The sequence below is a fragment of the Leptodactylus fuscus genome, chromosome 2 (genome assembly GCF_031893055.1).
Source record: "Leptodactylus fuscus isolate aLepFus1 chromosome 2, aLepFus1.hap2, whole genome shotgun sequence".
In the NCBI taxonomy this organism is placed as follows: Eukaryota; Metazoa; Chordata; class Amphibia; order Anura; family Leptodactylidae; genus Leptodactylus; species Leptodactylus fuscus.
This window is the reverse complement of record NC_134266.1, coordinates 249,082,476-249,215,052: the sequence shown is the minus strand read 5'-3', so window position 1 is coordinate 249,215,052 and position 132,577 is coordinate 249,082,476. Positions and strand designations below refer to the sequence as shown.

General features: G+C 44.4%; 1 protein-coding gene across 4 annotated transcripts; it reads left to right on the top strand.

The window, feature by feature from the left end:
• Positions 1 to 76,756: 76,756 nt before the first annotated feature.
• On the top strand, positions 76,757 to 118,725 carry LIMA1 (LIM domain and actin binding 1). Of its 4 annotated transcripts, none has more exons than XM_075266005.1 (11): positions 76,757 to 76,881; positions 84,335 to 84,463; positions 91,165 to 91,210; positions 95,698 to 96,096; positions 103,572 to 103,668; positions 105,889 to 106,046; positions 109,759 to 109,857; positions 109,971 to 110,025; positions 111,295 to 111,398; positions 112,967 to 113,100; positions 115,574 to 118,725. In XM_075266005.1, the coding sequence occupies exons 2-11, from the start codon at positions 84,345 to 84,347 to the stop codon at positions 116,544 to 116,546; spliced, it is 2,184 nt and encodes a 727-aa protein (XP_075122106.1). In that variant the 5' UTR covers positions 76,757 to 76,881; positions 84,335 to 84,344; the 3' UTR covers positions 116,547 to 118,725. The 4 variants fall into 4 exon arrangements, with proteins under 4 accessions (XP_075122106.1, XP_075122107.1, XP_075122109.1 ...); XM_075266006.1 differs by having other exon boundaries at positions 103,572 to 103,678; positions 105,905 to 106,046; XM_075266008.1 differs by lacking the exon at positions 95,698 to 96,096.
• The last annotated feature ends 13,852 nt before the right edge of the window (positions 118,726 to 132,577 follow it).

The window sequence follows — 132,577 nt, the reverse complement described above, 5'->3', positions numbered from 1 at the left end:
TTCGAATCGAATTTCGAACCTCGAACATTTTAGTGTTCGCTCATCTCTATTCAGTACTAGAGGCCGTATTCAGAGAGGTAAATCTGTTATACAATGGCCATGGTTTCATCACCACGCCAGGAGTGTTCTCTGTGCGTAGAGTACTCCATATTCCTCTTTGTTGTGTATAAGCCTCTTTGGAGAACAACACAACAATTATAGGAGTGGACTCAACTCTCTGATGATAAGAGAGAAAAACATCATAATGACACCCCTACCGCACGCTAAAAATACGCTTCTTTTAACTTTAAAGTGCACCCGGTGGAAGTGTTTGGGTACATTCATTGCGTCTGATGTCACATATATACTGCTGTCATTTCTGTCATATCTACGTGCTGCTTATAAATGATTTCTGACACATAAAGATTTATAATTAAAGGGAATGTTTTCAAAAATATATTAAAACCAGATAGCGGAATTATCCCATTTTAGATTCTTTTCTTTTCTGCACATGATTATATGGGCTGCCATCTTGTTTGAGCTTCTCCTTTAGGCCTTGTTCACATGACAGTGCTGCTTCTGATGGATCTAATGTCTGTAAAAAAAAAAAAAAGACATTAATATCCATTTTGACGTCCGTTATGCCCGGGTCCATTCGGTTTTCCATTTTTTATGCCAAGCAGCATTTGGTATTGTATCAGTTGCTAACTATCAGTGAAAAAAAACGGATGACATACACGGCCATGAAAATAAACAAAGTTAGGGTTGGTTCACACTAGCGTTTGTATTCTGTCCGCAAGGAGTCCGCAGGGAGACACCCCCCCCCCCCCCGGACGGAATGCAATTGCAATTTCAAGCGATGTGCTTGCAAAGCACATGGATCCCATAGACTATAATGGGCTCTGTGTGCTTGCCGCGCACTGCCAGCATGAATGAATTGTGCGGGCAGTGCGCGGCAAGCACACGGAGCCCATTATAGTCTATGGGCTCCGTTAGCTTAACTGCACAGTGCTTGCATTAGCGTTGGTATTCCATTCGGGGGGTTCTCCATGCAGACTCCTTGCGGACGGAATACAAGCGCTAGTGTGAACCAACCCTTAGAGCAAGATAGACCATTTTTCATTGCCTTAGTTCACACGGAGTATTTTGGACCGGAATTTGACGCGGAGGCCACCTCAGATTCTGGTGCATAATATGGGTAGCCGCGACTGCAGGTCAGTGCAATTGGCTTTGTTGATTTTCATTGGCATGAAGTGAATCAGTCACCATAAGAATTCAGTGTAATCTTCCGCACGCTGTCAGCGCTCTAGCAGTATATAATACTGACGGTGCTAGAGGACGTGAAAGGACCTCTTTAATGTCCATGAAAATCGGCCATGTCTGTCCCTGCAAGCCCACAGATGGCTATGAATAATGGCCATTGCAATGACAGTTTTTGAAACAGGTGTTGTTGGCTATTATAGAACCTGTGAATTTCAATGGGTCTATCCACATGGTACTTTTTATGTATGTGAATATGTATGTGCCTTGTGAATATACACATTGAATTCAATTTGTTGTTAAAATGGTCCTGTAGATATGAATATTAACCCCTTCCGCCGCAGGCGATTTTTTTTATTTTTTATTTTGACTCCCTGCCTTACAAACCCAATAACTTTTTTTTATTTTTCCATTCACAGAACTATATAAGGGCTTAGTGTTTGCAGGACAAATTGCGCTTCATCATGGTATCATTTATTATCCTATACAATGTACATTGAAAACATAGGGAAAAAAGCCTCCCATTGATTTCGATGGGGAGCGCACATATGCCAGCTCCCATTCAAGTCAATGGGAGCTGCTTTTTACGCGCTCATTCTGAACGTGTTTTTACGATCAGAATGAGCGCAGCGTAACTCCGTGTGAAACTGAAACTAAAGCTGTAAAAAAAATTCAGATCGGGGTGAGATTGAGATTATTTGTGGGTATAGAGATGCACACTTTAGTTATACTATTTTGGGGAATATCTATTGCTATTGCTTTTTTTTTTTTTTTTTTTCTTTCAAATTTTTAACCCCTTCCCACCAAGGGCATTTTTTTGATTTTCCTTTTTGACTCCCCTCCTTCCAAACCCCATAACTTTTTTATTCTTCCACTCTCAGAGCCATATGAGATCTTAATGTTTGCAGGACAAATTTTTCTTCATGATGCCGCCATTATTATTCTGTACAATGTACGGGGAAGCTGGAAAACAATTAAGAACGGGGTGGAGTTGAAAAAAAACGTACATTTGTGTGACTTTCTTACAGATTTAGTTTTTATGGCGTTCACTGTGCAGCCAAAATGACATGTCCCCTGTATTCTGTGTTTCGGTACGATTCTGGAGATACCAAATTTATATGGTTTTATTTACATTTTAACCCCTTAACAAAATCCCAATCTTGTTAAAAAAAATTTTTCTAAAAATCACCATATTCTGACTCCTGTAACTTTTTTATACTTCCATGTACGGGGATGTATAGGGCGTCTTTTTTGGCCGGACAGGTTGTACTTTTTAGTTCTACTATTTTGGGGAATTGCTATTACTTTGATCACTTTTTATTCAAATTTTTATCAGAGGAAAACAGTGAAAAAATGGCGGTTTGGCACTTTTGACCTTGTGTCTCGCTGCGGCGTTTACCATACGGGAAAAATATTTTTATAGATTTGTAGACCGGGTGATTTTAAACACAGGGATACCTAATGTGTATGTGTTTCACAGTATTTAAGTACTTTTATATGTGTTCTGGGGAAAGGGGGGTGATTTGAACTTTTAATATTTTTAATTTTTTTAAAAACTTTTTTTGCATTTGTTAATCCCCTTAGGGTCTTGAACCCCAGGTCACTGATCACTAATGCAATGCAATACAATGCTAATACATTGCAGAATACTAGAACAAATAGAATGACAGGCCGGGGAGCCTTCACAAGGCTCCCAGCTGTCATAGCAATGTGACGCAGGCCCTGGAGCTTACTCTGGGTGCCTGTGATCACAGGGAAATTGGCGGTGCCCACACACCGCTGGAACAATGTCACCTCGGTCAGCTTTGACTGAGGCGCCGGAAGGGTTAATGCTTGTGATCGGTGTGGACACTGATCATAGGCAGTAGCATTGGGTGTCTACTGTATAAAACAGTAGACACCTAGAGGCTATGGCAGCTGCCCAGCTCCCGAGTGGCCGTCATAGTTAAACACCCAGAATCCGCCGTAATAGTACAGTGGATGGGAGGCGTTTTTTTGAGCCGGATTCTGACACGGATTCAGCGTCAAAATCCGGCCCAAGAAACCCTGTGTGAACCTGGCCTAATCAATAAGAGGGCAATAGGAGTCAGAGACAAGAAAACCAAGCTGGCAGACCTGACAACAACAATTTAGAGACAACTTAGACAAGAAACAGATTCCTACAGGGAAACTGAAAACAAGCAGAGTAAAAGAAGCTAGAGCTTGATCTAGAACAAGACACTGGAAGAAAACGACATGCATTAGGAATACTATAGGACTGGAACAAGAAGCTGAAGAATATAGAGAATAACTTGTACCCGCGATTTCGTCCGCAGAACCCTGACCCCCTGCGGGACCCACCTGGAGCGGTGTGCAGGCTTGTTCTTTTGCCTTGTGTCTGCTGGAACTGTTTACCTCCTCTCCCTCCTGGCGCCCGCCACCCCCCTTTCTCCCTACCCGCTTCCCCATGTGTTCACTCCTTCCTCCTACCCCCTGCCCTTTGCCCCCAGGAACGTTCCCCCTTCCCCCCTAACCCCATGTCCCCTTCTCCCATGTTACCTACTCCGTGCCCCCTTTTTCCCCCTACCCCATGCCCCCTTCCCCCGTCTTACCTACCCCGTGCCCCCCCACGATGCGGCCCGCTGGTACTCTTTACCTCCTCTACCTCCTGGTGCCCGCCACCCCCCTTTGTCCCTACCCGCTTCCCCATGTGGTCACTCCTTCCTCCTACCCAATGCCCCCTTCCCCTGTCTTACCTACCCCATGCCCCCTTTCCCCTCCTACCAGACCCTGCCAACCATGTGTCCCCTTTCCCCCTACCAACCTGTGGCCCGGCCTCACCACAGCCTGGGCTTCCCACCGATGTTCCGTCTTGTAGTGTCCAGAGACGGCAGACACTGCAGGACAGCTGGTCGAACCGGCGTTCCAGAGTGCGGCGCAGGCGACCCCCTGTCCGGCTGCGGCAGAGTACTGCGGTCCCCTGGTGAGGCCACACAGGTGGGACAGCGTATGGACTTGTCGCTGGTCCAGAGTAGAGGCCCTTGTGCAGGATGCTCCAGACCTCTCAGAGACGTCATGTTGGTGTGGACGGCGACCGGACGATAACTCCGCCCACATAGAGAAGCGGCACCCAATCAGTTGAGCTGCTGAAGATGCTGAGATGACGTCATCCCAGGTCCTACAGCCTGCCAAGTCCTGCAGCGAATTGAACCGTGAGAAGCACCAGGCACGGGAGTGAATTGCGGTGGTGTATGGGAATTCCATGTAGCCTATCATTCAATACGGAACCTTTCAGACAAATCCGTTTGCCCGTGTCGGTGTGATTGAGGAACAAACATCCAAAAATCCAAACACACATACTTTCACCTTTATAATATTAGTAGGATTACTGGATTAAACACACATAGTACCCATTATTACCAGCAAGGAAACTCCAAGAAACCAGGATATTTAAGAGAACTAACCTATCAAATAAGTCTCGGCTCTGCCCAGGACCCTAAAATCAAGCTAATAGATAGGAGAGGACACTCATGCTGTTCATAACAATCCCTTCTATCATGATATAACCCATTGCCTGCGGTGTCTGGCAGTGGCTTATTCTACAATCCTTACTAAGAATACATCCATGCTTGCCCAAGCTTTATCTTACCAGATGTAGTGACAAGGTATCAGCAGGTATCAATATAATATATATTGATATATTTATTATCCTCTTGCAAAAAGTGTAACAATGTGTAACATTAATTAGATATATTCAGCTTTAGGCATATTGATGGATTAAGCTCTTTCTTGTACGTCGTTGGGGTCACATTATGATTTTTAACTACTTTCCATTAGATTTACCTCCGAGCGATATAAGCTTTTAATTTCTTCAGCTATCATTCTGATTAATGGCTAACACCAGTACACAGTCTGTTTTTAGTATCAACATACACTCACCGGCCACTTTATTAGGTACACCATGCTAGTAACGGGTTGGACCCCCTTTTGCCTTCAGAACTGCCTCAATTCTTCGTGGCATAGATTCAACAAGGTGCTGGAAGCATTCCTCAGAGATTTTGGTCCATATTGACATGATGGCATCACACAGTTGCCGCAGATTTGTCGGCTGCACATCCATGATGCGAATCTCCTGTTCCACCACATCCCAAAGATGCTCTATTGGATTGAGATCTGGTGACTGTGGAGGCCATTGGAGTACAGTGAACTCATTGTCATGTTCAAGAAACCAGTCTGAGATGATTCCAGCTTTATGACATGGCATTGCATTATCCTGCTGAAAGTAGCCATCAGATGTTGGGTACATTGTGGTCATAAAGGGATGGACATGGTCAGCAACAATACTCAGGTAGGCTTTGGCGTTGCAACGATGCTCAATTGGTACCAAGGGGCCCAAAGAGTGCCAAGAAAATATTCCCCACACCATGACACCACCACCACCAGCCTGAACCGTTGATACAAGGCAGGATGGATCCATGCTTTCATGTTGTTGACGCCAAATTCTGACCCTACCATCCGAATGTCGCAGCAGAAATCGAGACTCATCAGACCAGGCAATGTTTTTCCAATCTTCAATTGTCCAATTTCGATGAGCTTGTGCAAATTGTAGCCTCAGTTTCCTGTTCTTAGCTGAAAGGAGTGGCACCCGGTGTGGTCTTCTGCTGCTGTAGCCCATCTGCCTCAAAGTTCGACGTACTGTGCGTTCAGAGATGCTCTTCTGGCTACCTTGGTTGTAACGGGTGGCTATTTGAGTCACTGTTGCCTTTCTATCAGCTCGAACCAGTCTGGCCATTCTCCTCTGACCTCTGGCATCAACAACGCATTTCCGCCCACAGAACTGCCGCTCACTGGATGTTTTTTCTTTTTCGGACCATTCTCTGTAAACCCTAGAGATGGTTGTGCGTGAAAATCCCAGCAGATCAGCAGTTTCTGAAATACTCAGACCAGCCCTTCTGGCACCAACAACCATGCCACGTTCAAAGGCACTCAAATCACCTTTCTTCCCCATACTGATGCTCGGTTTGAACTGCAGGAGATTGTCTTGACCATGTCTACATGCCTAAATGCACTGAGTTGCCGCCATGTGATTGGCTGATTAGAAATTAAGTGTTAACGAGCAGTTGGACAGGTGTACCTAATAAAGTGGCCGGTGAGTGTATATTTACTATCAGGAAGGTTATTTGTGACACAGTAATGTAAAATAAGATATTAGCAGTGACAGAATTCTTCAGGCTGAGGCCCAATGTCGCAGAAAAGCAGGTTTTTTATGCAGATTTTGCTGCGCTTTTTGAGCCAAAGACAAAAGTGGATTTAAATGGTTTGTCCAAGAATTCAAGGTTTTGGCAAGGAGGGCAGGGATAGTGAAAACATGAAACAAAACCATACCCCAGTGCAACAATGTGCTCCACTACAGTCCAATCCAGCGGATATCTAGGACTTGAGTTGGTGAAAGTCCTCTCCACACATAACCGCAAAAGCCATTCAGAGACCTGAGGAAGGGAACTGGGACATCACAGCTGGTGTATGTGAGTGACATCTTTGTTCACTCCATATGGTAAGTCCTGTGTCATCACTGGACTGGACTGCGGTGGGGCACACCAGAGCACCAGTGACAGGTATTTTTTTTTCCCATTTGCTGGTCTCCTTGCCAAAACTCGTAATTCCTGGACAACCCCTTTAAGGCTGAGGCCCCATGTTGCTTTTTTTGCTGTATTTTTTGGAGCCAAAGCCAGGAATGGCCACCAAAGGAATGGGAAATCTATAGGTAGTTCTTATACTTCTACCTTTTTTTCAATCCACTCCTAGCTTTGGCTGAAAAACTGCAACAAAATCTGCAGCAAAAAAAAAGCAATGTGGGGCTTTAGCCTTACAGTGTTTCCTTTATATTTCTCCTTCCTTTTCAAACTACTCTTAACTTTGGATAAAAAAAAAAATTGCAACAAAATCTGCAGCAAAAAAGGCCACTTTTTCGCAACGTGGGGTCGTAGCCTAAGAAGGTTTTCCAGGCCTCCAGGTGTTTTTTCATACTGATGACCTATCCAGTGCATCCAGTGCAGTAGTTTCTGGCATCTAAAGACAGTCGGATGGATTGATTTATGCATAGTCCAAATGTTAGACCTTGGTAGGAAAAAACAACTGGGGGCCGGAAAACCCCTTTAAGTTAAGTTAGATAGCTGTCGTCCAAATATTTGATCCGCTATCTCACCTGACATGTGCATGCTCGGTACGACAGACATTCATCTAATGTGTGTGGCTTATTGTAAGGTCTTATTACACAGCCTGATACAATAGCTCATGAGCATCAGTTAATGATATAACACGTCAACACCAGATCTTGAGCATTGGCTTTTTACATTGACTGAGGGAACAAACATTCCCTTATACATTTTTAATGATTGCCACCACACAACCCTTTTTACACAGGGCAATGTTCTGCCAAGAAGCGAGCCTCGTGTATACTGCATAAACAATACAATCATCTAACAGAGTCTAACAATCGGTAGTTTGTGGACCCATTGTGTTACTAATCTGGTCTGACTTTGGGCCATTACTCAAGGCTGTTGTCTAATTGATCTCCCTGGTATTGGTCTCCTCAGAGGGGTTACGGTAATAGTAGAAGTAGGTTAGGAACTATGGGGCAGAGCATCAAAGGGTCAGGCAAAAACAGTCTGAATATAGGATGAGGTCAAGGCTGGCAGCGTACATGTGAGGTCAGATAGTTTGTGCTGAGTGAGTTAACAGGTAGGAGGTCAGGGCTGGCAGCACAGGTGCAGTAGTCCTTGGGATGAAAAGAGGTGTCTGGATCCATCTATTCAGGGCACATGGAAGCTGGGCCAAGCGTGCGTGTGCATCAGGAGTGAACCTGGGCTTTCTGCTGCTTGAAGCGGCATCAGAAAGTCGCCCCACCCCCGGAGGAGGGGCGGAGCTGAGGGGGGCAGGGTCGAAAGAAAGGGGTGGGGCTGAGTGGAAGGGTGTGTGGTCGAGTGGAAAGGGGGCGTGGCCTAGCAGAGCGAGCGGCGTTCGCAGGCAGAGAGCAGGCAGGGAGAGGACCTGCTCTCTGCCTGAGTGTGAGGGGCGGCCGCTGGACAGCTTGTCCTGGACTGGCTTAGGTCAGCAAAAATGCCGCCCTCCCAAGGCCCTGGCTGGTGTGCATGGGGGGATGGGGTGAGAAACAGCAGCTGTTGTCTGAATGCACATTCTTGTGTGTATTATTGCATCTACTAAACAGACATCCACTTCCCCTAAAGTACCAAACAGAGGAACAAAGTCTTCAATCTAGCGCTGTTTGTTTTTTTTCTGTATTATTGATCAAAACATAGGATTTGACATTTCTGGGACTTCAAGTGACTGCATTTTGAAATCTGACATTTTCCTTAGATCTCACAGCTGGTATCTGTGGAGTGTGGCTGATAAACGTCACTTGTCATAATCGCACAAGACAACATTACAGACACATTTGTGAAGAATACATTTGCATAAAGCAGAAGAAGGACTTGATAAAGGTCTGAGCAGGATTACAATGTTTATCGACTATAATGCACAAATAAACTGGCAAGGGAAAATACACTAGTCTCCCCATGGCTGCTCACACTACTCTCTTCTCCAACGTCAGTTTCATACATAGAGTGATATTATGACCCGCTCCACTCCCAAAGCAGAGTCTGACCCCATTGTCATACGACCATGGTATAAAATGTTTCATAGCCTTTAGCACCCTTTTTCATGAATCTCTTATACATTTCAATGTATCGAGGGATTCGTAAAAACGGGTAAAAATAGCACCAAAAAAAAAGGTGGATTGCAAGGTCTTCTAGAGGTGTAACTTGAAGCTCTTGGGCCTAATGCAAAATCTGTAATGGCTGAGATTTGCCATCACCCACTAAAAACACGCTAAATTGAAGGGCATTTTTGGGCCACTTTCTGGGAACACCAAGTTAAGTAAATCTGGGCCACTTTCTGTAAAACTACCCCAATAGTGTATTCACCCAGTGCAGTTGGGGGTAGTTAAGGGATTGACCAGCTCCCAGGAAGATGTACTGCCGACGAACAGTGATGTTGGGTCCATATAAAGACTGCGATCATCCAGCAAACAAGCCTTTTGTTATGATTTTCTGTGGTTGCAGATTTATTTAACATGTCAGTCCTGGCAAAATTGATACAGCCAACTTTTCTCTGATACATATTGTGGGGAAGTTAGCTCGGTAGAAGCAGTAGTGCGGACTCAAACAGTCAAGACAGAGACACAAAATATGCAGCAAACTGGTTTATTTAGAAAAAAAAAACAGAAAAATAAATAAACCTTGACTATAGGCACAAAATGAGCAAAACAAAATACAGCCTTAAAATAAAATCCTGCTCGTCTGAGCTACTGATTAAACAGTAATGTTAACCTAACTATAGCTTACTACCAGCCACACAAACAAAATAAGAACAACTTTGTCTCACCAGACTCAGGGTTACAGGACAGAACCATACACCTCCTTTCACCCCATGGATCTTAACATATATATATATATATATATATATATGTGTATGGGCCCTTACTCAGACAAATAGGAAGGGATTCTCCTGCAGTTCCCCATCTCTTTACAGTCTAGTATTTATTCTTCTATTCAATCTACTAAATTGTCAGTGAACTTGTCAGTCAATTGTCACAGAACTTGACATTTCAGGTATCTATGTGGCAGAATTTCAGAAAGGGTTTTTTTCTGCATTTGAGCTGTCTAAATATCCTGTGTAGAAGCAACAGGGGAAGTCTCCTTTAATCTTTCAGCCAGGTCTCTGTGTGTACTCCAACTTTCAGTATATCCAAGGAAAAGCTCTCTTGTCCTGGTCCTGCATCTTCCTTCAGGGCAAGCTCATTCTAATGAAGCTTCTCCTGAGTTCATTGCTACATCTGTAGCTCTATAACTTGTAAAGCACTCAGCTGCCCCTAGTGGTGGCTGCAGGCAGCGCGAATATTGTGCAGATTTGGAAGGTAAGCAGGGAATAATGACTGTATGGGGAAGATTTATCAGTATTGATGTACCAGTTGTCTGGTGTAAATGCTTAGAATAGTATGTTGTCCATGATACAATATTTATAAAGTATCTGTTCCCCTTTTTTAGCAGAATCTCAAAAACAAAAGGGAATATGGACACCGAGCAGACCGTAGTGTAGTAGTTTTATAGACGTTTGGAAAATTAAACAGAGGAATGACGCTCACCTTAAAGGGTTGTGAGCCCAAGTCACAACTCTGAAATCACAATATGAGATGACCGAAGGGTTTCTCTTCAAATTGGGGCAGCATGTTCCTAGCACCACATGGGTGTATAATCGTACAATCAAAGGACCAACAAACCGGATTCCAGGTGAATCCGGCAGAAAGGAACTGCGCTCTTCTTAATTGGAAAATATAGATTTATTGGCATCAAACTCACACACAACACGTTTCGGGCGTATAACCACGCCCTTCCTCAGGTGTAATAGTTTCTACAATCAAATCGTAAATAAAATATAATGTGACACTACAAATAAACAGGAAAATGTACCCAGCATCTATCGTGCATATTTACGCCACAAAGCAAGTTTAAACGTTCTATAAGTCATGGTGAGCATAGACTCATGATACAGACACAATAGTATTAGGAGGTGACGGTCTACATCTTTTAAGTGGATGTCATACATAGAGTGATATTATGACCCGCTCCACTCCCAAAGCAGAGTCTGACCCCATTGTCATACGACCATGGTATAAAATGTTTCATAGCCTTTAGCACCCTTTTTCATGAATCTCTTATACATTTCAATGTATCGAGGGATTCGTAAAAACGGGTAAAAATAGCACCAAAAAAAAAGGTGGATTGCAAGGTCTTCTAGAGGTGTAACTTGAAGCTCTTGGGCCTAATGCAAAATCTGTAATGGCTGAGATTTGCCATCACCCACTAAAAACACGCTAAATTGAAGGGCATTTTTGGGCCACTTTCTGGGAACACCAAGTTAAGTAAATCTGGGCCACTTTCTGTAAAACTACCCCAATAGTGTATTCACCCAGTGCAGTTGGGGGTAGTTAAGGGATTGACCAGCTCCCAGGAAGATGTACTGCCGACGAACAGTGATGTTGGGTCCATATAAAGACTGCGATCATCCAGCAAACAAGCCTTTTGTTATGATTTTCTGTGGTTGCAGATTTATTTAACATGTCAGTCCTGGCAAAATTGATACAGCCAACTTTTCTCTGATACATATTGTGGGGAAGTTAGCTCGGTAGAAGCAGTAGTGCGGACTCAAACAGTCAAGACAGAGACACAAAATATGCAGCAAACTGGTTTATTTAGAAAAAAAAAACAGAAAAATAAATAAACCTTGACTATAGGCACAAAATGAGCAAAACAAAATACAGCCTTAAAATAAAATCCTGCTCGTCTGAGCTACTGATTAAACAGTAATGTTAACCTAACTATAGCTTACTACCAGCCACACAAACAAAATAAGAACAACTTTGTCTCACCAGACTCAGGGTTACAGGACAGAACCATACACCTCCTTTCACCCCATGGATCTTAACATATATATATATATATATATATATATATATGTGTATGGGCCCTTACTCAGACAAATAGGAAGGGATTCTCCTGCAGTTCCCCATCTCTTTACAGTCTAGTATTTATTCTTCTATTCAATCTACTAAATTGTCAGTGAACTTGTCAGTCAATTGTCACAGAACTTGACATTTCAGGTATCTATGTGGCAGAATTTCAGAAAGGGTTTTTTTCTGCATTTGAGCTGTCTAAATATCCTGTGTAGAAGCAACAGGGGAAGTCTCCTTTAATCTTTCAGCCAGGTCTCTGTGTGTACTCCAACTTTCAGTATATCCAAGGAAAAGCTCTCTTGTCCTGGTCCTGCATCTTCCTTCAGGGCAAGCTCATTCTAATGAAGCTTCTCCTGAGTTCATTGCTACATCTGTAGCTCTATAACTTGTAAAGCACTCAGCTGCCCCTAGTGGTGGCTGCAGGCAGCGCGAATATTGTGCAGATTTGGAAGGTAAGCAGGGAATAATGACTGTATGGGGAAGATTTATCAGTATTGATGTACCAGTTGTCTGGTGTAAATGCTTAGAATAGTATGTTGTCCATGATACAATATTTATAAAGTATCTGTTCCCCTTTTTTAGCAGAATCTCAAAAACAAAAGGGAATATGGACACCGAGCAGACCGTAGTGTAGTAGTTTTATAGACGTTTGGAAAATTAAACAGAGGAATGACGCTCACCTTAAAGGGTTGTGAGCCCAAGTCACAACTCTGAAATCACAATATGAGATGACCGAAGGGTTTCTCTTCAAATTGGGGCAGCATGTTCCTAGCACCACATGGGTGTATAATCGTACAATCAAAGGACCAACAAACCGGATTCCAGGTGAATCCGGCAGAAAGGAACTGCGCTCTTCTTAATTGGAAAATATAGATTTATTGGCATCAAACTCACACACAACACGTTTCGGGCGTATAACCACGCCCTTCCTCAGGTGTAATAGTTTCTACAATCAAATCGTAAATAAAATATAATGTGACACTACAAATAAACAGGAAAATGTACCCAGCATCTATCGTGCATATTTACGCCACAAAGCAAGTTTAAACGTTCTATAAGTCATGGTGAGCATAGACTCATGATACAGACACAATAGTATTAGGAGGTGACGGTCTACATCTTTTAAGTGGATGTCATTAGAATAGACTAGCCATCATAGTTTTATGAATCAACCAAACCCTTTAAATTATTCATGCAATGTTTACATGGCACAATGCTCCCAATACATATACATAGGGACTATAAATGCTTGATGAGGGCGCTAAGTGCCATCAGCTCACTGATTGACTATCATGTACACTAACATTCTCGTGTAAATGATGCTGTAAATCAGTGGTGAGATTAGGAATGGCGGGGCCCCGTGGCGAACTTTTGACATGACCGCCCCCCCCCCTTTTCCCAAGACCCCATCTGACCAAATTCCCTCCCCCTCCCCACATTCCTGCACAAAGTATTATGCCCCATAGTGGCCCCTGCATACAGTATTATCCCCCATAGTGGCTCGTGCACACAGTATTATGCTCCATAGTGGCCCCTGCACACAGTATTATGCCCCATAGTGGCCCCTGCACACAGTATTATGCTCCATAGTGGCCCCTGCACACAGTATTATGCCCCATAGTGACCCCTGCACACAGTATTATGCCCCATAGTGACCCCTACACACAGTATTATGCTCCATAGTGGCCCCTGCACACACTATTATGCCCCATAGTGGCTCGTGCATACAGTATTATGCTCCATAGTGGCCCCTGCACACAGTATTATGCCCCATAGTGACCCCTGCACACAGTATTATGTCCCACAGTGGCCCCTGCACACAGTATTATCCCCCATAGTGGCCCCTACACACAGTATGATTCACCATAGTGGCCCCTGCACACAGTATTATGCCTCATAGTGGCCCCTGCACACAGTATTATGTCCCACAGTGGCCCCTGCACACAGTATTATGTCCCACAGTGGCCCCTGCACACAGTATGATTCACCATAGTGACCCCTGCACACAGTATTATGCCCCATTGTGGACACCCATGAACAATTATTATACCTTGGGGACTTTTCAGACCCCAGAGTATAAAAAAAATCAGACACCCAGGGGAGGGTACAAACATAAAAAACACTGTTACTTACCTTTCCAGGCTCCGGCGCACTCCCTGCTGATGTCAACCATCTCCAATGATGGATCAGACGTCACGTAAGCCAGGCTTGCGTCGCCACGCATAAGGACGCAAGTCTCGGCCCACATGACATCTGGGACGTCACCAAGTAGGCCCGAAGCCTTTCGGAGCGTAGGAGAGGTAAGAAAAGGCGTTTTTTTATGTTCCCTCATCTCTTCTGGGCCTCCAATCATTATACTCCCTGAAATGACTCCCAAGTATAATAATAGTGTTTGTGGGGTTCGCAGGCCCGCGGCCTCACTTACCGATGCCGGTTCTTGCTCAGAGCCGCCTCTGCAGAAGGAGAAGTGCCGGCGGCTGTGCGCAAGAGCCAGAATTGGTAAGTAGATAGGGCCCATTACCTGCTGGAGTTACTCGGGGGAAGGGGAGGTACCAGATACTAAATTTTTCCAAAATGAAAATACCCTTTAAATAATGAAAATAATTTGTTTTATATAAAAAGTTACAATGAGAGCATGAGGACTAATTGAATGTGTCTTATTGTTGGATGCAATGCGCTAACCTTGGAGATTAACAGCTAACATAGGAACAAAGGTAAAAGTCGAGTGTACTGAAATCACCTCAGGTTATGATGACATTCTGAAAACTCCTTGACATTTGTCTTATTTTTTTTTATGCTGCGACACAACTAAATGAAAAAAGATTGCCTGGGTAAAGCATTAATGGAATGATCCGGCCGTACATTGTTTCGCAGTGACTCAGGAGCCCCAGGTGTCACCACAATGGCCTCTAGTCTCGTCCTTTGCAACAACTTATTGCTGCCCTTCCCCTATAACATCACGGTGTTCTTTCATAGTTCAAAGCCAAAATTGGATGGCAAATTGTTAAGTGGCCATTATAGATGTAAGAACTACCAGAGTGGATTTCTACATTTTTTTTCCACAACGCTGCGAAATAGCATAAATTGTTTCGTCTCAGGGACTATTGACAATCAACTATTGGTGCAAAATTGTGTCTGGGGGGCCCTAATTAAAATTTTTAGCCCTTTCTACTACACTCAAAAAAATCTGGACAGTGAAACGTCAACTCTCTATGCTGTACCCCTCCAATTTACTGCCCCGCATACTGCATATTACCCCTTTTTGGCCCCCCACACTCCACATGGCCCCCTTTTTCTTCAATTCCCACAATTCTGAATTTTTTTACAGCTTCCCAGTACATTGTACAGAATAACAAATGCAGTGGCGTAACTACCGCCATAGCAGCAGAGGCAGCTGCCACAGGGCCCGGGACATTAGGGGCCCGGTGACAGCTGCTACCGCTGCTATCATTATACTCGGGGGTCTTTTCGGACCCCCGAGTATAATGATTGTCAGACCAGGAGAGGTAAGAAACATAAAAAACACTGTTACTTACCTCTCCACGATCCTGCCAGGCCTCCTTTCTGACGTCTCTGACGTCACATGAACCAGGTTATGTGACGTCTGACGTCATTGAACATGGACAGCAGCGGAGGAGGCAACGCAGAAGACAGCGTATGAGCCGGGGGACAGGTAAGTAACAGTAGTTTTTTTAATGTTTTTATTCCCCCGGGTCTCCAATTATTATACTCTGGGGTCTGAAAAGACCCCAGAGTATAATAATTGTTTATGGGTGTCCACAGTGGGACATAATACTGTGTGCAGGGGCCACTATGGGGTACAATACTGTGTGGAGGGACCACTATGGGGCATAGTACTGTGTGCAGAGGCGATTATGGGGGCTAATACTGTGTGCAGGGGCCACTATGGGGGATAATACTGTGTGCAGGGGTCACTATGGGGGATGATACTGTGTGCAGGGGGCACTATGGGGGATAATACTGTGTGCAGGGGCCACTATGGGGGATAATACTGTGTGCAGGGGTCACTATGGGGGATAATACTGTGTGCAGGGGTCACTATGGGGGATAATACTGTGTGCAGGGGCCACTATGGGGGATAATACTGTGTGCAGGGGCACTATGGGGGATAATACTGTGTGCAGGGGCCACTATGGCAAATAATACTGTGTGCAGGGGCCACTATGGGGGATAATACTGTGTGCAGGGGCCACTATGGGGGATAATACTGTGTGCAGGGGCCACTATGGGGGATAATACTGTGTGCAGGGGCCACTATGGGGGATAATACTGTGTGCAGGGGCCACTATGGGGGATAATACTGTGTGCAGGGGCCACTATGGGGCATAATACTGTGTGCAGGGGCCACTATGGCAAATAATACTGTGTGCAGGGGCCACTATGGGGGATAATACTGTGTGCAGGGGCCACTATGGGGGATAATACTGTGTGCAGGGGCCACTATGGGGGATAATACTGTGTGCAGGGGCCACTATGGGGCATAATACTGTGTGCAGGGGCCACTATGGGGGATAATACTGTGTGCAGGGGCCACTATGTGGGATAATACTGTGTGCAGGGGCCACTATGGGGGATAATAATGTTTGCAGGGGCCACTATGGGGGATAATACTGTTTTCAGGGGCCACTAAGGGACATAATACTGTGTGCAGGGGCCACTATGGGGGATAATACTGTGTTAAGGGGCCACTATGGGGCATAATAGAACGTGCAGAAATGCGTAGGAGGGGGTCGGACGAGGTCTTCGGCGACGGAGTCGGTGGGGGGGGGTTGGCCCATGTCAAAAGTTCGCCACGGGGCCCCGTCATTCCTAGTTATGCCACTGAACAAATGGTACTAGGGACGACATAGTGGCTCAGTGGTTATACCTGTAGCCAGTGGTGTAACTACCGGGGTAGCAGGGGTAGTAGCTGCCACAGGGCCCGAGACATTAGGGGCCCGGCAACAGCCGCTACCACTGCGGGGGTTTTTTCTTAATAGGCCATTACCATCTGGAGTTACTCCAGCCGGTAACGGGCCCTATTTACTTACTGATCCGGGCAGGGGCCATGGACCCCACAAACACTATTATATACTTTTCAGACCCCCAAGTATAATGATTGGAGGCCCGGGAGAGGTAAGGGAACATAAAAAACAGTGTTACTTACCTCTCCACGCTCCATACAGGCATTGGGCGTCATGGGACGTCCTGACATCATTGAAGATGGCCAACAGCTCCGAGGACTGCAGCAGAGCCGGGGATAGGTAAGTAACAGTGTTTTTTATGTTTGTATCCCACCTCCGTCTCTGATTATTATACTCTGGGGTCTGAAAAACCCCCCAGAGTATATTAATTGTTCATGGGTGTTCATTATGGGGCATAATACTGTGTGTAGGGGCCACTATGGGGCATAATACTGTGTGTAGGGGCCACTATGAGACAATAATACTGTGTGCAGGGGCCACTATGGGGCATAATACTGTGTGCAGGGGCCACTATGAGGCATAATACTGTGTGCGGGGGCCACTATGGGGGATAATACTGTGTGTAGGGGCCACTATGGGGGATAATACTGTGTGTAGGGGCCACTATGGGGGATAATACTCTGTGTAGGGGCCACTATGGGGGATAATAGTGTGTGCAGGGGCCACTATGGGGCATAATAGAGCACGCAGGAATGCAGGGGGAGGGGGCGGTTGGTCGAGGTTGTCGGTGTCGGTCAGGGGGGGGCCCATGTCAAAAGTTCACCACGGGGCCCTGCCATTCCTAGTTACGCCACTGCCTGTAGCCTTGCAGTTTGTATGCTTTCCCTGTGTTTGCGTGGATTTCCTCCCATACTCCAAAGACATACCAATAGGTAAAAATGTAGATTGTGAGCCCTAGTCATTGCACAGAGATGGGAAGAAAGTGACTACAATTTTTTATTTATGGCATAGGGATAGGCCATAAATATCGGATTAGTGAGTGGTCGATAGCCGGCCCCTGCATAGGTCAGCTGTTCAGGGGTGTTATTGGTCTACAGGGTCATTCTTGGATCCTACTATAGAGCTACATGCAATCATGACAATCATTTGCAAATTCCTAAAATGTTGATAATGTTTTTGTGTTTTTTTTATGCCCATAGCTTGCTGCCTAGCTCATGCCTCTGACTGTTTCTGTCCAGGGGCCTGGTCAATCATCTGCTATCCGGCTGTTACCCTGAACTAGAGCCCTCTTAGCTCTGCGCACCAGGGAAGTGTGCCCACGCAGACACACGCCTCAGGCAGCAGCAAGATGACACAGGATCATTAATGATGGAGCCAGAAAAGGTAAGTAACAGCGTTTTTTAAGTTCCCTTACAACTCCTGGCCCTTCAATCATTATACTCGTGGGTCTGAAAAGACCCCCCAAGTATAATAATAGTAATTGTGGGGTTTGCAGGCCCACGGTTTCACTTACCCATCACACCTCCTGCTCACAGCCAGGATCAGTAAGTAAATAGGGCCCGTTACCTGTTGGAGTTACTCCAGCAGGTAACGGACTACTTAGAAAAAAAATTTGCTGTTGTAGCAGCTGCCGCTGGACCCCCTAATGCCCCGGGCCCTGTAACAGCCGCTACCGCTGCTACTAGGGTAGCTCCTGGCTGAAGCCTTGTCATAGAGACATGGCTATTTATGGTCACCAAAATTTGGCCACAAAAAGGGGTGAGTCTATAACAATAAAATAAGGTGTAAGTCTAATATACAACTTAATACGATATGTAATTTTATATTTTATGATGACATTTTGTAATTTCAACCGGTCGATTGCTGTATCATAGCTATTTTATTTTTATCTTGTATTGCTTGTGTAGTGTTTCAATTCCACCACTGGATGGCAGCGATAGATTTTGTTTCCTTTGTAACCTATGAAAAGAATCCAGGTACTTCTTTCTATTAACATGTAACTACTAAAGATGAGCGAAGATTCAATTTGTTTCGGTTTCGGGTGGTTCAGTCCCAAGATTAGTCTCCATAATAATAAGTTTGCCACGAACCAGAGTTTAAAGGGATTCTATCATTAGAATCCCTCTTTTAACTAAGTATACCTCCCAACTTTTGAAAAACAGAAAGAGGGACAAAATGTGCGGCACGCATAGCGCACCACGGCAAATTTAGCTCTGCCCACTTTACACTGACTCCGTCCATTCTCATTTATATTTCATGTGCCCCCACACAGTATAATCCTCCTACAGTCACCCGTACATTATAAGCCTCCACATAATGTTCCCTTTCAACTGCCCCACAGTATTAAGCCCCTCTAATGGTGCCCCAGTTTAAACATGAAACTGGAGCAGCTGGAGGGGGACATTAGCAATGGGGGTAGTTGGAGGGGGCAATAAATTAATGGCAACTGACGTGGAACATTAAACGGGGGCAACTAGGGGGGACATTAAACCGTAGGTGTAGCTGGAGTGGACATTACACTTGGTCAGCTAGAAGCAGACATAGGGGTAGCTGTATGGTGACATTAAACTGGGGGCAACTAGAAACAGACAGGTCCCCCTCCAGCTACTCCCACGGTTTAATGCTCCCCTCCAGGTGTTCCCAGTTTAATGTCACCCCAGTTTAAGTGCCCCCTTCATCTGTCCCATTTCATGTCCCCTCCTCCATCTCTACCCCCAGTTTCATCTCCCCCTCTCCATTTCTCCCCCAGTTTCATATCCCCTTTCATCTGCCCCCAGTTTCATCTCCCCCTCTCCATTTCTCCCCCAGTTTCATATCCCCTTTCATCTGCCCCCAGTTTCATGTCCTCCTCTCCATCTCTGCCCCCAGTATAATGATACAGACAGACAGACAGACAGACACACATACAGAAAGGCACACACACACACACACAGACAGACACTCACTCACACTCTCTCCATCCTGCATCCCACCTCTCCTCCCCCCTATCAGTACCTTACACACGTCTCTTCATCTCTTCACTGCACAGAACACTGACATGCCAACCTAGTCATGTGATGTCACACAAGGTCCTTCTACAATAGTGAAGCGTTCTTCCGATCACCAGAGCCTTTTATCTGTTGATCGGAGGAACGATTGTTTAGTAAAACATTAAAGGGACAGAGCGGGACATGCAGGGGACTGGGCGGGACAGGGGCAGGAAAGCGTGAGTGTCCCGCCAAATGCGGGACACTTGGGAGGTATGAACTAAGTACACTTCGGAATAGCCTTAAGAAAAGCTATTCTTCTTACCTTTACTACTCTGATCCACGCCACCATTCCTGAGAAATATCTTCTTTCTTTCTTATGTAAATAAACTTTCAGACAGCACTGGGGGCGTCGCCTATGCTGTCTGAAGACTCTGCAGTGACGCCTCCATCTTTTTCTCCAACTCCGCCTCTTATTCCGCATCGCTGTCGCACCTTCATCCAAAAGCACCAACTGTGCACGTCCATTGGCCATTTTGATGTAGCTTGCTATAGAACAGCATACTGAGCAGAATGCTGAGTTCTATAGATAGCTACAACAAAATGGCGCTCAGGCATGTGCATTACCATTCTGAACGGAGCGGAACTGCACATGCCTGAGAATTCAAATGCAGCAGTGCGATCTGGCCGGGAGAACATCCAGGGAGGAGGAGGGTCAGACGGGGCACAAGCAATGAAGGGGCGAGAATAAAGTTATGACGTGAGGGGTACTCGCAGTCCCTCGTGAATGCCCAGGGTGCTCAGTGGGCTCATTTGCATAAAGTAATTAACCAGGATTACAACCGAACGGCGGGGAGAATTGAAAAAAGAAGGTAGTAGTAGAATAGAATCTTTACAGGCTATCCAGAAATCTCAAAACCACTGACACCAATGATAGAATCCCTGTAAATTTAGTGATTAGTCTACATGTGCTATTATTGAGCGATACCTGTAGAGGTCACTGTTGAGCCTCCTCTCACTGGCCGCTGCTATTTTGCGGCTACAGTTCCTGATACAATCTTCTATAAACAAGAAGCCATTTAATCAAAAGTTCATGTGAACATAATCCTAGTGAGAGAGGGAAGAAGATCATGCAGAAACGCTTGGCGTCAGATGATGTGAGCAAAGTAAGCCTTCAGATGATGACTATACAGATTCCATTATGTATGAGGGCCACATAATATTCATTCTGCGATCTGTCATGTGAGCGGTCATATGCAGAGGATTGCTGTGTCTGAATACTGAAATGAGCATGACTGACACAAACATTGTCATGTGTTTCCATTATTCTACTAATGTTCATGTGTTGACACAAGTGTAGTTTTCATAGTAAGTCAGCTGTCACTCATATACAGGAAGGTAACGCCGACTGTTTACCTGCTTTCATGCAGGCCAGACAGGATTTGATTTGTCCTACGGGTAAAGTCAATTGCCTAAGGCAGCACATTTCCAGAACAGAACAGAAACAGTTTTATAGTAAGGGGGATACAAAAGCTAAAAGGTGAAAATATCAGCGACAATTATTATAATACACTGGCGAACACAAGGGGGCAGATCCAGGGTTAAAACCGTCCCCTTGTAGACCCCATCCATCAACTGCTCTTTAACATGATCATTCCTGGTTTGTTCCAGCACTGGAGACATGACTGGAGATGAGAGCAGGGCTATCTCCTTCATTACATAACCTCTATCTCCGCTCTCCATAAGTTTGGATGCAGCAGAGCACTGGCTCTGATCTTCCACTGGCTCCATTGCTGTACTGCATCAGGACTTATAAAGGACCATTCACCAGCTCCACCAACTCCAGCTCATTGCATCCTTCCATAGGCACCGCTATGATTCTGGTGCAGCTGGAATTTTTTCTCTAACCCCCACCAGCCCTGAGCAATCATATCTATACCTCCCAACATTTGAAGAACTGAAAGAGGGACAAAATGTGCGGCACGAGTAGCTCGTCATGGCAAATTTAGCTCCATCCACTTTTATGTTGACTCCGCCAATTATCATTCATTTTTCATGTGCCCGCACACAGTATAATCCTCCTACAGTCACCCGTAAATTATATGCCCCCCCTTCATCTCTCCCCCAGTTTCATATACACCCTTCATCTGCCCCGAGTTTCATGTCCCCCCTCCATCTCTGCCCCAAGTTTCATGTCCCCCCATCTCTGCCCCCAGTGTCATGCCGTCCCCTCCTTCATCTGCCCCCAGTTTCATGTTCCACCTCAATGTCTACACACAAAAACCACTTAAACTCACGTTTTCCTCGCTCCCCCGCCACTCTCTCCGCAGTCTCGCTAACACAGTTGTAGGTGCGATGTGGCGTCATTACATCGCACCTACACAGCCACTAGCCTGAGTGCAGTGGCAAAGTAAGGAGCTGAGCTGCGACAGCTCCTTGCTTTAGTTGCATATGTATTCCTCCCTCCAACCGGGACCAAGGGAAACATCACCGAAATCGTGAATGTCCCGAGGAAATCGGGACGGTTGGGTGGTATTAGTAGCAGCACAATTATGCTCTCTCCTGTCAGGTGGGCGGGTCCTGGACTGGAGCAGAGAGATAGGGACTGCCCATCTGACTGTATACAGCGTAATTGTGCTGAAATTAAGAGCATTTTTTTCTTGGGAATGGCGGGGGCTAGAGAAAAAATTCCAACTGCGTCAGAATTAGTGGAGTGGTACCTATTGAAGGATGAAATGAGTTGGTGGAGGTGGTGAAATGTCCTCTTTAAAGAAGTTGTGCAGGATTAGAAAACATGGCTGCTCTTTTCTTCTCAGTAGGTGACCTCTTATCTGTGGGCCAGACAAGAGCCCCATCAAAATGACTGAGATGCAGCGTGGCCACGTGGCCACGTGACCATAGAACGTGGTGTCACTTCCTGAGTAGAAGAAATCAGCCATGTATTCTAAACCTGTATAACCCCTTTAAGGAGAGCAGGGACCTATCTTGAAGGGAATAGGATAACCATCTCATGTCTATCAGCCATCTCCTGTCTTGGTGCTCAGTATCACAGTCTGTACAGCGCACTATACAGCATGGACATGTCAGGAGCCTCCACATACAGGTGACCTCTCCACCCTATCCATTGCCCCACAGATGTCCTTTCCAAGTCCATCGCCTGAACTCAGCCATGTAATCTATTAGGGTTATGGATAGCGAATAACTTATTGAGATGGGGGAGTTTAGTCCTCCATTTAGAAAGGACTGGTGCCCATGAATACTTGGTCAAGTGTGCATGTGTGTGCGGGGTTGTAGGAAATAGTTGTTGGCCTGATACCTACTTGCAACAGTGTATGGCCTGTTTTAGTGTATAGTGTTGAGCGAGTAGTATTCGATCGAATACCTCACCAGCATAGGAATGCATGTAATCGGCCGAACACCAAGGTTTTGAATATTTGATGCGTTTAAGCCCCTGGTGTTTGGCCGATTACACGCATTCCTATGCCAGCGAGGTATTCGATTGAATACTACTCGCTCAACACTAATTGTCACAATACTCAGCGCACATACGTTGTATATGACTCTTCTTCTTTTGTTGTTAGCAGCCTGCACTTTCCTGACTTTGGCTTCTGTATATAGGATATATGGGGAATTAACCACTGGACAAGCATCATGCTGTCCAAGCAATGGTTAACTAGCAGAAACGTATTAATAGTCCTAGAATAGGTCAATGGTTGGACTCTGGATTGTTTTCTGCTCCTAGCAACATCAAACTTACTGACTGGTGACAGAGAGTAAACAGGAGGTGCCGCAGGTGACTAGATCAGCAGCACCCTTGGGTGACAGGCTATATGGGGATACACGCTATACAGCTCCAAATCTTATCCACATGCTGCAAGTCAAACCTGCAGGGACCTCAAGCAGTTTACCCGGCAGCTTTCAACCTTTGCAATCCTACGGTTTAGCAGCACCCTAGGGTGACAGGCTGAATGGGGATACATGGATATGGAATTATTACACATCTCACATATATGCTCCTGACATATGGACAATAATAAGCAGTTTTTCCCATAAAGATATGACCCTATGACTGATAAGATAGAACAGGTGCTCCTCTGTACACGTTGTGCCCAATGAATAAAACATGTGATCCGTGTTCATCCAGCCTGTCTGTTATGTATTGTTATAAACGGCATTTATCAGATTGAAAGAGTCACTACTTGCTGAGTACTGGGGATAAATAGCAGAGTGTCAGGTGCTGGTTTTGACTGCAGTCATTTTACACTTTGGCCTAAGGGGTAAGGCGACATGACTGCTCGGTGACCCCGTCGACTGCTAAGTGACTCAGCAAGCTGTAGTTTCACCTGAGAGTAAAGGTACTACACACCTACAAACAGTGGCCTGACCGCCAGTCTGTCTTCCTGACCAACCCATACACATGTGCACCTGGCAAGTGCAATGCTCCAGGGAGCCTAATGCCCGCCCCCTGAGCACCAAATACCTAATTTGCATACTTCTTTAACCCCTTAGTGACCAGCCTGTTTTGGACCTTAATGACCAAGCCGAATTTTGCAAATTTGCCCTGTGTGACTTTATCAGTGAATAATTCTGTAACAGTATAGCGCATCCATGCAATTCTGAGATTGTTTTTTCATGACATGTTGTACTTTACTGAGAAGCTAAAATTAGACTGATATAACTTGCGTAAATTTATTTAAAAACTCGCAAATGCTGAAAATTTTGAAAAATTTTCAATGTTTTCCATTTTTAGCTGCGATATCTCACATATACACAATAATACAGGGCAAAAAAGTGAGTAGTTATATATTTCCAAATGTTCCTTTTGTGTTTCAAGCATATTTGAAATAATTTTAGCATATTTGAGTAACTTAGACAATTTACAAGTTTATCAAGTTTATAAGCAAATTTTGGAAATTTTGAGTTTGTCATTTTTTCCTGTACCAAGCTCTGTTTGCAGACAGGAATAGGTGGCATAATGATAGAACCTCCCATTAAATGACCCAATTTGTAAAACTAGACCCCTTCAGGTATTCTTTGAGCGATTTAGTGAGCATTTTGATCAAACAAATATTGTTTTGCAAGAATTATTACAAATGATGAAAAAAATTACATTTTCATTTTCTTTCAAATATATGTCATTTTAAAGCCAGTTTTTTTTGCACACAACACATCAAAAAGAAGAAACACACCCCAAAATATATTACCCCACTTCTCCCGTGTTAAAAAATGTCCATTTTGTGGCCTTAGTCCTATGTACGGACACACAGTAGGGCCCAAGAGGTCGGGAGGGCCAATTGGGTTTCAAAACACAAATTTTGCTTGCAGATATTTTAGGCCCATTGCACATTCAAACAAGATTTGAGTTACCAAAGCAATTGAAAACACCCATAAATTACCCCATTTTATAAACTAGACCCCTTAGGGTATTCATTGAGGGGTATAGAGAGTACTTTGACCCCATAAGTTTTGAGAAAATTTGCGTCAAACAAAAAAAAAATCATATTTTTTTACACAAGTGTCATTTTATAGGCAGTTTTTTTGCACATAACACATGAAAATGAAGAAAAACACACCAAAATAAATGGCCCCATTTCTCCCGTGTTCAAAAATGTACACTTTGTGGCCTTAATCCCACGTACAGACGCACGGTAGGGCCCAAAAAGAAGGGAGCACCAACTGGATTTCAAGACACAATTTTTGCTTCTAAATGTTTCAGGCCCATTGCACATTCAAACAAGATTTGAGTTACCAAAACAATTGAAACCCCCCATAAATGACCCCATTTTATAAACTAGACCCCTTAAGGTATTCATTGAGGGGTATAGTGAGCATTTTGACCCTATAGCCGTTTCACAGATTTTACTAACTTAGGGATGTGTAGGTTAAAAATTACTAAAATGTCCCTTTATTCCCAAAGTTTTCATTTTCATAAGGGGTTAAAGGAGAGAAAGCCCCCCACAGTTTGTTGCACAATTTCTCCTGAACACGGCAATACCCCATATGTGGCCATAATCTGCTGTATGGGGACATGGTGGGGGTCAGAATGGGAAGAGCGCTATTTGGCTTTTGGAGGGCAGATGTGGCTGGAATGGTTTTCTGGTGCCATGTCGCATTACCTGAGCCCCTAAAGTATCAATACAATGGAAACCCCTCAAATGTGACCCCATTTTAAAAACTACACCCATCAAGGAATGTATCAAGGGGTATTATCATTTTGAGCCTAAAAATGCTTCCCAAAAATTAATGTACAAAATGAAAATTGAAATTTTTAAAGAAATCTGCCATCTCGGTGCCCAATACGTTGCACCCACTTTGTGTTGTCAGAGACCTGCACTCCTAAAACTATTAAGGGGCCATCCCGAGGGGCAGAAAATTATATATGTGGGTGTAAACTGCTGCTTGGCGCACAGCAGGGCGCAGAAGGGAAGGAGCACTGCGCTTTTTAGCTATTGGGGTACAGAGTTAGAGGGACTTTCGGGGCGCCATGTTGTTTTTGCAGAGCCCTGGAGGTGCCAGTAAACTGGAATTCACCAAGAAGTGACCCCATTTTGTAGGGGAAATTTTAGGGTCTTGGCAAATATGACATGGTGTCCAAACACCAACAATCTAAATCTGCACTCCAAAAGCACATAGCGCTCCTGCACATCTGCACCCTGCTGTGTACCCAAATGGCGGTGTATGCCCACATGTATGACACTGGTGTACCCCAGATAACGGACTTAATGCCATATGTGGGTAGAAAGGCTGTTTGGGCACAGCCGGGCACAGAAGGGAAGGAGCGCTATTTTGGTTTTTGGAGCACAGTTTGGTTTTTGGACGTCACTTTTGCAAAGCCCCTGAATTGCCAATAAAGTGGAATCTGCAGACATATCACCCCATTTTGGACACTAGCCCACTGATGGGATTTATCAAGTGGCGTAGCGAGCATTTTTAACCCTTGAGTGTTGCATTTATTTGGTTTCCAGAAATGAAATTGCGGCTGATAATGAGAAGTTAAAAATGAAGTTTTCCAGAGATTCGCCATTTCAGTATCTGATATGTTGTGCCTAACTTATGTCAGCAGAGATACACACTCCAAACAGTGGTAAGCAGGTATCCCGGGCACAACAGCTTTTAGAGAGTTCATCTCTGATACAAGTCGGGCACAATATATTATGCACTGAAATGATGGGTTCTTGGAAAAATGGTCATTTTCACCTTTCACAATCATCTGCGTATTCATTTATGGATAATAAGTTATAGCAACATTTGGGGGTTAAAAATGCTCTCTGTACCCCTGGATAAATCCTTCAGGGGTGTAGTTTCCAAAATAAGGTCACATATCAGGGGATTCCACTTTACTGGCGCTTCAGCTCTGCAAAAGTGTCATGGCATCCAAAAACCAAACCGTCTGTGCTCCAAAAACCCAATAACCCTTCTTCCCTTCTGTGTCTGGCTGTGCCCTAATATCAGTTTATACTCACATATGACATTACGTCCGTTATCCCGGGTACACCAGTGTCATACATGTGTCATACATGTGGCATAAACTGCAGTTGGGGTACACAGCAGGGAGCAGAAGCGAAGGAGTGCTATGCGACTTTTAGAGTACAGATTCAGATGTTTGGTATCCGGACGCCATGCCATGTTTGTAGAGCCTATAACGTACCAGAAAACTTGATTCCTCAAAGGAGTGACCCCATTTTGAAAACTGCACCCCTCAAAGAATGTATCAGGGGGTGTAGTGTAGTATTAGTACCCCAGACGTGACTGCACAGCGGATGGCGAAGAGGGAATATATAAGCAGTGCGGAGGACATTGCAAACGCCACATTCCCTACTATGTTCCAGGAGCTCCTATGATTGGGGGAGTCACTCTGGGGGTCACTTTGGGGGTCATTTCTGGTGTCTGTCCCCTCATAAGCTGTAAATCTGGGGTGTCCCCTGATATTCGCTCGCACCGCTTATATATTCCCTTCCTGATGCAGCCAGTCGTGTTCTAATGATTTGGCGATTTTGTGGGTTTTTGTCTTCACATTGTTAGATGCTATATTTTCTTTATTTTTCTGGTGACGCAGCCATATAAGGGCTTGTTGTTTGCGGGATGAGATGCATTTTGTAATGACACCATTTTTGGGTGCCTACAACTTATTGAATACATTTTATTAACTCTTTTTTGCTGGATTTTTTAAAGAAAAATCAATTCCGGCATTGCATTCTAACTTTTAAATTTTTTGCCATGTAGCGTACAATATAAGCAACATGTGTCCTTTATTCTGCGGGTCGGTACGGTTACGGCGATACCTCATTTATATTATTTTTTTATGCGATACTAATTCTGTAGAATAAAAACACATTTAGGGACATAAATCAATGTTTTTTGTATCGCCATCTTCTGAGAGGCGTAACATTTTTATTTTTTGGTTGACAGTGTTGGTTGAGGGCTTATTTTTTGCGGGACAATGTGTGCTTTTTATTGGTACTGTTGTGGGGTGATTATGACTTTTTGATCACTTTTTATAGCATATTTTGTAAGGTGAGATGGCGAAAAATCACTACTTCTGGCGGGTTTTTTCCGGGTTTTTTTCCCGACGTTCACCGTGTACATTAAATATTGTTGCAGTTTTATTGTACAGATTGTTACGGATGCGACGATACCAAATATGTATTGTTTTTATTAACTTTTAGGTTTTTTTTTTAATATAATTCATTTTCTATAGAAAAAAGGGAATTCTGGGGCTTTATAACTTTATTAATTTTTATCAGACACTTTATTTATTTATTTTTTCACTTTTTTCTCTTACTTTTTCATGTGTCCCTTTAGGACACTTGGATTAGTGATGCTTTGATAAAAGCATCACTAATTCTCTATTAGACGCTGCAGGACACAGCTGTCAGTGTCTTGCAGCGTCTGGAGGAAGTCAGACGCAGGGGCTGCCTGCGTCTGACTTCCTCTTCCCCGGGCAGGATCAACCAGGTATTGGGGGTCTCTTGGAGCTTGGGGTCACTGGCCAGACCCCAGGCTCCATGTTAGAGACATCGGCACCCCCCGGTCTCGCCGCGGGGGGGGGGGGGGGGGGGTGCCGATTCGGCCGGCACCGTCGCGGAACCGCTTCAGTTCCGTGATCATGTTTGATCACGGAACTGAAGGGGTTAAACCCCCCCGATCGGAGCCCCCTCCAATGGGGGGTTATGGAGCAAGGTCTTAGCTGTAAGATACAGCTAAGACTTGCTCCAATTACGTCGGCACTGACAGGGAATCCTTCCCTGACTGCCCGACGTAGTTTTCCTATATGGCAGTCAGGAAGGACCTGCAAGTGCCGACGTAGATTCCCTATGGGCCGATCGTTAAGGGGTTAAAGGGGCTCTATCATTGGGAAAAGTCATTTTTAGCTAAGCAAATACTTGCATCGCCTTTAGAAAGACTATTCCACACCTACCTTTTGTATGTAAATCGCCTCAGTAGTCCTGTTTTTATTCACATGCTAATTAGCCTAAAAGAAACGAGCTGCCCTATCTTGCCACAGATTCCACGGCTGAATCTGCCGCAGCATCAGCGGCGCGAGACTCTATCCCGACTAGGCCCATTCATTTGGGCCTAATCCAGAGCAGAATGCCGCGTCTGGATGTTGGTGCACTGCATTGGCACAAAGTCACGGCTAAGCACAAGAGGCGTCTTTTGAAGTCTGATTCTGAGGAGGCTTCCGTGTCAAATGCGGTCCAAAAAACTCCATGTAAACTCAGTATTAAAGTGATTGGAACTAAATTTTAGTTGCAGAAATTTCTGGAGCAAAACCTACTGCATGTGAACATATTCTAAAGCTATACGCACATGAAGGAAAAAAACAGCGTGCTTTTGTAACAAAGACGTTTTTAGAACTCAATGGGGCAAATTTATTGATCTCTCTGTGCCAGAAAGTGATTATATTGTGGTGCAAATTTGATCGAACAGCCCCGTTCCAAGCTTGCTTGCCACATTGTGCAAATTTGGGTAAAGCGGGAACTAGGAATGTGTTGGCTGGACAGATTCATTATATGGTACTGTGCTTGGCTTTGGTTGAAGAGACTGCAGCACTTCTGAATGCTGATATATATAAGATAAGATAATCCTTTAATAGTCCCACATTGGGGAAATTTCAGTATGTTACAGCAGCATAGTAATACAGATACAGGATAATACACAGTAATATATTACAGAAGTATACACACATATGCTGAGAAGAGAAGATATACTAGGAGTCCACAGCAGCTAAGGAAAAACGGTAGAGAAAGAGGGAGACCTCATGGTCATCGTCATAATTATTAGTTTTCTGTGCGGAGTGATCTTCGCTTGGTCTGATGTAGATTATACAGCCTGGGCGCAGTTGGAAGGAAGGACTTGCAATCGCTCCTTCTCACACTTGGGGTGAAGCAGACGGTCACTTACAGTGCTGCCAAGTCCCATCAGGGTCCCATACATGGGGTGAGATTTGTTCTCCCGCATGGAGGTCTCCACAGACAGTATCCTTCACCACCTGTACTGGGTCCAAGGGTCTCCCCAGGACAGAGCTGGCCCTCCTGATCAGCCTGTCAAGTGTATTTCTGTCCCTGGTTGATATACTGCTCCCCCAGCAGGCCACACCGAAAAAGATGGCTGAGGAAACCACAGAGTTGAAGAAGGCCCTAAGAAGTGGCCCCTGGACTCCGAAGGCCCTCAGCCTCCTGAGCAGGTAGAGTCTGCTGTGGCCCTTTCTGTGCAGCGCCTCCAGGTGATCAGCCCAGTCTAGTTTATTATTGAGGATCACGCCCAGGTACTTATAGGTCCTGACTATCTCAATACATGTTCCTTGGATCTCCACTGGGGTCGGAGCACCTCTCCGTTTACTAAAGTCCACCACCATCTCCTTGGTCTTCCCAGCATTAAGCATATGTATTCTATTGTATTTTGTATTATTACTGTATTATCCATACTGCTGTAACACACTGAATTTCCCCATGGCGGGACTATTACAGGATTATCTTATCTTATATATCAGTATACGGCGCATGGCAGACCTATGATCTATGTGGTAAGGACACTGATCATTCAACAAAACATTCAGATGTTGGAGAGATCTTAAGAGGAATATTGTTTGCAACTGTTGTTGTAAATTGCCCAAACACTAGATCATCCCCATGTGAAGTAAATCCAGGCCATAGCACAACCATGTGTTCTGAATAGAGGACATTGTGAGCTAGTGAGGTCTGAACAAGCCAGTCCATTATCTAATGCGGTCATAGCCTGTAAACTAATCTGAAAGTAAGCACAAGCAGTCACATCACACAAGCAGTGTTTGTATAGACTGTATAACATCCCCAATCTGCTTGTTACTCTCCCCAGTGAGAAGGTTATTTACGGCACCTACATTTGACTTTTTTAATGCTGGTATATAAAAGCTGAAACCTCTAGTACCTAATACTGTTTAGTAGTTTATATGTGGATTAGGTTCAAGGAATCATTGACCTGTTGCGTTTGCAAAGAGACACAATATGTTCTACATGGCGTCTTCTCCAGGCTTCGGTCCAGATGGATTTGTTATTAATTCTTCTATACTCAGTAGTCAAGATAAATATTTTGTAAATACTCATATCCAAGCCAGATAATGGGAGTCGCGGCAAATGTGCTGCAGAGCATCACACCGATAGGAAACATATGATCTACTCTATTTACATACCACAAAGCTAGTCATATAATGACCTGGTGTGGTGCTTGTACCAAAGACAAGAGCGCCAAGCGGAGGCAGCACGGTAGCTCAGTGGTTAGCATTGCAGCGCTGGAGTCCTGGGCTCAAATCCTGCCAAAGACAACATCTGCAAGGAGTTTGTATGTTCTCCTTGTGTTTGCATGAGTTCTTCCCACATTCCAAAGACGTACTGATAAGGGAGGGGGAAGCGCCAAGTGAGTTGAATGCTTTCGAGTGCCTGTTGTGGTTCAATTTTCTCTTCTGTTGCTGTGTTTTTGGATCCCCCTTCATTCTGCCTATCACCAATGTGATAATCCATCTGTTGCCCCTTGAGGGTAGTGGGTCATGTATAAAAATGATTTTTTTATTTTATTTCAGTGGTGCCTTTAACACTGTACAGTTACTGCGGCAATATCCTAGTAAAGTGTATGGGACTCTATTGCAGTACTTATAACCTTATGGGAAATATATCCCCTGACCCTGTGAAAGAGATGGCATTACAGTGTCCAGCATGTAAAAAGTCGTCAGGTAAAAACAGCTGATCTGCAGGGTCCCAACTCTCAGACCCCCACAAATCTTAGATATAGGCCATCAACATGGTAGAAGTGGATAATCCCTTTAAATATAAAGGCTAGTAGTGTTGTAGGCTGTTCTCTAAGCCCGGGTTCAGATGGGGTTTTTTGGTCTGGAATTTGACGCCTCAGCTTCTGGACCAAAAAATGGGTATCCATGGCTGGATGCCGGTGCACTGCATCACATCCAGTCACAGCACTCCGCTCCGGATTAGGCCAAATGAATGGGCCTAGTCGGGAGGGAGTGTCTTCAGACGGACGTCCGGCCGCGGAATGCACCTGAAGAAAGAGCATGTCGCTTCTTTTATCCGGGAGCGGCAGCAAACCACCCGCAGAAAAACGAAACCCATTGATTTCAATTGGAGGCGTTTTTTTTTAGTCGGATTCTGACACGGATTCCACGTCAAAATCCGGCCCAAAAAATCCTGTGTGAACTCAGCCTAATGGTATGTCAGATGGATCCTGGAGAAGTGAATGGCAAGAAAGATCATTATGATCCAATGAGTAGACAATATAGTGTATTTTACATGTTGTAGGAAGAGGTTGGGGGTAAGTTCACACAGAGTTTTTTGGTCTGGGTTTTGAGGCTGTATCCGCCTCAAAACCCTGATCAAAAAGATGGCTTTGAAATCAATGGGAGTCGCTCAGGTCATTTTTCCGGGAGACGTTTTTCCCTGAAAAAAGAAGTGAGATGCTCATTCTTCAGGCCGAGTCACCACGCGATTCGGCCTAAAGACACAGCCTCCTCCAGATTAGGGCCATTCATTGGGCCTAATCCAGAGTAGAGTGCGCGGCTGGATGCCGGGGCAGTGCACCGGCTTTCAGTCACGGCTACCCAGTTTTTGGATCGGAAGCCTCAGGTTCTGATCCAAAAAATCTCATGTGAACTTACCCTTAGGAGGTTATTTGCACCATTGACAATCACAAGCGAAAATCTTTTGGTACATTTATTAGTGATGTTATAGACATTGAACTCGTAGAATACAGTCCTATGAAAAAGTTTGGGCACCCCTATTAATCTTAATCATTTTTAGTTCTAAATATTTTGGTATTTGCAACAGCCATTTCAGTTTGATATATCTAATAACTGATGGACACAGTAATATTTCAGGATTGAAATGAAGTTTATTGTACTAACAGAAAATGTGCAATATGCATTAAACCAAAATTTGACCGGTGCAAAAGTATGGGCACCTCAACAGAAAAGTGACATTAATATTTAGTAGATCCTCCTTTTGCAAAGATAACAGCCTCTAGTCGCTTCCTGTAGCTTTTAATCAGTTCCTGGATCCTGGATAAAGGTATTTTGGACAAACAATTCAAGTTCAGTTAAGTTAGATGGTCGCCGAGCATGGACAGCCCGCTTCAAATCATCCCACAGATGTTCAATGATATTCAGGTCTGGGGACTGGGATGGCCATTCCAGAACATTGTAATTGTTCCTCTGCATGAATGCCTGAGGATTTGGAGCGGTGTTTTGGATCATTGTCTTGCTCTAATATCCATACCCGGCATAACTTCAACTTTGTCACTGATTCTTGAACATTATTCTCAAGAATCTGCTGATACTGAGTGGAATCCATGCGACCCTCAACTTTAACAAGATTCCCGATGCCGGCATTGGCCACACAGCCCCAAAGCATGATGGAACCTCCACCAAATTTTACAGTGGGTAGCATGTGTTTTTCTTGGAATGCTGTTTCTTTTTGGACGCCATGCATAACGCCTTTTTTTATAACCAAACAACTCAATTTTTGTTTCCAAAATGAAGCTGCCTTGTCCAAATGTGCTTTTTCATACCTCAGGCAACTCTATTTGTGGCGTACGTGCAGAAACGGCTTCTTTCTCATCACTCTCCCATACAGCTTCTATTTGTGCAAAGTGCGCTGTATAGTTGACCGATGCACAGTGACACCATCTGCAGCAAGATGATGCTGCAGCTCTTTGGAGGTGGTCTGTGGATTGTCCTTGACTGTTCTCACCATTCTTCTTCTCTGCCTTTCTGATATTTTTCTTGGCCTGCCACTTCTGGGCTTATCAAGAACTGTCCCTGTGCTCTTCCATTTCCTTACTATGTTCCTCACAGTGGAAACTGACAGGTTAAATCTCTGAGACAACGTTTTGTATCCTTCCCATGAACAACTATGTTGAACAATCTTTGTTTTCAGATCATTTGAGAGCGGGCTGTCCATGTTCGGCGACCATCAAACTTAACTGAACTTGAATTGTTTTGTAGAAAGAAATGGTCCAAAATACCTTCATCCAGGATCCAGGAACTGATTAAAAGCTACAGGAAGCGACTAGAGGCTGTTATCTTTGCAAAAGGAGGATGTACTAAATATTAATGTCACTTTTCTGTTGAGGTGCCCATATTTTTGCACCGGTCAAATTTTGGTTTAATGCATATTGCGCATTTTCTGTTAGTACAATAAACCTCATTTCAATCATGAAATATTACTGTGTCCATCAGTTATTAGATATATCAAACTGAAATGGCTGCTGCAAACACCAAAATATTTAGAACTAAAAATGATTAAGATTAGAGATGAGCGAACAGTGTTCTATCGAACACATGTTCGATCGGATATCAGGGTGTTCGCCATGTTCGAATCGAACACCGCGTGGTAAAGTGCGCCAAAATTCGATTCCCCTCCCACCTTCCCTGGCGCCTTTTTTGCACCAATAACAGCGCAGGGGAGGTGGGACAGGAACTACGACACCGGGGGCATTGAAAAAAATTGGAAAAAGTCATTGGCTGCCGAAATCAGGTGACCTCCATTTTAGACGAATAGTGGATTTCAAATCCGGGTCATATGAGAATGTGAACTTTGTGACTATGAGACAGGGATAGCTGTACAGGCAGGGATAGCTAGGGATAACCTTTATTTAGGGGGGAATGTTATTAAAAATAACTTTTTGGGGCTCTATCGGGTGTGTAATTGTGATTTTTGTGAGATAAACTTTTTCCCATAGGGATGCATTGGCCAGCGCTGATTGGCCAGAGTACGGAACTCGACCAATCAGCGCTGGCTCTGCTGGAGGAGGCGGAGTCTAAGATCGCTCCACACCAGTCTCCATTCAGGTCCGACCTTAGACTCCGCCTCCTCCAGCAGAGCCAGCGCTGATTGGCCGAATTCCGTACTCTGGCCAATCAGCACTGGCTAATGCATTGTATTGGCGTGATGAAGCAGTGCTGAATGTGTGTGCTTAGCACACACATTCAGCTCTACTTCATCGGGCTAATAGAATGCATTGGCCAATCAGCGCTGGCCAATGCATTCTATTAGCTTGATGAAGCAGAGTGTGCACAAGGGTTCAAGCGCACCCTCGGCTCTGATGTAGCAGAGCCGAGGCTGCACAAGGGTTCAAGCGCACCCTCTTGAACCCTTGTGCAGCCTCGGCTCTGCTACATCAGAGCCGAGGGTGCGCTTGAACCCTTGTGCACACTCTGCTTCATCAAGCTAATAGAATGCATTGGCCAGCGCTGATTGGCCAATGCATTCTATTAGCCCGATGAAGTAGAGCTGAATGTGTGTGCTAAGCACACACATTCAGCACTGCTTCATCACGCCAATACAATGCATTAGCCAGTGCTGATTGGCCAGAGTACGGAATTCGGCCAATCAGCGCTGGCTCTGCTGGAGGAGGCGGAGTCTAAGGTCGGACCTGAATGGAGACTGGTGTGGAGCGATCTTAGACTCCGCCTCCTCCAGCAGAGCCAGCGCTGATTGGTCGAGTTCCGTACTCTGGCCAATCAGCGCTGGCCAATGCATTCTATTAGCCCGATGAAGTAGAGCTGAATGTGTGTGCTTAGCACACACATTCAGCTCTACTTCATCGGGCTAATAGAATGCATTGGCCAATCAGCGCTGGCCAATGCATTCTATTAGCGTGAACTGAGTTTGCACAGGGGTTCTAGTGCACCCTCGGCTCTGCTACATCAGATTGCTACATCTGATGTAGCAGTGCCGAGTGTGCATCAGATGTGTAGTTGAGCAAAACTGACTCAGCACTGCTAAGTCTCTGCATTCGCATAGGAATGCATTGGCCAGCCTTCGGCCAATCAGCGCTGGCTCTGCCGGAGGAGGCGGAGTCTAAGGTCGGACCTGAATGGAGACTGGTGTGGAGCGATCTTAGACTCCGCCTCCTCCAGCAGAGCCAGCGCTGATTGGTCGAGTTCCGTACTCTGGCCAATCAGCACTGGCCAATGCATTTCTATGGGGAAAAGTTAGCTTGCGAAAATCGCAAACTGACAGGGATTTCCATGAAATAAAGTGACTTTTATGCCCCCAGACATGCTTCCCCTGCTGTCCCAGTGTCATTCCAGGGTGTTGGTATCATTTCCTGGGGTGTCATAGTGGACTTGGTGACCCTCCAGACACGAATTTGGGTTTCCCCCTTAACGAGTATATGTTCCCCATAGACTATAATGGGGTTCGAAACCCATTCGAACACTCGAACAGTGAGCGGCTGTTCGAATCGAATTTCGAACCTCGAACATTTTAGTGTTCGCTCATCTCTAATTAAGATTAATAGGGGTGCCCAAACTTTTTCATAGGACTGTATTATTCACTGTTTTATGTGGATGTCACTTATTTAATCAGTTCCATTTTGTCTTGTATTATGTGTATTATGACTTGTGTTTGGTAATGAAGTTGTAGTTACTGTTTTAATTTCCCTTTGAGATTAATAAAGTTTTCTGTTTTCTATCCATTTCTATTTTTAGATCAACATTTTATGTTAAATGTATTTAAAGTATTTTGGTGAATTTTTTAAATTTTCAAATTGAACTTAGCCTAAGGTTTATAATGAAATAGCACTTCCTATTCTTTAGAGATTTATAGGGAGCATTAAAATGAAGAGTATCTTGTATATGTTCAACACCTACAGTAAATGGTGGATCCTGTGCTATGGTCACTGTTGACCTTCTCCCCCTCCCTGCACAGTGACCCTTGCACAGGTCATACAGCATGCGCACAACACTCTCCTTGGTTAGAAGAAAAGAACATGACTATATCTTATTTCATTAGGATAGGTCACCAATATACGATCCAAGAATGGTCACTCCAACCTATCAGCTGGTTGAAGAAGCTACACTGTATAAGTTCTTCAAAGAATACCAAGCACAGTGCCCCACATGTTGTAGGGGTTGTGTTTAATATTGCAGCTCAGCCCCATTCACTTGAATAGGACTGAACTGCTGCTGTACGGTGTGACAGATGAATGTAACATCATTGGCACATGGAAGAGGTTGTAGCACCCTGGCCTCTTCAAACAGCGGTTGTCCTGGGTGTCATATGCCCACCAATCATATACTGATAACCTACCCTAAGTCCCAGAAAACCCTTTATGGCCCCATGGGACGGAAACGCTGTGATTTGCGATTTTGCGGATGCCATGTTTATTTTAGAGCATTCGTCGATTATTAGAACACTGGCAGGAAAAGAAGAACACTTTTGCACAGACATTTTTCACAAATCTATTTGTACTTGTGTGACATGAATTCCTTCACATCTTCTTGTACTGTCATCATGTTTGGCCCAAATACCTGACTATGCATGGCTGTCTTCACAGTGGGCCAGTGACAATTCCACCGCATGAGGATACCCATGTACACATGTGACAACAGGCGGTATCAGTATGGATATACAGGGCGCCTCTAGGACCTTATAGTAATCCTGGTCTATAACATTATAAACAAGACATGAGTAATCCTGAAATGACATCACTGGAGCAGCTGGAGGCCCCTGCGGCTCTGAAGAATATTTTACACAGGCTTCATGGTGAACAACTTGTCCGTGCAAAGAAAGTGAGTAATACAAATAAATATTGACAGCAAAGAGGTCACAGAATACAACGAAGAACATATACAGGTAGTCTGACTCGTAAAAATGCTACTCCACATTGTCCGTCATGCAGACCAGCAGAACAAATTCATGGCTAGTACATCTCTTCATGGAAGGACTCGTCTCCAAGTGAACACTCAGGAAAAACAACACTTCTTATTTTGTATGTCAAGTGTTTGTATATTTTGCAAACTTGTGTATTTTGTACTTTGCTCTTTAATCTGGTCATGGTTGCGGAAACGCAGCTTTTTTTGTTGCAGATTTTGCTGCGGTTTTTGGAGCCAAAGCCAGGCATGGATTGAGGAGAATGTAAACGTATAAGAGATTCCTATTTATTTCCCCTTCCTTTGGTAGCCATTCTTGGTTTTGGCTAAAAAAAAACGCAACAAAATCTGCAACAAAAAATGCTGTGTTTCCGCATTGTGGGGCCTCAGCCTAAAGAGGACTTTTCACCACTTTCACCAACTCCAAATTTTAGCCTCTGTTAACCCCTTGCCACTCTGCACTGTACACGATACAAAAACAAGATACAAATGAGCTTTATTAGCGTTACCAAAGAATAAAACATTTGGTGTTGCCAAAGCAAAAAGGAGGTTGGGGGTGGTGGAGGGGGTTGGTACGGGGTTCGTGGGTTGGGGGTTTGAGTGTCCTTAGGGTCTCGTCGTTCTTGTTTGGGGCGTGTGGGTATCGGTGAGCATGCGGTAGAAGGGTGATGGGGGGGCTTAGTGGTCATACTGTGGTAATGCATTTACAACCAATCCCTTATTACTGACTACAAACATAGCAGATAGCAGAGCAAATGAAACCCCGCCCACAAATGTGCCGAGAAAACCAGGAAGTGAAGAGAGCACACAGCCTGCAGGTTGGTGAAAAAGAGTTATGGGAATACCCCTTTAACGTCCCCCAATAGTGGCCCTACACAGTTTGATGTCTCCCCAGCAGTGGCCTCATACAGTTTAACATGCCCCAGTGCTTGCCTCAATGTCGCGCCCTCTTCCCCTGCTACAGGCGCACATATGTCACAGCAGTGTGCCCGAGTAGAGGAAGTGAGTGGGAGATGCCAAGGATAGTTAAAGGGGTTGTTCCATAACAAGTATCCTATCTATATTGCTAGTTTATGTGGATATAAGACTTTTCCTAAATACATTGCCGCTACCTTAATTTATTCACTTCATTGTTGACACTGGCCCTTGGGATTATCTGCTCATTTGTCAAGTAATGTAGCTGCCTGCGCTCAGGGGGAGGGAGGGGCTGACAAGCAACGGAGCTCCTCATATAGGGGAGGGGGAGGGGAGAACTGCGGGATTACTGTGCTGTCTATCTTCAGCTTTTCCACTTATCAGCAGGTTTAATTGAATTTGGCTGATAAGGGCTGAGATAAGGAGTCCGTTACCTTTGTATATAATGCAAGCTGACTCAAATCCAGCTCTGCTACATCAGTTTCCACATCAGTGTCATACTGTGGATCATAGCAGATAGCAGAGCAAGTGAAACCCCACCCACCAATGTGCGAGAAATCCAGGAAGTGAAGAGAGTACAGAGCCTTCAGGCTGCAGAACAAGAGTTATGGGAATACCCCTTTAAATATATACACTGAAGTTGCCTTCATCAGGAAGATAAGATAATCCTTTAATAGTCCCACCATGGGGAAATTCAGTTTGTTACAGCAGCATGGATAATACTGTAATATATTACAAGAAAGACACATACAAGCTCAGGATAGCAGATAGAAGAAGATACTAGGAGTCATAGCAAGTAAAAGAAAAGGAAAGACTTCAAGATCATTTATTTCTGTGTGCTCCGCCTAGCCTGATGCTGATTATACTGTGTGACTGTGGTCGGGAGCTACAGAACCTTGTCAGGAGTTCTTTTCCCCCCAGCTCTGCCGATTCAGCTGTCCTTATTATTATTAATAGTTCCTCTCTCTCTCTCTCTCTCTCTCTCTCTATATATATATATATACATATACTGTATATCAGACTTCCTTATTAATAATGGTTCCCTTACCGGCCTTATTAATATTAGTTCCTATATATATATATATATATATATATATATATATATATATATATATATATATTTATATGTAACATCCCTTGTTAATAATAGTTCCCAAACTAGCTTTATTATTAACAGTTCCTCTTTATAAATCCTTCCCTATATATTAGTTCCCTTAGCCTTATTATTAATAGTTTCTTCTTCTTCTAAATATACTGTACAAGGCATGAGGTCTATTTATAAGAACTATTATTAATAGGGGGTGGGGGGGTGCTAATAGTTCCCCTAGCTTTATTAACAGTAGATCCTCCTTATGAATAGCCCCCACCCCTTGTAAAGAATGTTTACACTGCACTTATTAAAACTAGTCCCTGTCCATAAATATGTGCCCCTCACTATCAGTAATGGCGCCTTCTTACTTTTCAGAAAATAATTAAACTTTTACTTACCTTACCTCGATCTCCTGACGCTGAACTCTTTCCTTGCTATTAAGCAATGTTCCACACAGGGGGCGCAATGTAGTGACATCATCACGCCCGGTCTTCTATACAGCCATCTATGTCAGAGCAGTAACTTTACAGCTCCCTGCTCTGTCCTAGATCTCCACATATAGAAGTGAGTTTCTATGTGTTGTCCATTTGCCCGACTCAGGCCCGGTTCACATCTGCATTCGGTATTCCGTTTGGGGAGTCCACCTGAGGACCCCCCAAATGGAATACTGAACGCATTGACAAGCGGTGAACACTGGCAGCACACAGACCCATACACTATGATGGGGTCCATATGTTTTCCATGTGGTTTCCACATGAGTCATGCGGAGAGGAAAATAGTTAAGGAAGTACTTTTCTTTCTGCATGACTTAAGCGGACACTGCATGGAAAACACACGGACCCCATTATAGTCTATAGGGTCCGTGTGCTTTCATAAGCACACCGCTTATCAATGCGTTTAGTATTCCATTAGGGGGTCCCCATGCGGACTCCCCAAACGGAGTACCGAATGCAAAAGTGAACCGGGCCTGAGTTTGAGACCCTTCCTTAATATATACTGTAGGCATAGTTCATTCATGAAGGATAATGTTACATTCAGTGTCGCTCTGGCCCACCAGAGTAATGGTCTAGCAGAAGACATCCAAATATGGTTACTATGGTCTATTTCGGTGTCAAACTCACCCACCAGAGTACCATAGGATCCTCCAGTGGGTCCAGGAACTGACACAATAATGGTCCAGCAGAAGACATCCAAGTTTGAAGACTACTATGGTCTATTCCCTAAGTTTATAGAGAGTAGCCCCCAGAATTATTTTATCTGGTGGACCCAAGGGACCTCAGTCCGACACTTAGTACATCATACCATGAAAGGAAACATTTCATCACTCGACAATGTGTTGCAGAATCTTTACCTATGGCAAAACAGATCTGGAGATGAGTTATGGTGACCTCACCCACAAATGATGTCAATTCCTGTGATGAAATCAAGAAAGTATTTGCTGTTTGCCAGACTTGGATATAGATCATATAAATGTGCTGACATGTACTACATCATAAAAACACATTATCCTGTGACAGGACTAAATTAAATACATAAACAGGCGAGTGAAGATCATGTCTGACCAAGTCATAGGCAGGAAGCACACGCTCTACTAAAACCCTACTCACATACATAACGTAGAGGGAATCTGTCACACTGACCATGCAGGCTGATCTAGTATCCCCGAGCAGCCATGACACCCGTATCGCAGGCTCCTGTATTATTAGCATATGTTTTATTACTCTAATATGTAAAGAGGTCCAGGAGAATTTGCCTTTGATGATAACACATAGATATTGCTGCAATGTAAAGTCTAAAGTTTCCCTGGTAGATCAGATAGGCCTGTAGTTGTTGGATAGTTGTGCCTTTAACTTTCCATTCTTGGCCTTGTCATGACTTTCTCATTGATCTTTGGATTGGTGGACTTTTATTCATTTACCTCACTGGTTTGTTAGAAGGAACATGTCACATTGAACATGAAGTCTGATTCAGGTCAGGGGATTGGCTCGGCCATTATAGCAGCTTTATTAAGAGTTTCCTTGGCTGTGCTTATTGCTGAAAAACAGCCCAGGGAGCACCTGGTTGTGGTCGGTTTGGAGGTGGGAACATCATGGTATGTAACAAGGTTAATGTTACACCGTTGGGGAAAATAAGCAAATATCGTCTCCTTGGTGGAAACAGGAAAACCTGCTCTAGTGCCACCTTTTGGAAGGTAGATTCCTAAAGATCAATTCCTGGTTTTCCATAAACCTTGTGGCAGAACCTTTAATCTTGCTTTAATCTCAGATCATGCAACCAGGTTTCTGGGAAAGCAGGCATTGATCTATAGGGTGCTGCCTGCGACCTTTCAAAAGGTGGTGCTAGAGCAAGTTTTTTATTTTCCAAAAAGGAGACCTTAGTTGTATATTATTTTCCCAGGGATTTCTGAGGTTTGAATAAGACTTACAGTGCTACACCCAGGGGCGTAGCTATAGAGGGTGCAGTGGTAGCAGTCACTATCGGTTCCTGGACATTAAGAGGGTCCTGAAGGTCCCTCTGCCACATAAAATATATCATAGTCATTATGGCACAAAGCAGGTAGGGGCCACATCACAGATTTTGCATTGGGGTCCAAAAGCTTCAAGTTATGTCTCTGGCTACATCCACTAATATGCTATGGTTCTACAGTCAGAGACATATCTACATACTGCCACCTCCTTTCCTCCTGGTCATGAGTCCTGGATTTTACCCTCACTATTGCATAACTTTGGGTTACTGTCCAGGGACATAACTATAATGGCAGCTTCTGGATCCATGATGGTGATGTGGGTCATTCTGGTAGAGGAATGACTTTTTAGCTAGATAAGTGACTTTTTGGCTATTTCGCTCTATGATGTGGGTTCCCCATTATCCTCTGTGTACTGTTATTACTCTGCTGTATGACACTGTGACCCATCTCTTGATTCATGTTCATGTAAAAGTAATAATACTGCTGTTTGTATAACTACACCGCAGTTTACTGTCAACTTATTTTGTTATGGGACCCTATAAATCCTATGTATGCCCCTGTAGTTCTGCCAGTGTCACAACTCCTCCACACTGCCAACCTCTGCAAATGCCATCTTCAGCTGTGGTCTTGGAATTTTCTTTTGCTTTTTGAATCGCCTTAAGGCCGGTGCGCCATGTAACATAAACGTTGCGGCAAAATTGCAGCATTTTACAGTCACTGCAAAGTAAACACAGAAAAGTCATGCAGCGAAAATGCATCGATTTCCAAAACCAGATTACATATCAGATGTGACCTCCTCACTGAATAGCTGCCGCTTTTCCCCTTCCATGTGCTATAAATAATAATAAATATGTGGACCTAAAAATAATAGTACTTTCACAGAAATAGGAATATTGTGCATGTATACATAAGTAACCACACAAACATACATAAAGACACGTGAATACATACATACTATATATACAACATCCTCTATGATGTAAGGCTGAGGCCCCACGTTGCAGAAACACAGCTTTTTTTGTTGCAGATTTTGTTGCGGTTTTTTGAGCCATAGCCAGGAGTGGCTACAAAAGAAATGGGAAATATATAGGAAGTTCTTATACTTCTACCTTCTGCTCAATCCACTCCTGGCTTTGGCTAAAAAAAAACGCAGCAAAATCTGCAACAAAAAAAGCTGAATTTCCACAACGTGGGGCTTTAGCCTAAAGGGATGTTCAGTTACACAGACTGGTGGCTGGTAGATCTACATGGAGGTCACAGTTACACTGCTTGCACAATCCCTGCATGATCCCCGGAGTCAATAACCCATTTCATAGTTGGAGATAAGTTTGTAACATTCACAGTCGGAGGCCTTATGCTGTCTGTTGGGACTGTAAACGGAGCATAATTTTAGTATAAGTCAATGATATATTTATACAAAACAATCTTATCCTTCTTTCAATCTTCACTGGTGAAAATACTTTGAATCTAGTTTTACTCATGTCCTTTTCTGCAGTCTTTCTAGATTCCGGTTATCGTAACGGTTCTATATATCCCAGGTAAAACAGGGAAACAGTAATTTGCTCTTAAATCTACTCAATTTGCTCTTAAAGAGGACCTTTCATCAGATTGGTTACATACAGTTCTATATACTGCTGGAAAGCTGACAGTGCACTGAATTCAGCGCACTGTCGGCTTTCCCGATCTGTGCCCCGGGAAAAGCGCTATCGGTCCCGGTACCGTAGCACTTTACAGTCAGAGGGGCGTTTCTGACACTTAGCCAGGGACGTCCTTCTGCCCAGCAGCACCTATCGCGCTGTACAGTGTGAGCGGGGAGGAACTCCCCCGTCCCTCTCCTGATAATTAGAGATGAGCGAACAGTGTTCTATCGAACACATGTTCGATCGGATATCAGGGTGTTCGCCATGTTCGAATCGAATCGAACACCGCGTGGTAAAGTGCGCCAAAATTCGATTCCCCTCCCACCTTCCCTGGCGCCTTTTTTGCACCAATAACAGCGCAGGGGAGGTGGGACAGGAACTACGACACCGGGGGCATTGAAAAAAATTGGAAAAAGTCATTGGCTGCCGAAATCAGGTGACCTCCATTTTAGACGAATAGTGGATTTCAAATCCGGGTCATATGAGAATGTGAACTTTGTGACTATGAGACAGGGATAGCTGTACAGGCAGGGATAGCTAGGGATAACCTTTATTTAGGGGGGAATGTTATTAAAAATAACTTTTTGGGGCTCTATCGGGTGTGTAATTGTGATTTTTGTGAGATAAACTTTTTCCCATAGGGATGCATTGGCCAGCGCTGATTGGCCGAATTCCGTACTCTGGCCAATCAGTGCTGGCCAATGCATTCTATTAGCTTGATGAAGCAGAGTGTGCACAAGGGTTCAAGCGCACCCTCGGCTCTGATGTAGCAGAGCCGAGGCTGCACAAGGGTTCAAGCACACACATTCAGCTCTACTTCATCGGGCTAATAGAATGCATTGGCCAGCGCTGATTGGCCAGAGTACGGAATTCGGCCAATCAGCGCTGGCTCTGCTGGAGGAGGCGGAGTCTAAGATCGCTCCACACCAGTCTCCATTCAGGTCCGACCTTAGACTCCGCCTCCTCCAGCAGAGCCAGCGCTGATTGGCCGAATTCCGTACTCTGGCCAATCAGCACTGGCTAATGCATTGTATTGGCGTGATGAAGCAGTGCTGAATGTGTGTGCTTAGCACACACATTCAGCTCTACTTCATCGGGCTAATAGAATGCATTGGCCAATCAGCGCTGGCCAATGCATTCTATTAGCGTGAACTGAGTTTGCACAGGGGTTCTAGTGCACCCTCGGCTCTGCTACATCAGATTGCTACATCTGATGTAGCAGTGCCGAGTGTGCATCAGATGTGTAGTTGAGCAAAACTGACTCAGCACTGCTAAGTCTCTGCATTCGCATAGGAATGCATTGGCCAGCCTTCGGCCAATCAGCGCTGGCTCTGCCGGAGGAGGCGGAGTCTAAGGTCGGACCTGAATGGAGACTGGTGTGGAGCGATCTTAGACTCCGCCTCCTCCAGCAGAGCCAGCGCTGATTGGTCGAGTTCCGTACTCTGGCCAATCAGCACTGGCCAATGCATTTCTATGGGGAAAAGTTAGCTTGCGAAAATCGTAAACAGACAGGGATTTCCATGAAATAAAGTGACTTTTATGCCCCCAGACATGCTTCCCCTGCTGTCCCAGTGTCATTCCAGGGTGTTGGTATCATTTCCTGGGGTGTCATAGTGGACTTGGTGACCCTCCAGACACGAATTTGGGTTTCCCCCTTAACGAGTTTATGTTCCCCATAGACTATAATGGGGTTCGAAACCCATTCGAACACTCGAACAGTGAGCGGCTGTTCGAATCGAATTTCGAACCTCGAACATTTTAGTGTTCTCTCATCTCTACTGATAATACTCGTCTATGGAGGAGCACTGTGAGCAGAGGGAGGGGGCGTTCCTCCCCACTCACACAGTACAGAGCGATAGGCGCTGCTGGGCAGAAGGACGTCCCTGGCTAAGTGTCAGAAACGCCCTTCTGACTGTAAAGCCCTACGGTACCGGGACCATAGCGCTTTACACCGGGCACAGATTGGGAAAGCCGACAGTGTGCTGAATTCAGTGCACTGTCAGCTTTCCAGCAGTATATAGAACTGCCTGTGCCCGATCTGATGAAAGGTCCTCTTTAAATCTACTCTAGAGATGAGCGAACACTAAAATGTTCGAGGTTCGAAATTCGATTCGAACAGCCGCTCACTGTTCGAGTGTTCGAATGGGTTTCGAACCCCATTATAGTCTATGGGGAACATAAACTCGTTAAGGGGGAAACCCAAATTCGTGTCTGGAGGGTCACCAAGTCCACTATGACACCCCAGGAAATGATACCAACACCCTGGAATGACACTGGGACAGCAGGGGAAGCATGTCTGGGGGCATAAAAGTCACTTTATTTCATGGAAATCCCTGTCAGTTTGCGATTTTCGCAAGCTAACTTTTCCCCATAGAAATGCATTGGCCAGTGCTGATTGGCCAGAGTACGGAACTCGACCAATCAGCGCTGGCTCTGCTGGAGGAGGCGGAGTCTAAGATCGCTCCACACCAGTCTCCATTCAGGTCCGACCTTAGACTCCGCCTCCTCCAGCAGAGCCAGCGCTGATTGGCCGAATTCCGTACTCTGGCCAATCAGCACTGGCTAATGCATTGTATTGGCGTGATGAAGCAGTGCTGAATGTGTGTGCTTAACACACACATTCAGCTCTACTTCATCGGGCTAATAGAATGCATTGGCCAATCAGCGCTGGCCAATGCATTCTATTAGCGTGAACTGAGTTTGCACAGGGGTTCTATTGCACCCTCGGCTCTGCTACATCAGATTGCTACATCTGATGTAGCAGTGCCGAGTGTGCATCAGATGTGTAGTTGAGCAAAACTGACTCAGCACTGCTAAGTCTCTGCATTCGCATAGGAATGCATTGGCCAGCCTTCGGCCAATCAGCGCTGGCTCTGCCGGAGGAGGCGGAGTCTAAGGTCGGACCTGAATGGAGACTGGTGTGGAGCGATCTTAGACTCCGCCTCCTCCAGCAGAGCCAGCGCTGATTGGTCGAGTTCCGTACTCTGGCCAATCAGCACTGGCTAATGCATTGTATTGGCGTGATGAAGCAGTGCTGAATGTGTGTGCTTAGCACACACATTCAGCTCTACTTCATCGGGCTAATAGAATGCATTGGCCAGCGCTGATTGGCCGAATTCCGTACTCTGGCCAATCAGCACTGGCTAATGCATTGTATTGGCGTAATGAAGCAGTGCTGAATGTGTGTGCTTAGCACACACATTCAGCTCTACTTCATCAGGCTAATAGAATACATTGGCCAATCAGCGCTGGCCAATGCATTCTATTAGCTTGATGAAGCAGAGTGTGCACAAGGGTTCAAGCGCACCCTCGGCTCTGATGTAGCAGAGCTGAGGGTGCACAAGGGTTCAAGTGCACCCTCGGCTCTCCTACATCAGAGCCGAGGGTGCGCTTGAACCCTTGTGCAGCCTCGGCTCTGCTACATCAGAGCCGAGGGTGCGCTTGAACCCTTGTGCACACTCTGCTTCATCAAGCTAATAGAATGCATTGGCCAGCGCTGATTGGCCAGAGTACGGAATTCGGCCAATCAGCGCTGGCCAATGCATCCCTATGGGAAAAAGTTTATCTCACAAAAATCACAATTACACACCCGATAGAGCCCCAAAAAGTTATTTTTAATAACATTCCCCCCTAAATAAAGGTTATCCCTAGCTATCCCTGCCTGTACAGCTATCCCTGTCTCATAGTCACAAAGTTCACATTCTCATATGACCCGGATTTGAAATCCACTATTCGTCTAAAATGGAGGTCACCTGATTTCGGCAGCCAATGACTTTTTCCAATTTTTTTCAATGCCCCCGGTGTCGTAGTTCCTGTCCCACCTCCCCTGCGCTGTTATTGGTGCAAAAAAGGCGCCAGGGAAGGTGGGAGGGGAATCGAATTTTGGCGCACTTTACCACGCGGTGTTCGATTCGATTCGAACATGGCGAACACCCTGATATCCGATCGAACATGTGTTCGATAGAACACTGTTCGCTCATCTCTAATCTACTCATGTTCTTAGTTTTGAGAAAATCTAGGAAGATTAAGCAACAGCTGCTTTACAAAATTTTCACCTTTTTGCATTACTACAAGAAATGTCGCACTCTATAAGTGGCAACAATGCAAAATATCTGATACACGATTGAAGTCCTTGGTAACTTTTCCCAATCCTATGAATTACGTAGCAAAGAATTATTGGAAATGAAAAGTGAGCTTAAAATCCGAGAAGTCGAGATGTGGAATCTAAAAATTAAATGTACCAGTCTTGCCAATATTAACGAAGATGAAAAAGCAGCAATAAATCTCCATGTAACAGAAGGAAGATTAACTTTTGGTCAGGCTAAAAATCCTTACATGATGGCAACAACACTGGTGGATAGGTACCGGCATTGTAAGAGAGTGATAAATGCGGACTCACAAACTTAGACTTTGGATGAGATGAGTATTCCTGGACACAACATACATTATATTTTCTCAGGAAATTTTAGTTATGAGGATGTCAATATGCAGAATTTAAGTTCCAATGAATCAACATGCAAACTTACTAATCAAACACATATGCAAAGCAAAAATAGAACAATAAACCACACAGAAGAACATGGGATAAATAAATATGAGATGAAGTCTCCAAAACAGAATACCAGAGCTTCTAAAGAAAGTAACATTTGTCACCAAAGTCACCCACAGGCTCCAGAGGACACTAAACATGAACATATGGTGGAGACTCATATAGACAAAGACAAAGAAGTATCAGAATGGGATCATGCTAGGACAGAATGATCCCATGGCTTCATCACAGCAGAAGTCCACAACTACAGTCCTGGTAGGGGTGAAACTACCGGAGAAGTAGTGGTAGCAGCTGCCACAGGGCCCAGGACATTAGTGAGCCCAGTGGCAGCCACTACCGCTGCAGTTTTTTTTTTTTAATAGGCTGTTACCTTCTGGAGTAAATACAACAGGTAATGGGCCCTAGCTACTTACCAATCCCGGCTCCTGTTCATGGCCGCCGACACTTTCCCTTCTGCGGATACGGCTGTGAGCAGGAGCCGGGATCAGTAAGTGAGGCCTTGTGCACACGGATCCCACAAACACTATCATTATACTCGGGGGACTTTTCAGATAATTATGATTGAAGGCTCAGGGAAGGTGAGATTAACATAAAAAACACTGTTACTTACCTCTCTTGGCCCCTGAAGGCTTCAGGCCTACTTGTGTGACGTCCCAGACGTCATATCAGCCGGGCTCTCGTCCTTATGCATCGCGACGCAATCCCGGCTCAAATGACGTCTCTTCCATCATTGAGGATCGCCGACATCTGCGGAGAGTACGCCGGAGTTAAGGAGAGGTAAGTAACAGTGGTTTTTTATGTTTGTATCCTCCCCTGGGTCTCCGATCAACTGGAGTCTATTTACAGGGGCCACTATGGGGCAGAATACTGTGTACAGGCGCCACTATGGGGCATAATAATGTGTGCAGGAATGCGGGGGGTTGGCTGGGGTCTTCGGGGGGAGGGGGGGGGCATGTCAAAGTTTGTCACAAAGACCTGCCATTCCTAGTTACGCCACTAAGTTCTGGCCTATATGACTGCGTCACTGTGACAGAAGCTGTAAAAGTAGTTGAACAATTTCAAGAAGCGATAATTTATCTCCTGCGTAGAAGATCTCAATCTTTTCATTGACCTGAAACACATTCTGAGAAAGTCTAACAATCCCACATTGCAACTCAACTATTTGGGAATTGTATAAGATAACTGAAGCAGAAATTGGCAACAATAAAAGAGAACAATAGATATTAAGGAGTCCACAAAAAGAATCTCAAGATGGGGTAATTTCTGAAAACAGCCACGAGCTCTAGCTGAAGAAAACAGTAAGGCCTCTAGCACACGACCCGAGCATGGTTCAGTATGTTATCCAGAATTTTCCCCGATAGCACACTGATCCATTCATTTCTTTTGGCCCACTCGTGTATGGGCTGACAGTCCAGGCTGCAAAAGTCAGGACAGGTCCTATTACTGTTCAGTTTTGCGACTCTTCTACAGATTCAGCAAGAATCTCATTTATGTTACTTTTGCTGTAAGACACAGAGTTTTTCCTGCTGCATGGGGTCTTGGCTGCTTTCTTTAGTACCAGCAAAATGAATGAGATTTTTTTTTTCTGTAGCGTGTCAATCTGCGGTTCGTTATATGGGGCCTTAGTCTCAAGGAATTGCAAGATTAATCATATTGATAACCTATGATTAGGATTGGTCATCAATATCAGATTGGTTGTGGCACCCCCAGCACACACTATTATGCCCCATAGTGTCACAAAGTATTATGCTGCATAGTATGGGGCATAAATTATCTGCCCCTGCCCCATAGTGGCCCCTGAACAAAGTACTTACCTCTCCCTGGCTGTGGCACACTCCCCGCAGAGCAGGGGCTTGTGTCGCGATGCATAGGACGCAAGCCCTGGCCCATGTGACGTCACCAAGTAGGCCTGAAGCCTTCTGGAGCCAGGAGAGGTAAGTAACTATGTTTAATATGTTCCGCATTGTGGGTCAGACAATTTCTTAGTTTATACCGTATACATTATATGGTATAAACTAAGAAATTATACCAGAACGCTGACAGGTTTTTTTAAAATTAGGATGCAATGGATGGACCAACCTGTTTAGGATACAGGCTGAAGGACAGCGCTCACTCGGACATACCAGAAACTTCTTTATTATTGGAATGAGAACATGGCACAACGCGTTTCGGACCACTGATGGTCCTTTCTCAAGTGCACAATTGCTTAAAATGACACAAATAAATACATCATAATTAAAAACCCTCCATTCTCTAAAACATTTGTACAGTAAGTGACATTTATGCACACACCCAAATAAGATCAGTGTGTACACCCAAACAAACACATTATCCATATATGTCAATCAGAATGGCTAATATAGCCATGATTCTATGTTATATTGTAACTCCTGACATTAGGAAGGTGTTACCATAAGCAATGTGAGGAATGAACTAGGGCTAACTAACGTGCCTATTTGGCAAGAGATGGTATATCATAGATTCATATGTCTACATTTACAAAAAAAAAAGCCAGATATACTAGCCAAGGTGATGAATACTAAAATAACAGAGGATCAAAGTGTCAGAAGAGCAAAGGATGGAGACTGGATTATATACAAACAACACCAGTGACATGAATAGGCAAATCCAGATTCGTATTTGCCAGTGTCAATCTCACATAGACCAAGTGTGGCCTGATGATATTAAAAATATTGGACACTAAAAACGTGTACAGGCAAATTATAGAAGCATATATATACATAGAACTGTTTAAGCCAACCACTGGCCTTACCTTGTCTGGATGGCTCAAGAGCTTGTCCATCCAGGTCAAGGGTTGTCTATTTCAGGCTCATTGGTGGAAGTGGGAGGAGGGGGAACATTTTCCCATTCTCTTATACTTCCACAGAGGACCCAGGATGCCGAGCTTGCACGTGTAGGCCCGAGTTGGCATCCGGGGTATGTCATAGCGCATGTGTAGGGAACTGGATACTTGTGCTTGTGCATGTGCATGTGCATGTGCATGAGGGTTCAAAGCCTCGTCGGCAGGAGACTAAGTCCGTCGAGCGGCAAAGAGAAATACCTTGGAGCATGCGCTAGCGCATGAACGCTCCAGGCCGTGACGGCAAAGGAATAAACCAGCCGCGTGGCACCAGTAGGACATTTTGTCTAAAAGAAAAAAGAAAAAAAAAAAAGAGACTAATTGGGGCAGAGGATGAGTGAGTATGAAACCAATAAACACCAGAATATAAGGGGCAAAGCATTGCTAAACATAAAACGATTTGCAATAGCCACTTAGGTTTAAAACATAACTATAATCCATACTTAAAGGGGTATTCCCACGTTGCATACTCACCAGTCTTCACTGCTGTAAAATCTTCTTTCTTCCTGGTTTCTTGCATCATTTGGTGGGCGGGGTTTCACATGCAACCTGCCATTTAGCTCTTCCCCCAAATTAGCGTGTAGCTCCGCCCACCGCATAGCGTGATCCTATGGGGCGGCTGAAGGGCCTGTGATGTCATCAAAGGCAGGGGCGGATCCAGGGCCGGGCGAGCCGGGCAACAGCCCGGGGCCTCGCGGCCCGGCCCTAACAAAATGGTACCGGTCAGCTCGGCATAGTCGGGCAAGTGCCGGGGCCCACAGAGTCTCTGGGGGCCCCCCAGCACTTGCCTGTCACGATTTCAGCTCATCGGCGTCCGTCCGCCGATGAGCTGAATCGCGATTAAAGCAGGAGCTGTGAGCTCAGCTCCTGCTTTAAAGCTCCGGCCCGGCTTGCGTGTGTAGGCACGATGACGTCATCACATCACGCTTACACACGCAAGCCGGACCGGAGCTAAGCAGGAGCTGAGGTCACAGCTCCTGCATCGCGTATGTGACTGGAGTGAGAGAGAGGAGCATCGGGGGAACGATGGCAGGTGAGTGATGGAAGGTGAGTGTAAGTGTTTGTTTTGTATTAAATATTAAGGTGGAACATAATGAAGGGGGCCCATGAAACTGGGGGGTAAATGAAGGGGAGGGGGGGAACGGCATGACACTGGGGAAGATGAAGGGGGTGGGGAGAGAACGGCATGAAACTGGGGACAGAGATGGATGGGGCCCAAAGAAACTGGGGGGCAAATAAAGGGGAGGGGGGAACAGCATGACACTGGGGCAGATGGAGGGGGGGAGAACAGCATGACACTGGGGCAGATAGAGGGGGGGAGAACAGCATGACACTGGGGCAGATGAAGGGGGGAGAACGGCATGACACTGGGGCAGATGGAGGGGGGGAGAACAGCATGACACTGGGGCAGATGGAGGGGGGGGAGAACGGCATGACACTGGGGCAGATGGAGGGGGGGGGAACAGCATGACACTGGGGCAAATGAAGGGGGGGAGAACGGCATGACACTGGGGCAGATCGAGGGGGGGAGAACAGCATGACACTGTGGCAAATGAAGGGGGGGAGAACGGCATGACACTGAGGCAGATGAAGGGGGGAGAATAGCATGACACTGGGGTGGATGGAGGGGGGAGAACAGCATGACACTGGGGCAGATGAAGGGGGGAGAACGGCATGACACTGGGGCAAATGAAGGGGGAGAGAACGGCATGACACTGGGGCAAATGAAGGGGGGGAGAACGGCATGACACTGGGGCAGATGAAGGGGGGAGAATGGCATGATACTGGGGCAGATGAAGGGGGGATGGCATGACACTGGGGCAGATGAAGGGGGGGAGAATGGCATGAAACTGGGGCAGATGAAGGGGGGGAGAATGGCATGACATTGGAGCAGATGAAGGGGGGAGAACGGCATGACACTGGGGCAGAGATGGGGGGGACATGAAACTGTGGGCAGATAAAGGGGGAGAATGGCATGAAACTGGGGACAGAGATAGAGGGGGGGACATGAAACTAGGGGTAGATGAAGGGTGTATATGAAAATGGGGAGAGATGGAGGGGGGACATATAATTTACGGGTGACTGTAGGAGGATTATACTGTGTGGAATCACATGAAAAATGAATGAGAATGGGTGGAGTCAACATAAAAGTGGGCAGGGTCTAATTTGCTGCGGCGCGCTGCGCGTAGGGCCCCGCCAAAGTCAATTGCCCAGGGCCCCGCAAACCCTGGATCCGCCACTGATCAAAGGTCCTCAAATAACACTATATGCACAATATTGGACTATGAAGTACAGGCAGGAGCAACTCCATTCTGTGTTACATACAGAGACTGCCTGTCTCTGCCATAATGAACACAATTGAATTAGCTAGCCTGATAACTGGGAGAACAGAAGACGTTCAGAAATGAAAGCAGCTCCTCTCCTCTATCTGATATCAGGACCTAGGTCAGGTGGTGTAGACACAGGAATAGCTAGATACACAGGCTGGCTCCCGTACACTTAGCCCCTCCTCCCTCCCCCCCTGAGAGCAGCAGATACATCACTTGACTTTTGAGAAGATAAGTCAGGGCTGTGTCAACAATGAATTGAATAAAGTAAGATAGTGGACAAACAAAGCAGTTTTGCTGAAGCAGTGTATTTAGGAAAAGTCTTATATCCACATTAACAAGCAATATAGATAGGATCCTTGTGATGGGACAACCCCTTTAAAGATGCATAATAAATGTAGGATCAGAACCACACACAAATAATTCTATTCATGGAGAAGGGAAAATAATGATGATAAATATAATCAAATAAATATAGAATAATGAATGACATATAAATACATAAAACTATCTATAAATACAGAAAGGTATGAAGAACAGGATGAGTAGGGAAAGTGATGGTTCATAAAGGTCATGGTAAAGGGGTCCTGCCTAAACATAAAGTGAAATGGACGACCAGTGAATGACTCAAAAGAGGGGGGAGGAGGGGAAAGGGCCAGAAGTGCTTGGGGATGAAGTCCTATGAAGTCACGTCCTGACTGAACGCCAATCCGAATAGGGCCGGCGTTCCTGACTGTACAGCGTCCTTTTTGGTAATTTTAACCCCCCTTTATGCTACTTCTGTTAGCCATCTTCAGCCTGTTCTGGAGCATTCCACTTGAAAGAGAGATGTGGGGGATATGGGTTTATTTCTCCTTGCACTAGAGTTTGTGTTTTGTTTATTTTATGTTCTGTTCCCCCTGCTGCTAATTGGCTGATTTATGGTACAGCCTGATGTATAAGAGACTATGTTTAATTTTTACCTGGCCTCTTTGACTCCCTGCAGAGCTTTGGACCGAGTGTCTTCCTCCAGTTTTTCTCTGCCTGTGGCTGTGGTGTCCTGAGGGATGTCGGACGAGAGCCTGGTCAATATTCTGCAAACCAGGATGAATACCGAGGGTCCTGGGTGGTTGCAGGGCTTGGTAGCCCAGCTCACGCCTGATCCGACGCCTGCGGTTCCTGGTGAGTGTTCCCGGCCTGAGCGTCGCTCTGGCCGGGTGTCCCGCCCCCCTGCTAGACTTAGTCCCAGCCCTTCTCCCCTTACCTGCGGTAATAGACGAGCCGGGGCCTCCAGGGTTCGGCCGGCACTGTCCGTTGCTAGGGAGGCGCGCGGCTCCCAGTCTGAGAGCGCGGGCGCGGCCGCGGCTGGTGACGTAAACGTCACTTCCGGTTCGCGGGCTTTCGCAGGCCTTCCGGTCCACGCGGGCTCCCCTCTATTATTTGAATCGTCGGCGTCCCCGGGCAGTGTGCGCGGCGTGATGGGTGGCCACCATAGTTCCTCTTCGGGGGTGGAAGATCCTGCAACCGGCGTGCATGGGGTTAACTCGGCCTCTGTAGTGCCCGGCCAGCTGCCTGTAGTTCAGGCTGCAGGGGGAGGGGGGGAGGCTTCTGGGATAGTGCCCGCGAGCAGCATGGCCCCTGCTCCTCCGTTAGTTTCCGGTGCTGCCGTAACTACGGGGATTATTATGTCTCAGCTGCCGCCGCCGGCGCTGCATATGGCGCAGGGAATTTCCGCTACTGCGGATGCTGCGCATTCTAGTGCCCCTAGTATGGGTGTGGGTCCCCCTCTTATTTCAGCTCTTGTTGCTCATCCTTCCCTAGGTGGCGTTTCATCGCCGGTTGCCAGCCAAGGTGCTATTGAGAGGTCTCGTGGAGTGCGCCGTTCCAGGTCATCCTCGGGGACCTCTTCCCAGGGCTCGCACGGGCATAGAAGCCGCAGAGTCGCTGGGTGTCATAGACACTGCTCTCGCCACAGCTCGCGTGCATCACGACACAGTCGCAGCTCGAGGAGACCACGGCCTTCCCGCTGGCGTTCACCGTCATCAAGTGAGGACTCTTGCAGCTCTGGTGGCTACAGTAGATTGTCTCGCAGTCGTGATCATAGGCTGGAGCCTCGTTCCTCGGCTGTCCAGCCGTTTCGTGGGGAGAGTCGTTCTCGCACGGTTACTGAAGTGCCCACGGCGGTTGCTCCGCCTCCTACGCCTGCTCCTTCGCCGCAGACTACTGGTGAGTTTAATTTTGCTGGGGCTTGGGGCGCGGGTTCGGATGTTGCTGCTGTTGCTCCGGCCCTTAAGGCCCTACTTGCAGCAGCTCCTGCTGCTGCGGTCGCTCCTCTGCCTCCTCCTCCTCCCCCTCTAGCAGCTTTGCACAAGGATGCTTTTTACTGTGGTGTTAGTCCGCTAGGGGCTCACCTAGATATGGAAATTAAGCAAAAATTTGGGATAATCAATTCGTTGATATTTGGTCGCTAATCTCTACCGATCAACATACTATTGACCGTGAGAGGCGACCTTTTTCTGATCGCCCTGTAGAGCGCAAGCCAAAGGTGGCGCGCACTATGAACAACTGGATGCAGGCGTTTTTTGTCCTCGGTTGTGTCATGGGTGAGCGTCACCCGGAGCGGTGCTCCGAGCTATTTTTGTACATGGACACGATCTATAGTACATTTAAGTCCCATGGAGGGAGCGCATGGTGGAAATATGACGAAGATTTCCGTCGCCGCCTTGCTCTCCAGCCATCACTGGGTTGGGGTGTGAAGGCCACTGACGTTTGGCTTCGCCTTATGACTTCTCAGAAACAGCCCTTTCAGTCTGGGGCCGCCGGACCCTCCTCTCCTCACGGCTCGGCGGCCGTTCGCAAGCCGGGAGCCTGCTGGCTTTTTAATGAAGGCCACTGCCGGTTCTTCGGCTTGTGTAAATACAAGCACGAATGCTCGCACTGCGGAGGAGCCCATTCTGCTTTGCGATGCACTCGTCCGGTCAAGCCCGGATCGAAATCTCCAGGTACCGCTGAAGGGAAAGACTCCAGTGAGCGTCCCCGCGATGCAGCCATGGCTAGAAATTTACCCCAACAGGGAAGCTTCCGGGGTCCTGAGTGATGGTTTCGTTTTTGGCTTTTTCATTCCTTTTATCCCTTCTGATCAGCTATATTTCTCTAGGAATCTCAAATCTGCCTGTGATTTGCCGTCGGTTCTCCGAGACAAAATTTATAAAGAGGTTAGCTTGGGTAGGATTGTTGGTCCGTTTTCCTCTCCTCCTTTTCACAATCTAAGAGTTTCCCCCCTAGGTATCGTTCCCAAGAAGGAGAGTGGTAAATTCCGTCTTATCCATCATCTGTCTCATCCGAAAGGGTCTTCGGTCAATGACGGCATTTCCAGGTCTTTGGCATCGGTCTCTTACGTGTCCTTTGACCGGGCGGTGTCGTTGCTCCGGGTGGCGGGTCCGGGTGCCCTTATGGCAAAATCGGATATCGAGTCGGCCTTCCGTCTCCTCCCGGTCCACCCGGAATGCTACCATCTCTTGGGTTGCTCTATGGACGGTCAATTTTATTTCGACTCTTGCCTTCCCATGGGGTGTTCCATATCTTGCCACTTTTTCGAGCTTTTCAGCTCTTTTCTCGAGTGGGTGGTGAGATATGAAACCAAGTCCAGATCCATTATACACTATCTGGACGATTTTCTTTTTGTTGGCCCAGCTTTTGATTCCCGCTGTCAGTTTCTCCTTGATTCTTTTAGGTCCCTGATGTCCCGTTTCGGTGTTCCTTTGTCCCCTGAGAAGACGGTTGGCCCTACCACTGTTCTTTCTTTTCTTGGTATTGAGTTGGATTCCGTTTCGATGGTTTTCCGTCTTCCTGGGGACAAACTGGAACGCTTATCTGATTTGCTTCGTGGTTTTCTTGCGATCTCCAAGGTCACTTTGAAGCAAATGTAGTCCCTGCTAGGATTATTGGTCTTTACCTGTAGAGTCATGCCTATGGGTAGAGTTTTCTCCCGCAGATTATCCCTTTCTACTAGGGGTATTTCTTCCCCTTATCACAGAATTCGTTTAACGCGGTCATTGAAATCTGACTTATCTGTCTGGTTGAGCTTCTTGGAGAAATACAATGGTCAGACCTGTATGCAATCTCTGGAAGTGTCCAATCAGGACATATCCTTGTATACAGATGCCGCAGGTTCCCTGGGCTTCAGTGCTATTTTAGGCCGGGAGTGGTGCGCCTCGTCTTGGCCGCCAGAGTGGGCGGCAACCGGTTTATGTAAGAACCTTACCTTATTAGAGCTGTTCCCGATTGTAGTTTCTGTCATTCTGTGGGGTCCGCTTCTTCGCGATAGGCGAGTTACCTTTTGGTGCGATAACGAAAGCGTAGTACATGCCATTAACAATCTTACTTCTTCTTCTCTCCCAGTTCTGTCCCTTCTCCGGCACATGGTCCTAAGATGCCTGGAGATGAACATCTGGTTCAGGGCTCGTCATGTCCCGGGCTGCAAGAACAACGTTGCTGACGCTTTATCTCGCTTTAATTGGCAGGTATTTCGGGAGCTGTTGCCGGAGGCATCGGAGGTGGGTTTGGAGTGCCCCCCTTACCTATGGGATATCCCGACCAGAGAATGATGTCCTTGGTCCAGAACTCAGTAGCTCCAGCTACGTGGGCGGGTTATGGTAAGGCGTGGAGAGAATGGTGTGATTGTGTCGATCTTGAACGAGTGGATGGCTCTGTGGAGGATAGGTGGAAAGTTGTGTATCGTTATGTGTCTATGTTGCGTGACTCGGGTGTTTCAGCTGCGGTAGCGTCCCGCCGTATTTCTGGTTTAAATTTCCATTTTCAACTTCGGGGTTGGGGTAATTTGTTTCAGTCCTTTGTTCTGCGGCAGGCCCTTAAGGGTTGGCGTAGGGAAGTAGTCTGTAAGGATTCACGTCGTCCGGTGTCGTATGCTTTGTTGTGCCGTCTTGTCTCTGCTCTGCCAAGCATATGTTCTTCTAGTTATGAGTCCTTGGTTTTTGGAGCCTGTTTTTCTTTGGCCTTTTTCGGGGCCCTTCGTTTAGGTGAGCTGGTCCCTTCCTCTAGGTCTCGCCCGGGTGGGCTTCTTTTTGAGGACGTCCTTCTTTGTAATGACTCGCTTCGTATCCGTATCAGGAGATCGAAGACGGATTCTTTAGGTAAGGGAGCATGGATTCATCTACAGAGGGTCGACGGCGATGTATGTCCTGTACGGTCTGTTAGTGACTACTTGTCTCGGAGGGCTCAGGGTTCTTCTTTTCTGGTCCACGAGTCCGGTTTTCCTGTTACTTCTTTTCAGTTTCGGTCTGTCTTTAACAAATCTTTATCTTTTCTGGGGGCTGATCCTAGCGAGTATGGTACCCACTCTTTTAGAATTGGAGCTGCCACTGAGGCGTCTAGAGCAGGTTTGTCAGTCGAATCTGTCCAGAGGATAGGCAGGTGGAGGTCTTCTTGCTACGCTGGGTATGTTCGTCCGGAATTGTTGGTTTAACTGTTGTGATTTTTCCCTCCCCTTTACAGGTCTTCGGAGGCCTCACATTTGTTTTCTAGGTCACAGTTACGTTTTTTGGGCGGCCCAGAGGGCGGAAGTCAGACCCGGGGGGAAGTCCCTTGGCTTTCGTGAAATGGACGTCGAATGGAGAGGAATCCGTGGATTGAAGTGGTGTCAGGTCTTGCCGGAAGCCATTTCGATAGGTCAAGTAGCTCCTCCTCCTGTGATTCTTGTAATTCATGCGGGAGGGAACGATCTTTGCGTTATGAGAGTTGCTGAGCTTATTACTCTAATGAGGGCAGATATGGAAAGGATTGCTAGTTATTTTTCGGAGGTCATCCTAGTTTGGTCAGAAATGATTTCCCGAGTTACATGGCAGGGTGCCAGGGATGCAGCTGCTGTAGAAAAGGCGCGTAGAACAGTTAATGCCCGGCTATCGCGATTCGTTCGTTCTAAGGGATGGGTAGTCGTACGCCACAGACAACTGGAAGGCGACAATCGTAGATTGATGCGATCCGATGGCGTGCACCTAAACGACATTGGATTAGATATTTTTTTGTCAGGCCTTCAAGACGGGGTCGAGCAAGCTCTGTTTCTTTTGGGGGGGGGTCGGAGCCCAGTGTAAACACTGGCCTCCTCCTTGGCGGTTTATTGTGTATATGGGAGTGGAGGTGACATGCTCGTGGGGAGTCTCACGGCTGGCATACCACGCCACGCCTACTTAGGTATATGCTAATTTATATATATATGATGGTAATATATATATATATAGAGATACCGCTTTACGTTTACTGATATCCGTTAAGAGGTTGTTATCAATAAAGAGCTGTGGCCGACCCCGTCCACCAAACTATTTGAGTTTAACTTCCGTGTGTGGTGTTTTTATTGAAGATGAGCATAAGGTTAGGGTTTGCTTTACGCTGTTTAGTCTGTGCAGTCTCAAGTGCCTTCTATTTATCATCATTATTTTCCCTCCTCCATGAATAGAATTATTTGTGTGTGGTTCTGATCCTACATTTATTATGCATCCTTATGTATGGATTATAGTTATGTTTTAATCCGAAGTGGCTATTGCCTTTATTGGTTTTATTCTCATTCATCCTCTGCCCCATTTTTTTTTATTTTTTTTTTTTAGACAAAATGTCCTACTGGTGCCATGGGGACAGGTCCCAAACCTGCTCCCTTTGCTAGGGCTCTGGTTATCTCCTCCAGTTTCCTTTGGCTTATACCTTTGCCGATGCGGCCTGGAGCTTTCATGCGCTGAAATCAATGGGAGCAGTCTTTTTGGTCTGGATTTTGAGGTGGAAATCCTGACCAAAAAACCCTGTGTGAACTTACCCTTAGGAAAACTCAATGCAATTGCTTAAGACAGGACATGTGACAGAAGAAAATACCATTTGTTCTTACAACGACCTTTGGCTTTCTTCTTCCTTATAATCTGTGTATACAGTGCAGTCATACGCAGAGACTCGGAGAAGTGAGGATACAGGCGCTGTCACAATACATATAGCCCCTCCTATAGATATGAATTATACAGAGGATGGGCAGGGCATTTTCGCAGTGAATCAGGTGTGGCGCTCCTAATAAAATAGCCTGGGGAAACTAAAGTTCACAGCCTGAGTATAAGGAACTATTCCTGTGTATGAAAACTAACGTTGAGTCACATATGATGTAAGAAATATAAAATCTCTTCAGTCATCAAACATCAAGTTACAGTAAAACTGATGAAAGACATTAAAGAACGTAATTCATCTTCTAAGTCACTCAGGCTAGGTCTACATAGTACACGACATAATAGATTGGTCTCAAGTTGCAGACAAGGTGTGCAACCAAATAAACAGGGTGTTGTTACTAGTGTTCAACTCAGTGTTGCCTCACTATTATAGTGGTAAGATATGGCTGTTGAGAAAAGACAAACTTGCGGACATGACACATGTAAGTCATGGTTGCATGCAGATTACATTGAGGTCTATGCTCAGAGGTGTAACTTGAAGCTCTTGGGCCCCAATGCAAAAACTATCACGGGCAGAGGAGTCTTTGGGGCCCCCTCAGGGTCTAGGGCCCAGTAGTGTCTGCTACCTCCTGTATCTCCTATAGCTATGCCCCTGTATATGCTGGAAAAGACTTGTTGTGTCTCACAAAGTGGCCACATTGACAATCATTTGATGCAATTGCATAACCCATGTCACCATATAGCCTTAACCTAAATGGATTGCATAAATACATGTAGATCTCAGCAGTTCATGCGCGAGAAGCTACTAGAGGTGGTGATGACTTTCAAGTCATACTTTTCAAGTATATGAAAAAAAGTTTTTTTAGCTCACCCAAATATAGTTGGCTTCTCGGCTTCTTCTTATATAACTTCGGGGTGCACGGCACACTCTATCCCTTGGGTGTGAAGAACTATGATCAAAAAAGTTGAATCCGGCCTCTCTCCGATATAAAATTTAACTTTTATTTAATTCCACATCATAAAAAATGACAAAAAATGATGTAACTGAAAATAAACAGAACAATAAATTCCCCCTAAAAAAAACGCAGACGCGTTTCGGAATATCAGTTCCTTCCTTGAGGAAGGAACTGATGTTCCGAAACGCGTCTGCGTTTTTTTAGGGGGAATTTATTGTTCTGTTTATTTTCAGTTACATCATTTTTTGTCATTTTTTATGATGTGGAATTAAATAAAAGTTAAATTTTATATCGGAGAGAGGCCGGATTCAACTTTTTTTATGCAAGTATATGCTGAGTTTTCCCAATGCATAGCATTACAGAGTGTTTGATGAGGTAACATAACACAAAGCCCATCCTGATCTTACCCTTAAAGTGTCCTAAAAACATCCTTGGGCATTGATGCAGCAGTGCTAATTTTCTGAACATGTAAATAAGTGCAGTAGTAGTAAGGATTTGGAATTGATGCCTATCCCACAAAAAATATCTTACTCGTAGTAACGTTCTTATATGTTTTAATTGTAACTAATAATAAGAACGAAGCTTCAGCTCTTCAGTCCATGCCAACTGCTACTGACTAGAGATGAGCGAACACTGTTCGGATCAGCCGTTCCGAACAGCACGCTCCCATAGAAATGAATGGAAGCAGCTGGCACGTACAGTTTGCCGGCGGGCGGTCGCTTAACCCCCCCGCGTGCCGGCTATGTCCATTCATTTCTATGGGAGCGTGCTGTTCGGAACAGCTGTTCCGAACAGTGTTCGCTCATCTCTACTACTGACAGGTCAAAAGAGAGAAGAAGCTCAATATTCCTTTCCTGACAGGTTTATTTGCCAAGGTTTCCCCCACTAAGGACATATGTCTTGATGCCTTGACACTGTAGGGAATCCATTACTGAAAGCTTCTTCCCAACCGTCAGGTTAAGGGGCTGTCATTTTATCTAATTCGATTATTCGGTAATTGTTTGACTTGTCTTCATAGAATGTGTAATCTCCTTTTATGCTTGTCCCATCTTGCTGAATAATAATGATCATGATATAATAGTCTATATCAGGGTGGCAACAAAACTGAGTCTATTCAGGGATCTGTAAAAACTGCCAAAAGCAGGTTACATCCTATTTTTTGACAGCCAGTCATGTGAAAAATAAAACAGACACGAGAATACCCCCTTGGTCTTTTATCCTTCTTAAAAACAGCCATGTTTCACTCTTGTGTACATATAGCCTCCACAACTAAAGACGTCATGCATCTTATATAGCTGATAGACTAAGGATTGGGCAACTTGGGCTACTTTTGGCTGCAATTCCTATTGCTCAATCAAAGATCGCCAGGTCATTCTATGATTCCTTCACTAGTCATTGGCGCATTGCAACGCATTGCAACCATTAGTGTGCTGCAACTTTCAGACTAGCTGTGGTTCCTGCACAATTTCCGATATACCTCGTCTTTTGGAATTACTTATATCTATGACAAGGAAACAAGTACTTAGGTTTGTAGTGACCCTGTAAAATAGGTGTCCTGATCAATGGAGAATTAAAGCAGCAATACACAAGTTGCCAATGTAATTCATTATAAAAGAATTGTAATACCGGTAATTGCGTTTGGTTGTATTTGTTGTTGTCTCCAACTATGATATTGAACTCTACATCTTCTTCTCAGACAGTGACATCACGTCCATTGGTCACATCGCCATGCTGCAGGTCAGTCTTATTCAAATGTATTGTGCCATGTTTGGTATGAGATCACAGCAATCAATATCACAATCCCAGATAACTCCTTTAACCCCTTCCCCTCTGCGCCATACTATTACGTCATTCTGAACATATAGTTAATGCTCATAGCCATAATAGTAAATTGCTGAAATGCCGCAGGAACAGGAGCTGCTCACAGCCGAGGCCAAGGACTAATCACCGTAGATAGAAAATACCGAGACTCCAGGGGATTAGCCCCTTGGATGCCATGATCACGACATCCGGAGAGTCCAGGGGAAAAATGGCCTCAAATCCCCCCAAGATGAGATTGCAGGATCAGGTGGGTTGCCGTAGCAGGTAGGAGGCCAAGCAACGGCCTTTTGACTGCTGCTCCTTGTAACACATAGGGAGCCTATGTGTGACGTGCCACAATACTGTACACAATTGCAGTACATTGCACTAGGGATCAGAGATACCAGGTTCAAGTCCACTTGTGGAACAGGTAAAAAAATTTTTTAAAAAGTTCATAATAAGTATAAACAATAATTAAAAGTTTATAAAAACACATCATGTTAAATAAAATATAAGCCATGTGCATATAAGTCTGCACTATCCAAAAATAATATTATTTATCCCATACAGTAAATGCTGTAAAAAATACATATGCTGCAATGGGCAGATCAAAAAGTCATACGTACCAAACATTGGTTTTCATAAAAACTACAACTTGCCCCGCAAATAAAGCGACTAAATGCGGGGACATCCATCCATCCATCCATCCAGGCCATTCTGTGGCACCGAACCAATCCAGTGATCCCACCATGTGCTTGGCTTTAGCTCCTGAACGTGAAGGAAACATATGACATGTCTTTACATGTGGTGATCAGACAATACAGACGTCTAGATGGCTTTACATGGTAACACCCTTTTTAATTGATAGACTCACAAGCAAACACATTTATCCACAGCCATTTCTAGAACTTATTATTGCAATTTTTATCATTCCATATTTTCAATTTCAGCAAAAAAATGTAGTAACTTTTTTGTGAATTTTTAACAATTATTTTTCACTAAACATTTGCAATAATATATAGGACAAAAAAGCTGAGGTGCCTTGTTGCAAAAAAAAAAAAAAAAAACAGAAGAAAAGATCTTTTGCTGCAGATTTTGCTTCAGTTTCTTGAGCCAAACGTAAGGCTGGGGTCCCATGGGCCGGAAACGTGGTGATTTACCCACGGCAGAAATGCCAGGGGAAAAATCGTGGCATTTTACAGTAACTGCAAAGTGGATGGGATTCTTACGAATGCCATGCCCACTTTGCAGTAAAAACCTGTGGTGCAAACACGCCCTGATTTCCAAAACCGGCGCGGTTTTGGAAATCGCAGCATGTCAATTATATTTGCACAAATGCTGGTGGTTTCCCCGTAGATATAATTGTAACAGAAAGTCTGCGGAGGAAAAGTCTGTGAACTTTCTGTTTAAAGTGTTGCGAGAAGAGCCGTGATGCGTTGCCGCCGCAGTTTAGCTGCGGGACGTCCTGTGGGGCCTTAAGCCGGCTGCAGACGACTATGTGCTGCCAACCAGCTGTGAATTAAAGGCACAGGTGGCACACGGGGGACATGCGGATGTTTCCGGTGTGCAGCCCGTGCTTCCACAGTCCCTTTCATTAAATGAATAGGAGCCACAGAAGTAAGGTCTGCAAAATCGGACAGGAATAGGACCTGTTCTATATGTTGCGGCACGGACTGTCAGCCTGCACACATAAAAATGAATGGGTCAGTGTGCTATCTGGGAAATACACGGATAGCACACTGATCATGGCCATAGTTGTCTGCAAGGGGCCTTAGTTGGAGGCAGGCATACATAGGAAGAGATCTGCAGTGATCAGCATTATGTGCTTTATTCCCATGGATTATATGCTATACCTGGAGTGTTTCACAGCAGCTGACATGTCAATTCTTCACCCTGTTAAAAGCAAATATCCATGGGGCAAAACTAATCCTTTTGCTAACTTACACACAAGAAGAAATGACTGTCTTTCCTGGTATTTTTGTTATTTTATTGTTACCTATACAAGCACCTTGTGTAACAGTGACAATGAGTGGTTGTTGATGACAGTGACTCAGTGAGTGACAGACACTGTGTGCGAGTCTTACAGGAAATGACAGACAATGAGTAGTGAATATAGAGATGAGCGAATAGTATTTGAAACTCTAGTTTTGAATACCTCGCTCCATAGGAATGAATGGGAGTGGCCGCGTGCCAGCCGGTACTTAACCCCTTGCAGTTCGCCCGCTCCCATTCATTCCTATGGGAGCGAGGTATTCGAAACTAGAGTTTCGAATAGTATTCGTTCATCTCTAGTAGTGATGAGCGCCCACAACCTGGAGATTGAAACGGGGCGGCACAGGAAAACGTACAAGCCACGGGAGAACAGACTGTGCCAGCACTGCAACCAAGGGGCCCTAGGAAGGGACCCACTTCCTGCTACACTGCGCCAAATACTCAGCTGTGAGGGCCGTCTACTACCAAAGACTCTCTGCCCATATCCCAGACTTCACATCTGCAGACGAGAAGAGGAAACTCTACATCCTACTGGGAGAAGAAGAGGCCACTGTGGAGATCGCTGCCCAATACGTGTCCAGCTGTCATCAAACAAGAGGAAGATGAGACGCATGGACTATCAAACCACTCATCCCCTATGGACTATTAATCCCCCCTAAGCCCCACCATACCTGTCTACCCACCGACACCCAAACAAGAACGAGGAGACCCTAGAGACACTCAAACCCCCAACCCACAAACTCCGTACCCACCCCCCACCACCACCCCCAACCTTCTTTTTGCTTTGGCAACACCAAACGTTCTATTCTTTGGTAATGCTAATAAAGCTCATTTGTATCTTGTTGTATCTTGTATATTTCACTACAGCATTTACTTTGAAATATGTTTTTCTACTTAAATGGGCTCTCTGTTGTATAAATATTATTTACAAAAGGTCTAGAATGGGTTAAAAAACCCAAAAGTAGTTCTACCCATTTCTCAAATGGTCATTTCCTGCGTGTAGAGAGGGACCAGAGAGTAGTTGTGTTATATAACCTAAAAAGATGACAGGGGGCTATGCCAGGGGTTTCCCCATAGGTATAGTTGTAACAAAGTCTGCAGAGGAAACCTCTATTAACTTTCTGTCTAAAGTACTGAGGGAAGAACCGTGTGATGCTGCTGGACAACACATGGGGCCTTAGTCTAACAGAAATTTCTGCTCCAACCTTCTAAGTGTGAACATAACCAAGTCGTAGGCTGTCATTCACTGTAAAGCATATATACACTATCATGGACTTCTAGAAAATAATTGTCCATATGTCATATTTCAGTCAGACATGAGAGCCATTTAACCAGGTGCTTGTAGTGCTATTAGTTATGCAGAGGACGTATATACAGGTGTAGGAGGCTTCTCCTAGTTCTATCATTTCATCTCCATAGGCTTCAATCTCCTAAGCACAAAGTAACATTCATTGAGACTAAGGCCATATGGTCCATCTGAAACACTGCCCAAACTCAGTCACCAATACCTGCGCGTTTTTCAAGGCAAAACCTCTGTTTGACCATTGGGCATTGAGAATGGGCAGGCTATGGCTGTCAAACTGTGTTGTCTTACCCCGCGAAAGAGGTACACAATACTGTGTAAGTGACCATATTCTTGTGGCCGGCGGGCATCCGCAGTCGGCTTTGCCCTAAGCCCGAGGCCTAGAAATTTGAAGCCAACCCCCAGAAGAAGACGCGTCAAGATCCCGTTTCTGAAGAAGATGGAGGCAGCGCTGGAGATTTCTCTCGCAGCATTGGGGACGCCCCCAGTGCTGCGAGAGAACTCATTTGCATATCGATAAAAAACAGGATTTCAAGCGAACAGCGGTACAAAGAAGACATCTAAAGGTAGGAGAAGAATAACCTTTCTTAAGGCTATTCCTACGTGTCAACCAGAAAAAAATATGTTTAAATGATAGGATCCCTTTAATTAAAACTGGAAGTTGATGTCTTGTCTAGTATTGGTCATCAATATCAGATTGGGTCTGAGATCTGCACCCTCATCAATCTTGTTCAGAGCACAAGGCCAGAAGCAGAAGGCTCTGTACACTATGCAGTGACCACTCCGCACTACTGTAGTTCACGAATAGGACACTCACTGATCTGGCACTGACAACCTATCCTAAGAACAGACCATCAATATCCAGTCTTTGACAACCCCTTCTATTTGTGGGATATTCTGTCACGATCCCAGCATGTAATACTTTACCCCTGATCCTTTTGTCTACTGCCAGTTTCAGCTACGATATCTGCTTAGACTTCAACATGACCTCAGATTATTTCACAAAATGACTTATGCAGACATTGCTATAATAGTTCACTCATTTCCCTTCGACAATGTGGTCAGAGAATAGAAAACACATCTAGTAATCTCTAAGATTTGTCTTGTCTGCGCAATTGAATCATATGTTATGTTAAAATGGTTTTTCTTTGATTTTTGCCTGTCTGGAGATTACATTAGGAAATTGCCATCAAACCAGGTTTCATTTATCCTCTTTGTGTCTCCTTGAAGTCCATGAATCTAAGTATTATTATAAGATAACTGGCTATAAAGCAAAGATCAATGCTAATAATTTGTTTTGTCTGACATAATGTTAGGGGAGCTGAAGTATATAATAGACTTGTACGTCGGACACTAATATGACTGACTTCCGAACAACCTATTTATTCATTTAAGACACAGGACATATCAACAAGGCTGAGGTTAAATATGACATACATACAATATGTGGTACAGTATATAGTAGAAAATTGCCTTCGTACTGTGTATGCGAACAGGGTTTTGGAAACCAAACTTCATTTATTTTAATGGGATCCTATCATTAAAATGGCATTTTTTCTCCCTAACATGTAGGAATAGCCTTAAGAAAGGCTATTCTTCTCCTTCCTTTAGATGTCTTCTCTGCGCTGCCGTTCACTTGAAATCCCGGTTTTCGCCGATATGCAAATGAGTTCTCTTGCAGCACTGGGGGCGGGCCCCAGTGCTCAAACAGCACTGGGGGCGTCCTCAATGCTGCGAGAGAACTCTCCAGCACTGCCTCCATCTTCTTCAGGAACGGGGTCTTGACGCGTCTTCTTCTGGGGGTATACTCCGTGCCGCCGTTGAGTATAAATCGCGGTTTTCATTGGTATGCAATCGAGTTATCTCGCAGCACTGGGGGCATCCCCAATGTTGTGAGAGAAATTTCCAGCACCGCCTCTCTCTTCGCCTGGAACAGCCATTCCCTGTGTTTTCTTCTGGTGCTGGTTTCAAACTTCTAGGCATGTTCAGTCAGCTCTGCCGTCGGGCGCATGCCCACTGCCATTTTTTGTGTAGTATGCTTGTGTATGCGGCTGCACAAAAATTGCCGCGGGCATGCGCAGTCGGCTCTGCCCGAGGCATGATGGCAGAGCCGACTGTGCATGCCTAGAAGTTTGATACCGGAAGAAGATGCGGAGAAAATGCAATTTTAATGATTGAATCCCTTTGAAGGGGCGGTCCAGTTTCATAGGCAAGGGGTGTGTTAAAAAACAAATAAACTGAGTGATACTTACCTTCTGAGTTCCCCAGGTATTTACATGGCTATCCCTATTTAAAATGATCCTTTAATTTATTAGGGTGTTTCTGATGGGAGGATTTATACAGTGTTGGTCAAAAGTATTGGCCCCCCTGCAATTCTGTCAGATAATACTCAGTTTCTTCCAGAAAATGATTACAAGCACAAACTCTTTGGTATTAATATCTTCATTTATTTTGCAATGAAAAAACACAACAGAGAATGAAAAAAAGTCAAATCATTGATCATTTTACACAAAACTCCAAAAATGGGCCGGACAAAAGTATTGGCCCCCTCAGCCTAATACTTGGTCGCACAACCTTTAGACACAATAACTGCGCACAACCGCTTCCGGTAACCAGCAATGAGTTTCTTACAAGGCTCTGCTGGAATTTTAGACCATTCTGGAAGAAAATGAGTATTATCTGACAAAATTGCGGGGGTGCCAATACTTTTGGCCAATACTGTATATATATATATTTTTTGTACACTACACACGTGTGATCTGTGCCTGATAGCATTCTCCTCGTAGCATTTCACTTTAGCCTAAGATATTTTTCGCTACCTGATTTAGATTTCTTGTAAAATAATTTAATAAAAGCTATACTATTAAAATTTATTTCCTTCCCTATTTTTCCTTTTCACTTTTGTAGTGACCGGTAATACACGGACTCTTTATAGTTACATTCAAATAGTCTAATTAGCATATTGATACCCTATATGATAAAAGTAACATGATAGTAGTAACTTAATAACCTAACTAATAAAGTTAGATAAAGACACAAATCCATCAAGTCCAACCAGTTTCTTTGAACAAGTGGCCACAGGCAAGGGATGTGTTTCAAAAACAACATCCTGAGTTATACTTACCAGCTGACTCCCCTGTTGCTATCATGATGATAGATTTAGTGGAAGGCAACCCCCCTCCCCCCCTATGTTTCAGACATCAACTGACCAATATTAGAGGACAAAAAATTCAATCCCAACTCCAAAAGTGGCAACCACAATAGATCCCTGGACCATTATCCCATCCCAAAACATGAGTTATGATAATGCATAAAAAGTCTTTATACACAGTGTGTGGAAGGTAGCTCGGTAGCAGCAATGGTGCTGACCCAACCAGTCAGAGACCTGGACAAAATGTCTGGTGCAAACAGGTTTATATGGAAAAAAACAGCAAAATAAAATTCAGGTACAGAATTAACTAAATAAAATAACTTCAGGCAAAAATGTCAAACAAAACCCTGCTCGTCCGAGCACTAACTAAACAGTACAAAATTAACTATATGTGTGGCTTAGTACCAACCACACGAACAAAGTAGCACAGTACAGTCTCACCTGATTCTCAGTATTTTAGGACAGACCCAGGTGCCTCCTCTCGCTCCCGGATCTGCCCTTAAGTGCAGGCTCTGCAGCCTTTTATTGCCCAGTAACAAGCCTGTATTTTATGGATAGCCATTCATCTACATGCCAATAGAGGGTACATGTGATACTTTGCCTCAGATGTCTTCAGAGTCTTGCTGCTCTTGACAGGGATTATGCTAACAAAAAAAAATATTTATCCATAGGATAGAGGATAAATACCCGAATCGTGGGGGTCTGACTGTTGAGATCCTGAGAACGATCCTTTCCCTCCACTGTCCATTGTCAAGCAAATGCAAGCACATCTGGTGGTAGACAGCGCTCCCATTTACTTGAAGGGGGCTCCTGAAATAGCCGAAATAAAGCACTTTGGCTATCGCTGGTGCTCCCATTCATTTCAATGAATGAGCTCCCTAGCAAGCAAAAAATCTTTCTTTGTCTTCTGTGTGCAGACACAGATTTACAGCACAATTTTCTATTATCAGCAGTGATAAATCAAGTGTATGCTCAGCTTTCTGCTATTCAGCCTCCAGAGTTTGCTAATCTCTTATGTCTCTTATGGTATCATCAGCCAGAACCACAAACAAGCAACACTGCCAGACAGACATCCAAAAACTCCACAGCTGACTCATGGGCAGACAATAGGCTAGTTTCGAGTCTGTTCAACATCTAAAAACTTTCCTGCAGTTGAACAAACATTTCAGACTAGTTTCTACCAATGTCTATGAGCTTCTCCAAGTTACCCATACAAGAGCTCATCAGGCTGCCAGAGGTTTCACCTTTTTGTTGACAGTGACACATATGGCAAACAAGGGCTGTTCAGGCGTGTTTCTGCACCCCGATCAGGGGACAAGAGAATTTATGGCTCCTATAGCCATGTTCTTGTTTTCCATCTCTTCTACACAATGTCTAAGTAGTTAAATATCTGCTGGAAACTACACGGATGAGAGATGTCGGCAGACAAGGTTAATTGACATAGAAAGTGGAGGTTCAATTAGTTACTCGTGTGTCATACAGTATGTAATTGTAGAGTAATGCTCATGTCAGGACTTGGAGTGACTTTAATAGTAATTTGGCAACAACACTGAAGAGCTCCATCACTCACCCCTCTCACTAATAGATGATAGAGAGAATGCTGCAGCCAAATGAAAGCCATTTGTTCACATGATGTAATTATCCTGCAGGGAATGAGGCCTGATATACAGAATCTATCTATCTAATCTATCTATCTATCTATCTATCTATCTATCTATCTATCTATCTATCATCTATCTATCTCCTATCTATCTATCTATCTATCTATCTATCTATCTATCTATCTATCATCTATCTATCTCCTATCTATCTATCTATCTATCTATCATCTATCTCCTATCTATCTATCTATCTATCCATCTCCTATCTATCTATCTATCTATCTATCTATCTATCTATCTATCTATCCATCTCCTATCTATCTATCTATCCATCTATCTATCTCCTATCTATCATCTATCTATCTCCTATCTATCTATCTATCTATCTATCTATCTATCTATCTATCTATCTATCTATCCATCCATCCATCCATCTATCTATCTACACTATGTGAGCAAAAGTATCCAGACACCTGGCTGAATGACTTACAAGTTGGTGGCGCCCTCCATCGGTAATGCTGGATACAATATGGTGTTGGCCCACCCTTAGCCTTGATGACGGCTTCCACTCTCGCAGGCAGACGTTCAATCAGGTGCTGGAAGGTTTCTTGGGGAATGGCAGCCCATTCTTCACGGAGTGCTGCACTGAGGAGAGGTATCGATGTAGGTCGGTGAGGCCTGGCACGAAGTCAGCGTTCCAAAACATCACAAAGGTGTTCTATAGGATTCAAGTCAGGACTCTGTGCAGGCCAGTCCATTACAGAGATGTTATTGTCGTGTAACCACTCCGCCACAGGCCGTGCAGTATGAACAGGTGCTCGATCGTGTTGAAAGATGCAATCGCCATCCCCGAATTGCTCTTCAACAGTGGGAAGCAAGAAGGTGTTTAAAACCTCACTGTAGGCCTGTGCTGTGATAGTGCCACGCAAAACAACAAGGGGTGCAAGCCCCCTCCATTACGAACTTGTAAGTCATTTTCAGCAAGGTGTCTGGAAACTTTTGATCACATAGTGTATCTATCTATCTATCTATCTATCTATCTATCTATCTATCTATCTCCTATCTATCTATCTATCTATCTATCTATCTATCTCCTATCTATCTATCTCCTATCTATCTATTTATCTATCCATCTCCTATCTATCTATCTATCTATCTATCTATCTATCTATCTATCTAACTAGTTTCAATCCATTTGAAAAAAAAATCGCTTTCTATATAGTCGACTGATCTGGGCGACACCAAGGGCCCACTCAGATGGCAGAAAATGAAGAGGAATTGAGGCAAAATTCCATCTCAAATTTGTCTTTATTTTTCGGCCCTCCAGGTCCCTGTGAAAAGCCAAAGCAGAGGATCCCAAGACCTGGCTGTCCCTCACTGCTAATGATCAGAGCAAGATTTTTTCAGTGACCTACTTCGAACTCTCATTGTTTTCAATGAGAGGCATGGACACTGAAAAAATCCACTTCAAAATTAGCGCCAAATTCCTACCTTACCCTTACATATCAGAAAAAACATTCCTATGAACGCTTTTTCCAAATCATTGGATGTAAAATGGCCATAAAAGTCCTTTGCAAAAACTAATGATTGAATAAAAGATCCTATGTACGCTGTGAACTGATACATAAGCTCATTTATTGATTGATTATATATTAAAATATTACATATTGAACACTCTAAAAACAAATACTTACTACTAATATTATAAATGTGAATGTTTGTAACTCAAGCATTCAAAAATGGCTGAACGGATTTGGATGAAATTTGGCACATAGATAGTTTGTAACCTTGATTACTACATAGGCTACTTTTTATCCCGGTAAATGACATGGCTTCACAACTGTTAAGAATTTATGTTCATATACTATATTACACTGCTCTTACAGCAGCTTATCTCAGCCAGGTCTGTTATCTCTCTATGTAAACCCACAGTTAACCCTGAGTCCAGAGTGAACAAGTATTTGCATATTATCTGATCTGCTCCAGTGCTGAGACACTGACATGGGAAAACCCCTTTAATCCAAATTGGCAGTTTAACAATTTTTAACATGCTGGGAAAAAGAAAATTTAATTTGTCGCAAAATTCTAAAACAACGAGAGCTATGAAGATAGCCAGAGTTCCAGAGAGTTCTCCTCAAACAGAGCTGAGGAGGATTGATCAAGCTAGGCGTCAAGCAGATATTAGAGCAGTCGAAACGCCAGAGCAGGAGGATCATCAATGCCAACAACACTCATTATATGGCATCCCAATGAGTTGTCGGAACAATCACAGGCATGACATGAGGAACGAGTTCAGCGGCAGTCCAGCTTGACAGCTGTCAAAACGCTGCAGCAGGTGGATCATCGACGACAGCAACACGCTCATTATATGGCATCCCAGCCAGCTGCTGAGATGCTGGAACAATCACAGGCACGGCGCGAGGAACAAGTTCAGCAGCAGGACAGCTTGAGAGCCTCCGAAACACCAGAGTAGGTGGATCATCGATGGTAGCAATTTGCTGAATATAGGCGGATCATCAACACCAATAACATGAGTTACGGGCAGAGGCACAACAAAGGTTTTTTCCCCAATACTAACCCATTTAGAATTTTTTTCTGACCTCCTAGTAGATTGTATGGAAGATTAATTGGTTCCAATAGAAAGTACATTTTCTCCCGCAGAAAACAAGCCCTCATATGGTTATATGAACAGGAGAATATGAAAGCTATGGTAGAGGTAAGGTAAGGTAAGGTAGAGAAGAATGAAAAATCAAAAATTTGCAGCAGGTTTACAGATTTGTGACTGATGAGAGGCTTTTCTGTCAGAGTCTGAATGCTACAGATGAATATCACATCCATATCAGATATAGTGCAGGTAAATACAGGTCTCTAGGACTTTCAATATGGCCGCTTTAGATCAATATTGACATTTGCTAAGCTGAGATAGCGATTCTTTATCTGTACGTATATCCGGACTGTGGACAATACTTACGAGTAGCGGCATTGTTACATGCCAGCCTGACAAGCAGAAGCCATTGTGCTTAGTAATAATGAACACTTCACGCTGGACCCGAGAATTGTTCTACCGCTAGAGCCAATGTACAGAAAAACATTACCCAAACAATGCCCCACATTAAACTTTAATCCACTTTAGCTATCCATGGGCGGAGAGTCGGATGCATTATTACTCGATTCCCAGGATATTATCTAATTAACCCTATATATAGTGATGTGAGAAGAATCTGCACGCTTCCAGATGTTTCCTATTATTTGTCCCAGTGAATGTTTGTAGGCTGCGGCCACAGTCTTCATAGCAGAATTTGTATTATGCTTTCAATAGTAATGAATGGTCAGATGTTATGTGACGGTCGCCTGCAGAGTCGCGGAGTAGTCATGGGAGAATTCTATTAAAATGGTTTTCCGCAAAACGGAGACCTGGACACCGCTGGTTACAATGACCATAGAAGAATTGGTGGAGGGAAGTAGAAGCTCTTTGCAGTCCCCATTATACATTTTTATATGGCCACCTCCCCCAAGCATATTTATCTCCCACCACCTTGTTGAGGCTCATTCACATGGAGTATTTTGGCAGCGGATTTTGACACGGAATCCGCGTCAAAAAAACGCCTCCCATTGAATTCAATGGGAGCCGATCATTGCCTTTTTATGCGAGCAGTATTTTACCACTCGCGGAAAAAAGAAGCGACCTGCCCTATCTTGATGCAGATTCCTTGGTGGAAATCGGCGTGGTGTCTGGTCAAGACAATCCCCCTGGACTAGGCCCATTCATTTGGGCCTAGTCCGGAGCAGAATGCCACGACTGTTGGAAGCGCATTTTGGTCCGGATTCTGACGCGGCTTCCCACGTCGAAATCCGGACCAAATAACTATGTGTGAATTAGCCCTTAGCCCGGGGGCCCCACGGGACGTAAGACGGAGACGCTGCGGGAAAAATCGCGGCGTTTTACAGTACAAGCAAAGGGGATGGGATTCATGCGAATCCCATGCCCACTTTGCGGAAGAAATCGCAGCGCGGACACGCTGTGATTTGCAAAGCTATTGCGGCTTTGCAAATTGCAGCATGTCAATTATATCTATGGAACTCCGGTGGCTTTCCCGTAGATCTAATGGGAAGAGAAAGTCCGCGGAGGAAAACTCTGTGAGCTTTCTCTTAAAAGCGCTGCGGAAAGAACTGCAATGCGTTCACACAGGCGATTACAGCCCGTGGGGCCTTAGGGAAGCTTATATTATACTCTTCTGCTCAATTTACTCCTAGCTTTGGATAAAAAGACTGCTTTTCTGTAATGTAGGGCCTTAGCCTTAAAGTCCTATAAAGAAGTCAATGGATAAAACACTATTAAAAACACAATATTTACAGCCGCTGAAAATAAAATGTACGTATGTAGCCCACTGCCAGCCAAGTAAAACCTCGTTCACATCAGCGTTGGTATTCCATCTGGGGGAGTCCGCATGAGGACCCCCCCAACGCAATTGCAAACGCTGTGCAGTAAAAGCACATACAACTCATAGACTATAATGGGGTCCGTGTGCTTGCCAACAGATTTCCACAGGGATCAAGCGGACAGGAAAGTAGTTCACAATCTACTTTCCTATCCGCATGATTCGTGCGGGCAGTGCGCGGCAAGCACACGGACCCCATTATAGTGCTTTCACTGCTCACCGCTTGCAGTTGTGTTTGGTATTCTGTTCCCCATACGGACTCCCCAAACAGAATACCAAACGCAGAAGGGTAAGAAGCACTGACTATCATCGGTGATGGAGGAGACGGCACACAAAGAACACTGAACACAAGCATGGTTTCAGTCACATGCAGCTGTTGCAACATGCCGTGTGTGAATCCAGCCCTAAAGGAAAGACTGATACTTTTTCACTAATGTATCCTCTCCTGTATTTGGTTAAAAAAAAAAAAAAAAACCTTCACGTGTGAATTCAGCGTAAAAAAAAAAAAAGCATCCTTTTTTTAAATGCAGAACAAAGCTCCTGAGTGAAGGATTTGCCATCTTGCTATATTACTAGTTATGTAAGGGATTGTGCAAGATCACAGCTCTGCAACTGGGAGACACTGAGGTCATGGCCATATCTCTATGTGACTTTCCCCTTCGGTATTCCCAAACACACTAAACATTCAATCTGTTTCCAGCATGAAATGGCTGACACCAGAGGACAATGGCCTCCACACGGCTCCAGTGATGTGATGAGCCCGCACCACAGTAGCCCCGTGCATTTCCCGCCTCCCTGCGAGATGACGAGCGCTCTTCTACAGTGACACTGAGCTCCTCTAGGCGGCGCTGTGTTCGCTCCGTCGCTTTAAATCAGGCGCAGGCAGGCCAGGCCCGGTGACGTCACTGTGTGGGCGGGGAGTGCAGGTGCTGAGCTGTGCGGGGCTCTGGCAGGTGCGGGGGTGATCTCGCTCGGATAGCTCACAGACAGGGAGCGGCGACTACACAGCAGCGGGTCGGAGACACAGTGCGGTTGGCCGGGCCGTTTGAGGTGAGCCTCCATTGTGTGCGGGGACTGGGGCATTGCTGGGGACATGGATAGCAACTTAGCATCGCTTTGCGTGTGGGTTTTCTGGAACTTGTAGTCCTTCTGCTGTTCAGACCTCATCCAACTGTCTGCACTCTAGTACATATATACAGTGTGTGTGTATGTATGTATATAATGTGTGTGTGTGTGTGTGTGATATATATATATATATATATATATATATATATATATATATATATATATATGATGAATAGGTGTAGAGTAACCGCTCCTTGTGGACTAAGCCCTATTTGCAGCTGACTGTGACTTGTGCATGTTCTGTGCAGGCCCCCCTGGCATATGTGATGGCACTTTATCTTGCATATTTCTTGTGACTGCCATACATAGGAATTCTGCTCTGCTATATACTGTATATTGTGTAATGTCTGCCCCTCCTGCTATTCACATGCTGCAGATATCTATATACTGCCCCTCCTGCTATTCACATGCTGCAGATATCTGCCCCCAATATCCCTGACCACCGATAGGTTTTCTGGGTGTAACGTGCACGTGGAAGCAGCTGTGACTATAAAGCCTAAAATGTTCAGTGCAGAAGTTATTGGTGAATAAATGACACACCTGTTCTGCGCCTTGTAGATGGCCGAGTAGTGTAATAATAGCAGATGGGATGTTGTAATGTGATAGTCGTCTACCTGCACCTGTATCCTTATCGCCAGTATCTGCTCTCTGGCCGTATACAAAGTCTGGACCTGTAACGCGCTGAGTTTGGAAGCCGCTTTGTATCATTGTGTGTATAGTTATTAGTAATATGTACAACAAATGCTTTGACCTCCTACGGCAATATGTTGTAATATTTGTGTGACTGTGTTGGTTCTCATCCACATTAGTCGTCTTTTACTACAATAAGCACCCGGTTACCTGGCACAAAAGTGGTGAATATTTGGGGCTCTGCAGTTGGCGCTAGGGCTGGACAATTAGGATCACACTTTTATTCCAGACCCCCTATTTATATACCACACTACTTGGCGGTCCACATATCGGCATGCCTGATTGGACAGCGTAGAGTCAGTGACATACCCTATAGCCAATGGCAGTGAGACAGGATGGCCCGGATGGAAAAGAATTGATGTGCGTCCTAATTAATTAATTAATTGCGCCACCTTTCAAATACTTTTTTTTTTTTTTTTTGCCGTTATTTGGGCAGCCCAAGTCACTCTTTCTATTTTCTAAAGTGTGTAAGCAGGTCAGAAAAGTTTATTGGGCAGAGCAGAGACCAAGGCACCTTGGCTCTATAGATTTAGAGAAAGGTAACGCTACCGATATAGGATGAGAGCAACGAACATTACTAGTAACAGATGCTGAGTCTATTCCCACTGACTATAATGTAAAAAAACATGACGGGTACTTTTTTTCTTCTGCCATGTTTGTTCACTTTTGTAATAGGAGAAAAAGCCCTGTAGGTGCGACATCTGCACCAGACAGTGGGGGCGCTGTTTGCATCTGTCCTTTATGTCCACGGCTCTCGTACTGTGATGCATGAGAGCAATGGACACTAAATGACAGTAGTGTGATCCCGGCCTTACTATAATGCTGGAAATCGGAGTTATACTTAAGATCTACTCCATTCCTTGACTGGTGGAGACTTCGATTTTGGAGCTTGAGACTTTGCAAGATACATTAGGGTTATTAAGGGGTCAAAACCTCTGAATTCAGACACGTCTTGTACCAACGGACAAACTAAGTCTGGTGAAGGAGACGTCAGTCTTAATAAATTCCCCTATTGACTTTCCATGGGAGAATTGGATCCATGATAATGGGCACCCGGTTTCCATTCTATCTAATATTGGATATCATGGACTGTTCCCTATTGTGATCCTCGCTAGTGTGAATAGATTCTTAGCTCCTTTACTGCGTGGTACTAGATCTTTTTAGGTTGCTTTGTTTCTATTGCAAAACAATTTCACAAAGTACCTGGAATATTTTTTTTGTAACTTAGTACAAAGTACAGGATCATGTGGCCAAACATGGCTCAGCTGAATTTTTTTTTCTATTTTTTTTTCCTTCCCCTATCAGTATGTCTTTGGAGTGTGGGAGGAAACCAATGCAAACACAGGGAGAACATACAAACTCTTTGCAGATGTTGTCCATGGCAGGATTCGAACCCTGGACTCCAGTGCTGCCAGACTGCAATGCTAACCACTGAGCCACTGTGTTGTCTACTCAGCTGAATTGTTGTCACTATTGATGACACGCACCTGCACGTGGTGTGAGTTATATCACAAATCTGTCAGCTCCGGACTAGCATAGATTTGAGATCAGTTGCACTTACCTGAACTCGAATTAAGAGACCAGGCCCCCTAATAATTCTAGTCTCTCTTGCCTGTGGGGAATGAATTGGGTGTTGCGTAAGAATAGTCCTAATATATTCTCCCCAATACGTCTCGAGGAAAGGATCTGTAAACCAGCAGGGGGCCATCAATTTTACCACCACAGCAAGAGGTCTGACTGCTGGGCTCCCTACCAGTCACCAGAAAGGGGGTACCATGTGTCTATTGTATCACCACTTACCCTCCCAGCAGCAAGACCACTGATAAGAGGAGTTAAATGGGGCGGTGGTCTTGACAGGAGAATCAGCAAAAAGAGCTTGGCCATCTCTCCCTATAAAATGAAATCCAGCCGCAGTGTACATGTGTGACCGTGACCCATTTATCTCATGTTGGGCTGGTCTTGCTAGTAGGAGGCACAAGCGATGTCGCCTCTTATTCTGTTGAACCCCAATCGATCAAGAAATTGTCAAAAATTAATACCAATCCACTAGATAAGTGATTTTAATCCCATTTAGGCCACGGTAAATATTCATGGCAACCCCTTTAAGCAATTGCTGTACCCTAACTGAATGGTACCTGTCTGTCCCTCTGTGGTAGAGGGGGGCAGGCTGTAGGTTTGTCTTCAGTATTTGCCCAGAGTGGTGCTTTAAGCTTATCTGGGTAAGGAATGTCCTCTTTATAGCTGTAGATATCCCAGACCTTTTGTGCATTGTCCTTTTTTGTTTGTTTGGGTGTTGTGCGTTTTTTATTAGGGATTGTTTGCAGGTGGAGCGAGAGATTGGATGGTGAAAGTTTATATCCCTGTTCCCATTTTCAGTTCTCCTTTTTATTTTCCGTACAAAGAAACATCTCAGCCGACGTCTCAAAGCACTTTTCTGGTTACCGAGCTCCTCTTTGTATTCCAACTACTGTATGGGGCCCTTGTGGGATCCCTTGAAATGGCATGGGTATAATGTTGGTGGTCATATAAATTTATTTGACCCACCCCCCTGCCGGTACGGGAGGTCACACTATGACTTCTTGCAGTGCAATGGGGTTAATAATGTATCTATGTTTGCTGATGACAAAGCGTGCAGGAATGAGGGCAGCGGTCCTACATAAAGCTTAGTGCGGTGACAAGTTTGTCTGGTTTTTAACACTGCAGGTTATTATGTTTCACCTTCATGTATATTTAGTTACTCAGTATTGTGCCTGGTGTCGGCCTCTTCATGTATTTGGGTTCTTCATCTTTGTTTGGCGTATCCGTCTCTTCTGCGGCTGCCATAGAAAGTGATATTAGTATTACTCAGGGTTTCTTGCAAGTTCTCGGGGCAAGTTTGTTTTATGGGAGTTCGAGGGTGTGTTTGAGGCTTGGCATTGAATAGAGGAAGTCAGATGGATTTACAGTATCAGGCGCGAGATTTAGGTTTTATACTATACTGTGCTTACCTATGTATGGGTGTGTGAAAATGGGGTCAGGGACAGTTGGCTGACTCTGGAAACTAAACATGCAAGCCAACTCTGCAGTCCATTTAGCCGAGGTGTCCAGCTAGCTCGGCTTTAGGTCCCATGCACACAGGAATTTGGGCTGGAAAATCTGGTCTGTAAGGGTATGTTTACGCAGTTTTTTTTTAAGGCAACTCCGCCTCAAACGCCTCCCATTCATGTCAGTGGAAGTCACTAACAGCTCCCCTCTAGCTGGGAAAAAAAAAAACAACTTAAAAAGTTTTCTAATTCCTGAAGCAGAATTTTTTTAGCCTGCAAAAAAACTGAACATACACTTAGTAAGGCCTGGGAGCCATGTGGTGGAAATGACGTGGAAAAAAAATCAGTGTCTTACAGTCAGTAAAAAACGTCCTGTGACTACGCTGCGATTTCCAAAATGGGCACGGCTTTGGGAATCTCGGCATGTCAATTAAACCAACGGAAATGCTGGCGGTTTCCCTATAGATATAATTGAAACAGTCCACAGAGAAAACCTCTGTAAACTTTGTCTGAAGCTCTGCAGGAAGAACCGCGTTGCTTCCACGGATTTTCTTTTTTTTTTTTTTTTGCTGCAGGACGCCACTGCTAGTTCACACGTAAATTACCTGTGGCTTATTTTGGTCCTGAAAAAGCTAGTTCACACAGGGACATGGAGGCTGATTTTGACAGCTGATTTCGCTTCAAAATCAGCCCCTATGGAGCCCTATGTGAACAGCTAGCTTTTTTTTTTTTTTTGCTAGCTTTTTTTTTTTTTTTCTTTTCTGCTAGCAGAAAAAGAAGCGACATGACCTTTCTTCAGGTGTTTTCAGCCTGATGAAATCAATGGGAGTCTATGGGGTGCTGAAAAAAACCTTGCTGATTTTGGTCACTTTTTTTACTGCTGTTTTGGCAAAAAAAAAAGCGACCGAAACAGCGAGGCTTTTTTGTCACATTTTATGAAGTCACATCCCAGAGGAGTGGTCCTGGGTGTTGGCTTCTTCCTGCAGCCATTTTGTAAAAAGAACATCAGATTCCATGCCATTTTTTATTTTTTTTATAATTTTTTGATATTAAAAAGCTGTCAGCTCTGCTCTGTCCGAGTTGTGAGCTATAATGGCGCCTAGAGGCAAAAAGGGGTGGGTTTTGGCCATGCCCAGTGGGCTGGCTAGTTAAAAAATGGGCTGGTTAAAAAAAAAAAAAAAAAAAAAAGCTTCAAAAAATCAGTAACCGAAACGGCGTCAAAAAAAGCGTCAAAAACGGCATCCAATGCAAAAAACAGCATAAACAAAAAGCGACGAAGAATTTTCAGTGCCAAAATAAGCGAGGCTTTTATACGTGTGAACTAGCTAATTGGCAAGCTTTTTCTTTGGACCGTGCCATGCTTTTTTTGGAGGTGTGTGTTTTTTGTTTTTTTTTTTTTGTTTTTTTTCTTCTTTGTAAAAACAGCTTCAAAAAAAGCCAGACTGTTTTCCCCTGAATGAGCCGGGAAAAAAAATCTCGCTGTTTGGTCGTTTTTTTTTTGCAAAAGAAAAAGCTAGGCGTTTTTCACCTCCCATTCACTTCTATTGCTTTCTTCAGGCGGAAAACGCCTGAAGAAAGGTCATGTCGCTTCTTTTTTTCTGCTAGCAAAAAAATCTGCTAGCAGAAAAAAAAAAGCTAGCAGTCTACATAGACCACTATTGTAAAGGGGCTGATTTTGAAGCGAAATCCGCTGTCAAAATCCGCCTCTTTGCCCCCGTGTGAACTAGCCCTAGTCCTTGCATCATGATGATCTGATTTCGGAGTCTCTGGCTCCTTGCAGTAGATACTGTCCTATACTATATATAATATCGGACAATATGTTCCAACCTCAATCTTAACCTCATCCAATCAAAGATTGCATGAACAGACAGATGGATTTGAGCAACCCTACCTCCACAGATCTGTGCCTGGTTCTCCATGATATGTAGAACAACTTTACAAACAGCTCTTTCGGTAGGGGATCTTGGCTGTTGGACCCTCTACCTATTCACATGTTGATAGCCTTGGTCATCAATATGTAACTCCTGGTAAGGTGTCTAATTTTGGATTCTGCTGTCTCTCTATAATGCTGGCATCAAGCACCTTTATAACCAGATCCATGACTACCACGACAGGTTATTTTTCTTCTGTTTCGAAACAAAATTGGGCATCAGACTGCAATATTCGGGCTGTCGGGAACTATGAAAATCTTTGTAGAGAACCATGACCTCAAGGTCAACAGATCCAAATGGAGTATAAAAAGGAAGGGTTGGGGATTCTTAAAGACCAACATAATGCATGCTAGTCTTTGGTCCCTTGCACCAGGGAAGGATGCGACTAACTCATGATGAGTCTGAGCCTAGTCATAAGTTGGCCTCATCATCTAGGCATCCATGTGCACGGAAACTTCTATCTGGATGGCTTCATTCACTGTTGTGGGGCAAACTGAGCCCGAAACATTTAAAGGGTTATTCTCATGTTGGCAAATTGCTGCTGATTTTGGAATAACTACCCCCTACAGCTGCTCAATGCTGAGGAGAATGGACCGTATAGAAACAGTGTAGCACATCTATGTGGTTTCTGGAACTGTGGAACTACAGGGGTGACCTAGGCTCACTGTGCTACACGGTTTATTGCTCCCATTCTCCTCTATTGAAAGTTATAGGAACTGTATAGGGCAGCATCACTCATCTGTTCTGATATGTCCTGCCCGTAGGGGTCAGCTCATCTCGCCAGTGATTTGCTGAGATGGGATTAACCCTTTTAAGATTGTAGTCTGACCTGTTTTCCATTTGTGAACTTTTCTGTCTGGCAAAAAAAAAGTGTAGTTGACTATGGAAACAAAGTGTAAGCAGGTCAAAGGGGAGACCAAAATGTAATCCTTCTTGAATGCCTATACGAGGGATAAACATAATGTGAACCTTCTCTAAAGCTGTCCAGGGGATAATCATACACATTAGGGAGCGTGTGTGCCTTCATAGGCGTAAGGAGACTTACAAGTCATTCCTGCTCCACTAGGGACTACAGAGGCACTGTTCTCCTAATTACATCCTGGAGAATAGATCTGCATATTTTTTACCTAAAGCTGGCCATACACATTAGATGTTTATCTGCACAACCTTGGCAAATCCAGCTAAATTTGGTGGTCTGCAAAGAATCTGGTGTCCGTGGTCATCATACACATAAGATAGCAGAAACGACTAAAATAAGCCGAGTCTGCCAGTGATCTGCAGATACAGATCTTCTGTGTATGAACAGATTCTCGTACTTGGCCAGATATGTGAATTTGTAGATGTGCTGGGCAGAGGGAGCTCACCGCAGTTATTGATGGATATGGAGCAGTCGCTGGATATGTGTTTAGCAGAGATGCGTTTAGACTGACTATAGGCTTTTCATGTCAGTCCAGTCTATCTATTTATTCTATCTATCTATTTATTCTATCTATCTATTCTGTCTATCTATCATCTGTCTATCTATCTGTATCTGTTAATTTTTCTCTTGTTATAACCGTCACATGATGGCCGTCCCCTGGCTTCCCCAATACTGTGCAGGACGCTTCCAGGCCCTCTTCATCCTCTATAAATAAATAACTTACAAAAGTCTTCGTCAGCAAAAAAAAAAAAAAAATTGCTTGGTAACTTTTTGACTTGTTTTTCAAGATTAATATTAATCCTTTTCCGCTCTAGGTTTCTAAACATGGATACTTCTTCTGGGTTTAAAAGGGGACAGTGGGCCTCCCAGTCCCTGCGCGTCACAGCCAGAGAGCTATCCCTCGTAAAGCCGAAGAATGCTGCTATAATGGAACGGTTCTCCAAGTAAGTTTTATATATTGATTTTTTTTTTTTTTGAAGTTTTTTACTCATTATATGGAAATGTAAAGTTAAGTCCATGGCCTACGGTGCTATAGTAAATGGATTAATCGGTAAAGCTTTGCAGTTACAGGGATGAGGCCCACATTGGGCTCACCAGTGTTCCTACTATTGATTGACTGTGACCCAGTGACCTTCCTGAGTCCTCAGACTCATTCTGCTAGTTCTCACTGAATGGAGGGGCAGAGTTCTCATGAATATTAATACAGTCAATAAACTGGCTACTTCCGTTGCTTCCTATTGGGATAGTCACTGTACCTTCCCTGTTACTCGCTGTTCCCTCTTTCCTCAAGTCTGCTTCATTTTGGATTGTGCATGTGACACTTCGGTGCTTCATTGTTCTGTTCACGGTTGCATCGAACTGTTGCATATCCAATAATCTCATGTGCAGCTTTTTTTTTTTTTTTTTTTTTTTTTTTTTTGGGGGGGGTGGGGGGGGGCATTTCAACAGTGCATTAAGAATAGGATATATCCAATTATCCTATTTTTGTAATTTTTCACTCTTCACTCAATAGACTCAAGTCTGATGTATCTCTGAAAACTGGTATCACGAGGTTGCAAACTGACCATGTAAAGTAGACCATTTCATCCATTTGTCTCATGGGCATGGGAATAAGCTCTAATCACAGCTTCTAAAGGTGTGGTCACCCAGCTTTCCTAGCGTCTAATGATATGGCTTAGTCTATCTACTCTTATCGCTGCAAAACTATCATTGCATCACTAAATGTATTTGCATTGCGGGCAAAATGGCAGTGACTCACTTTAGGATTTATCCAGTTGCTCAGTGTTTGGTAATGTTTTGCAATAATAGGGACTGCAATGAGAACCGGGCAAGTTGCAGCAGCTGGATAAATCTTTTGCATTTTGTGAAGATTTTACATACATTCAACCCCAGTGTTTGTCAACCTTGGTACTTGAGACTGCATTCAGGCGGCGTGGTACGGGAAGCCATATATCTAGTGCCAAGAACGGGATCAGGTCCAGCCTTCTATCAATTCTCACTTTTTTGTGGGAGGGGAGGCGTTCATGATCGCACATGTCTCGATCCCATCCAGTTCCTGGCACGAATTCTTGGCCAGACTCTAATGTGAGATTACTGTGTGAATACATGGCTGTGGAACATTTGCTGTATATCGGCATTGTGATATAGATTTGTGCGCAGGTGCTGTTTATAGCACAATCTATATGATTGTTACTGATAAGGAAAGTTTGTCCCCTCGTTCTAGTACATTAAACAGGTAGCATCTTGCCCTGAACACTCCTGGGAAGGTTAGTCTGGTTCCTCCAGAGTATTTAACTAACCCTTTCCTGTTAGGAAGCTGCACCTATTTCCATTGTCAGATGTTTAATAGCGTTACTGCAGGGTTAACATTTCAGCAGCCAGAAAACACAGGTGCAGCCCCCGTCCATACGTAAAGGCTATCACACTGACCCATTATTTTCTTAAGGCCCCCATACTCACAACCATGTATAATAGCTGGTCTGTAAGCCCGGAGACAAAACTCACAACAGGTCCTATTCCTGTATGTTTTGCGGTCATGGATATCGCTCTATGGCGTTTTCTCAGACTTCTTGCACATGTTCTTGGCATGTAGCCTTATTGCATACATCTTTGGACCTTCTGTTACGGCAATATATTTATAGATCTAAGCCAGGTATATATACCGGTTTTGCATCTAGATATTAGCACTAGTTTATTGTAGTCTCCTTATATGTCAGACTTTACTTTGGCTCAGTTACTCTATGACTGGGGTAGAGAACCTTTGGCTTTCCAGCTGTTCCTAAACTACAACTCCCAGCATGCATACTTCCTCTGCTATTCTTGGTACTCCCATGGAAGTGACTGGATCATGTTGGGAGTTGAAGGTTCCCTACCCCTGCTCTATGGTGTCAGCGCCGCACCTCCCACGAGGCGACCTGAAGCGACTGCTTCAGGTGGCGCTATGCCAGGGCCCCAGGGAGAACGGCATTTTTGCTTCCCTAAGCCAGTCCAGGACAAGCTGTCCTGGACTGGCTTAGCACCGCGCGGTGGTTTGGGGAGGCCACTGGAGCAGCGCTGCTCCAGCAGCCTCCCCTCACACTCAGGCAGAGAGCAGGTCCTCTCTGTGCCTGCGAACGGCGCTAAGCCCCGCCCCCTCCACTCAGCCACGCCCCCTCCTCGGGGGGGGGGGGGGGCGGCTTTCTGTAGTTCACCTCGGGCGGCGAAAGGGGTAGGTTCACCCCTGTCAGCGCCGCACCTCCCATGAGGCGACCTGAAGCGACTGCTTCAGGCGGCGCTATGCCAGGGCCCCAGGGAGAACAGCATTTTTGCTTCCCTAAGCCAGTCCAGGACAACTTTGAAACCGAAATGGTGGACCCAAATAAGAAGCAGCATCTGTGATTTCCCGTCCCTTTATGATCCCCCTCCTGACACTAGCTGCACATACTGCGTCACAATAGCATGTGAACGTCTCTTGTAGAGGTGACACTTGTCGTTGAGGTTCCTTATTGAACTGCTTGGCCAAGTGTCTTACATTCGTGGTAAAGTTATCAACTATGGCATTGCAATGTTAGCTGAGGCCATACAGGGTGCCAGGATTTATGAGGCATTTTGTCCACTGCATATTTATTCTACCCCCATTACTGTTTTACTTGCCTAGGTAATGCTGGTTATAAGGTGACGTTCCCGGGGTTAATCATTCCCTGACATTCTCGTAAGGTTACCTATTACACTTGTCACACTGTGTGCAAATTCTTCTGGATTATTGTAATAGGACGTTACAGAGACCTAGTAAGTTTTGCCCTGGAGATGTATGAGAGGAGACTATCATTAGGTTTACGCAAGCGTTGCCTAACCGTTGATCTGATCCTCTAACAGACCAGAACAACGGATAGGTGGACCGCAAAAAAACCCCTGACATACCCCACTGACTATAATTCTGTCCATTATTTTAGAACTGAAACCGGCAGAGGGAAAAGTTCTCCATTGATTTATTTTTTTTCAGTCACACTGACTGATAGTCCTCAGTATTCAGAAACTTTGCATAGTTGTCACATAATTAATATTGTATGTATCACATCCAGGCAGAAAGTCAAAATTGTCTCTCCAACAGACTCAAGTGCAGATGTGAACATGTCCAAAGCAATTTTGCATTGAAAAGGATTGTGCAAAAATAAAAAAGCTTTCTTCAAGATACCTTGCCACACCCATGTAGGGACTGTATAGCATTGCAGCTTGGCTCCATTGATCTCTATGGGACTGAGCTGTAATACCTCACACAAGCTGCAGACTTTTACTAATCCCGCACATCCTACTTGAGTAGAGGTCTATACGGTCCTTTATGCGCCCCCACTGTTCTTATTGAGGCAGGACATTCCTACAAAGCATCCTGCATTCAGTAGGATAATCCTGTTCTTCCAGGGCGTTCTCCTGTCCAAGCAGAGGCACTACATGTGGCTGCTTCTGTGAAGGCCTGCTGTGCAGATCAGATGGTGAAGTTATAGGTATGCAGGAGCCCCTTGTAACCTAGCTGTGCACTGCTTTTTGTGGGGGAACAGTTGCAGGATCTGACACGGCTGTAGTGTCAGTGGACCAGCCTGCCAAGACTCTCTTCTTCTCCGAAGCCTGACTCCTGCTCCAACTCAGTCATAAATGGCTGACGGCCATGGACAGACAGAAGCTGTAAAGCTCCTCTTAATTCATTAAAGTATAATTTAGTCAATTTATTTCTTTTTTCTTTTTTTTTATATTCTGATTCCATTCAAGATTGGCCCCAACTCCACAGCCCCTCCATTCCCATGTTCTGTGAACAGGGTCCCATGCTCACGAGATGTGGGTCCTTCTATGGGACCTGCAACAATTGAGCGTTTATGGCATATCCTATGAATATAGCCATAAACACTGAGATGGGAAAGGCATATTTTTTATTTTATTTTTTTTTCTCTGACTTAAAGGGGTTGTCCCATCACAAGGATCCTATTTATACTGTTTGTTAATGTGAATGTAAGACTTTTCCTAAATACACTGCTTCAGCAAAACTGCTTTGTTTGTCCACTATATTACTTTATTCATTTTTTTGGGACACATCCCTTGACTTATCTGGTCATAAGTCAAGTGATGTATCTGCTGCTCTCAGGGGGGAGGAGGGGCTAAGTGCACGGAAGCGAGCCTGGAGAGGGGCGGGGGTAGTTTACCCTTTGGGGGGAAGGGGCCGCCAATACAGACCCGGCATCCGCTGTAATAGAGAGGCGGATGCCGGGGACGGTTAGACGCCAGCACAGATGCCAGCAACATTGCTATGCTCCTGCCCTGCATGAAGCCAGCAGTGGCAGGAGCGGAATAACAGCATCACTTCTGCCGCTGCTGGCTTCATGCAGGGCAGAAGCATAGCGATGTTCCTGGCATCTGTGCATCTGTGCCGGTGTCTACACTCCCCGGCATCCGCCTCTCTATTACAGCGGATGCCGGGTCACATATTCACATATGCAAAGCCAAGCGGCGAGATGCCACTGGCCCTGCGTGCACGCTCATAGACCAGTCTAGCCTTCACAATGCGAATAGAGACCTGGCACCCGCTGTAATAGAGAGAGGCAGATGTCGGGTCTGTATTGGCATTGTGAATGCTAGACTGGTCTATGAGCACGCATGCAGGGCCAGCGGCATCTCGCCGCTTGGCTTTGCATATGTGACCCCGCCCACCAATGACGCAACAAAGCCGGAAGACAGAAGATTTTGCAACAACGAAGACTGGTGAGTATGCGACGTGGGAATACCTCTTTAAGGTTACGGTTTTTCCTGTGATGTCGTCTTGGATGTCTGGCACACCGTATATACTAGAGTATAAGCCGACTTTTTCAGCACATTTTTCATGCTGGATAAGCTCTCTTCGGCTTATACTCGAGTCAAGGTCCACGGAGCACAGAAAACTGGAAGGGGGAGGTCCTTTAGTGCTACTGCTCTGTGATTGGCTTGTCATGAGGTCATGTGACTGATGTCATCGAAGGTCCTGTAGCCACTGGTATGTAACATCTGCAGATAAGGTTGAGTCTAAATCCTAGTAGCTCCGCCCACACCAGAGTCCAATCACATGGTCATGACGTCATCAGAGGTCCTTTAGCACACTAGGATTTAGCATCTACCCTGCAGATGAGTTGCCAGAATTCATTGTGTCTAGAGATGAGCGAGTACTGTTGGGATCAGCCGATCCGAACAGCACGCTCTATAGAAATGAATGAATGCACCTGGTACTTCCGCTTTGACGGTGGGCGGCCGCTTAACCCCCTGCGTGCCGGCTACGTCCATTCATTTCTATGCAAGCGTGCTGTTCGGATCGGCTGATCCCAACAGTACTCGCTCATCTCTACTTGTGCCTTATGGAAGATGTCTGTTGTATGGAGGAGAGGAAGCGACAGTAACGTGACACACAGGGACCTTCCTTTAGTTACTCTGCCTAGTAATGTCAGGCGTTTGGGGTTATTCATTTAGTTTCAGTAACTCCATGTGCCTCACATTAATAACAGTTAACCCCATCATGTCCCTCATATTAACCCCTGTGTGCCTCATATAAGGGTTACTAATATGTGAGACACATGAGGGTACTAATGAAGGACCTTAATTATGAAGATACCTAATTATTACCTCCATATGTCCCACATATCTGTAACTCTGAGGCACACAGGGGGTTAATGTGAGGGACATGATGGGGTTAAATGCTATTACTATGATCCCCATGGAGTTACTAAGCTGCAATGCTCATGACCAGACTATCTGCAATGGTGGATTCCCCCCCCCCCCTCCCCCGGCTTATACTCGAGTCAATAAGTTTTCCCAGTTTTTTTTTTTTAGGTACAATTGGTGTCTTTGCTTATACTCGAGTATATACGGTATATAGAAACTGAGGCATTTACAGAAACCCAGGGACTTACCTGCTGTCACCTGCATAATTCAAGAGTACAATTGATGTCACTGTCTAACTGGAAGGGAGGGGACGTTCACTCTCCGATTGTGTCTGTACTCACAACCTAGTTCTTTTATCAGCCTGATCTATAAGATCCTGTGTGTAATAGTAGATAGAACTATATATTTTTTTCTTTATGGCATAAAAAGCTGCACAGATCAGTTGTTTGAAACGGCAGAGACACTCCAGTGAACGGTGTTCACTTCGCGGGCCATGTCATGTCTGTGACATGGCTTGTGTGCAGAATAATCCCATTCAAGTAAATGGGGCAAAGCTTCAGTACCAAGTTTTCTGTACTTGGTAAGGACTGAAGAGGCTGCATTGCTCATCCACACCAGGGATGTGATGTTGGGAAAAATTTTGTGACTTTATTCTAGCTTCAAAATGTAATTTTTATATTATACAGTTATTGTATTATTAGATACATAGTTTCTTACATGCACATCTATAATTATATATCCCCCCCCCCCCTCCTGCATCTATCTGTCTGTGATCAGCCATTTGAGTGGTTGGGTTGAGCTGTGGTAAAATAGTAGTCTAAGTTGGTAGTTTTGCCTGCATACTCTTAGCCATGACTCTAAATGCTTGGATCTGAGCTGATCGTGGTGGTGACCCCACCCCATTAATATTACTTTTATTATACTATATATTGTCTCAGAAAACACCATTTGTTATACTTTTTTAATATATATATTTTTTTATTTTGCACAGATATCAGAAAGCTGCTGAGGAAGCCAGCCAGGATAAGAAGAGAACTGTAAGTGCCTTTTGATCATACATATAAGCAGGTGTTTGTTACTGGATCTGTCACTAAGGCTGGGGCCCCACTGACCAGAAACGCCGTGGTTAGAAATCGCAGCGTTTTACAGTATTTGCAAAGTGGATGGGATTCACGCGAATCCCATGCCCACTTTGCGGAAAAAATTGCAGCGCAGACACACTGAGATTTCCAAAACTGTGACTTTTTTTTTAAAATCGCAGCACGTCAATTATATCTACGGAAACACCGGCGGCTTTCCTATAGATGTAATTGAAACAAAGTCCGTGGAGGAAAACTCAGTGAACTTTCTGTTGCGTTCACGCCTTGGTTCTTCCCGCAGCATTTTAGCTCTGCTTTTCCGCCAAGTGGGGCCTTAGCCTCAGGGGAGGGGGGAATTTTTTGTTGACATACTAGTGATAAACTACTAAATGCCTGTCTCCATATAGTTCTAGCTTAAGGTTTGTGTTGAAGTCACCACATTGCTCATTTGAAGTACCCCAAAGCTTCTGTTATGTTCCTTATATATTCATAAGCAAGAAAACAATACAGAGAATTATGTCTACAGTTAAATTTAGAGTTTACCACTAGACCAAGTAGAATGAAGATGTGCCATTTTTATCACAGTGGTGCCCACGATGTTAATTTGGGCTGTGAATATGCAACTGCTATGATTACCCCATTATAATGGGGGTTGGTCCGGGTGTCCAATGTTAATAACTTGAAACTGGTGGAGGAGTATGTCCCATGATGACACTGGTGCAGGTTAGAATGTAGTCTTACTATGGACTACTATTATTTTAGTAAAAAAAAACTTTTGGTGCTGTTTGTATTTTAAGCCATACCCTCTTTGCCAGATGCTTTTCAGAAAGTGTCAGAAGTGTATTCTGGCATCTATGCTGTTTTTTCCCCACAAATAGAGGCAGAATTCTAGCACATTTAGTGTTAGTGGCAGCTATTGAATGAACAAAGTATCGGGCATGTCATAATCCAACATGCCTGATCCTACTTCCCCTAGGATCTGCCTTCAGGGGTAGGAAAGTCCGGAATCAGCTGCTAGGAGTGACTATCCTTACTCTCCTGATGTTGGAAGCTTTAGGCAATAACGTGAAATAAACCGTGCTAAATTTATCTTGTAATCCTTTTAATATTCAATTTAATTAATAATTCACAATCTGTAACCTTTTACTTCTTTCTGCGGCAAGAATAATCCACCATCTGTTCCCTTTATACGTCGTTTCACCCTGGGTACATTTTTCCTGGATATTCTGAGCTTCAATCTAATGTCATTTCCTCTCATAATCTTCATGGCATTATCATGCATGTCTTCTGTTGGCTTTCTTCCAGATTTTCACTTCACTTTTTCAGGGTTTTTTTTTTTTTTTCTAATTTTTAAATGAGATGGTTTTATAAAGCGGGAACTTGGGATACGAACCACATTGGAAAGTGTATGCCCCTAAACTGAACAGTAATTTGAATACTGAATCTAACTTATAGCTAGAGGGAAAGTGTCATAATTGTGAGGTCTGTAGATCTTGCAGCTTACAGATAACTAATCATTCTACGCCAATTTTTCTATACAGTGGGATAGTATGGTGTACACTTGGCACATGGACCTTTGTTACAAATTTGTGCCCCAACCCTATTTCATGCCTTTCTTGCCACATTGTTTTCTGACATTAGCTATGATGGAAGTCATCCCTAACTGGTATGGATTTGCATTCTGGTCCTTGGCTGTGAGGAGGCTTTATGAAAAGGCCAGAGACTCTTTGCTTGTTGTAAAACTTAGTATAGTAAGTTTATTGGGGTATTAGTAGTTCTCCAGCAGACCTGACAATGGCAGAACAAAAGCCGCAATGTGCAAGTGAACACAACGTGTGTGTGTGTAGTTGGCAATGACCCGTTTACATTTACCGAAATGCGTTATACCCAGCTGTATGTACTTCCCCATGGTGAGCAGAGGAAGTTGTGCTACAGTGCTGCCTAAGCTCTGCTACATCTGGCAATATGGATTACTGGGGTTGGCTTGTGCGAGTGTTTGAGCAGCTTCTGTGTTAGAAACGGCTGAACAACTATTGCTGAAATTTGCCACGGTTCACGCCCTGATCACCACTTTTCCCCCATCTTACTCACACAAACTCTACACCCCATATACTACTCTTGCCCACACAGACTGCATTTTCTCTATTCTCCTGACCATAAAATTAGACTCCATTTTCAGCGGCTTCCACACTCTGGTTCAATCCTATATAGCTCCGCCCACACAATAGCGTGATCCTATCCGAGAACGGCTGAAGGACCTGTGATGACGTCATCAAGGGTTCTTTAGCGTAGTATGAACATAAATTTGTTCATGGCTGTCGTGAAGCCATGTCACTTACTGGGTTAAAAAGTAGTATGTTTTAATCCAGGTTACAATCTAGGTGTCAAATTTCAAGCAAATCCGTTCAGCTGTTTTTTGCATGATTGAGGCACGAAGTTTCACATTTACAATATTAGTAGGATATATAAATATATATATTTTTTTCCTAGTGCTCTTTATCTTTGCCTTGTCATAGGTATACTATCTTGACAGCCATGTGAATATAGACTGAATACATGTGGTGTACACGCCAGGAGTTTTTCCTGCCTAATGTTCTATATGTAGAGCTGTAACATGATGTAAGCAGAGCATGTAGTTTTAGTTGCACTTTTCTTTTTCCTTACACTTGCATGTTGTTGGGTGTCATGCGTGTATTTTCTGGTTCTCTTCTCGGCAGTAACATAATGGCTGGATGTAACAGGGACGCTTTGGATTTCTGGTAGTTTCCCAGTATTGAATGAGGAAGGTGGAAAACCCCAGCTAAGAACCAGTCAGTCTGAGCAGATCAGTGTTTTGTCTTCTGAGAAATGGACCTTTCATCATAAGAGTCAGCTTTGCCCTAGAGCTGCTGAAAACTACATGAGGCCATTGTACTGTACACGTCGTCTCCATGATTAATCACATGACATTATCACTTAGGCCGTCTTGTGCGGAGAGGTGACAGACATTCCCGGGATGGACGGTGGGGGGTAGGAGTAAGAAGACAGCCATGAGCCATAATCCTGAGACAAGTGACATTTTCTTATCGAACAACATATGGCTTGAGAGAATAAGATTCCGCTTTTAGGAATGCTGACCTCTCAAGTGGTTTGATTTAATCGGACCGTAATAAATAAGGCTGTGTTCACACACTGATGCTATACTCTGGGCACTCTTTGCTCATGGTGGTTGAGGATGGTTCTTCTATTACAGAGCTTTTATCGAGGGCCTTAAGTTGCCCGTATAATAGACACGTTCTGGCTAGGCTGTCTGGATTTAGTTTTAGACTTCAGTGCCGTAAATTGGTATTTGCATCGCCTCTGACTTTTGTCGTTGGTCATGGCTGACTTTCCAAGTATACAAACATCTGGCAACAAACACAAAAAAATCTAAAATAGCGCATTATGTCTCCTGCCTTCAGTTTGTCTGTCACGCTCTTTAGTGTCCTAGAAATTTGCAAAGAATAAGCAGAAACTGGTGTCTTGGCCTTCCTGGCGTCTGCCATCTCTAGCGTGGCTTCAGTTTAACCCTTTGTCATGCCCCTGTGTGTGTATAGAGAAAGGCTTGGGTTTTGCTCTTGGTTGCAGCCTGGTTTCGACTCCTTGGTGGTCTTCCAGTTCTGGTCTTAGACAGAGCTAACAAAAAAGTTGCTGTTTCTTCAGCATGTAATAAGGTGAGAGATTTAGGGTTACAATCCAGATATAGCCTGCTAATCTCTGCTAATTCTATAAAGCCTGGCAGGCTGTCACTGCGGCTACGCTACTACTACTGGAAGCTCTTCAGGCCGAGGCCACGGTCATGCAGCGAAAACAGGTATACCGACCCGTGCCATGCTTTTCTTGGGCACCCTTCTGCCCTTTTCTCCACGTTCCCATATGTACGTTCCATGCACTTCAAACTTTTAAAACATTGAACTTGGACTATAGTCTTTTGCCCCATTAAAGCCCACCCATGTTCTTCTGTTATGGGGCTGCTTGTTGTTTGCACCCCAACTCCTATCATAGACGTCTATCATATGTTGCTTAAGGTTGACACTGGTTTGGTTACCCGTATTTTAGCTTTGCGCTTGTTTTTCTAGTACACTTTCCTGTTGTGTCAGCATAGACAAGACTGAATCTGACTTTTCTGTCCCATTTCATCTCCTGGCTTCTTCCTTGTTACATGAGTCACTTTCTCATCATTTTTTTTGCCTTGTTCTTCCCATCTGTTTGCCCATAAAAGGATATCCTCCTTTTTCCACTTAAACTTCCTGCCCAATCTTTCCTCCGCCTCTCATCCCCCCTGGGCTAAATGCTTTTTTTTTTTTTCCCTACATGTGGCATAGACCAAATTTTTGTGAGCAGCTGTCTGGATGTGGCTCTGCCGTCTGTAGGAGACTTTTCTTTTGCAGCCACTTCTTCACTCATCCACTTTATGCTCTCTCTAGAACACAGAAGCTCTTCCGTCCTCTTTTAACCGAGGATCCCTGAGCGTGTTGAGGAAGAAGTGGGAAGTCCCTGGTCCTGTTGCTCGGACAGAAATTAAGCACAGTAGCAGCTTTGCCATAAGGCAGAGAGTCAGCAGTCCAAAGACTGAAACAGTCCCTGCTGACCGTCCCGAGGTCGAAATCCCCAAGATCCGTTCTCAAGTACAGGAACAAAGCCGCTTCCGCTATCCTAGTGCTTCAGAAGTTCATTCTTCCTCCACCGAGGTCGAAAGTATGGATCAAGATTTGGAGACTGCAAAGTTGGACACCCCTGAACCTTCCCCTAAGATCGAGAAGTTTAATGTCCCTTTAAACAGCCTGAAGATGATGTTTGAGAAAGGTGAAGCTGCCAACCATAAGGTAAGACCTGAGCTCGGTGTAAGGAAATTCCGCCCCAGTGTGTTTAACATGCCCCCCCCATTGGTTTGCAGTTGCCTTTGTGACAGATGGGACGGCGGACCGTCCGGTGTCGTGTTTAGCTGTAGAGCGCAGGCGACTTGATCCTTCAACACTTGTCTGCAGTTGCCAAACTTTTCTGTGAGCTCATACAGCTGTCCAGGGCTGCAAAAAAAAAACCAAACCTAAATCCTTTTTCAACAACTCGTATGTCTGCCTCCTTTCCATTGAACTACAACCCCCAGCATAATTCCAGCAGTGTCGGTGCTGAGTAAGATCAGACATGAATCCTCGGCCCTCCCCCATCTCTTGTGGTTTTTGTAACCACTCCAAGGAGGTTACTCTTTCTGTATAAGATCCATGTCTGCGGTGTACTTCCACCTGATGGCAAAACAGACATGTCAGCACTTTGGCAATGATTCGGCCTGCCTGAGTGGCCTGCGATCAGGAAGCAGCCGGGTTGTGAGCTCACTTTCTTTTCCTGTGTTTTTTAAAGTACGTTGGGTGGAAAAGTATATATGGAAATGTGTATGTAATATACATTGTTCCCATTGTTTCTTTATTTTCCGCCTGCAAAGCTGTGTTCTTCTTTTATATAGCAAACTGTGTTGACTTGCTATGACACAGATCAGTTTGCTTAGAGAGCATAGAAGCACAAAAACCAGAAAAGCCTTTTCTTGCAATACAATGCAGAACAGCCGTGATATGTCATACAGTGCTATTAACCATTGACAGTCATGTTAAGACTGAGGCCCAGCGCTGTCCATAGCTGGGAATCTGTTCCTTGAGGCCACATATTGCAGATTTTGCTGTGGTCTGTTTTGGGGGTCAAAGCCAAGAGTGTCTTCAAAAGGAGTGGGAAATATGGACGCTCTTCTACTTCTCCCCAAAGCCACTCCTGGCTTTGGCTTGGCAACAAAAACCCAGCTTTTCCACATTGTGGCGTCGGCCTGATATGGCTACCGTATGTCAGGCTCTTATCTGAATGCAGTTTATAGTGTCTGTGCATGTAGAAAGTTTGGCTTACGATGTACGTGATCTGTTGGCGACTTTGATATTGCGGTGGTGTAATCCTTGTATAATAAAGGATATAACCCTCGTCCCCTCCCTGAAGTCTAAATCTAGTTAGCTGTTTCTTGGAAAGCTGGGATAACGCCGGAGAGACTGGAACTGATCTCATGGGAGTTGTCATCTTGCTTTCCCAGACCTAAGCTGTGATACTGTCTAGTAATGAATTTCTTACACCGCTTTTCTTCTAGGAAAACTCTATCGCAACGTATCTAATCTTTTTACAGCCTGAGGTGCAAAATAGGAAAGGAGGCCCCTCTCGTCCTATAGTCTATGTACAATTCTGGTGTCTCATTACGTTGTAGAGGCCTTGGAGCTTCCAGGGTCCAGTAGTGACTGCTCCCTCTGAAACCCTTTTAGCTACGGAGCTGACACAGACGACCCTTTAAAGCAGTTGGTTTTCAGATTAATAGACAGAGATCTAGACAGTGATGCCCCTTTTATTTAAGAAACCTAAACCAAGACCAATACCTCTAGACACCCCCTTTATGAGTAGTCTGCTTCCAGAAATCTGGGTAAAGGTTGGCTGTAATGTTCAATAGGATTACGAAGTCCAGGGAAGATTTTGCCCCTATGCTCCCCTTATCTCAGATCTCCTGTACTAGCGCCTATACTCGTTCATATACATATGGCGGAGTGATGTTGCAGACGTCAAGTATCCTGTTACTTTTTCCAGAAAGGTAAAGTGAAATTGAAAGTTTAGCATCCTTCCCCTTTAAGTTAAACAGGAGCCGCTTCAGTAAGTAGTTATCAAGATGTGGACTGGTTCATAGGTTAACTGGGCATAGCCCATTCCCGGCATGCCTGTCGTCTGATAAGAGATGGCCTGCACAGATAATGGCCCGGGCGTGTCTGCCGTTGCCTGGCAGGAAACTTAATCCATTGACTTGTTATGTGTGCAGGCCTTTGTCCGGCTGCAGCCTGTGCCCTGCTTGTGGCCTTCTCTTCCTATCCCTGGTCTGTATCTCAGGCTCTTGTTACAGTGCCTAGAGCTGCTATATATGAGGTCATAGACTGTAAATCCCCTCCTTCCCCCCCACCCGGGGTTTAGCAGCAGGCATCTGAGCAGCGCTGGAGATACTTAACACTTTGTGATCTGTAACACTGGCTCATTGTTTCTTCATAGCCCAATTATGAATGTGTGATAAGCTCAGTATAATGGCGGTGTCCATGTCCAATAACTGGCTGTGTGCCGCCTTGTTCTTGGATGACAAGGAGCTGCTATTACTTCCCGACCATGAGATGGTTTTATTTCTCAATAACTTGGCTGGTTATAGGTTTCATTAAGGCTTAAAGGGAGTCTGTCACCAGGGTGAAGTGTATTACACCAGCCATACAAATGGGTCAGGCTCAGTTGCCGGGACGTTTGCTTAGGCCGTGTGGCGTAAGTAGAAATGGCAGTACCCCAAGGCGAACATTTGACATTTTTTCTCTTCTCCTGGCCCCTCCGATCATTATATGCGGGGGAGGGAGAGTATGATAGCCGTGTTTGTGGGCTCCATGGCCCTGTGGCCTCACTTGCTAGCCCTCACTCCTGATCACAGCCGTCTCCGCATCTGCAGGAGGGGAAGCGCAGGCAGCCGTGAGCAGGGGCGGTAAGTAAATAGGACCTGTTACCTGCTGGAGTAATCCTATTAAAAAAAAAAAAAAAAAAAAAAAAAAAATCAGGGGCCTGCTGGCCCACCTAATGTCCCGGTCCCTGTGGCAGCGGCTAACGCTGCTACCCTGGTAGTTATGCCTCTGCTTAGGCCTCATGCACACAACAGAGGGTGCAGGCAGAGTCTCTCCCGTTGAGGGGGTCCGATTGTTCTGATTTTAGAGAGCAGGTCCTATTCTGCAACATGGTATTAGAATGGACTGGAACACCATCAACTACTTGGGATTCTACCTATAAACCTTTTTTTTTTGTGGATAAGACGTCAGAATAGCCTTTAGAAAGGCTATTCGTCTCTTACCTTTAGATGTGGTCTCTGCTGCGCCATTCCTTAGAAATACCGTTTTTTACCCGTATGCAAATGAGTTCTCTCGCAGCGATGGGGGCGTCCCTACCGCTGCCAGAGAAGTGTTTCCAGCGCCGCCACCTCCTTCATCCGCAGCATCATCTTCAATGTCTTCTTCTGGTGCAGGCTCGTAACTTCTAGGCCTCAGGACTTGGGCAGAGCAGACTGCGCAGGCGCACAGAACATGGGGAAAATGGCCGCTTGCACAGTATTGTTAGCGGCCATTTTCCCGTGGCTTGTGTGCCTGCGCAGTCTGCTCTGCCCAAGGCCTAGAAGTTAGGAGCCTGCGCCGGAAGAAAACATTGAAGGTGACACTGTGGATGAAGGAGTCGTCGCTGGAGACACTTCTCTGGCAGCGGTAGGCCCGCCCCCATCGCTGCGATAGAACTCATTTGCATACCGGTAAAAACCAGTATTTCTAAGGAACGGCACCATGGAAACCATATCTAAAGGTAAGAGATGAATATCCTTTCTAAAGGCTATTCTGACGTCTTATCCACAAAAAAGGTTTTAATGGTAGAATCCCTTTAACAATTGCAAATGAGTAGACTGGTCACGTGACACACCATTGGGCTTTTCAAATCTGGTGACAGGTTCTCCTTAAATCTTTTGTGATGACACAAGAACGGAGAAAGAAAAGCAAGATAACGTGTAGTTGGGGCCTAACCTCACCACTCCTGAAAATATAAAAATTTGGGATGTCAGCCATAATACTCTGCTGACAGCTGCAGTTTACTGACTGCTAGTGTTCACTTTATGAAAAGGATCAGTTGCCTAATATAATCCTAATAGATATTGTATGTTATATAGGGGAGGGGGGTTCTTTGTGGTGACTTTTTTTTTTTTTTTTTTTTTTTTTACAGCTCTTTCTTAGGAAAATTTGTGAAATATTCCTGATCTTCATACTTGTACGGTGTCTAGCACCACACTGTACATACTAGATAGACGTTTGCTCTGGAATGTGCATGTATTTGGTGGAATGTGGGATACAGTTCATTACTTGTCTTGCTCTTATCTTGAGTTATAACCTGTATTTATAGCCCAGAGCTGCGTTCACTATTCTGCTTCTTGTTAGAGATGAGTCTCAAGGGGAGAGCTATTCTATCAGCTCAACTCCTGTGATGCAGTGTGAGAGCTGGCGGTGTACACCATGCAGTGGGAGTATTAGTCTATGGATGACTACTGTCAGGAGAGTGAGGGGGCATTCCTCACCGCTCAGCGTCATGGCTGTGCAGTACGGAACGCCCCCTCTGATAGTACAGTGCTATGGACTCTACTGTCAGAGGGGCGTTCCTCACAGACTGTCAAACTCCCTTCTGACACTGAAGAGCTACTGTAATGGCTCTTCACCAGGGGCACATAAAGGGAAAACTGATAGTGCGCTGAATTCAGCACACTGTCGGCTTTCTAGCACTGTATAAAACCACATGTGCCCGAGGACGTGAAAGGTTCTCTTTAAAACCTGCAGAATTGGGGACGTTTTGTAAATGACATTGTAACACGGTCTACAAAATCTGGTATATGTAATAAATTATTTTTTAATGTAGCACCAACATACTCTGCAGCACTTTACAAATCTGGCTATGGTCACACCTGTGTTGGGGACCTTGTTCCCCTTTCCACTTAGAACATGCAGAGAAGTCCTACAAACAGGACTTTTCTCTCTGCTAATTTCTGGTGGAAACCTGGCGTACCTCATTATAGTCTATGGGGTTCTTGGGTAACCGCTTTTTAAGTGCATAGTTTCCATTTTTCAGGTCCCCAAATGGACCCAAAGAACGGAAACACAAATCCTAGTGTCAGAGGGTAAAGGAACAGACAATATTAGACATTACAATGTAAAAAAATTAACCTCACGCAATAGGAGCGAGGGCCCTGCTCACAAGAGCTTACAATCTGATTTCAGATCATAGTTCTGATGTATTAACTAATAACGCAGAGCGGTCTATTTTCTTAGCTTGGTTGTTCTCTCCTAACTACCAGGGGTCATCTCTATTCTCTTCGACTTATTGATCTGTATTGGCCCCTCAGACATCGGTTTCCCTTGTTACAACTGCGGGATATGGTTTGTGTTGTGTGAGAGGTAATGGGGCGGTATGATTTGGAAGATAGGATTTTGTAGCTGAATGTACAATGGGAATGACTTTTAGGTAAAGGTCACGGCTTAAAATAACACGTCCATTGTACATTAAAATAAAGCTTGTGACCAGTCCAGTAAACAGATTTTGTCCCATATTGGCCTGGTGTGACTCGGAGGTCCCTATGTAATGATTTGGCCTTCAAGACTAGACTGCGACCATGGCTACTGCTACTACTGTGTGTCTGTGCCAGATCCACACCCAGATATACAGTGATGGAAGTTGTTTACATTACTCATTCCTGGGGTATGTTTTGTATACACAAACCCATGTGCTCCTTTAGCTGTAGACCCCGCAGTCTGCTTTTAAAGAGGGTTTTCTAAACGCCTCAAAAAATGTGCAGAAGGAAGAGGAGATGATGTAATAAAAATCCCCTGCTATTCTAATATACTATATATATATATATATATATATATATATATATATATATATCCATCCCGCATCTCCTATTTCTGCACATGCCTTTCTTGTGCCACGTGCAGTCTTGCTCCTGAGAGTCAACTCTTTCATTGAATGAGTGGATTGCTGCGCTCTGCATGGGACCATAGCCACTAGAGCACCATCTTCTGTGGTTGCTACAAATCTCTGTCCATGGGACGTGTCTTCCTCTGGTCACCAAGTGCTCTGCCAAGTGTGGCCCTGCCCCAAGTGCACTCAACAGCCCATGTGCAAAGGAAATAAAACGTAAGACTGAACTTCCACACAACATGGTATGTTCATTGTTACTAGCTGAAGTGTTCTTGGTGTGTGTTCTTTTATTACATGCCTACCTTCTTCCTTGGGCAAACTTTTCAAGGGTTTTGAAGTCCCCTTAAAGGGACTCTATCATTAGATTTTCTGGTTTTTAGATAAACATATGCCTGAATAGCCTTTAAGGAGGCTAAATAGATGCTGCTAATTGTTTTTGATTCCCCCCCCCCCCCCCCTGTTTTTCTGAATTACCGATAAAACGTATATGTAAATCAGTCCTACTGTTCTGTGCACCCCCACGCATCATGGCTTGTTCACGCCCTCCGTCCTTCTTTGACTTCCTCCTCCTTGTTGTTCACTGCTTCCAGTCCGGCAGTTTCGATCAAAATTTCACACATGCTACTGTGCACGGTCCTGCGCCATTTTTGTGTAGAGAACTGCTCAGCTCCCCTGAGAACTACGCGAGCGCGCTGTGCATGCGCAGTGCGGTCGCGATGGTCTTTACAGGATAATGGGGCTGGAGTGTGCACAGTAGCGCTGATTTACGTATACGTTTTAATGATAATTCAGAAAACTGGGGGGGGGGGGGAATGATTAGGAGCACCTGAATAGCTTTTTTTTTTTTTTTTCCCCTCCTCTTTGGTCTGGGTGGAGAATATTTAGTGATGATGGTAATAGTTTGTGAACAGAACTTAATTTTATCAAGAATGCGAAAGGAAGCAAACTTAAAGGGGCTCTATCAGCAAAATCATTCTGATAGAGCCCCACATATGCGTGAATAGCCTTTAAAAAGGCTATTCAGGCACTGTAAATGTTATATTAAACTACTTACGCATCGTGCACACTGGGCAGGCATTCAGGGTGCGTCTTCTTCCTCCGATGTCCTTGAGTCCCGTCCTCCTCCGGCGCTCACGAACTGACATTGATATAAAAAAAATGGCCTGGGCGCATGTGCAGTAGCATGAGGCTTCTACTGCGCAGGTGCCCAGGCCTTTTCTTTTTATCAATGTCAGTTCGCGAGCGCCGGAGGAAGACTGGACTCGAGGACATCGGAGGAAGAGGAGGTGTGGATGAAGACGGCGCACCCTGAATGCCCGCCCTCCGTGCTCGATGCGTAAGTAGATCACATTCTTTTTTTAGGGTTTTATTTTAAAACGGGGGGGGGGGGGGGGTAGTTTAATATAACATTTACGGTGCCTGAATAGCCTTTTTAAAGGCTATTCACACATATGTGGGGCGCGATCAGCGTGATTTTGCTGATAGAGCCCCTTTAAGGAAAGCAAAGTCATTGTTAAATCCATGGCAACCCCCCCCCCCCCCAGCAAAATCTTCAACAAAAATTACTGCATTTCGGAAACTTGGGACCTTATGCCTAATAGGACTTTTTAGCTTTATGGGCCACGTATATTCCAGGTTGGGAAGCGGGAAAAATTAGTCCAATTGCTCGAAGATATAAACAGATTTATTTTGGTGCTGACCAGTGAGATTTTTGCATCCATATCTGACTATTTCTTCTCCACTTATGTCTCCCCTTTAACTAAAGCATCCTCAACGTGAACCAGGGAAGATAAATATCGGGAGGTTGAATGCTGAAAACCACTTCACACATGAAGACTCGGACACGTGCTTCTCTGAGAAAAGTAAGTGTTGGTTGTCGTAACTTCTGGTTGGGCATGCCCTGTGGTACCTGCGCAGATCAGTATTATGTACTGACTGCTTTGATGCTGCAATACTCTCTTCTAGATATTGTTTGCCAAAGCATGGCGGCAAGGCTCTATTGACTTGAACGTTAAAACTAAGGTCGGATGGCTGTTTCTAGAACGCATTTGGGCATACTTACTGACCCCTTATGCCTTACCACTTTCCAAGTGGCCCAGTTTACGACCCACCCCAAGTTTACTCCTGGATTAGCCTCAGGTACAATGGGGCTAATCGGCTTGAGGCTCTTGCTGTGGGTCTTGAGGCTGAATCTGCTCTGGATTCCGCAGTGAAGGATCTTTCTTTGTGTCCTGCTTTGGCCCCGGCCTCCTACTGAAAATAATGGATATAATTTTGAGCTGACTTGTGCAATTTGCCTCAATTGGTGCAAAATTTCAGTGTAAACTTAGAGGTACTGTTATTACCCACGAGGGGGTTTTCTGTTGGGTTGTAGTACAGAGGATAAGACTACTGTACTCTGAATCTTTTTGGGATTGCATAGGTTTGTATGGGACCTTATGCAGTGTGATTTATGAAAAGGCCAAACTTCAAGGACCATGAAGTATAAATGATAAGTTTCGGACTAGTCCGTTGGTCCCTGACTTGACTTATAGTGGTTTCCCCAGACTTAAATATTGACGTGCTCAGGACAGGCCATTGATATTTCATTGTGCGTCTAACAAAGAGTCTTTCATTTAGTCAGCAGTGCCTGGTCCTGCAGCTCGATCCTGTTCACATTAGTAACCTACCTTCTTTAACAGGGTAGCTCCCTCTCCTGGATTTATTTTCATTTTGTGTGAAATTGATTTTCTACACCTCCTGGAGCCTCTGCCCCATTCTCCCATACAGCTTCGGTAGTAGCTGACGATTATGGTTCCTGCCTCGTAAAAATATGGCAGAAAGTTATTACAGGTCTCTGCTTGTGATGTCTTAAATGAACTCTCTCCTATATGATGATGATGATGTTGTCCAGATCCATTATATAATTTTGTAATGGAAACTAAACCTACATCAAGGGTATCCTCTATGGCAGGGGTCAGCAGTCCCAGTTATAGTAGAACCACAACTCCCAGCATGCTTACTTGCTCTACTTTTTCTTGTAACTCTCTCAAAAATGAATGAAGCATGCTGGGATCTGTAGTTTTCCAGCAGCTGGAGTTAGAGGTTGCTGTGTCACATGGCAAAAGTTGATTCCTGTTGAAGAATTGGAAAGTGAAATGTTGCTTACCTGGATTTACAGTTTCATCTGAGCTAAAATTTCCATCCTTGAATGTGTCTTTCCTTATTGATCCTATGCTTCTACCTGGCTCCTGTTGGTTTAGTCTAGGTCAGAAAGGGTTTGACAGTCGCTGTATAGTGCAGGAAAATATGCGCTGCGGACACTATGCGATTTTCAAAACTGTTGCGGTTTTGGAAATCACTGCAAGTCAACAATACCTATGGAAACGCTGACAGTTACCCTATAGCCATGATGGCGAACCTATGGCATGTGTTCCAGAGAGGGCGCACACAGCCTCTTCTGCTGGTATGTGTGCGGTTGCCTGGATCGCTCGCTAACTGTGAATCCGGTACAGGATTCCCCCTTAGTGAGCGATCGTTGCTCATAACTGGGAGGCTCCTGTGGAGCGTTCCATACTGTGTGGGGAGAGGGGCACTGTGGAGTATATAATCCTTTGTGGGGGCCACTGTGGAGCAGATTGTACTGTGTAGGGTCCCCTCACTATTATATCACACAGTATCTGTTTTATAGCAGACATATTAGTACAGGCTGTAATAACATTTCACGGTCACTATAAAACTGATCCTATGCCATTAATTGTTCAATGCAGATACCTTTACCTTTCAGTGCAATCTCTGTAAAGCCCTATTCACATGACTGTAATTTGTGGGTCCTCAATTGTGGACTTGCTTTACAACCTGTAGCCGTGAGTGCAGGTACTGCAGCCCAGTCCTATAGAAGTTTATGGGACAGCGCGGCAGTACTTACTCGGCACTACAGTTTGTATAGTAAATGAGCAGCACTGAGAGATCTGCATTGCCGGGTGTCAGACCCTTGTAGGTCTAATATTACAATAGAATATGGATAACCCTATTAACATTCTTGTCATTTATTTTCGAAGTTCAAGTTGTAACTTTTTTTTCTTTTCCTCCTTGTTGCCCAGGTCCTTCTTCCATCAGTTCTCCTGACAGCAGTCCCGGTAAACTCATCTCTCAGAAAAGTCTTGAAATCTCTCATGTCCTGGAAACCACTTCTCTTAAGGACAGAATGGCTAAATACCAAGCTGCTCTGACCAAACAGGCCAAGCCTTCTTCTCCTACGGTAAATCCTTCAATTCATATTTTACTGTGATAAAAACTATTGGCAAATAAAGATCCGCTGTGTCTGGATGGACTACTTTACATTTACAGAATTACCCTAATAGTTGGTCAGGGTCTGTTAAGATCATGTCAGATACTAAACTAGGCTATTCCTTGCCCAGAGACCCATACTCAAGTGCCTCCTCCGACCATGGGTCACCTGTGTAATGGGGCATGCCCATAAATCCCAAGTTGCCCACCTCCTCAGGTGTGTCCTCTTCTTCTTCAGCCAGAGACCGCTGAGTAGGTGGTCACTTGGGTAATAATCTGACTGCTGCCCCATTGGGATCACTGTGCAGTGTGTACACATGGAAACTGGGGTCACAAATATAGATTGTGAGGAAGCTTTGACTTTATTTGGGTTCTATTCGCACCATTGTTTTTCTTCATGAAGAACGTACAAATTGTTCTGTCTTCAATGGTAATGTGTATTTGTCTCGAAAACCATTCAGTGTTTGTTCTTGATAGCAGATTTATTTGTTTTCCATCAGTTTTTAAGACTATATATTTTTTTTTTTATTTTTTTTTTCCCCCAAAAGACATGAATACTCATTGGCTCCGACTGTCTTTAAAACTGTTTTGTTTTTTTACTATCCTGTGTATAAGTCCTTAAAAATACTGAAGGTGGACGCTGTGTGTGTGTGTCCTTGTATATTGGCGATACTATTCTAAAAACAGAGACTGTTTAGGCTGCTGGAAAACTAAGCGTTCAGTAACTGATCGAAACTTAAGACTACCTGATAACGGAAAGACGAGCTGGAACGGTTTGTGGAATGAGGGAAACTCTTCACCCATAGTATCCAGTTGTGTATATTGCACTCTACATGTGGCGGTCATGCTGATTTTCTGCGCAATTTCCGCTGGTTTTCAGGAAAACCTGATGTCTGTTGTATTGTGTGTGTATTTTTATTTTATTTTTTTGTTTTGTTTCATGAATTAGGATCATTGGTTCTTACAGACCATCCCTGTCCACCACTTATTGAAAGTTTTTTTTTTTTGTTTTTTTTTTACAGCATGACTTGGAATTCATAAGTCAGTTTGGCCTACCAACTACTAAGAACTACTATTGAGTAGCCAAATGACTTGGAGTTGAGCCACATGTATTAAAAGTGGGTAAAGCCCCTCTGTATAGGACGGCACAAATGGGTGTTCTTGCTTATATTGTTGATAAAATGTGTATCAAGGCGTACTGCCCATATGGTCGTATTAAAATATAGAAGCCTATGTAATAAGAACGTCAGCTCCCTTGGTTTGATGCAGAACAAGTAGTTTATTTGCTACAACCCTCAGACAGATCTAATATTAAGAGTTATGTTTTGGCCAAATAAACCTTCATCAGACTAAATGTACTGAAGAGAAGGAAATGACCATAGTGGTAGAAGGGTAAAAGGTGCACAGACTATGCGGAGGACCACTAAATATATACAAGTACCACCTCAATAAGAGCTGCAGTATTCCTGGTGATTGCATACTGTCAGGGAGCCTTCACACGGGGTTTACGCTCCGCTCATTCAGACGCGTAAACGCTGTAAAACACAATCCTATAGACTTCAATGTGTGCCAGTTTTACACACTGAAATCAATAGGAGGCTTTTAAACCCATTGATTTCAATGTGTAGCGCGCGTAAAACCGGTACACATCGAAGTCTATGGGATTGTGTTTTAAGTCTAAATGCGCGGAGCGTAAACTCTGTGTGAAGGCTCCCTTATATATAAGATCTTGGCGACAGGCTCTTGCGTTCCTTGTCTCTGTGGCTTGTAGTTCTCTCTCCCAAAGATTGTCATGTTCTGGTAAATCTCCTTGTGATCCAGACATTACTCCTGTGTTATATTGGGGAGGGGGGTGATTTACCTTTGTCTTACCAGGCTGATTATAGGCTTACGTTCCAAGGAATCTGAAAGGACAACTCTAGTATATGATGTATTACAGCTAGGCCTTGACCTGCATTTATGACTTACAGCCATGCACTTCACACCAAGCTCTAACAATCTTTATGATCCCGCTCCCTGTATATAGTGGTGCGCTGCCTGTATATAGTGGGTGCGAGCCTTTTGCCCTGATTTTTCTTTGTTTGCCTTTCTTTGTCACTCCTACAGGAAGGCTATATAACACAAGACATGTGTCCTGTCCTTCCTAGCGCAGGGCTGGGTAGAAGCCTCATCTGATCTGAGTGACTCAACAGGACGTGGAGCCCAGCAATTTCCTCTGTGTTTCTTGCCTTGCTATTGTACGGTTACTAAGTAATGACTTGTCAGGCAGAGAAACCAGTCTGACCACTTCTGCTGGAACAAATCTGCCAGCAGCTCCTCGCCTCTTACTCCTCAGCCATATCCTCTGCCCTCTGGGGTCAGCGCGCTGTTTTGACTAGTTCTGTAGATTAGTGATATTGCGTCCATTTGTGTATACCACGTTACATTTACCGTATGCAAAGTGACGTAATGCTTTACTTCTGTTTTTCTCCATAAGCAAACCCCAACCAAAGCTGCACATCCCTGTCAATATCTAAAAACCTTCTTTCCTTTAAAACTGTCCGCCCTCTTCATGGTACGGCCACTTGTGCGGTAGGAAACTGGTGGATATTCCCACAAATCAGCACTTTCTGAGAATAAGCTGCAAAAAAATCAGTGTTGCATGTGACCTTGTCACAGAACTCACCCCATGCATATAAATCGGTGGGAAATTTTTTTACTTATTTTTTTCAAAATCTTAACCACACTTTCCGCTGCAGATATTTTGCTTGTGAGCACGCTTATTTGGATTATTACTGACTGGCATTTGTGTTACAGTGGTCATAAGGAGTAAGTTGTCTGGCAGCAGCTTGTCTCAGGATAGAAAGCATTTGCGCACAGAATGAAAAAATACACCTGGTGCAATAAGGTTCAGTGACATGTCTCCTGCACATCACCCCATTATCAAAACCAGATTTGTTTTGCCATATATTATGCACCATATTTTAAGAATCTTGCCCCTCCCTCACCATGTGAGTTTAGCTTTGGTGTCCAGTAAGAATGTCAAGTGTGTATGTGCCAGAGAAATCTGGTTTAGGGGATAATATCACTCCTTAGGGAGAGATCACCTTTACAGGCGTATGGAGACTTACAAAAAGCCTTTTTAGCTCCACTGGGGGAATTATTGGAAAAATATGCAAATCTGTTTTCCAAAATGTAAATGGAAAAACAGCACCTCTGTTTGCTGCCCTCTAGGGACAGCCCCCTTAAACATCATGCCTGACTTTCCAACAAGCCTTGATGCCATGATGTGGGGTTTAGCCAATCAGTATCCCAGCTGTGGACAGCGCTGTTTCAATCTGGTTATGCTGAGGAGATCCAATCAGATCGAAACAGTGCTTGCCCACATCTGGGATACTGATTTGGCTAAACCCCACATCATAGCATCAAGGCTTGTTGGAAAGTCAGGCATGATGTTTAAGGGGGCTGTCCCTAGAGGGCAGCAAACAGAGGCGCTGTTTTCCTATTTACATCTTGGAAAACAGATTTGCATATTTTTCCCAGAGAAATATGGACAAACTAATAGACCAGTTCTGTAGCGCTTTGTTGCAGAAATGTGGTGGTGAGGTTCAGTCACTTGGTTTTTAAAGAACATGGCTCCCTCCATTATGGGTACACTACTTTTTAAATGTAAAATTATTATTTTTTTTTTTGTATTTCTGTAGAATGACGTGAAAGTAATTTGGAACGACATAAAATCTGAGCAAAAGGAAAATGTTCCACCTAGTCCAGCGCGCTCCAGCTCCTCTGTAGAGAGTGAAAAGGTAAGAAAGTTATCTGGAGAAAGAAACTTCTTGTGACAGTACAAATACAGATATAGCGGAGTGTATGTATGTGTGTAGTTTTATATATAATTTTTTATTTATATATTCCGCAGAGATCCATAAGTGAAAACAGTCCTTCTACACCCCGCAGCTTGGCAGACAGTAATGGTAAGTTCTGCAGGCAATACATCTTTAAATTTGCTTACTTTATATTGTATTACTGCCCTAAAATGATTTTGCATGGTTACTGCAATATAATACACAAGCTGTGTGTCCTGGTTGGCCTCAATGCCGATGGTAAAAGGAAAGACTTGTATTGTCCTAATATCACTTAGGTTAGGGTTACATGGTACGTTCTGACGGCCAAAGTATTCCTGGTGCAGCTTGAAGAGTAATTGGACATCTGGCCTAGACTATTGTGGGTCTGAGATGAGGCTTCACTGCCCTTCTGTATCACCTACCGCTCTTTGCTATATACAGCTTGTGTCTCGGTCTAGCCTTGGACAGAGCTGTATCTAGCCTTAAACCGGCTGTATTTTATGCAAGTGCTGCTCGTTTCACGAACCACTAAATGTCATGGTCATTAGATGGAGCGGTGGCCTTATGGGACTGGGGCCCTCAATCGATTTTTAAAAGTCATTCAGTTGTAAGAGGAAGTATTACTTGGCCTTCTGATTTTGTATCCCCTCCTATATGGGCGTCCTTGGTTAGGGCATTATATTATATTGCAGCATGTGAAAAATTTTAGGAAATCCTTATTGAGTGTACGTGGTTTTTATGTTGGTGGATTGACTCTCTTTATAGCAACCCGTGTTTTTTTTTTGTTTTGTTTTTTTTTTTCCCTGTGGGTTGTACAATCCCATTTATAATAAGATTTGCTAATTTAGGCCGAGGCCCCACGAGGTATAAACTCCTTGTGAAAAAACTGCAGCTTTTTAGACAGTATAGTGGATTGGATTGTAGCAAATCCCAGTGCAATAAAATACATGCAGCAGACACATTGTGATTTCCAAAACCTTAGCGATTTTGGGAATCACAAGATGTTAATTAAACCTGTGTGGATGATGGGGTTTACCCTATAGGTATAACTGAAGCAGAAAGTCCAAAGGGGAAACCTCTGCAAACTTTCTGTGAAAAGTGCAGCACACAATGCATTGCCATCATGGTTTTTCCCACAGTGCTTTTTTGCTGCGGGAAGCTAAATGGGGCCTTAGATTTAAAGGGTTTTACCCCATCCATAAACCTGGACCCCAATTCTGCAGAAATGTCTCTAGATGTATTATTTTAACCCTTAAGTACTATGGTGTCGACCATACACAAATCCCATAGACCTATCATTATGTTAGACACCATGATGGTACTTAAGGGTTAACCTGCTTGTTTTTATTTTTAGTAGTAGTAGCAGCATTTGATAAAGTGACTGTTCTCAATTTACAGGAAAATCTGAGGATGAAGTGCAGAGACCCAGCAGTTCTCCTGGGTATAACCCCCAAACAAGGGCACTAAACCAGCTGGAGAGCACTCCTCCCAAAGCTACGAAGGTAAGTGGCTCATTTTTAACAAGTGACCAAAATTAACCTCCTAACTTAGAGGGTATGTTTACTGTCGTCACTGGACGTCCATGTCTGCAAAATCCTATAGTTGAGACCTACAAGTAACAAATACAGTAAGTTACCGTCACTGCCGTTTGATGTGTACCTTTTTTTCGGGAGGGCTACTTTAACAAAACCTTATCTGCTCCCTGCTGTATTCTAGTAACCAGTAAGCACACACGTGACGGTGGAGACTTGGTCACCCAGCGTTGCCACCTGTTGCTAGCTAACCACCCAAGCTAATTTGGGCTCTGTAACAAAGCAGATACTGGAGTTAGATTATTCATAAGGGGAATTGAATCGCTCTAATGACTGGTTACAATGGGAACCACCAGGTATTCCCCAGGGTTTCCTTGTAGGTTGTGTTATCTTCATAACTGGATATGAAACTGTTCTGCACTTATTGAAATGCAAATGAAACCTGACTATATGTTATACGTATTCATGAAGTAGTTGGCTATAACAGATATTGGGTAATGACAAGTGGTTATACATGCTATAGGTACAGTACTGTGCAAAAGTATGACAGGTGTGAAAAATGCTGCATAGGAAGAATGCTTTCAAAAATAGAAGTTTATCGTTTTATTTCTGTCAATCTATAAAATGCAAAGTGGATGAAGAGAAGAGAAATCTAAACCCATCAATATTTGGTGCGACCAGCCTTTGCCTTCCATGAATTCCTCCAGATACTCTTAGTGTTGGCCAGGGAGATGGTTACAAATTTCCTGGAGAACCAAGCCCATATCTTCTGGGAATTTAGGCTAGCTCCAATCCTTCTCTTCATATAATCCCAGACGGACTGGATGATATCAGAGCTCTACAGGGGCCAAATCATCCGTTCAGGACTCCAATAGGTGGTGACGCCAGATATTGCTGTGACTTTGTTCACTTTTATTCTTGAAGATATTCCTTCATTGCAGCTTTAGTTTCTTTATAAACCAGTATCTTTTTGACTGCTTCTTATTTCTCTCTTCCAGCTTCTGTCTCCTGACTCCTTCTTCTATTTGCTCCTGTCCTCCTCTTCCCTTGTAGTCTGACCTCTGCAGCCTCCACCTTTAACGCCTTGTCTTCTTCCAAGCTGCAGCGGCATAAGCCGCGCGTACAATCCTCTCTGTACGTGACTTTTACATGCTGCATTATTGCCTTCACCCATACAGTTCAATGAGGCCTAGGCCGTAAATAATTCAGGCGTCACATGAGAATGCTTTGTTCATTGCATGCTGCTGCCCAAGCATGTAAAGGAAGCCGTAGATATAGGAGGGTAAAAGATAGGATTAGTGCACTGGTCGTGTAACTAGCTGAATTTATTTATATTAATATATGTATATTTTTACTCTGCATGAGTTTGTCCAGTGTGACTCCGGTTTTGTTTCCTGTGCCATTGCTGCTATTCCTTACTGAAGTCTTTGTCCAGCTTGTTTCGCCTGTTCGCACTATAGCATGGCAGTTTAGGTAAATTGGATATTTGCACATTTATTTTCCATTGACTTAGGTGTTTGCTTTTGTACTTTGAACAGAAGTTTCAGCCACCTGCACGAGAGATCTGCTTTGGGTGTCAGAAGACTGTGTACCCTATGGAACGTCTCTTTGCCAACCAGCAAGTGTATCACAACGCCTGCTTCCGCTGTCATCACTGCTCCACTAAACTCAGGTACGGCCTAGTGTACTGTAATGTTACCGGAATACACATGAGCAATATTGTCCTTTTGAAGAACAAGGACATTCTGCTCCCAAGATGTCTGTGTGCCAGTCATCTGTATGCTCCTGACATATGTAATATTTCCATTTAGTATGGTGGTAAGTTACGCTATAATAGCAGAATGTTTAGGCTATACATGACGCTTGTAGATAAATACATTGTTCTGGTTTACCCTGGCTTTCCCTCTACAGTGTTTTGTGTCCCCATCGAGGTGCCTTCCATGTCATTGGTCAAAAGAATACTGGTAAAGACGAAAATCTCACGTGACAAAGCATGCATGTCTGTTTCACCTAAAAATTGCACAGAATTTGCTATGCCAGTAGTAGCATCAACCACTATTGTATTGGCAGAGACACCACTTTCAGTTCTAGGTTTTGGTCACCGTGTGATACACAGCTGGCGATTTGCTTTTACATATGAAGAAATGCTTCCAGAAGCTTGTGGTGGAGCATGCTGCAAATAAGTGATAGCTGTCTAGAATGAAATATGGATCACTTTTTTTTTTTTTTTTTTTTTTTTTTTTCCTCCCAGAAATCGTGTCACAAGTTGAACTAAAAAAAAAATAAAATAAAAATTCTTTTAACTAGTGTAAACCCCAACGTTTCCCCTGTTGTCAAACTCAAGACCACTGATTTTGACCCTGAATGTAACGTAGACTCTCAACCGAAGATTGGGGGGAGGGTGGGGCCTTAGGGTGCATTCACACTACGTATACGGCAGCTTATTCTGAACAAAAAAAAAAGTTCAGAATAAGCAGCGTATAAAGCCGTTCCATTCATTGCTATGGGAGCCGGCATACGAGTGCTCCCCATAGAAATGAATGGGCTGCTTCTTTCACTACGAGCGCTCCCATTGAAGTGAATGGGAAGTGCTGGCGTGTACGGCTCAGCATGAGCAGAGCTAGCCGTACACGCCAGCACATCCCATTCACTTCAGTGGGACTGCTCGGAGTGAAAAAAGCAGCCCATTCATTTCTATGGGGAGCGCTCGCATGCCGGCTCCCATAGAAATGAATGGGAACTGCTTTATACGCCGCTTATTCTGAACGTGTTTTACATTCAGAATAAGCTGCCATTTACATAGTGTGAATGCACCCTTAGACTGGGGACCTCAGCAGATCAGCTATTTGACACTGCAGTGTTCAGCAAAGCTCTGCAGCTACTTACCGAAAACCATCTACAACCATGGTGCCGTATACTAAGCAGTTGTGCTTGTGCTTGGCCTCTTTGACTTGAATGGAAATGAGCCAAAAACAAGCCATGTTACTGAAAACATTGACGTCACATGACCTAAAAAGCAGAGTTTGGGACCCCACTGATCTTCACTTGATGACCTATCCTAAATATATTTACTTTTCTCTAAGCCTAGAAAACCTCTTTTTAGTTTCCTTGTCGCTTGAAAATGTCCAGACACTTTTGCTGAGAGCAATTCCTCCCTCCTCCCTTACACACATGCATGCCCATGCAAGTTTTCTTAGTGTAACTAAAACTTTTGAACAACTTTATTTTCCGTCAGCATTCGTATCATTCATAACTCTATAATTTACTTTAACGGAATCCCGTGCTGCTTTATTCCTTCCCTTCTTTGATGGCTGAAATGTATACACTGCTTTCACAAGTTATATGGATGGGCTCTTGTTAGAGATGAGCAAGCACTGTTGGGATCAGCCGATCCGAACAGCACGCTCCATAGAAATGAATGGATGCACCTGGTACTTCCGCTTTGACGCCGGCCGGCCACTTAACCCCTCCCATGTGCCGGCTACGTCCATTCATTTCTATGCGAGCGTGCTGTTCGGATCGGCTCATCCGAACAGTACTCGCTCACCTCTAGCTCTTGTATATGGCAGGAAAACTGATGCTGGAGTTTGGGGTAAAGTAAAACCTAGGACTGTGCTTCTGGTGTCACGAAACATGAGATTCTCTGCATAGTTTTCACCTGGCGATGTTGCTGGCAACTTGGCGGGGTTGAGATTTGCAGGTTGAGAATCTTGTCTTTCATATGACACAAGGAACACTGTTCTATGTTATAGAGCTGAGCTAGAACTGCTTAGAGGTAGTTTCCACCCCCACCCACCTTTCCTAAAATCCTGCATTATATAGGGTCTAAATGGCAAGATTTAATTTCTCTTTGCATGTGATGGTAATAATTTGGTCCTCTAAGCCCAGTAAAGGTTGGAGCCTATGGATGCAATGCGTCTTGCTTACAGCTAATCTGTGGTTAGCATATAATCCAAACTAATAGATGGGGAAGGAGGAAGGAACTTTTAGTTTTGCTTGACAGTGTTTTACGATGGTAACTTGAAAAGCTTATTAATGGCCAGCTGGGTTTTATGGACTGGTTGCATGACCGTTTGCTTGCTTGAAGTTCTAGTAAACTCTGCAGATTTACTTCCAAAATGTAATCTCTTCATTTTCTCCACCAGTCTTGGGAACTACGCCTCACTGCATGGGAACGCATATTGCAAGCCTCACTTCAACCAGCTCTTCAAGTCCAAAGGGAACTATGATGAGGGTTTTGGGCACAAACCACACAAAGAACTGTGGGAAAGCAAGAAAGAAGATGGTGAGAACAAAGAGGAGATCATCCAACCAAGTAAAACTACTGAAGACCCTGGCAGTCCTGTTGTAGAAGATGCACCAATAGCCAAAGTTGGTGTCCTGGCTGCATCAATGGAAGCCAAATCTGCTAGTAATGCACATGAAAGAGAAAAACTGGTGGAAACCAAAAAGCTGAGAATTGCTTGGCCACCACCAATGGATTCATCAAGCTCAGGTACTACTTTGGAGGAGAACATTAGAGTGTTCAAGCCAAAGTGGCCACCAAGTGATGAACTTGTAAAGACAGAAAGTGAGGAGGATTCTGACCTTAAAAAGCTTAGGAGAAGTTCCTCACTCAAGGAGCGTAGCCGGCCCTTCATGCTTAGCGTAGCAAAACCAGTTGTCGCGAAAACCAAGAAAGAACCTGAAAGTCCACGTGCGTTATCACCAGTATTAAAGCGCGATTCCCTAAAACTTAGGGACGATTTTGAAGTTCATGACTATAAGAAACCAGAGGATGAAAAGGCCAAAGTTGCATATCAGGATGACTCTTTGCCCATAACCACTAAAGCCAAGGATGAAACTCCTTCAAATACTGAAGATCACAGTTTGTTGGGAAATGGGGACAATTCTGATGCGGAGGTTCTCAGCCAGCAACTCTCTCCTGAGGAATCTACCCATTCCAGACACTCAAGCACAGAAGATCTAGTCATGTCTAAGGAGCTTTCTCCAACTCTGAATCGAAGATCTCAAGACAATGGTTACTTTGAGGGAGAAGATGTGGAAGAACTGAGCATAGAAGAACAGATTAAGAGAAATCGTTATTATGACGACGATGAGGAGGAGGACGACGATTAATCTTGAGGAAAGGTTTATATGCTGTACATGGCTAAGCCTTAATGCCCTAGTAAAACTGATTTCATGTATGTAGTGTAAAGTCCTGTTTTAAAACTTCTGCCCCCCTCATGTTTAAGTCTGTAATATTTAATGTTTTTCAGAAACTACATTTCTAGGATGCTGTGATCGCTTTAGAACAAGGTCCCCAATATTTTACTCCTCCTGGAAATGAATCTGTCTTGTGTCTAGGAGCTCATCATCTCATCTACAGAGTAATGGCGGACACATAGCACTTTGTAGGTAGCCCTAGAAACCTGCCTTCATACTGCCAACAGCAATTGCATAGTAGCGGTCATACTGAATACCTGCTGTAAGCCATATTCTGTGGGCCTCATAGTCTTCTGTTAGTACAACACCCTGCTGTAATCTGTGGGATACTTGGAAATTCGGTGCCGCCTTTATCGATTTTATAGGCATCGGGAATTGTATTAAAAAAAAAAATCTTTGGTTCTGTACCAATGACACCATATAAAATAATTCAGGTACCATATTGGTTAGTGTCACTGAGTCCAGTTATTGACTGTATATGGTATATGTCAGGTCATCACTACAGGACCATTGCAATTTATAGGGTAAGCACTGGCTTAGTTTCCTTATTGTAGGCATGCTGGACACCCCCTCTAAGGTCAAGATGATGGACACTCTTATAAGTACCCAGTGTTAGACTAGATGGCCCCCATCTTAAGCTTGAAAAAAAGCCTTTAGATCTTGTGCCCTTCCACTTCATCTACTTCCTACAATGGCAGAATGGATGGATACTTGGTTTTAGAAGACGGAATCCCTGCCGGGTGTTGTACTAAATACACAATTCTGAAACGTTTCTTGGGAGTAAAACATTGTGTAGTATCCTCATGGTGTGACCTATAAGGCAGCCGCCATGTGTGGTTTGTAGGTTATATGGTACCTTGGACAACTTTGACACTACTCTTCTCGGAGATCCTATTTTGCACAAATCTGTACTATGGTAAATCATTCCATTGTACCATTTTTAGACTAGATTGGCGCCATCTTACCTTGCACGGCAGGATTAAAGCCTGACCCTTTTGTTTTGCACAGCTGGAGCTGCATAAATCGTAAGGTTTTACCCCTCGGAAGCTTCGAGCACAGGAATCTTTACATAACGCTCTGCAGTATACGCTTTGTATAAAGGCAATTTAGTCGTTTCCTCTCCATTTTAGGGGCGCTTTTTTTGTTTTTTGTTAATACACTAGTATCCCTGGTGCAATATATCATTTTTAATTCTGAAAATGTTATCATTTTAGAAACAAAGTAGTGAACTGGAAGAAAATGACCAAAGTCCTGATTTCTATAGAGCCGTCAGTGACGGTTAGTCAGGTCTGACCTTTAACCTTCTGTGGGTCATAACGTGCAATGTGCCGCTTCTTTATTATACTCGGAATATAAAGTAATGGCAACAAGTGCGGAAGTCTTAGCGCAGCGGGTTGAGTCTTGAGCTGAACCAATACTCTTGGGGATGCGCCGGCCCGTTCATTTGTAAAGGGGATCCGTTTCGGTTCCATGGCCAGTATCCTCCTGAATATGGTTTCATTGCACGAGATGACTCCTTATTGCGTATAGATGAGGGCACGTTCCAGTGGGACCAAGTTTGTTTTTATTCCATTTTGCACTGGAAGCAATGTCAAAACTATGCAATATACTGAATACTTTGTACATTCCTGGTTTGCGGCTGATGAATGTATTTGGCACATTTGGGGTCACTGAGACCTTCTCAAAATGGAGATTTAGCATTGTCATTTGTGGTTTCTGTAGCTCTGACAGCGAGTGTGAATATATTAGATTTTTTTTTTTTTATACAAACGCTACAAGGTTTGACCTCAGACAACAAGATAACGTCACGTTCGTAAACACTACATTCTAGGCTACAGTACAAATAAGATTTTTAGAGGGCTGTGTATGTGGTTGACTTTTTATGTGGCTGATTTTACCCGTTCCCGTAAAAATAAAATAAGTTTTTGTTTCTTTTTCTTTGTTTTTTTTTATATATATATATACACACAAGGTGCGGCTTTCTTTGACTTGCTGAATGAGTTGTGATAAGTTGGTACTTAAGTTTTTTTTAAAAAAGTTGTAATATATTCGCTTCCCAACCAATCTGACAATAAAGAGAATTTTATTCAAATGTCTGGGATTCTGTTTCTTGGTCGGACAGTAAATGCAGCCGGTGTACGGCCGGAACTATTGTTCTGGTGTATCTAACTATTAACTAAGAATTGCAATAGCACACAAATGTATGTAAATTGATCTATTACTTCCTCTTCAGGGGAACACTAAAGCGAAGAACGAATAATAAATGTGTCCTGATCATTCCAAAAACGCATCCGAGAACAAAGCTGTTAAAGGGAATGTGTCAGGAGAGAATTGCACTGTAACCTGCTCTCCGAAAACACATATCGGTCCTTTTTTGATGATGGTTCTGCATCCGTTTTTCACCGATCCTCAAGGACGTTATGATCTGAGAGAAACTGCTGCAAATGGGACTTGTCCGGTTTTGTGTTTGTGTAGTTTTGCCTTTCATTTGGTCAGCCAACAAAAATGGATGTAATTGGCTGCGTAGGGCTATTCTATAAAAACCTCCGGAAAAGGCGTGACAATCAGACTGGTTGTGGCTGACTCCTAGCAGCCCTGCTGATCAGATGATGTCGGTAGTCACTTATTCTAAGGATATGTCGTTATCATGGCCTGGAAAGCCCTTTAAACACCCCCGGGCTGTTGGTTCATGCGGCTGCTGTATAATAGATCATAAAATACTGTTTACAGCTGCTTCCATAAACATGTACACTAAAATATCCGCAGTCTGAGTAAAATCGGGTGATTAATATTTCACAGTTTGGTTATACTTGGTAAACTATGGGTATTTTGCTGCTGCTCTTCTCCATAATTGACCACAAAAATGACCCAACTGCAAGGCACCATCACACACCCAACTAGCAGCAATGTAGATCTTTATGATACTACCCAGATCTGCTGAATGTGAACATCTGCCTACATATGGGGTAGGGCAACTGTTGTGCCCAGTCGGACTGCAACTTCTGTACCCTAACAAAAGAGAGTACTGAGGAGTACAAGAGAAGACATAAGGCACTGAATAGTCTATTACAAAGTGTGTCAGAGTGAGATTTATCTCTAATCTACTAGCAGGAGGACCCGGCTTCACACAGGTATATTTCATTTTTTGTTTGTGTAGTGGCCCCATAAGAATTGTCCAGTTTTGCACTGGTGTATTTTGTATGTTTGAGTGTGTCCATAAACGTCATGTGTATCTCATTTGGATATCGGTGGAAAAACCTGCGATCTGTTATGGATATTTGGCGTAAAGCTGAGTTAATGTGACCTTGTGTAACCGTATCATCCACAGTGCCCTGCCCCTTTAATGCTGACGTACAGCAATGAAGAAAAATGGCTGGGTTACTATGGAATCCTGGAGTGATACTCTGTGCAGAGCTGCATATCTAATCCTCTGGTGTGTGTGTGTTACTGTGTGCATATGCGTGTATCTACTCCTCCGGCGTGTGATACTGTGTGCTGACCTGTGTATCTAATCCTCTGATGCGTGTATCTCAGTTTGGATATCCGTGTTGGATTGTGCGTGTGGAGTGACCGTGTGTATTGCAGTTGGAATATGAGTGAAAGACTTGCAGGTTTGTTTTGGCTGATAGGGGGGCATTGTTTTGGGAATACTGTATCTCTGGAACGGTACGTTCGAGCGAGTTGAGGCCTTGTCTTAAACCTTCCCAGACACCTGAAGTATCTGTGTGCCAAATTTGGTGAAGATTAGTACAGTACAGTTGTTTGGTCACACATAAAGAACAGACAGTCAGAAATTCACTTTTATAATAGAGAGCTATTGAAGTAATAGACTGTAATATTAAGATTGCATACATGTTTTCAGCTACGTTCCTCCCCGCTCACACTGTACAGCACGATGGGCGCCGCTGTTTTGAAGGACGTACCTGACTGATTGTCAGGAACGCCCTTCTGACTGTAAAGAGCTACGGTACCGGGACCGATATCTTTTTACCTGGGGCACAGATCGGGAAAGCCGACAGTGTGCTGAATTCAGCACACTGTCTGCTTTCCACCAGTATATAGAACTGCCTTTTCCCCCGGACCATGAAAGGTCCTCTTTAAGGCCAATAATGGCTGTGGAATTAGTGTCTTTATACAATGAACAGGAAGGATCAATAGAAAGTGACTTTGGGAACTGGAGCCTCCAGTGCTTTTATTTCATTCAGGCTGAGTCACATGGGCTGGAGGGGGACATATCAAAAAAGAAGTAAAATGAAGCGTTCCTTGTAAGTAGACAAGTGCTGGCCTTGTTCCTGAGGACAACGGCCTCGCCTCGCTTCCTTTCATTGCAGAGTAATTGCTTTGCCATCATTAGTCAGATAAACATAAGCAGCTGATCTGTTTGTTTTTGGTCAGGGACAGAAGAGTCAATGTGTGTTCACTTTTCCCTCATTACCATATTCAGGGTTGATTTACCCTCCCCCCTTGTTTAAAAATAAATATTTAATGGAGTTAGACTGTTTACACCCTTTCTCTGACAATTCTTCAGCTTGGAGGTTACTTGCCATGTGGTGAGAGGTGGGCTATGTCTTCTAGTGTAATTGACAACCCCTCCTCACAAGTAATGCTCTTACATTGGGTGTCCCCTCTTTTTTTTTTTTTTTTTTTTTTTTTTTTTTTTTTTTTTGGGGGGGGGGGGGGGCGCAGATGTATATTTTTTGGCTATACCAGTTTGGGAAGTGTATTGCATAGTGAGTGTTGTGAAGTTGGCGGTTACTTGTACAGGCGCTTAACACCAACACCCGCAAGGCTGGTTAATGGGTAACCAATTTACCTATCAGTATTGCAGATTGTACGCCTTCCAGAAGAGGTGAACTTCAGTGAGGACAACAGTTCAAATCTAAGACTCCGTGCTCCCCCGTCCCTCCAAATAAAATAGTATTACAATGAACCACTGGGTGACTGTTAATTTACTAAATGTTAGAGAATGCATTTTGGGGTATAGAAAACACAAACCCCTTCTTCAGGTCAACAGACTTGTGACAAACGGTGAAACACGGGTTAAACTTGCTCTCCCATTAAGTGAACGCTGCCTTCTCATTATCCATGCTGGTATCGTGGTTGTGTCTCTACGCCACCATTTCAGGTGAGCACCCCAATAAAAGTGCTTAAAGGGAATTTTCCAGGGTCATCTGTATAAATGGTCATAGGTTCCGCACAGGGAGTGCTTACTTCTGCAGTTCCTGAAGAGTCTTCAATTATACAATGAGATATAACAAAGTCCTTGCTGAAGCCTGGAACCTCTGTCTGTATGGCGACCACATAAATACAAAACTGCATTATATAGATCTACTAGCCTCTGCCCGCGACTTCATCTGCGGGTTGTTGGCGTCGATCCGCCTATATTTAACAAATTGCTGCCGTCAATGGTTTGCCTGCTCCAACATTTTGGCAGCTGTTAAGCTGTCCTGCTACTGAACTTGTTCCTCACACCGTGCCTGTGATTCTTCATGCATCTCAGCAGCTAACTGGGACACCATATTAATGAGCGTGTTCTTGGTGTTGATGATCCGCATGCCTCGGGGTTTCGGCAGCTCTAAAGCTGGCCTGCTGCTGAACTTGTTTCTTGCACTGTGCCTGTGATTGTCCCGGTATCTCAGAACCTCGCTGGAACATCATATAATGAGCTTGTTGTTGGCGCTGATGGTCCGCATGCTTCAGCGTTTTGGCAGCTCTCAAGCTGGTGTGCTGCTGAACTTGGTTCTTGCACTGTACCTGTGATTGTTCCGCCATCTCAGCACCTTGCTGAGAAGTCATATAATGAGCATGTTGCTGCCGTCGATGATCCCCCTCAGCTGTGCTTGAGAAGAACTCTGTGACTTCTGGCTACCTTCATAGCTGTTGTTTTTTGTGACAAATTAGATTCTCTTTTTCCAGGCATGTGTTAAAAATTGGCAAACTGCCAATTTGGATTAAAGGTGTTTGTCAGCACTGGAGCAGATCAGATAATGTGCAAAGGTGTCTCCGCACTGAGGGTTAGTGTGTGTTTACACAAAGAGATAACAGCCCTGGCTGAGATAAGGCTGCTGCTAAGAGCTGTTTAATATAGTATGTGAACCTAAATTCATAACTGTCGTGAAACCATGTCATTTACCGGGATAAAAAGTAGCCTATATTTTAATCGAGGTTACAATCTATCTGTGTGCCAAATTTCATTCAAATCCATTTAGCCGTTTTTGTGTGATTGAGGAACAAACATCCAAACACACAAACTTTCACATAATATTAGTAGGATTCTGCTGTGAGTTCCGTTCATGTGAGCCACAGTGAATGTTTCTTGCACCAACATACATATATGAATTTGGATTGCATGCTTGATGTAACAAGTTCCCTTTAAAGAAGCCCATCAGATTAAAAGAAAACCAATTAGTTCCGTCCACTTCAAAAAATAAAAAAAACTTTTATGTAACAATGTTCCTGAATAACTTACTGACAGCTTTATTATGAAGTTATGTGCTCCCCTGTGGAGCATTGACCTCATTTCTGAACCTCTGATGCTCAGTTTTCTTTGAAGGTCAGGTTCACAATGCAAGTTCAGGGTAGAACATATAACTTTGTAATAAATCTGTTATTTAATGTCACAAAGTTTTGGTTTATTGTTAAGGGGTTAAAGTGTAAATAAAAATATATAAATTTGATTTGACCAGAAATGTACCGAAATACTGAAGGCAGAAGACATGTCATTTTGGCTGCAGAATAAACACCATAAAAACGAAGACTGTAATGAAGTTGCACAAATGCACTTTTTCTCCAATTCCACGCAATTCGGAACTATGGAGAACAATTTGTCGCACAAACATTAAGCCTTCGTATCGCTCTGTGAATGGAGAAATAAAAAAAGTTATGGGGTTTGAAAGGTGGAAAAATGTCACCAGCGGAAAGGGGTTAAAAGGAATGTATTACATTTAGTAGCCAATCCACATGGCACCCGACATTTGTCACAGGAGAACGGAGTTAGTCAAACTCGCTCCACTTTCTGGTGATAGGTGCTGAATGCTACAATGTAGATGCAGAATGCCGGGGCAGCCATGGTTGTTGCGCCATCTGTAGTTGTTTTGTTACAGCCAGAGCCCGTTTGGTGAAATTTGGCAAGTAGTTTGCCATCTGTGCCATGACGAATACATGGTGTTTTGGGGCCCCAAGACAATCTCTGTCGTCTCCTCGTGTGTTACTCTTACCTGTGTAATGAAGAGAAAATTTGATGATAATTTGGCTAGAAGTAAAGGTGCGTCACATTTAACCACTTCAGTACCGGGCCAATTTGTGGTCCAGGACCAGACACATTTTCGTTTTTTCTTTGTATGTGCGGTTTTGAGGGCTGTAACATTTTTCTCGTATGTCTCAGTCAACTAATTTTTGCGTCTTTTTTCAGGGACACATAGGGCATTATTTTTATGTTTTTATTTTGGAATGTGTTTTAATTTTTTTTATATCCAGGAAAATATAAACATAATAGGAGGGAAATTGTGTCTGGATTTCACTTTTTTTATTTTTTTTATTTAATAACACAAAGTGTCACTGAAAAACTTTATAAAATAGTTTTTCCTCTCCGTTACAGTAATTTTTATTTTGTATGGTGTCGTCGGGGGTGGGGCTATAACCTTTAATAATGGCGTTTTATTAGTGTATTTTTTTTTATTTTATTTACATTTTTTTAACTTTTTTTATTATATTTTTATTTATTTTTTTTTCATATTGTGTCCCCATAAGGTGATAAGAGACCTTTGGGGACATCTGATCACTTTTTTTTTTTCTACTGGAGGCTGATTTCTCCTATAACTGGGGCTGGTACATTTAGCCTCATTTGCAGGAGGAATACAGCCGTATATACACAGTATACAGAGCTGATCTGTGTCCTGTAGGACCCAGCGTCTTGCAAGACGCTGCTCCTGGTGGATCACGTGACCGCCGGGTTAGAGGGCAGCCGCATAATGGCGGTGCCCATAGCCATGTATACAGCGCTCATTGAGCACTGTATACACAGCAATCGAGATGGCAGGGAAGGGAATAAACATTCCCTGTCATCTCTCGGGGAGCTCCGGCTGAAGTTACAACCGGCTCCCAGCTTCAGCAGCTCGATCTCCGTGCAGCTACTGAGTTCTGACTGGACGTACCGGTACGTCCTGTCAGAACTAGGCAACCACTTCCTGGATGTATATAGTCTATGGGTGGTCCAGAAGTGGTTAAGCACAAATTTGGATTTCTCATCAAATTGTCATAGGCATGCCTTCCAGTTTCAAAGTGACTGCTTTCTTAATGATTGCCATGTTAGACACCATTCCACACGGTCACTCCACATACACAATGCAACACTGATATCCAAACAGATACACACATCAGAGGATTAGATACACAGCTCAGTACATAGTACCACATGTTGGAGGATTAGATACGCGGCTCAGCGCACAGTGTCACACGTTGGAAGATTATATACGCGGTCCTCCTGCTAATAAATAAATATATATATATATATATATATATATATATATATATATCTGCATCTCTATATTATTATGGTCCATTAGCGTATATTCACATGTGTAAGACTGTTCCATTCGTTGAATTCAGTGTTGGATTTATAAACAGGGTTTAGATATTTCGGAGCTTGCACGGTGTGCGCTTACATACAGGAGAGCTCCAGTTTTATCCTGTTGAAGCAATTGTAATAAAATAAAGTCAGACCTGCCAGGTTTTATCGCACCAAGAGCTGACCCCGTAAATAAGCATTACGATGACGCAATCTAGTCCAGTAGAGAAGTCGGCACTGCCTCATTGTCACTATTCCAAAGTGATGAAATACTTAGTAGTGTGACAGTAAAGTGAATGGCAAACCCTGCCAAATACATTGCTGTGGCGTGACAAGGAAGCCATAATCTTATTAGCCCAAATCATCTGGTCTGTACAGAAGAGAAATAAGATCCCTTAGAGACTTTATACCATTCTATGTATTATGTTATCTCCAATCAGTAGTAGAAATAGAATGTAAATGACAATTTTAATTTTTTTTTTTGGAACGTAATATGTCATGTAGCCTCTTCTTAATGCAACGCTGCCACCTTGTGGGTAACTTATTAACAACCTCACTGTTGTCCATTGTAAACTGTAATTATACCATGTATAGCAAGTCGACCGCGCCACTATCAAAAATTTCACTTTGACACATAAGGAATGTGGTTAACCGTCTTCAAAACTGTATATAATTGGTGTAAAAGTGGCTTTGATGTTGGTAGGCTCCCTTTAACATTTATAGATTTTTATTTTTTGGTTTTTTTACTACTTACCGTGTGCATAGTTCACAAAGAGAGAACTTGGTAAGGCGACAATTTTCTGTTATTGCTTATGACTACAAGGGTGATCATACATAGAGATGAGTGAGTAGCATTCTATCGAGTAGGTATTCGAAATACTCGTACTCGATTGAGTACCACTCGCTATTTGAATGGAAAAATTCGATGCAGAACCAGCGTTGATTGGCCGAATGCTATACAGTCGGCCAATCGATGCTGGTTCTTCTCCTACCTTTAGAAGACTTCTCCGTGCAGCTTCCCTGCGGCGTCTTCCGGCTCTGAATTCTCTGCCAGGCATCGGGCCTGGGCAGAGCCGACTGCGCATGCCCACGCTTTGACTGTAAGCGGCCATTTTCTTGTAGTGCGGACATGCGCAGTTGGCTCTACCCAGGCCCGATGCCTGGCAGAGTGAATTCAGAACCGGAAGACGCCGCAGAAACGCTGCACGGAGAAGACTTCTCGGAGAATCCAGCCCGACCCTCACTCATGGACTTAGTAAGTTCAATTTGATTGAATGTTGCCTAACCCTGAAACGAGCATTTTTCCCCCACAGAGTATAATAGGATTCGATATTCGATACGAGTAGTTGAATATTGAAGGGCTACTCGAAACGAATATTGAGTATTTTACTACTCGCTCATCTCTAATCATACACTTTCTATAGCTGTTAGCTGAACATTCAACCCCCATACTTTCCCCCACACACCATATGTGTGTTTAGGTCATCGTAGCATACATATACACAACTACAATAAGTTATTGTAACCCTTCAATATTCATATAATGAAATGTGAAAATATATGGTAACAGATGTGTGGCACTTTTACGTACGGATAGTGCCACCCCATACTATTATGGCGGATGTTGGGAGAAGCTTAGAAGGGTATTCCTATCTCAAGGATCATATTCAGACTTGTAGAGGAAGTGTTTTACCCAATACATTGCTTTATCCATTTTGCACGGTTTGCCAGATACAGGTAACTTTTGCTCCTCATTGTTTATAGCTGGTTGCCTAGGTTACAGTCCTGCTCACAGGTCAGGCTGATAACTACTGGGCCTCTGTACTCTCTTCTCTCACTCTCATTGCATATGGCTGGCTCAGCTATTAACCCTGGTGAGGGGTAGATCCAGTGGCATAACTTACAATGGCGGGGCCCTGTGTCGATCATTTGACATGGAAAAACCAACCGACAGTCACCCTCCCCCCCCCCCCCCCCGCACAATTTATGCCCCATAGTGTCCCTTGAACACACAGTATGATGCTCCCAGGTGGCCCCTGCACACAGTATTATGCCCCACAGCGGCCCCTGCACACAGTATTATGCCCCACAGCGGCCCCTGCACACAGTATTATGCCCCACAGCGGCCCCTGCACACAGTATTATACCCCACAGCGGCCCCTGCACACAGTATTATGCCTCATAGCGGCCCCTGTACACAGTATTATCCCCTATAGTGGCCCCTGTACACAGTATTATGTCCCATAGTGGCCCCTGCACACAGTATTATGCCCCACAGCGGCCCCTGCACACAGTATTATGCCCCACAGCGGCCCCTGCACACAGTATTATGCCCCACAGCGGCCCCTGCACACAGTATTATGCCCCACAGCGGCCCCTGCACACAGTATTATGCCCCACAGCGGCCCCTGCACACAGTATTATGCCTCATAGCGGCCCCTGTACACAGTATTATCCCCTATAGTGGCCCCTGTACACAGTATTATGTCCCATAGTGGCCCCTGCACACAGTATTATGCCCCATAGTGGCCCCTGCGCACAGTATTATGCCCCATAGTGGCCCCTGCGCACAGTATTATCCCCCATAGTGGCCCCTGCGCACAGTATTATCCCCCACAGTGGCCCCTGCACACAGTATTATGCCCCACAGCGGCCCCTGCACACAGTATTATGTCCCGTAGTGGCCCCTGCACACAGTATTATAGCCCATAGTGGCCCCTGCACACAGTATTATGACCTATTGTGGACACCCATGAAAAATTATTATACTCTGGGGTCTTTTCAGACCCCATAGTATAATAATCAGAAACCCAAGGGGGGCTTACAAACATAAAAAACATTGTTACTTACCTATCCCCGGCTCCACTGCACTCCTTGCTGATGTTGGCCATCTTTAATGACACACGGGATGTCACATGACGCATATAGACGCAGACCCCAGTCATATGACATCAGGGACGACGTCACACTTATAGGCCCGAAGCTTGCCCGGAAAGGTAAGTAAATGGGGCCTGTTAACGGTTGGAGTTACTCCAGCCGGTAACGGCCTATAAAAAGAACCGCAACAGTAGCAGTTGTCACCGGGTCCTTTAATGTCCCGGTCCCTGTGGCAGCCGCTCCTGCTGCTACCCCAGTAGTTACGCCACTGGGTAGATCAGTTTCTTTAGCAGTTACCTGTTCTCTGTGATGCAAGTCCAGACATAACTGAGCTGTTCAGATGTGAAACCAGGAAGTAGAAGGGAGAGGAGGCAGGAGGGCCACTGAAATCCTAAAATGAGTAAACCCCAGGGGTGAACCTGCCCTTTTTGCCGCCCGAGGCGGACGACAGAAAGCTGCCCCCCTCCGGAGGAGGGGGCGGAGCGGGGCGTGGCGGAGAGAAGGGGGTGAAGCGAAGGGGGCAGGGCGAAGCGGCGTTCGCAGGCACGGAGAGGACCTGCTCTCTGCCTGAGCGTGAGGGGGGGCTGCTGGAGCAGCGCTGCTCCAGTGGCCTCCCCAATCCACCGCTCGGTGCTAAGCCAGTCCAGGACAGCTTGTCCTGGACTGGCTTAGGTAAGCAAAAATGCCGCCCTCCCTGGGGCCCTGGCATAGCGCCGCCTGAAGCGGTCACTTCAGGTCGCCTCATGGGAGGTGCGGCGCTGGTAAACCCCTTTAAGAATGTGCAAAAAAAAATAGGCCCTCAAAAGTAAAATAAAATGTTATTGGAATAAGACTCATCTGGGGGGTGTAAAAATAGTTTAGTTTATAGACAACATTCACCTAAATACACAAGAGCAACCAATGCACAAAGAGACCATTCATACCCCCCCCCCCCTCCCCCAAATGATATAAGTAGATGCTCCGGTACAGGACGTGTGATTTCTGCTATAAATATCCCCTTCCATTTTGCTGTAAGGATTTGATAAAGACAGTTAACCATTCATGGAATTACTGTGGACAAAAGGTCTTGAAATCTGTCTTCTGCAAATCATCCTGCAAAGATAGATTAGGATTATAGTCCAGGATTAGTGAGCCGGCATGATGAAGACCTGAAATAGCATATGGCTGTGAGAAGAAATGCATGTCTGCCTGGGAAACAGATTGACAGATCCTTGTAGCTTTCAGTAAAGTAGAAGATAATTATCTGTCATTTTCGGCATGTTCCAAATTCCTGCAGAAATCTCACTGCTAGTAACAGCCTGTAGAAGGCGAGGGGTGTCATTCTGGTTATCATCCCTTATATAACGCCAGCATATTGCATAACATTCCCGACAGCTATTTCCTGTTTACATTGGCTCTAAGGAAAGAGGATTTCTACTACTCCCTGTTATCAGCTATTTTAGGCTATGGATAGTCTGACCGCAGTTTCAGACTGAGAAGCTATAGGCTGGTCTTACACAACCGTAATGATTCTACGGTCCGCATGTTGCTGATCGGCAACATACACTCCTCAGATGTCCGTGTCCTGCCGCACTCACCCATAGAGTTCTATGGGCGAGTCCATGTAGTGCCGCAATTCACGGCCATTACGGACATGTTCTATAAATTGCGGACCACGGTTGCGGCCCGGCCACACCACAGATAAAATATCCGGTGGTGTAAGAGGCCGCATTGAGTATAATGTGTCTGCAATTGAAAACCCTCAATTGTGGACCATTTGCGGACTTACATTACAGTAGTGTAAGACCAGCCTAAGGCCCACCAGTAAAATTCTCAGGACCTCTACATGAAAATCGAATTGTGAAAGATCTGGACCACGGCCCCCAACTATAATGTAGTGGCATTTAAAGTATTCGTGTACTCATATTGAGAAGAGACACTTTATGGGCCTCCTAAAGCTCCTGGGCCCTGGTGTGACTAGACCTCCTTAAGTGACGCCTCTGCCTCCATTCACAAATTCCTAAAAATACTCCAACTGTTTTTTTGTTTTTTTTTAGTAGTACCTTGATGTCTAGACCTTGTAAAACTTCTTTGTTTCCGTGCACAAAATACATTATATATATGGTAGCCTTAACTTCAGGAAAAACAATAAAACAAAATCCTGCTCGTCTGAGAAACTAACTATACGTGTGGCTTACTAACAGCCACATGAACAAACCAACAAGAACGCCACAGTCTCACCGGACTCAGAGTAAGGGTCCATTCAGACGGAGTAAACACACTCATTTTGGTAAAATACACGTGTAAAAAATACACATGTAAAATAAGACTCACATTGACTTCAATGACATTTTACACGTGTATTTTGACGTGTTTTTTGATGTATTTTTATTACACGTGTAAAAAAAATGTCATTGAAGTCAATGGGAGTCTTATTTTTACACGTGTATTTTTTACACGTGTATTTTGCCAAAATGAGCACGCGTTTACTCCATGTGAATGGACCATAACAGGACACACCCAAGCGCCTCCTCTTACTCCCTGGATCCACCCTGAAGCGCAGTCTCTGCAGCCTTTTATGGACCAGTAATTTTCTATGACTCACACCTGGGGCTGAGGCCTACTCCAGACCTGCCTGGCACCTTCTGTCTGTCAGGAACGGCCTTCTTCCCAGCAGCGCCTATAGCGCTTTACAGTGTGAGTGGGGAGGAACGCCTCCCTCCCCTCCAGATATCACTCATCTATGGACGAGCACTGTGAGCAGAGGGAGGGGGCGTTCCTCCCTGTTCACACAGTACAGCGCTATAGGCGCTGCTGGGAAGAAGGACGTTCCTGACAGACTGTCAGGAACGCCCTTCTGACTGTCAAAGAGACTGTGAAACCGTAGCTCTTCACAGTTTCTTTCTGGTCACTGACATTAGCGCTGCTCAGGTTCCTGACCCCACCGGAGTTATAGCTGCTGTCTGGCCCCCAGCACTGGTCCGAGCACTGGTGGGGGAATCTCTCTTACTGTGTACAGTCCATGACCCCTAACCGCAATGGGATTTCCCCCCACAAGTTCATAATTAGGGATATTCCTATATCATTTCTCCCTCTGGCACCCCTTATACTGGGTTAGGTTTTTAATACCATAAGTACACTGGATATACTGCAGTGAGTATGGAAAGTATTCAGACCCCTTTAAATTTTTCATTCTTTGTCTCATTGCAGCCATTTGCTACAATAGAAAAGTTCATTTTATTTCTCCTTAATGTATGCTCAGCCCCATCTTGACAGAACCTCCCCCCCCCAGAAATGTAGATATTTTTGCAAATTTATTGAAAAAGAAAAATTGAAATCTCACATGGCCATAAGTATTCAGGGCCTTTGCTCAGTATTGAGTATTTGCCCCCTTTTGATCTAGTACAGCCATGAGTCTTCTTGGGAATGATGCAACAAGTTTTTTCATGCCTGGATTTGGGGATCCTTCACCATTCTTCCTTGCAGATTCTCTCCAGTTCTGTCAGATTGGATGGTGAATGTTGGTGGACGCCATTTTCAGGTCTCTCCAGAGATGCTCAATTGGGTTTAGGTCAGGGCTGTGGCTGGGCCAGTCAAGAATGGTCACAGAGTTGTTCCGAAGCCACTGCTTTGTTATTTTAGCTGTGTGCTTAGACGCATTGTCTTGTTGGAAGGTGAACCTTCGGCCCAGTGTGAGGTCCAGAGCACTCTGGAAGAGGATTTCTTCCAGGATATCTCTGTACTTGGTCACATTTATCTTTTCTTCAATTGCAACGAGTCATCCTGTCCCTGCAGCTGAAAAGCACCCCCATAGCATGATGCTGCCAACACCATGTTTCACTGTTGGGATTGTATTGGGCAAGTGATGAGCAGTGCCTGGTTTTCTCCACATATACCGCTTAGAATTAATGCCAAAAAGTTCAATCTTCGTCTCATCAGACCAGAGAATCTTCTTTCTCATAATTTGGGAGTCCTTCATGTGTATAGAGTTTGCAAACTCTATGTGGGCTTTCATATGTCTTGCATAGGACAGGAGAGGCTTCCTTCAGGCCACTCTGCCACAAAGCCCCGACTGGTGGAGGGCTGCAGTGATAGGGTGCATGCACACTACGTAACGCCGGGCGTGTATGAGAGCCGTACACGCCGGCATTACAGCAGACTGCCGAACACTTCCCATTCACTTCAATGGGAGCGCTCGTAACAGCGGCGTTTACGAGCGCTCCCATTGAAGTGAATGGGAAGTGTTCGGCAGTCTGCTGTAATGCCGGCGTGTACGGCTCTCATACACGCCCGGCATTACGTAGTGTGCATGCACCCATAGTTGACTTTGTGGAACTTTCTCCCATCTCCCTACTACATTTCTAGAGCTCAGCCACAGTGATCTTTGGTTTATTCTTTACCTCTCTCACCAAGGCTCTTCTCCACGATTGCTCAGTTTTGCTGGACAGCCAGGTCTAGGAAGAGTTCTGGTCATCCCAAACTTCTTCCATTTAAGGAATATGGAAGCCCCTGTGCTCTTAGG

Coding starts and splice junctions, on each gene's coding strand:
- LIMA1 (XM_075266005.1), top strand. CDS start 84,345: ATGGATACTTCTTCTGGGTTTAAAAGGGGACAGTGGGCCTCCCAGTCC. Junction 84,464..91,164: donor ATAATGGAACGGTTCTCCAA/GTAAGTTTTATA, acceptor TATTTTGCACAG/ATATCAGAAAGCTGCTGAGG. Junction 91,211..95,697: donor GCCAGGATAAGAAGAGAACT/GTAAGTGCCTTT, acceptor TGCTCTCTCTAG/AACACAGAAGCTCTTCCGTC.